General features: G+C 41.8%; 6 protein-coding genes across 17 annotated transcripts; 4 read left to right on the top strand and 2 right to left on the bottom strand.

Moving 5' to 3' along the window:
- Positions 1 to 3,859: 3,859 nt before the first annotated feature.
- On the top strand, positions 3,860 to 61,749 carry mycbp2 (MYC binding protein 2). 12 transcript variants are annotated; one of them, XM_072396636.1, is made up of 83 exons: positions 3,860 to 4,556; positions 7,940 to 8,015; positions 13,027 to 13,242; positions 14,801 to 14,954; positions 15,224 to 15,420; positions 16,524 to 16,766; positions 17,131 to 17,202; positions 17,400 to 17,496; positions 17,594 to 17,667; positions 19,019 to 19,157; positions 20,296 to 20,372; positions 21,672 to 21,876; positions 21,990 to 22,154; positions 22,331 to 22,489; positions 22,614 to 22,818; positions 23,016 to 23,161; positions 24,299 to 24,385; positions 24,737 to 24,841; positions 27,188 to 27,307; positions 27,456 to 27,537; positions 27,823 to 27,940; positions 28,022 to 28,380; positions 28,590 to 28,762; positions 28,936 to 29,061; positions 29,246 to 29,373; positions 29,655 to 29,746; positions 29,876 to 30,010; positions 30,157 to 30,240; positions 30,339 to 30,435; positions 30,527 to 30,719; positions 30,950 to 31,224; positions 31,366 to 31,587; positions 31,751 to 31,942; positions 32,800 to 33,006; positions 33,115 to 33,252; positions 33,427 to 33,605; positions 33,683 to 33,825; positions 33,943 to 34,043; positions 34,144 to 34,362; positions 34,456 to 34,678; positions 36,304 to 36,422; positions 37,122 to 37,209; positions 37,299 to 37,348; positions 37,449 to 37,621; positions 37,777 to 37,921; positions 38,025 to 38,231; positions 38,549 to 38,604; positions 38,693 to 38,808; positions 38,992 to 39,089; positions 40,178 to 40,294; positions 40,873 to 41,013; positions 43,317 to 43,541; positions 44,479 to 44,611; positions 45,670 to 45,795; positions 47,747 to 47,926; positions 50,057 to 51,694; positions 51,787 to 51,956; positions 52,066 to 52,313; positions 52,407 to 52,574; positions 52,726 to 52,883; positions 52,973 to 53,172; positions 53,373 to 53,522; positions 53,607 to 53,767; positions 53,850 to 54,006; positions 54,155 to 54,379; positions 54,512 to 54,577; positions 54,892 to 55,131; positions 55,247 to 55,336; positions 55,439 to 55,519; positions 55,637 to 55,903; positions 56,386 to 56,669; positions 56,766 to 56,862; positions 56,956 to 57,075; positions 57,186 to 57,287; positions 57,382 to 57,510; positions 57,643 to 57,775; positions 57,955 to 58,058; positions 58,386 to 58,574; positions 58,671 to 58,778; positions 58,978 to 59,187; positions 59,271 to 59,378; positions 59,621 to 59,786; positions 60,762 to 61,749. In XM_072396636.1, exons 1-83 carry the CDS (start codon positions 4,285 to 4,287, stop codon positions 60,875 to 60,877), a joined length of 14,154 nt encoding a protein of 4,717 aa, XP_072252737.1. In that variant the 5' UTR covers positions 3,860 to 4,284; the 3' UTR covers positions 60,878 to 61,749. The 12 variants fall into 12 exon arrangements, with proteins under 12 accessions (XP_072252737.1, XP_072252742.1, XP_072252739.1 ...); XM_072396641.1 differs by having other exon boundaries at positions 24,275 to 24,385; positions 43,317 to 43,352; XM_072396638.1 differs by having other exon boundaries at positions 24,275 to 24,385; positions 43,317 to 43,433.
- Positions 61,750 to 62,964: 1,215 nt separating this feature from the next.
- Positions 62,965 to 67,326, top strand: fbxl3a (F-box and leucine-rich repeat protein 3a). The gene is made up of 5 exons (XM_072396633.1): positions 62,965 to 63,230; positions 64,455 to 64,836; positions 64,964 to 65,086; positions 66,106 to 66,277; positions 66,605 to 67,326. The coding sequence occupies exons 2-5, from the start codon at positions 64,456 to 64,458 to the stop codon at positions 67,243 to 67,245; spliced, it is 1,317 nt and encodes a 438-aa protein (XP_072252734.1). The 5' UTR covers positions 62,965 to 63,230; position 64,455; the 3' UTR covers positions 67,246 to 67,326.
- A 2,283-nt stretch (positions 67,327 to 69,609) lies between these two features.
- Positions 69,610 to 74,900, bottom strand: cln5 (CLN5 intracellular trafficking protein). Its single transcript, XM_072396634.1, has 4 exons — positions 74,709 to 74,900; positions 73,044 to 73,218; positions 72,453 to 72,678; positions 69,610 to 71,497 (listed from the first exon to the last, which is right to left on the bottom strand). Exons 1-4 carry the CDS (start codon positions 74,810 to 74,812, stop codon positions 71,010 to 71,012), a joined length of 993 nt encoding a protein of 330 aa, XP_072252735.1. The 5' UTR covers positions 74,813 to 74,900; the 3' UTR covers positions 69,610 to 71,009.
- A 421-nt stretch (positions 74,901 to 75,321) lies between these two features.
- LOC140319088 (glutamine amidotransferase-like class 1 domain-containing protein 3, mitochondrial) lies at positions 75,322 to 79,046 on the top strand. The gene is made up of 4 exons (XM_072396632.1): positions 75,322 to 75,551; positions 77,442 to 77,613; positions 77,739 to 77,937; positions 78,478 to 79,046. Exons 1-4 carry the CDS (start codon positions 75,357 to 75,359, stop codon positions 78,671 to 78,673), a joined length of 762 nt encoding a protein of 253 aa, XP_072252733.1. The 5' UTR covers positions 75,322 to 75,356; the 3' UTR covers positions 78,674 to 79,046.
- acod1 (aconitate decarboxylase 1) lies at positions 79,012 to 81,720 on the bottom strand. Its single transcript, XM_072396630.1, has 5 exons — positions 81,677 to 81,720; positions 81,305 to 81,466; positions 80,866 to 80,955; positions 80,584 to 80,783; positions 79,012 to 80,080 (listed from the first exon to the last, which is right to left on the bottom strand). The coding sequence occupies exons 1-5, from the start codon at positions 81,686 to 81,688 to the stop codon at positions 79,126 to 79,128; spliced, it is 1,419 nt and encodes a 472-aa protein (XP_072252731.1). The 5' UTR covers positions 81,689 to 81,720; the 3' UTR covers positions 79,012 to 79,125.
- Positions 81,721 to 83,788: 2,068 nt separating this feature from the next.
- On the top strand, positions 83,789 to 85,229 carry kctd12.1 (potassium channel tetramerisation domain containing 12.1). Its single transcript, XM_072396631.1, has one exon. The coding sequence runs from the start codon at positions 83,835 to 83,837 to the stop codon at positions 84,699 to 84,701; it is 867 nt and encodes a 288-aa protein (XP_072252732.1). The 5' UTR covers positions 83,789 to 83,834; the 3' UTR covers positions 84,702 to 85,229.
- The last annotated feature ends 22,124 nt before the right edge of the window (positions 85,230 to 107,353 follow it).

Below are 107,353 nucleotides of genomic sequence, written 5' to 3'. Positions count from 1 at the left end.
GACATTGACAGGAAACAGTTCTACCAAACGGCGTTTTATATAACGTATTGTTACACGTTCATGAGGTAAATACATTTAGAGGTTTAAATCACCAGGAGTACACATAAAAGTTCTGTGACGTTCTGATTTCATGTTTAAAGGCAGGTTGTGAGTGACTTATTACTGGGAGTGGCATGTTCAGGGTGATCTGAGGTATGAAAGGTGCATAGCAAACAGGGGTGTGACAGAACAGTACTGATAAGCGAACCCCTCCTAGTCTGTGACAGTATGAAAGGAATGCAGAGTGCCCTGGAATGACAGGCTAAGGTGAGCGTCAGCAGGAAAAGGGAAACCTTTATTTAAAAGACATTTTGTTTTGTGCCTGGAAGTCAAGTTTAAAAGAAAACAATTATCTATCTCCAACTGATCTATCTATCGTTATGGTTTCTTTATGGGTTTTTTTGTAAGCTAAGAACAGCTGTTTTTGCTTTGACAATAAACTGACTGATTGTCTCTATCAATGTTCAAATTCAGGTCATTAATTGACACTAGATGGTGGTAGAGCTGTAACCCCTGAAATTATAATCCTGTTTGCAGAACTCCATTTAAATGCATAAAAAACCTAGTTTTTCAAGGGATTACAAATTCAAAGTACAAGACTCTACTCTCTGATAGTCAGAAGACAAGAAATAAGTCAAGCCTCTTCTACTGTGGGGACTGAAAGAGATAGTGGTGAGTGTAAAGATCAATACTGCACAAAGGAGCAATGTTAGGTGAACAGCAGCCTGTGGACCAAATCCAGCCACCCAGTCGAACATTTTATCCCCTAAAAGGCTAAAAGCCTTTTCTTTAGTTGAGAAGATACACAACTTAGTGTCATTTATTAATTTTTTAAACCTTTTTTTTAAATCAATTCTTCGATTCAAATAGAAAATGTGCAGCTCAAACATTAATGTCACAATTTGGTGGAATTTCTCATGGGAAGTCAGAACTAAGAAACTTAACAATAACATTTAGTCCAGAGTAACAAAAGAGTGTTTCACAGAAAAGATCCCAACGAATGCTCATTACAAAACCGCACACAAATCCAGATGTGTGTCAAATGAAAGGCTGCCATGAAGACCTTCAAAGAGAATATCAAAGCGATGACTTTTTAAGTCGGTTTTGAAAGTGCTGATGGAGCTGCAGCACCTTGCATCGCCAAGCAGGCTATTCCATTGATTTGTGGCCTGTGGAGAAAGCTGATTGCCCAACGAGAGCGCCAATAAATGGTGTAATACAGTCATGTTGTTGAGGACATTCTGGAGTTTCTTGCGGGGTCATGACTCTCTTAATCATGTCACATATAGCACTGCTCCAACTACAGTAAAAGTTGAATCCCCTCTACAATAAATTTCTTCTTCTTTTTTTTTTTTTTATAGAATTGATTTCTTTCAGAAACGATACCTTGATTGTTTCATTTATCATAAATGAGGTAAGACACTGGCAAGCATGGAAGGCCATTTAATTACATCTGAAGTCTTGTAGCTGAATGCATCACAAATGATTTACTGCTATTTATAGCACAGTAAGACTCCAGTATTTTGGATGTGGTTGGATTTTTGGAGGATCCTGGTTTGTGTTGCAGATGTATTCTGCTTTTCATCGTATTCTGCATTTAGACACCTTGATGATTTCTTGTACTGCTTTTGAGAAATATTGATGTGCAAATGTGATTAAAAAAAACATTAAACACCTTTTTCAGGTTTTTCTACAAACTGACTGCAAGTAAATGTTACAGAGACTAGCATGACCTAAGTGACCATGTATACAAGGATATAAATAACCAGGTTTCTCATCTGGAAAGCAGCTCTAAAACAGCATGCCAATAGACCTATGCATGTAGACACACTGCAGTCCAACAGATTTTTAAAACTGATATTTTCAGTAAATCAAAAACATAAATTTACTTTCCAAACAGTCTTTACAAGACGCATGATAATGTGTGTCCACCATACTAATAAGGAACAACAAAATATAAGAAAACGGTCCATGGTTGAAACTAATCGCCTGATCTCTTTTTTTAATGTTTTTTATAAAACTGAATTTCCTGAACTGAGACAAAACGGCTGCATATCTAAGATCCTAATCAAACTTTGTTCACCCGACCAGACTCGTAGATGTATGTATATCGACAGGATTTCATCCCTGCCAGTTCTGCTCATGTTTGTTGCCTGAACTGTGTGATCATCTTGGCCTAGAAACCCTCCCCCCTTCTGTCCATTTGCTGCAAGAGATGAGAGACAACCAGGAGCCAAACAAGCAGCCTCTGGATAAGGCTGCATCTTCAGATTGCACAATACAATCCAAAATCATTCTCTATTTTGAATTTTTTTTTTATAACATTTTAACTAAAGACCCCTATGAGAACATACACATACCAAGCCGGTTTACACTTATAATAGTTTGCATGAATGCTAAAGGCACAATCCCCCTGTTTTAACATCACTGATTCAAACTGGCACTGATGCTGAGAATGATAATCTCTGAATGCTTCCTGGGTTGCTACGAAGAGACTGTAGAGCTATCCCTGTCCTGCCATTGGGCCATTGCAATGCCTCGCAGCCAATAAAGCACCACAATAATCTTTATACATTATTGTATTTCCCTCTTTGTCCCCAATAAATGCACAGGCACATCCGCATATGTGCATTTATGCCATCTTTTTATAATGATTACGTTCTGAAATACGTATTCTGTTGTGCCTGCAACCGGTTTTCTTTCGTGGCTAGACAACCCCTTGTGTGTTTTGGCCTTTGCTTACATTTTCAACTGATATTACCCAACTCCCCCACCCCCCCATCCGCACTACATCTGCTCATCTTGCACCCTTGTGTCACCCTGTCAGATGGTGAAAATGCGTAACTGTCAACATAATCTGCATTTTGCATTAACGGGGCAATTCAGAATTGCAATGCAAAGAGATTTTCTGGCAGAATTAAACACATTGCCGCTGATATAATATCATAGGTTCAGTGGTGAGAGCCACAAAAAGCAGCAGTAAAGATAATCATCAAATGCAAGGGTCCTTGTGCAATCTGAGGCTTAGTTATGAGGGAACGTCTGAGATCAAAGGCCACACAGCTGTCACCAGAGGAGGAAGTACAATATTAGCACTCAACAATCCTGTTAGCTTAAATGGTGTCAAATCAAACCTCTTTGAACATGATAGTTTTTTTCCTTCAAAATTCATGCTTTTTTGTATGCATCAGAGCTCTTAGAAAAGTATGACTCTGTGCTAACTTATTGTCATACTTAGAGGCAACAGCAGGTCCCAGGGCACAGATATATAAGTTGCCCGCTGCTCTTGATTGTTTTGTGTTATCTGCCGTGTTATGTACAGCTGTTTCCCCTAATTTTAGGTCACTTTCGGGTCATTTTGCATCAACATCACATTAAATCATTTTACATCTCATTGTTGCTGGTTTTGGGACTCAGTTTTGAGTTACACTATCCCATTTTGCTTGTATTTTTGGTTGATATGAGTCTCATTGTGGTTGATGTTCTTGATATATTTCTGGTATACAACCAAGGGCCCCCTGACTCCTTGGACTTCTACACTGTCCATGCTGGGAGGGGCCCTTACAATACTTCCTCTCCGAATTAAATGCCCAGATTTCAACTCTGCACATTCTGCAAAATAGCACATGCGAATCTATTTTCAGTCTATGATGCTGTCTTCCATCTCCACATATGTCAATCTTCCTTTGCATTTGTAACTAAACTTCAAAACGTTTCTTACAGATTGGGAATTGATTGAATAAATCAATGGCAACATCGCTCAGTTTAGTTGTATGAAAATATCCCGGCATGCTAGCGACGCAAGACTCCGTCTGGGAGGGGAGGGATGATGGAGCTAAGATGGCAGCTCTACTGAGGGTGCTGCCTCTTCGGGGTCAAGAAATAATCAAGGAAATAATGAAACCGAAACGCAACATTTTTTGTCATGACGGGTGTCGTGTCTGCCATTCTACGTGATTTTTTGTTCTGTCTTGAAAACGTGTATTAGCGGGAGGTAAACATCGTGTTGACGCTGTGATCGGATCGGGTCGGATCGGAAGACCATAGCTGCACCCCTCAGATTGGCTACAATTTACGTGTATATTAACTGAGCACCGTGGATGCTATTTGTGGTATTTCTGCAACTTGGAGTGGACTAATGATGTGACATGAGGCGGATTTGGTGACAAGTGGGTTGCATCTGATGCCCAGATATTATCTGGCTGCAATATCTTGTGTGTGATATATGCATTGTTCTGCAAAACGATGATGTGTGCTGCTGCGGCAGCGGCCGCCGGTGGAGGGATTCTGCCTTCCTTATCGCCGTCGATGGGGCTGGGTGTCAGGGTCATTTCTGGAGCAGGAGCCGATTTATCTACCATTGGTTCGGGGATGGGTTCTTGCCCGACACCCGGAGCCCAGTCGGATTGTCGGACTCGGTACCAGCTTTTACTCTCAGGGCGAGCTCTGGCGGAAAGATACAGACGGATTTATACTACCGCCATCAATGATAAAGAGCAAGGGATAAATCAAGGAAGGTGAGTGGTTAATGTAAAGAAATATATAAACCATAGGCTGCTGTTGTCATTTGAAGGGCTAACTGGGCTAACGACCGCCAGCTAACGTTAACCCTTACGTAGCGGTACGCTAACAGCAGCGAGCTAACTTGCATGCAATTTAATTGATATATATACGGCTTAGTGATAAATCTGACGTGTCATAATTGTCATTGTGTTACTTGCAAACAAAAGTGCTTTGGACTTACTATTTAGCTTAAGAGATTTGCTCACTCTGTAGTCATTTTGGCACTGACTTCCTTAGCTTGTGGGAGCAGTCCCAGCTAACGTTACGATGGTTCACCCTTGTGCGAGTGATTTCAGTCAGGGGACTCTGGACACTGTATTTTTAGCTAAACAATAACACAAGGGGAACTGAGATAAAGGCATTTCCCCCCCAAGCGGCACAACTGCGAGAAATCAAATCTGTGCGGACGAGCTAGCTGGCTAACTGTCATTACAGCAGTTGTCAGTTCGTTGGAAGTCGTGGGTGCCACCGAGCTCAACGTAAACAAACGCACCTCTTGTATTACGCGTTTATTCATTAAAGGCTGTTTTAAACCTTCACAGCTTGGTGTTGCGGCACATTTTACTCAACTTAGCTGTTTAATATCGCTCTCTGTGTGATTTTTAGGCCCAACGGCGTCACTGTTAGCCAGCTAACGTTAACTAACGTTGAGTATCAGCCCTGTCCCAGGTTATCTTAACACGAGTCAGCTCTCAAAAACAAAAACGGCTGACTGTGGCTCGCTATTCGGCCACACGTTAAACATGTGGGATACACTGTCTCCCAGAAAGTGTTTGTAATGTCCCGTTTGCATGAAATGGGAGGCATGTTTGGGTGAGGATGTGCTGTGAGGTGGATGAACTCATTTGCTTTTCTAGCATAAGCGGGTGATACAGTTACGTCATTCCAGTCAGTTTGGTTGTACTCTGTGTGGCATTATTGTTGCATCCACCCTCAAAAACTCTGTTGATGTTCTCCAACCTTTCCGTCGTGTACAGTTGCCATTTAAAAGTAACGATGCACAGCCGAAGTGACACCATTCTGCTGTCACAACCATTCTCATTTAAGATGAAATAGTTGTGAGGATTTATGTGAAGAAAACAGACCAAATAACACCTGCATTATAACCCATATTGCTGTCATATAGCTAAAGTCAAATGTTAGATTGTCTGTGCTCAAAAATACATTTGGGGAACTGTTTCTAAACCCCTTGTGGTAAGTTTCGTTTTCTTTTCACCCTCTGGTTGACTTACTGTATTTCCAAGTGAAATCAGACGCAGGCATCCCTGTGCATTGACTTGGGCATTACCTCAAAATATTGAAGTAATGCCCAGCATATATAGTTCCTTTTAGCGGCCAATGACTTGGAGAGCAGGGTGGCTGATAGCTGACAAATAAAGCCAGTGTCATGTTTTTGTTTTCCACATTCTAAAATGCAGCAGTTTGATTCTAACAAAAGAAAATTGAGCACCTCAAAAAGTGCGTTTATTTGAGTTTTATATCACCCCATGTACAGAAGCGCATCAGCTAAAACTGTATTTTGACCGCATCAGCCTTTTCCTGGTATGAGGGACTTTTGGAGGGTTCTTCCCTCGATCACATCCCTTTCCACAGCAGGAACAGAGTTATACAGACTTCCTTGGGACATATTTTATCCCCCAAAATGACTTGGTCAAGGAGGCCGGTCTTTTGAGATTAGCCAATACTTGCAGCACAGGAAGTGGTTGATTGTATTATTAGTACATTTTTGAGTATTCTCAACATCTTATTTCTGTTTCAGTCATCTCACATTTGATCTCCTTTATAGATAGTAAAATCGGTTAACTTTGGGTCATGCTGCCCAAGTAGTTACTGTTTGCAATCACAATATTCAGGGGCCTCAGTCAGCTGGCGAGATGCAGGGCACAGTGTCAGCTGCAGTTGTGAAGCCTGTTTGTGAATGGATGAGGAGAGGGAGCAGGCAATCATGAAAACAAAGCGAATTAGAGCGGTAAATAATTGATTTTTGATTGTTTCACAGCGATCATATTCTGAGACACGAGTTAAAAACACCCACAATACTGTATAGATGTTTAAAATGAGCAAATTTTGATTTTATAGTGGCTGAAGCCTCTTTTTTTTTCCCATTTCACTACTCAGTGGATAATTCACAATTTCTTGCGGCTATAACTTTCAAAGTTGTGCTCAATTGCATTAATTCAGTGGATGATAAAGTAATAATTATACTTATTTGATATATATTGCATAATCTCTGTGTCGCAGTGCAATAAGATTACATTAAAGTAAGTATCTAAACACTTTTTGTAGAATATTTATGGAACTTATGTAGTTTCAGTGATGTGGACCCGCATCAGAACTTAGTATAAGCGTGGTTGAATTATTTTCCAAAGTCCTTGTAAATTTCTCCTATCAGCTTTCCATAACCCCCTAATGTTTTCAGTGAGATAAAGAAAAAGAGGTCTTTTTTTTTTTTTTTTTAACCATTCAACACCACCCTATCTGACCTGGCTACTGTAATCAGTTCTGTGGCCCCCGACACACCAGCAAAAAGAGGCACTGTTTTTCACAATTCCACGAAGCCTAATCTATGCCGTACCTTAGACCTGAGCAGAAACCCCCTTCAGTAAGACAAGGGGCTGAAGAAACTTTTGAGAATCTAGGAAAAAAAGGGCCCAATAGATGAAGTGTTGGGGTGGTCTGGGTCAAAGTGTGTTTGAGTTTTACGGGATCTCAAAAGACATAGATTGACAGGATCGACACTGACGTGGTGGCTGTAATACATATGTCTTTCAGTTCTTTTTACACATTACTAATAACAATCAACTTTGCATCTCCAAATGGCAAATAATTGTCTGTAATAATCCACTGACAGATTGAGAAATCTGTCCCTTATTATGTGTAACAATAGAAATCTGCTTCTAATGTGTTGTTTTGCACTTATAGTTTGCTGCCTTGGAGTGTAAACTGTCTTGTTTGAATAGGAGTAAAAAAAAAAAAAAGGGGAAGTGACACTGCCATGAAAGACAGTGTCAAAATGACTACCGTGAAGAAGAATATGTTGGTTTTAAAAAGGTGCCTTCACTTCCATTCGCCCGCTGAACTAGATATTTGATAATATGAGCTATGAGAAGACGACAACATGTCTTCGTAGTCATGCAATTTCTCTAAGTATAGTGAGCCGTAGCAGAAAGCATGCTTTAGTCATTTTATATTAAAGGGAACACTCGGGATGATATCCAGCTTTAGTTCCTCTGTGGATTTAAGCCCTTACTATGGATCGTTTCGTGCTAAAGTGTCTGTTTAATGTCATGCCGAAGCATCTGTTTTACAAAGCTGACTGATAACTGTGTGCTTCCAGGGGAAAGAAGGCTTTAAGTAAGAAGAAACTGAAAAGACGACAGAAAGTCAAGTCAAAAGTCAAATCAAGAACAAAGGTAAGGGATGCTTTGTTGTTACTGTTTCCTGCTATTCTGCAGTACACTTGCTATAATGCTATGGTTGCTCTGTTTTTATTTCCATTTCGCTTTGTACGTGTGTTTGCAGAGGATCAATACCTTTTATGATATTTATCCAGCTTTCCTGATTGTATATATCTCTTCAGAAATACACAATATGTAAGTGTCTGTCTGCAGTCTTGGTTTATTTATTAGTGGGACATAATTGAGGCTAAAATTCAAAGAGCTATTTAGAGCATTTGAAAAATGTAAGTGGGTATGTACATAATGTACATTTTTTTTCCCCATACAACCAATAAACCAATGAAAACTTGACTGACAGTTTTAGTTTGCAACTGTCAAAGCCTCATGTACGCGTAGATAAATTCTTACAGCTGCGTCGACTCTGCTGAATGAGGTGACCAGATTGAGGGTAAGATTAAAGATGAGGTCGGATTCTCTGCAGTCTTGAGGGTGTTTGGCAGAGCCATTATTTTCATCCGCTGCCGTTGGTCAGTTGCCAGTAAGCCCATCCACACATGAAGCTGGAGAGGTGGAGAGGCTGAATGTGAAACACACGGGGAGTGGCTCTGACTTGTGCATGATGGCCTGTTGCCGAGCGACCTAATGTGATCCACATCTCCACGGCAACGGTTGCCTGCCTCCATCTCCTTCATCCAAAGAGAGAACCAGGCCGGCATCAGAGAATTGCCTCATATGTGTACTTTTCATTGGGTACACGTGCTCGATTGTTGATTCCTAAATTATGAAAATGAACACATTGTACTTATAAATTATACAGATTAATGTCCACTGTGGGATTTTTCTAGAAAATAACAGTGTAGTCTCTTTAGATTTAACTTTATTAGTCAGATGTTTTTTTTTTTGTTTTTCCATCACATTGGAGGTGTATGCTAGAGAGATTTAGGCAAGAAAGAGTGGGCTTGTTATTTAAGTTCTTCAGTGAGTTGATGTCTTATAACATTGTAATAAGACAGAGAAGTGGGGCGCTGGCAAGGCCGGCTGGCTGGCTGTTGGGCATAAAAACGTGGGTTGCCGTTACACTAGCAGTCATGTTGTATTTGTATGCGTTGTGCTCACTCTTGCTCTGTCAAGGCGCCGAGTCTGCCGTCATTAGACAGGAGTGAGGTTTGAAAGCTCTACTTCTGTCCTCTTTGCCTGCCACCGTGTTTAAACATGAAAGTAGGATAAGAACAAAAGATGGCGTAAACACTCATCATCCTAATGAAGAGGGTGATGTAACGTCTTGTTTATAGACGGATGCGCGATCTGATTTCTTTGGGAAAAAAAACTGTAATTATATCAAGGTACTGGTGCATAATTAAGAATGGGGGGGGGGGAGAGAATACATCTATAATTCTTATCATACAACATCAGTGTTGAGCTTGACATACTTAAGTGGATTGGCAGATACTAAGTTCTTCACTGAATAAGTCATTGAAGCCGTGGGCAGCACACCATGAAACCATGGTCCTAGCTGCTTTGTATTGTGGAAACCCCCCCGTCTATATGTCACATTAGTCTCAAAAGGGCCTATATTGTATGCTTTGAATAAAAACATGCACTTATTTGCTTAGGAATTGAATTAGGAGAAAGAACATTCTTGCATATCTCAAACTTTAAAAAAAAAAAAAAAATATTATAGGATTATACAAAATCTGATCAAATGTGCCTATATGGTACTAGCAGGACGCATTTTACAGAGAGCTCAGTGTCCCCAGGAAAATATTGCTTGGAAAAGGGCAACTATAACCATTTGCTTTCGTGATATGCGGCAGAATTAAAGCTGAGACTTTGTAAAAAGTTAGCCCTCGAATACACCACCCAAACCCCTGTGTCATTAGTTGTTGAGCCGAATAAATGTCACTTTTAGCTCCTGCATTTTAGCTGAATATTGGCTCTAACTGCGAATGCAGCGGGGCTGTTCGCAGACATAATTCGTCTCAGACTGACACGAGAGGACGATGTACTAACTGTAATGTACAGGACGCCGCCTGTTAAAATAAAATTGTCCGACACAATGGAACGCAGCGAGGGAACGTGGCGAACCGTGGGTGCTTTATAACTACATAACTTACTAAATGAATAGGAAAATGTCCTCATTAAATTTCATCAAACCTATTTGCTGTTTGTGCCATTCATGTGTTGATGTAGGTGTTACTCTCAAGTCGCAGCTCAGCATCTGTTTCTCTGAAATGGCATCATTTGTTGCACACACAAAGATACTTAACAACACTAAATGCTATTTGGGAAGAATGATCTGCACACTTAATGACTTTTAACTTGTCCCCTGACATCCTAATTGAAAGGCACTCTTAGCTATTGCTTAACATTTTAAACAGTTTCTTATTCTTTATTAAGAAATATGGCCTGTGTAGTGGGATCTCTCATCATTGAGTTGGCAGAAAGTTCTCGTATTCAGATGGTTAGAAGAGGGAGTGAGTGAGTAGACAATTTCCTTTTACAGCGGTAATGTAGAAAGTTCTGCAGAGAGACACATGCCGGGGTTTGTGTCTCGACTATGACTCGGCTTGAAAGGCACGTACTCGGGCTAAAAGGCTGGGTGATAACGGGCGTCTGACTGGAAGAGGACACAATGACAAAACTGGGTTTGGCTTTTTTTTGTTTTCATGTCTCGGAGGAAAGACAGCTGTGTCCTGTCCAAACGACACAAGGTAATACCGGCTCCCATTTTAGTGTTTTCCAGAAAAAAATGCACCTTAAACTCATTTGGCACGGCGGTCCAAGTGCACAGTCCCTTTATTAAAGCCTCTCGTTTCGTTTTGAAGACGGTGCTTTTAATCTAGCTTCTGTTATTTATCCAGTGGGTGTTGTAGCTTGTCTTTAAGTGCTGTCAGGGACTCTGCGCTAGCCTTTTTTTGAAAGCCATTATGTGGCCATTAAATCATCAGGGAAGAGCAGATGGAAACACAAAAGAACACATCACACCTGCAGCGTGTTTGGGTCATTAGTTGATTATTCGGAACAGAAATGGAAGAAAACCCTAAAGCAGCAGAGGGCTTGGGATACCTGGATCTGCATTTTCTTGTGTGCGTCACAGCTTGAAAGTGTCACGTTTTACTGATGCCTCTCTGATGCCTTTATTTCTGAGGAGCCGCTATCCTCCCCACTGGTTTTAGCTGATAATGAATGACCTCTCTCCCCAAATAGATGACATCACCCTCTGTTATTGGGATGCCAAAAGCGCAACACTGCAAGGGAGGCTCGATCGATCGTTGCGATCCTCTGGAGGTTGCCTCAGAGCTGTAGTTGAAATACCTCGCTTGGTGGGATGAGAAAGCTGATCAATTAGTTAGTTTATCAAGTTTCTTACTGGATTGTAGTTTGTCAGATCATTTGTAATTATTTGGATTGAGGTGCTTAAGCTTTGGTGTAATGATTTTGTTGTAAATTCTAACTCTCTGCTCGTCAGCCGAATATATAATTCAGGGTTTGCATTACAAACGCCTCAATTCAGCAAGGCCACAAATGACACCCCTCACAATGACCATCGAGTTAATTCAACACTTCTCCAGAACGCTTTTATGAAAAGCCAGTAGAGAGCCTCGTTTGTCAGGGTTTCACCTGATGTCAGTGTTTGGTTTTGTACATAATCGTATAACAAAAGAATAAGCAGAAGAATTTTTACCATGACTAGTTTTCTGGTGATTGGTGAGCTGCTGTAAGTTGGCAGCAGCAGCTCGACGTCATCTGTAATATGGGATTCTTGTCTCCTGAGCCGAGCTGGGCCGCCTAACGATGCTCGAAATGGGTTTGAAAAAGAGTGAGTGACTTCTACTGAGGTCATGATTCATGACTCAGACCCCCCCCACCGCTCCACCTCCATTCGTGTTTTCACTTACTTTCACTTTTACTTATCTGATGAGTGGTTTGCTTGTATAGCTGCAGAGTTTGTCAGCACTGATGCGATCTTTATTCCATCGCTACCAGCACTGAAATAATCTTCTCTGAATCAGTCTTTTGAAAAATGTTCATGCAAATCTGCCCATAGCTTTTTATTTATTAACCCTGCTAAGAACGCCAAAACCACAAAAGAAGCACCTATCCCTCTTGCCAGAGGTAAAGATGCTGTTTTTCTTTCAGTTTTGACAGTTGTTGACTGTACTCTGTAGGTTTTTCTTTGAATTTGACGCGTGTCGCACACAGGGAGGCTTATCGGCAGGAAAATGCAATATATCAGCGAATATGAGGAGTACGCTCACGGTTTCGCAGGGGAGGCCATGTTACACTGCTGTGTTTCTACAGCAGCTCAGACCAGGCAAACCACTCTGTGTTATTAGTGACCACCACAGTTGGTCTCGCGTGCTTGGAAGGAGTGGATGGGGCAGGTCGTAATGGGCTGGTTCAGTCTGCACTGAGCTGAATATCTATATCTATCCGTCTGTAATCGGACGCATTGTCTCTTTGAATGTTTGAAACAGGGAAAGATGTGCTAGGCTGGTCTTAAAATCAGTTGATTGCAAAACACATACAACAGACGGTGTGTTTCTGTCCATCCAGGCTAGATGAGAGATGATGATAGAAAGAAATTGTATAAAGACTGTGTCAAACAGAGGGTTTAGCCTCCCAGCTTATTGTGTGTGTATATCATTTAATTCCAAGTCAAAAGTAAAGAACATCTTCCCCTTTATTTGGTTCCTCTCATGAGTTTCAGATTAAAAAGTGATTCAGTTTATGGCAGATGGCAGGCGTGTGGTTTGATTAAGGGAATCATCCGTGGGTGAACATAACGGAAAATAAGTAACCTTGTGAGCCATGAGCAGTGGAGAGACCTGAATCAAAGTTATTCTGTTGTTTTTGTGTCCATTGTGACATGAAAAATATGATTTAAAAAATGTTTTTTTTGTTTTTTATCTGTTTTTTTTTTTTTTAGTTAAATACATGTGTGTGTGTGTATATGTGTATATATATGAAAACTGCCCTGTGCAGGTTTTCACTCTCCTCTTCCATATTACCTGTTTTTCCACAGGCCGAGAGTCTAGATGGAGCCCTCTGTGTGCCGGACATCAAGCTGCACAGCAACCCATCCGCTTTCAATGTCTACTGCAACGTGCGGCACTGTGTGCTGGACTGGCAGCAGAGAGAGGCCTCCCTGGCACTGGCCTCCAGGAGCTCGGTGCAGAGCGGCGACTCAGACAGCGAGGAGGAGGAAGAGTACCGCGAGCCAGCCGTGAAGCTGCCAAAGGTATGAGCAAAGAGTTGCGTTGGCCGCTCATTTGGTGGCAACAGCGCATCGCGTGATGGCGAGAGCCAAGCTGTTTTCTTACGGGGTCTGTTCGATTTCACTGCTCCGTCTAACTGGAATTACTTCACCAAATTTATAACCCTGGGAGATTTTAAGGTTCCTTTAGCTCCCTTTTCTACTCCGTGTGCCTGCCGATTGTTGTGCTTAACTCATTGCTTGTCATTGCCCAAGCTGTCACTATTACAAAATGTATTCTACACCTGGCAACACAACTGAAAATACAAGTTTTCAGAGCCTGAATTACACAGTTTGCGCAACAGAAATTCCTAATTAAAAATGCACTTTCAAGTGAACGTATCCAAACATTATCAGTTAGATCATTAAGCGTGCCTGTCGATGTTTTCTTGATAACACGAAACCAAAAAAAGTGACCGTGCGACCCCCGGCACACGCGTGTTTTCACAGAGGCGCCGCTCCTTTTGTAAACCAGATTAAGTATTTTCCTTGATTGGATTGGGAGGCCTTGCTTTCTACCTTCTGCTATCTCCACCCTTAAATGGAATCAGTGGTTCGGAGAGAAAAAAAAAACAAAAAACATGTGTCATGTATCCTATTGTGTGCTACGTGTGTGAAAAGGTAACTCTGTATCATCAGCTCTGAGCTACACAATACAGGTCACGTGTGCTTTTTTTAACCCTGGTTAACAGGTGAGCGTTCCACAAAAGGCTAGATTCCATCTGTAAGCGCGCATTATGGTGCCATAGAGCACTGTTATCCTCTTTGAGGCGAATGCAATAAGCTTTTGATGATACAATATTTTTTTGGGGTGGATTTAGTTTTAAATCCATTTAAACAACTGTTGCTGGTGGGCCATATGTTGACAGTCTTTGTTCTTTTGTGTGTGTGTGTGTGTGTGTGTCTGTGTTTCAAATGGGTAACACTGAGAGAGCAGATGTAAGCACTGATGAAATATCTTTTTGTCACTTGTAAAGATCTTACAAGAACACCTATAACCTATTCCAGTTTTTGTAAAATTCTACTCTTCAGGAAGACGTTGTCATATCTGTCTTAGACAGATTGCCCGTTGGATTGCGCTTTTTTTTTTTTTTTTAAATGTAGCTTTTATAATGATTCTAAGCTTTTACGTTTACGAAGAAACTTATTCACTTGGATAGGAAGTTGCACAGAAGCATTACTCGATTCAGTAATGAGTCATACTGACAGAGACTGAGAATGGCATTCTTTTCTAGGCCAAACTCCTCCGCTTGCCTTCCTTCTTCATAAAGCCAATTGAGATGGTCTTTTTAAAAAAAAGAAAAAAGAAAAAAAAGAATCAAGGACGTTCAATTCAGCTGTAATTTCTAAACGTACTGTGGGACCTTACCTGAATATAGGTTATCAGGAGAGCCATTCATCCACGCAATATTTTCACAAATATCAGTGCGTTCCTGTGGATGTTGAAGCAGCATCGCAACAAAATGAACTGGGCTCGGGTTGCGGTGTGGCGGGTTGGTGTTCACTTGCTTGTACAAATGCGATTCTCTCTGTGTGTCTGCAGATCATCGGCATTGGCCTGTGTGGGGTTTTTGAGCTGATAAAAGAGACCCGGTTCTCTCACTCCGCACTGTGCCGGCGGAGCCTTCAGGCTCTGTTGGACATGTTGCAGGGACAACAACCTGAAGGTTTCCAGACTGAGCCTCCCGATGTGCTAGGTAAAGTTGAATATGCCTCCACTCAAGAGATTCAACGGATGGTGGCTTTGAAGCTTAAACTGTTCATTCAGAGGGACCCCATCAAAGAAAAAGTGTTGCAGCTCAGATACTTTGCCCAGCAATATTTAGTAGAAGTTTGGTTTTTGGTCTGAATTAAACTGCTGTTTGTTTCTTCATTCATTGAGCCTATAATTATATACACTGTCGTATCATTTTTCTCTTTCACAATTATCCAACCTTTCAGCCACCGCTTTTTCTTTCTTTGTCAGAATCTCTTTTCCAGTTGTTGTTGGAGACCACGGTCCGGAGCACAGGGCCCAATGACCCAACGGGACAAACGATCACAGCCCTGTCCTGTGCCTGCCTCTTCAGTCTTGTGGTGGCCTGGGGAGACACGGGCAAAATCCTGCAGGCCGTCTCTGCCATTCTCACTAATAATGGCAGCCATGCCTGCCAGACGATACAGGTAATCCGCCAATTCTCACGAATATGAAGCTGCGTTCAACAGGTCGAGTGTGACATTTTCTGTTTTTCGTTGTTATTTTGCATCTCAGAGGGAAAAAGAAAAGAAAATTAGATGGTTGTCACTAGGACAAAGGTAACAACAGGTAACCAGGTTTTTCAGTCTTATTATGAACTTAACACCTGTTCAGATCTCTATCTCATAGCAAACAAATGGGTTTTGTCCAGAACTTCCACATGATCTTGATGCTTGTCTGTAGCCAAAGAAATGGCTCAATGACGACGTTTTTACATCGCTTAAATTTGAACTTTCGAAGACCTCTCCACAAAAATCGAATCCTCTTTTTTTTTTTATCAGTTCAGGGCTTTTTTTTTCCCTCCACGAAAGTTCTTCTTGGGGTGGATAAGTAACCTCTGGCTCATCCGAGCATTTCCTCTGAGTGTAGAGGCTCAGGGCAATGTCTGGACGGCTCAAATTGAGTTTTGTAGAATATCAAGCCACTCCGATCCTCCCGTTTGATTACGTTACTCTGACTGGATTCTTCCGCCAATTAGCTGATATTCTGCCTGCCTCCGTCTCTCTTGTCTTTTCAGACTCTCTCTCGTATCGTTTCTGCCTTCAAGTCAAACCAGTTCTTGCTAAATATTTGATATCTTCAACACGGGTTACTAATTAGTAGAGAAGCTCTTTGATCAAGAACATGTTTTAACCTGTGGTTGCATATGTATGTACATATTTTCTTTTTTTTCTGAAGACTCCTCATCTTCTAGTTACTGACTGGATTCTGAGTCATCTCAGGGGCAGGCAGGGTGCTAAGAAGTGTGTGCTTTCATGCTGTGCACGCCTGTGTATTTGTTTGCTTTAGTAGGAATAAAATGTAGCGAGATCAGTTGTATGTGTAGTTGCTACCATAGAAATAGTGAGAGTGTGTATGTGAAAATGCATGCGCGCCAAATGACAAATGTATCATTAATATAAGAGTCTGACTAAAATCAGCAATGAGGAAGCTCACTGACGACTTCCCGCTGGGTGTATAACAGATTTACGGATACACCCTGTTATGTCTCATCAGAGGTTTTCCTTCCTCTCCTGTTGAATCAAACCAGGTCCCCACCATACTGAATGCACTACAGCGGAGTGTACAGGCTGTCCTGGTGGGAAAAATTCAGATCCAGGATTGGTTTGGAAATGGCATCAAGCGTGCTGCTCTGATGAACAAATGGGTCCTAAAAGAGGTGGCGATCGATGAAGATGAGCGCTGTCTTCTACAGACTGATGGTTCCTTCCTTTACTTGCTCTGCAAGGACGGACTCTACAAAGTTGGATCAGGATACAGTGGAACTGTCAGGGTATGCAAGATGAATGTTGCCTTTGTCTAGGGATTATTTTGGGTTTCTTCTCAGAAACGGAAGAATTAAATGTTACTTTGAAAGTCCAGAGAACTCTCATTTTTAAAAATACCTGGTTAAAAGATAATGGGGGTACTTTTGAAACATGCAAAGTCGCAGGCTGTTTCAGCTTCTCTTCTAGGAGTTTCTGCTTTATTCTAGCAGTACGAAACCATCATTCTGCTTTAAAACTTAGTTTGTAGTTTTTAGTTAAAAAGAAAAGAAAAGAAAAAAAAAGCCAACATTAAAGTACATTCTTTTTCATCTCTACATTTAATCAAAGTGTCAGAGGTTATTATTCTCACATGTATTCAATGCCCCACAGGGTCATGTCTACAACTCCACCTCTCGCATCAGGAATCGAAAAGAGAAAAGGTCATGGTTGGGCTTTGCTCAGGTAAGTATCGGAACTTCCATTGAACATGTGCTCCAATTAAAGAGCTTTAAAAGGCTTTTAGCCTTTTAGTTGTTTTCCGTGTAAAGCTTAGCAAATATCTCGCTGCTACAGGTTTCAAGCTGCAGATATGTTATGTTATGTTGGTGAGAGTCTGTTATAATTGCAGATCAGCAGTTGTGTTTGTGTTGTGTCCTCAGGGGTACTTGTTGTATCGGGACACAAGTAACCACAGCATGTCGGCCATCAAGATCAACCCTGAGACTCTGGAGCATGAGGGGGCGGTCACCATGCCAGGTGATGAGAAAGCACTTTCATTGGCTCACGTCACCACACACTTAATGGAGGTTAAGTCAAACAAAATGGCAGTATATTCACTTTCTTCTCTTTGCAGGTCAACATTCGGATGGACAGAACATCATCTTCACAGATGGAGAGTATATAAATCAGATCGCCGCCTGCAAAGATGTAAGTTTTTTTTTTCTTTCTTTTTTTTAACTTTTGCTGCTAAAGCTCCTCAGCAATATGAAAGTATTCCTCTTCTTTCTGTGGCTTTTTAAAGGAAGAAAGTATTGAAGTTTGAAATGAAATTCGTACCAGTCAGAGTACTCGTGAGTGCGTGTGTACAACCGATCATAGAAAAACTCCTCAGCCGAGAAAGCTCACTTTGACGAGTGCTTCTCTCATCTTATGAAATTGTGGGGTTGTTGAATTCTCTGCAGGCGATCTCAAGTGTTTTAGTCTGGGCCTCGAAAGTCCTCCGACTGTCACCATGAACTACATAATAGCACTTGAGCTTGAATACTAAGAGATAAAGACACTGAAATCAAATGCTCCTGTCGCAACAATTCCACCTTTTTGCATAATCGCAAATTAGTAAACGGTCTCTTTCCTAATCTGTCATTTCCCGTTTTGTTAGTCAGTGAGGGTAGTGTTTCCTCTAGTTTAAGACCCTGTCACTCCTTGACTCAAATAAGGATCCTCAGCTGATCGCCAGCTGTGCAACATAGGGAGGTGTGGCTGTGACTGTGCAAATATGTGAGTGTGTGTGTGGTGTATGAGGGCAGTGGCATCACATATGGGTATTCTCTAGAGAGCTTAAATTCACAAGCAGTTATCTGCATAAGCACTCTAATGTGAGTGGGGGAGGGGCAGATGTGGAATCCATATATCTGCTGTTGCAGTAAGGCTTTTCCTGGGCTAATGGAGGGGGTAAGGGTGGAGGGCGGGGGGGTTGCATGCATTTTTACTGAGCAACTAACCTATGCAGTCAGTGCACAAACCACTTAGTTTTATCATCATGACCATATAGTGAAAATAAGACAAGCCCTATGCAACCCTACATCCCTGTTTTGTATTCCAGTTGCCTTCTTATTCTTTGCTTGATGTCTTCCTATTTTACTCATCTCCTTTAGTAACAATTGTCCCTTTCATCCACAACCTCTTGACTCTGTTTAACTATGGAGGTTCTGTCATCTTTCATCCTCTACATGCAGGAAGTTTTGTGTTGCAGCGTCTCGTGCACTCTGCTAAGAGTCAATTTGAATTTGGGCATAAGTTTTAGCCACGTAAATGTTAAAAAAAAAAAAAATGCATGCATGCACCGATTTTTTTGCACTACCAGTTTCAGTGAGTTGCCCCAATGTACTGCAGCTGCTGATGGTGGACTTATCCACGGCTAAAGTTGGGATCCAAATATCGATGCAGCCCATGAGTAATGAGTGCGTAGGGCCTTGTGGTGATGGTAGAAGCAGGGAAATGTCTTCTGTGTGTTGTGTAATGAAACACTGTTTCTTCCTGTACGCCCTCACTCCTGCAGGATGGGTTTGTGGTGCGGATCTATACTATGAGTTCCGACCCAGCCCTGCAGCAGGAACTGCAGCTGAAGTTGGCAAGGAAATGCCTGCACGCATGTGGCATCTCTCTCTTCGACCTGGAGAAAGACCTACACATCATCAGTAAGTGATACAGAATGTACTGAACTCAGTGAAACTGCGGTCAGTGATTTATATAGAGTGGTGTGAGAAAGTGTTTGCCCCCTTCTCGATTTCTCTTTTTTTATTGTATGTTTGCCACACTTAAAGTTTTAGATCAAGCTAATTTAAATATTACACCAGGCTAACACAAGTAAACACAGCATGCAGTTTCTAAATGAAAGTGTTTAGCAGCAACAACTGCAATCAAGCGTTTGCTGGAGATGAGTGTTTTACAGCTCTGTGGAAGAATGTTGGACCACTCATCTTTGCAGAGTTGTTGTAATTCAGCCGCACTGGAGGGTTTTCGAGCATGACGCGCCTTTTTAAAGGTCATGCCACAGCGTCACAGTCGGAGTCAGGTCAGGACTTTGACTAGAACAGTCCAAAGTCTTCATTTTGCTTTTCTGAAGCCATTCAGAGGTGGACTTGCTGGTGTGTTGCGCTTCAGCTGGAGGTCACGAACAGATGGCTGAACATTCTCCTTCAGGATCCAGACCATCATACTACCACCAACGTATTTTAACGTTGGTATGATGTTCCTTTTCTGAAAGGCTGTGCTACTTTTACACCAGATGTAATGGGACACAGGCCTTCCTAAAAGTTCAACTTTTGTCTCGTCAGTTCCCAACAGTCTTGGGGATCATCCAGATGTTTTCTGGCAAAACTGAGACGAGCCTTTATGTTCCTTTTGCTCAGCAGTGGCGTTTGTCTTCGAACTCTGCCATGCAGGCCATTTTTGGCTCTTTCTTATGGTGGAGTCACGAACACTGAGGCAAGTGAGGCCTGCAGTTCTTTGGATGTTGTTCTGGGGTCTTTTGTGACCTCTTGGATGAGTCGTCGCTGTGCTATCCTGGGATGGTTCACCACTGTTCCGTGGTTTTGCCATTTGTGGATAATGGCTCTCACTGGAGTCCCACAGCTTTAGAAATGGCTTTATAACCTTTTCCAGACTGATGGATCTCAACTATTTTGTTTCTCATTTGTTCCTGAATTTCCTTGGATTGCAGCATGATGTCTGACTTTTGAGGATCTTTTGGTCTGCTCCACTTTGTCCTATGGAAATGATTTCTTGAGTCCCGTGTTTTTGGTTCTAAATGGTATGTTTTTTTTTTTCTCGCAGGCACAGGCTTTGACGAAGAGGCAGCACTACTCGGAGCAGGCAGGGAGTTTGCGCTGATGAAAACTGCCTCGGGAAAGGTGAGTGATGGCTTGTCTGAAATGTTTAACAGTAGTTAAAGTTAGAACAGCCCCAAATGTGGAGCTTAAGAGCTTTTTTTTTCATGCCAGTGTCAAATTCATCACCGTAGAGGGTGAAGCGGGGGGAGTGCAAAGACTTGGTACAGATTGTTTCTACTTGCCTAATATTATGCGTCTGTTGTGTTTTTGAAATGATTGACGTCCGGGACCTCTTGGCTGAACTATATTACAATGATGCTTGATCAGTGAGCTGTTTTAATGTCCTCCAATCTGTCCTGTTTAGTTGTGAATCCAGCCATTGTTTTAGCTGTTGTATGCACACCGAGCTCTTAAACCTTAGATAAGTAGTTCCCCCAGCAATGCAGTAGCTCTTGCTTTTAGTGCACAGCCATCATCCAGGTAAACAGAACAGGAACACTTGATTAGAAGCTCTCTGTAGTTTTGAAGTTCTAAAAGAGCACAAGCCTGACAAAGTAGCAGTGGCTTTAATGCCCAAAATTGAAACGACAGTAGACTGAACATCATAGATCTGTGTTTCTGTATAAAGCTTGTAGTAGGAACTAGGCACCTTCAGCTCAACTGCAGGACCTTTGTGATGCAGTGAAGTAGACCCATTTTTCCAGAGACTGTCAAAACCTTGAGAATGCATGAGGAAACTATTTCTGTAGGTGGGTTGGAGGGTGTGGTTGTTTGTGCCTTCAGTGTAGGTGTGGTGCACTGTGCTTCTTTTGTAGATGGCAGCCGAGGGCAGTTGCCTGCTGAGCATTTTATGTGTCTGTGGAAAGGCCGAACCTCACGGCAGACTTTATCTGCAGATTACCCTAACTCAGACGTGCTGGATGGGTAAAAATGGGAGCAGCTGACCTGTGCCTTGGGTCCAGAGTTTGCTCATCACTCGGACTCAACATTATGTCAGGATTATTATATTACTGAAAGATGTCAAAGGTCTTGTGGTTATGACTTACAAGCAACTGCTAGCTCTCATATGTTGCCTTTGGAATGATGTAATTTGAGTAATAAAATCTCTTACCTCAGCAGCAGACTTTGTACATATATCAGCAAAAGCTCCTCTATTTGAATGGCAAATGTAGCCAGGCTGATAGTACTGTATTTGTGCATCAAATTCATATCCTTAAAAGCTCTATTTTGGTAGAGTGGGCAAAGTCAATTGTCCCTGTTTTTCTCTAAGCATATTTCAATACGTACAGTAGCTCTAAAACTATTTGTCTAGCCCCTAATCTTTTTTTCTTTCTTTTTGTGTGCATTTCAACATCTCATCTCTCATCTTCTTTCTCTTAGGTCTATTACACAGGGAAGTACCAGAGCCTGGGAATAAAGCAGGGTGGCCCATCAGCAGGAAAATGGGTGGAATTGCCAATCACAAAGTCTCCCAAGGTTGTCCAATTCTCAGTCGGCCATGATGGCTCTCATGCCCTTCTGGTAGCTGAAGATGGAAGCGTGTTCTTCACAGGTTCTGCAAGCAAAGGAGAGGATGGGGAGTCCAGTAAGACATTTTGAAACCACATGCAAATATCCATCAGATCATTCTATCAGACATTACTTAAGTAATGAATGTGGGGGCAAAATCTATGATTTTTTTATTTTTTTCCTTTGCAGCTAAAAGCCGCAGACAGCCAAAGCCATACAAGCCGAAAAAGATGATCAAATTAGAGACCAAGATGGCTGTGTATACAGCCTGCAACAATGGCAGCAGCAGCATCGTCACAAAGGACGGGGAGCTCTACATGTTTGGCAAAGATGCCATTTACAGTGACAGCACCTGTGAGTTAACAAAGCTATTTCAAATTTTCCACTTGAGGGAGCTTTTCTGAGATATTTCACTATGTTGCTTGCCATATTCTGCATCCCTATGATGAAGACAAAATTAACATTAATTTGTCCCTATTGGAAAACATTTTATTAACTTCCATCGTGTTCCAAATGTTTTCCCTCCGCAGGCCAGGTGACGGACCTCAAAGGTCACACTGTAACTCAGGTTGCCATGGGTAAGGCTCACACATGTGTTCTCACCAAGAGTGGTGAAGTGTGGACATTTGGAGTGAATAACAAGGGCCAGTGTGGCAGAGACACCGGGGCCGTAAGCCAGGCAGGCAAAGGTGAACAGACCGACTCAAAACGACACAAATGCATAAGAGCATCATTTCCAACATGTCTGACGTTGCATTGTGCAACTCCCAGTCTGACTGTTTTCCTGCTTGTGCGTGCGTTTGTCCGTCGCAGCGTTTGGTGTGGAGAGCATGGCCACGGCCATGGATGAGGACTTGGAGGACGAGTTGGAGGAGAAGGAGGAGAAGAGCATGATGTGCCAGCCAGGCATGCACAAGTGGAAGCTGGACCAGTGTATGGTTTGCACTGTGTGTGGAGACTGCACTGGCTACGGTGCCAGTTGCGTCAGCAGCGGACGACCTGACAGAGTACCCGGAGGGTAAGTCACGACAACAGGAAGGGATGAGGGTGGGGTCACAGTCAGGACAGCATTTGTGTTCATCAGTTAGAATCAGGAAAATAAATGCTTCTCTTACTGGTGGGGCTATTTTTTTTTACCTAGATTTCTTGCTAAATAGTTTAACACAACATATATATATTTTTCTATCTGTGTGTGTGTATCTGTCTGTCGACCAGTATCTGTGGTTGTGGGTCTGGAGAGTCTGGCTGCTCTGCGTGTGGCTGCTGCAAGGCTTGTGCCAGGGAGCTTGATGGTCAGGAAGCCAGACAGAGAGGCATCTTTGACGCTGTTAAGGAGATGATTCCACTGGATCTGCTGCTAGGTATTTGCCAGCTAATCTCTTTTGACTGCAAGCTCTGTTTTAATTGAAAATGTGCAACAGCAAATGTATGGTGTGGTTCTCTCCAAGCAAACGAGTCCCTTTGCTTCATGTATGTGTAGCAGTGCAAAGTGCAAAAGGGGTGGTAAGGGGGAGTATAGATCAGAGGGTGTGCAGATTTATCACCTCACCCCCAGCATGTCACTTCACTGGTCTCAAAGCTCTGAAACGGCTCTGCCCATCACGGTGACAAATGAAGAAACAGCCTTTTCTGGAAAGCTTAGTGTCATCCGGATGCAGCCGAGCGGCACAGTTTGAACACACAGCACCACGGGTCTTAAATTAGAGTCTGCGGTTATATCGTCATGCTTATCCACATGGGGCTTTGTGAACTGAAGGACAATCTTGTTTTCCTGTAAACATCAGTTGTGGATCACAGAACCTGCCAAAGATCGACTCTTCAGATAAAGATGTGGTTCTGATACGTCTTTTTTCAGTGTAAAACCTCAAGCAATTTGGTCAAAATCCCAACAACTCGGCTTCTTTTGAATCGGCCTCCGTCCCAGTGGAGAACACATGGAGTGACGCTTGTAACCCTGTTTCAGCCTCCCAGAAATGCAGCCCTTTTATGTTCCATTCTTTTTTTTAACACAAAATTTAACACAATTTGTCCATTTCAGCTCACTCACCACTCACATTGTTCACGTTTCCTTTAAAATCAAAGACGTATGATCAGTCATATGCATGCAAAAATCTCATGCACATGTGATGCTAGAGTAGAAGCAGTAATACGCAGGGTTCTCCATTAACTCACTGCAATAAAATACTGTCTTGACCAGGGATGAGTGCAAGCAGTATATCCTTCTGAGCTATGCTAGCACAGTGCTTGTGCTAGACCCATCCCTCTGTCTGTTGCATTTGCTTGAATGCCGTATTTCTCGCTCTTGTCGTCGCTCATCCTTTGTGACAATACTGGTGTTGTGCAGAGTCACTGCTTCTCCATCACGTCTCCCCATCACTCATTGATGTGTGTCCTGTTCTGCTCTGCTCTGCTCCGTCTTCCCTCCTCGTGCATCCTGTCTGGGCGGCCTGTACCTCGGCCTTTTATGTTTTCAGCTGTGCCTGTCCCTCCCCCCCCAGGAGTGAACATCGAGGAGCACATTCAGATCCGTCAGGAGGAGAAACGACAGAGGATCAACCGCCGCCATAGGTTGGAGGAGGGCCGAGGTATGGACCAGAACTAGACAGAATAAGTTGGAGGAAGATTTTCTTTTTTCTTTTATTTAGAGTTAAAACTCTCTTAGACTATTCAACATAGGCACAGGGGTTGTGACAGTGGGGATGGCTATAGTGGAGAGAGTGAAATTACAAACAGTATGTCCATCCTTTTTAGTATCAGATACCTTCAGGTGTTGTTATTGGCTTGAGTGTTGTGCCTTGGTGACTTCCCCCTTGCTTGTGTCTGCATAATTTTTCAGTGTGTGTGTGTTTGCGTATTGTTGTGGTGTAGTATTATCATGTGTTCTCTCCCATTTTGTGAGCATTGTGCATGCATGTGAAAGTTTTTTTCTCCCCCAGGCCCCCTTGTTTTTCCTGGTCCCATTTTTATGAACCAGCGTGAGCAGGCCCTAGCCAGAATAAGACCCCTTCAGGCACTAAGGCATAAACGGGACAAGCACAAAGGTACTATGGTCTTCACTAACTCAGTGGGTGCGGAGACACCCCTTTGACTCATCTCCCAGTGTGGCTGTCCCGTCCACCTCCTCTTTCACTTTCTGAAGGCAGGACTCTTGTGTGTTCACCAGGTCTCACCTTAATAAATCGTGTCGCCTTGCTGGCATCGTCTCACTGTGGCTCACAGGGGTAAATTGCTGCAAAGTCTCTAGACTGGATTAAAGACTGCTTTCAAGAGGCTGATTAGCTTTTTTTATTTATTTATTTTCTAAGTTTAAAAAAAAAATTGATCCCATTTATATTGCATTCATTAGTTTGGCATAAGAAAAAACTTTAAAGATTCTAGTCCTTGGAGTGGAATGCCTGTAATGCTTTCTGCTGTTTTTTTTTTTTTTTAAGACACGAGCAGAAATCAGCATCCTTGTCTTACAGGGTTTACCATTGCTCCCATTGCGGCTCGTCTGTTACTTCATAGATACAGCTGCAGCATTACAAGCAGAGAAAATAGGGAGCCTTCGAGAGTTTTGACAGATCATTTAAAAAGTTACCAGAAAAACCATCCTACATGTTTCCATTTATGCTTTAAAAACAGAAAAAGCATTTGGGGCACACTCTCTGTACAAAAGCAGCTGTTGGTTATGGATTTATTTATTTTTTAATGATTTATATTGGCGGTTTTGCATCTGCCTGTCTAATATGCTGCTGTTGTTGCTTTTCTTTTCGATGCACATTCTGAAAAAGCTGTCAAGATGACTGAGGAAAAAATTGTGTTAAAGTTGTTGTCACGATACCCCGCTTATTGTGTTCCAAGTGCAGCAACGGTTTTCTTCTTATTGTCATTTAAGAAACTGAGGTTGCTCTGCTCTGCTGAGTAACACCCCCCCCCCCCACCAAACTATCCATAATGGTTTATACGGAATTATAAAGCCTGGATGTGACGGCATATCCTCTGAGCATCCTTCCTTATGATTTGCACTCATGAATGGGTGCTACGCATTCCCTCTACTGGGAATATCATGGTTCCTGTTTAGTATTGTCAGGCTGCTTTTGTGTGATTTAAGATGTTGTTTAAAAGCACTTCCTTGTAATCTCTAACATTGAGAGTTGTGTACTAAACCTTTCACCCAATCCTTTGGGCCATAAGCTGCTCAATATTTATTTTCCATTTACTGTGGGATTGTTGAACCCGAAGCTGTTGTCTCATCTGTCTGGGCTTCGTTACAGAAATAAGCCACAATGAGCTAGTTTCTTCCATCTAAAAACCTTGGATTCACTACTCATTGTTTTACTGTCACATACTACATCCGGGACCTCTCACGGGGCTCTCAAGTGTAAACGACACTTCCTCTTCCTTATTAAACACAGAGAGATGTGTTCAAAGAAAAAAAGAAATTCAAATTCTTTGCAAAAGATTCAGTTTATCTATTGGAGGGTTTCTCTTCAATGCCATCACAGAGGAGTGCCTGCAAGTAGGGGTTAAAAAGAAGGGCTCATCTCGGTTTGTTTGGCAATAATAACCGTACTTGGCAGTTAACTGTACCAATAGCCAACAACAATGGATGGAAAATGTTCAATACACCAATTGGATCACATCCATTTGCTAAGAGCTGGTGTCCCATCGGTCAATCCAGTGTCAAAAGACTGTGTCTCTTGTTAAAAACACAGAGGACTATATGCATAAGGACACTTATGCATGCAGATTTTTCTTGGCTTAGACACTGGTCTTCGCAGGTCGTGCACCGGTCACACGGTTACTCAGTTGGAAATGTCTTAACCGTTTATTGTCGGGATCTGGTCTTTTCTCAATATATTTGATGATGACGATACAGGCGGTGCTAACATTGTAATCGGTGCCAGCCAATGTGCCGTACTAAGCTAACTGTCACTCATGTATCAAGTGCATTTTTACTTCTTATTATACAGCGCTACTGATAGTCGGATAGGAAACCGGAAAACATTGTCAGCTTACATTTTCCACAAGTCCGTATTAAATTCTGAGCTGTGAAATAGAGTCTTGTGGTTGAGCTCAACCTCATTTCATTATTGGCTAAACAAGAATTTACAACCACTGAGAGTCTACATTTAGGGAACAATCAATCAGCCTCTGCCAACTGTGTTTTTGCCCCCTGTTTGTATACAAGAAACCTGTCTATAGTCGGAGGTTAGTCCCTCCTTTCTTTACCAGCATGCTTTTTCTTTTTCTCACATTTTTCTTTTTTTTTTCAGTTCACCTTCCTCCAGCTCCGTTTTTCAGGACTGAGCAGAGACCCCCAACTCAGTGGTCTAAAGCAGCTACTGCGCTTCTCTGTCTCTGCTCTGCACTCAAATGTGCTTGCTTGATTGTTTGCCTTGTAGATGGTAGCAGTGAGCGTGGAGAGAAGGACGCCAGCAAAATAACCACCTACCCCCCAGGGGCAGTGAGGTTTGACTGCGAACTGCGAGCTGTGCAGGTCAGCTGTGGTTTTCACCACTCGGGTAGGTTCTTTTCCCTCATGGCCGCCTCTGGTCACTCGTATCATTGACTCTGTATTGTGTTAGATTAAAAACGAAAAATGATCTGAAGCCATCTAACAAGAATAAGCTGACAGAAGAGAATGACAGTCCTGATTATGGTGCTTTACAGTGGTGCTGATGGAGAATGGAGATGTTTACACCTTTGGGTACGGCCAACACGGGCAGCTCGGACATGGAGATGTCAACTCCAGGTACGTTTGTGTGTTGACTTGCATGTTTCAGTGAAAAAAATAATTTGTAACCTATAAAATAGTTTGGGGGGGATAGAATACATGTTCTTTTGTTTACCTGATACAATTGTATCAGAACAGACAGATCAGTTTAAATGCTACGTGTAGAACTGCATTACCTGTAATTCTATAGCTGCTGTTTCTAAAAAAGCTGAGTTGGTGAACAAACTGCAGTTCTCTTTACTTGCCACTTAAAATCCAAATTTCTACCTTTTTTTTAAAAAATTTCTTACATTTTTTTTTTAGGGGTTCTCCAACTCTGGTGCAGGCACTTCCTGGCCCTAGTGTCCAGGTCACAGCAGGCAGTAACCACACGGCCGTTCTCCTCGTGGACGGGCAGGTCTTCACGTTTGGCAGCTTCTCGGTGAGAATCTATTGTAATTTTTTACAATGAGCTCCCACTGTATTTTTCTATTTGAAATGTAACGATTCCTTACTTTCCCAGAAAGGACAATTGGGCAGACCAATCCTGGACATGCCCTACTGGAATGCCAAGCCGTCACCAATGCCCAATATTGGTGCCAAATATGGACGAAAGGCCACCTGGATCGGTGCCAGCGGAGATCAGACATTCCTTCGGATCGACGAGGCTCTTATTAACTCCCACGTCCTGGCTACTTCAGAGATCTTTGCCAGCAAACACATCATCGGGCTCGTGCCGTCCTCTGTGTCGGAGCCACCTCCGTTTAAATGCTTGCTCATCAACAAAATGGATGGAAGCTGCAGAACCTTCAATGACTCAGAGCAGGAGGACCTGCAGGGATTTGGCCTTTGTCTGGACCCTGTGTATGATGTCATCTGGAGGTAAGACCCATGACTGTATGGTAATGAAAAGCTGTTAACCTTTTTATTTAATGAGGAAACTGAGAAATGGCATGTTTAGTGCATTTAGATGTTTTTTTTGGTGAATAAAAGGGAAACACTCCTGTCATTATCACTGTTTTTTTGCTTACTGTGATTAATAATCTTCTTCATGTCTTAACTCCCGTCCATGGCTCTCCTTCTGCTTTTAGGTTTCTACCAGCCTCAAGGGAGATGTGGTCCTACAATGCAGTGATAGCTGATGCCAGGATGCCCTCGGCAACAGATCTGCAGGCTCGCTGTAGCATCCTCAGTCCTGAGCTGGCATTGCCCTCAGGATCACAGGCAGCCACCACTCGCTCTCACGGAGCCCTGCACATCCTCGGTAATCCAGAGCACGAACCGCTTGGCACCTTCGAGCGCCTTATTTGTTATTATTTTGTAATAGTGTTCTTTTATTTTTTTAATTCCGTTTGGTTTTCCTAGTTCTTAGTGTAAAGAACGTTCTAAATGATTTTTGTCCACCAATGCTAAAAAAAAAGTGTACACTCCACTTAGGTTGCCTGGACACGTTGGCAGCCATGCAGGAGCTGAAAATGGGTGTAGCCAGTGCAGAGGAAGAAACCCAGGCAGTGATGAAGGTCTACTCCAAAGAGGACTACAGTGTGGTGAACCGCTTTGAGAGTAAGTGCGCTCCTCACACAGGTTACCGTGGGAGACATATTTGGCTTATCCAGCTTGTATTAATGTGAATATCTCAGAGATGGCAACGTGTTTTTTTTTTTTACCCTTTTAAGTCAGAGCCTGTTGACAATTTATTTCCTTTGTAGCCTGCACGGCCTTTTTGATTCGCTGTGTGATGTTGTAGGTCACGGTGGCGGTTGGGGTTACTCAGCCCATTCTGTGGAGGCCATCCGCTTCTGTGCCGATGCAGACATCCTGCTGGGTGGGTTGGGCCTGTTCGGGGGACGAGGGGAATACACTGCCAAGATAAAGGTAAGCAGCCCTTTCACATGGTTTTCTTTTTACTTAAACTGGATTTTATTTATTTTTTCACTTTTGCCATCATTTTTGGACTCGCTTGTTCTGTGATACGCTTCAGTCTTGGTGATATGTTGAAATATTAGTGTTATTCTGCTCAGCTTTTTATTACACTGTACACCTTTTTAAAAACGATTCCCTGTATGGGACCTCCTAAAATGAATGATGTCTTTCCTGCGTAGAATATAAACCTGGCTGATTAAGCGAGACTTTCTCAAAGTAATATTTTTGCGTAGCTTTTTGAGCTGGGACCTGACGGGGGCGACCATGAGACAGACGGCGATCTGCTGGCTGAGACTGATGTTCTGGCTTATGACTGCGCTGCCAGGTACAGTTGATTTATCAGTTTTTAGAACCTGCAGATGATGTTTCCCATTAGTCCTGCTGCTGGTATTTCTGGAGTGATGTCATTTCAGTTTTCTCTTGCTGTGGTTGATGGCCCTTTTTTTATTTTCAGGGAGAAATATGCCATGATGTTTGATGAGCCCGTGTTGCTGCAGCTCGGCTGGTGGTACGTGGCGTGGGCCCGAGTGTCTGGTCCCAGCAGTGACTGCGGCTCTCATGGACAGGCTACCATCACGACTGATGATGGGTAAAACGGAGATGCTAACTAGATGATATAAAGACACATGTCCATTGGCCAAATTTATGAATGGAAAATATTTCAACTCTTGTTCAGTGTTTTTTATATATTTACATTTTTTTATGCGATTTGTTATTTTTTCCTTCTTTTTTTAGTGTGGTTTTTCAGTTTAAAAGCTCTAAGAAGTCAAACAACGGTACAGACGTCAATGCGGGTCAAATACCACAACTACTTTACAGGCAAGCAACACTTTCTTTACAGTAATTCAAGCCTTTTCATGTCTCCAGGCTCGTCAAGGTAACTGATCTTGATCATTTCTTTCAAATGTTATTATCAGGCTTCCTTCAAATGATGGCAATGCATCGAAAGGGAAACAACAGACTAGTGAACCAGTTCACATCCTTAAGCGTTCATTTGCCCGTACAGTCTCAGTGGTGAGTATTGTCTTTCTTTTGATTGGGATTTTGCAATTAGTGTAACTGATTTTCTCAAGTATTTTTGCTGTGTTTGACTGTCTCGTCATAGGAGTGTTTTGAGTCACTGCTGAGTATCCTTCACTGGAGCTGGACCACATTGGTTTTGGGTGTGGAGGAGTTACGAGGGCTGAAGGGTTTCCAGTACACAGCCACCCTGCTGGACCTGGAGAGGCTTCGTTTCGTTGGCACGTGCTGCCTCCGCCTGCTCAGGGTCTACATCTGTGAGATCTTCCCCATTGCCGGTGGGAACAAAGAGAAACTAAATGCACTTTATTGTTGACTGCTTCCTCTATAATTTGCTATGAATTTACTTTGGCGAATGAATAATCACTGACAAAGTTTTCCCCACTACGTGAGGCAGAGCATTAATGTGTTTAGTGCAAGAAGGCGTGTTAATAAAACTTTAATAAAAACAGTATTTTTCACATCCTATCTCATTGTTTTCTTTTACCATCCATGCTTTGGTTTGTAGCCAGCACCAAAGCTGTAGTGGAGGAGTCGAGCAAGCTGGCAGAGTGTGTGGGAAAGACACGCAGCCTTCTGAAGAAGATTCTGTCAGAAGGCATGGACAACTGTCTGACGAAACTGGATAATGACCCCCAGGGCTACTTGTCTCAACCTCTTACTCTGCTGGAAGCTGTGCTGCAGGAGTGCCACAACACCTTCACCGCTTGTTTTCACTCTTTCTACCCAACGCCTGCTTTGCAGTGGGCTTGCCTGTGCGATCTGCTCAACTGCCTAGACCAGGTAGGAGGATTTCCTACTGTTTTTTTAACATTTTTTATCATCCTCAGTTTGAGAACTACTGATTCTTAAAACTATTACCAGTACAACAAAAAAAATAAAAAAATGAATAAAAACATCTTCCCTGTTCTCCCTGTATTTTAGGACATTGCTGAGGCCAATTTTCGCACATCCAGTAGCCGTCTACTGGCAGCTGTAATGTCGGCTCTGTGTAATACCTCAGTCAAGCTGACATCCATCCTCCCCATTGCATATGACGGAGAAGTACTGCTGCGTTCACTGGTCAAACAAGTCAGCACAGAGAATGACTCTGCCCTTGCTCACAGATTCCCCCTGTTGGTGGCGCATATGGAGAAACTAAGCCATGTGAGTTGTTTGCACACAGTCGGGACCATCAGTGACCCAGGAATTGTATGATAGATGAGAATATAGTGACATTTGATCCTTAATATATGCTATTCTCCAGTAAATTTGTAACACAATTAAGGAGAAAATAAAGTCTGTTGATCTTTGTGTCTTGCACCTTTAGACTGAGGAGAACTTGATGGGCATGACCAGTTTCCGGGAAGTACTCGAGAAAATGCTTGTGATTGTGGTGCTGCCCGTGAGGAAGTGTTTGAGGAAGGAGGTGGAGCTGTTCTCTCCTCACTTGGTCTCCAATACGTGTGGTCTGCTGGCCTCCATCGTCTCTGAACTCACTGCCTCCGCCCTGGGCTCTGAGGTAACTCCCTTTAAGCAAAAACCCTCCCAACACCTGCGCAGCACACACAGAAGGCCTGTATGTAGGGACACGGGGCTAAACTTTGTCAAACACCAAATCTCCAGAACTCTGTGTTCAGGAGCTTCCATCTGTAGTTTCGACACACATTTTGTTTGTCTCTGCCTCTGTTTCAGGTATTCAGATTTTATTCATGTCTGTCCGTCCCATTGATTGTTTCAAACCAACACAGTGCTGCTTTATATGGTTCAGATGACATCTGTCAACCGGCTCTTTCCTCATTTTATTTATTTATTTTCTCTCCTTCTCGGTCACGACATCTTCTTTTACTTAAAACTGTTGTTATTGAAGCAGCTTTTCACAGCAATAGATGCAGCCTCTTTGTTTTTGTCCGTAAAGTATGCTGAGTCATTAAGTGGGAGTGGCAGATATCTGTCACCCTCCCTCTCATGCACTCTTCCTTTAATTATCATCACTCTCTGCACTCACGTAATGCAGTCAGAACTGCTGTTGCCATGGTAACGTCACTTGACAGCAGCCCTCCACCCCACTGTTTTTCCTCCCCAGTCTGTTGTCAGGGAAACCAGTCTTCCTCCTCAGAGTACCTGGATCGGCCCCTCTGCAGCTGTGTCTGTCTCTGTAGTCATCAGGCTGATATAAATAGTAACTGTTCATTTTATGTAGAACATGCAAGGCATGAGATTTTTGTTTTGTTTTTTGACAATTTTCTCTCAATCTACATCTTTAGATTAAATACATATTGCAGACCTTCCTCATCAAATGTGTTCATTAACCCCCAATGCTTATGCAACAGTATTGGTATGTTTGGCTGCGTTTCTTAGTATTTTCTTGTTTATTAGGTTGATGGGCTGAACTCGCTCCACTCTGTGAAAGCATCTCCCAACCGCTTCACCAAAACAAGCCAGGGCCGCAGTTGGAACACAGGCAATGGCTCCCCAGACGCCATCTGCCTGACGGTGGACAAACCGGGCATTGTGCTGGTGGGTGTCTGTGTCTATGGAGGAGGGGGCATCCATGAGTATGAACTAGAGGTGCTGGCTGATGACGTGAGTGATGATAATACATTTCAGCCCGTTTTATTTTTTTAGTTTTCAGTCAATCAGTTTTTGTTCTTTTTACAATGTGTTTATTTTTTTCTTCCCTTTGTCCTTCAGGCACAGACAGAACACCCAGGTGACTCAGCACATACTCACAGGTGGACGTCTTTGGAGCTGGTCAAGGGCACTTACAGCACAGATGATTCACCCAGTGATATTGCTGAGATTCGTCTGGACAAGGCTGTGCCACTTAAGGTATATAAGATCTCCCGTGAACACTTTCTATAGATTTACTTAGAATATACTAAGATATTCAGCTATTATCTACAGTAGTTTACAACAAATGCAACTTGTCAGCCCATATGTCTGTATGTAAACCAAGATATTCAGCTGTTAACCTACAACAAGTTCGACTTCATTCTTTTGCAGGAAGGGGTGAAGTATGCCGTCCGATTACGAAACTATGGCAGCCGGACGGCTAATGGAGATGGAGGTATGACCACAGTGCAATGCTCTGATGGTGTGTCCTTCACCTTCAGCACCTGCAGCTTAAGTAGCAATGGGACCAACCAGACCAGAGGCCAGATCCCACAGATTCTCTACTACAGGTAAGCACCGAACCAGCCTCTTCTAACAGCTTGTATTTCAAGTATTTTTTCCTGACTTGTTTTTCTCGCTGCTGAAGGAGCGAGTATGATGGGGATCTCCAGTCTCAGCTGCTAAGCAAAGCCAACGAGGAAGACAAAAACTGTAGCAGAGCGCTGTCTGTGGTTAGTGCTGTGGTAAGAGCTGCAAAGGATCTCCTTCATAGGGCGTTTGCAGTTGATGGTAAGCACAACTAGCATGAATTTTGACAGCATTGGTCATTTTTTGGGGAGACTCTTGTGGAATTTGATCTTTTCTGTCCGTCTGAAGTTATATACTTTTGTCCTTTTGTGTCTCCAGTGGATGACATTCCAGAATTGCTAAGTTCCTCCAGCCTATTCTCCATGCTCCTGCCTCTTATTCTGGCCTACATTGGCCCTGTTGCTGCATCTGTGCCTAAGGTATGGGTTCAAACCAGGGAGGGTAGATCCTTTGTCTTCCACTAAAATGTCTCTTCTTGATGTGACGCTGTGTGCTAAAGTGTCTCCTTTTTTCTTCCAGGCTGCTGTTGAGGTCTTTGGACTTGTTCAAGAGTTGCTACCTGCTGTCTCTGCCCTCAACCAAAAATACGCCCCACCCACCTTCAACCCAAACCAGTCAACAGACAGCACCACTGGCAACCAGCCTGAGCAAGGCCTGTCAGCTTGCACCACCTCAAACCACTACTCCGTCATTGAGAGCGACCACCCTTACAAACAAGCTGGTGTCACGCAGTACAGGGTACAGTTTGTTTCTTTGGCATACTAAACGTTAAGGGGGCAAGTTGCCAATTAGGAGAAGCTTGAAGTCCTGGTCTGTCTCACATTTCCCCAGGTATCATTCCCAGACTGTGTTCGTTGGACCACTATTGAGTTTGATCCACAGTGTGGCACAGCACAGCCGGAGGACGTCCTGCGTCTGCTCATCCCCAGCCGTACGCTCCACCTGTCCAACCTAGGGGGCAAACCATTGATCCATGACACCATCAACACCTGGACTGAGCTCAAGAAGTTCTCGGGCTCCACGGGCTGGCCGACCACCGTTCTTGTACTGCCGGGTAAAAAGAGGACAGCAGTTTTTATTTTTTAATTGGACACTAAGCATTACTTAAGTACGATCGTTTTGACAATAGCTGAATCATAATGAATCCCAAGGTTCCAGCTCTGAAAGATATACTAGATTCAAGCGAGCTCTTATTATAGTAATAAAGTGCAATATGAAGATATGGGATAAAAAAAGAAAAAAAAAGGTTATTGCTTCTTTTTTCTCTAAGTCTTTTTAAAGGAGACAAAATCCTGGGATCTTACTGGAATGTCTGTGACGTGCTGTGGTCAAAATGAAACAGAAAGCCTGTACAACAGCTTGTTTTTTCACCATTAACTTCCAGCATAACTAGTGCAGGTTGTAAATGCTGCACGGCAGAATGTAACTGCCAGCCAGGAGATTTATAGTCGTCATAATTTATATGTCGCATAAATCGCCCACAGACAGCAGGCGTTAATGTCAGTCCAGTCCTCTGTATTTTGTTTACGTTTTTAGAGACCAACCGTAAGAATTGTTTCCTGGATGGGCTGCTTTTCACCAAGCTAATAAGTGTTTTTCAGTAATGGCAGAGCCACTGGTGGAGCATTCAGTGACACATTGGAAATCATAAGATCCATCTTCTGATTGGGGATAAAATGAAAGAATTGCCCTTGAGAAGTCAGATTTCTGAGGCAGGACATAAAGGATCAACCAAACGTACTGTTAAAGCATTATTCGCTCTTTTCTTTCTTCAGTTAAGTGAACTATACAACCGCTCATGAGAGTTTTTAAAAGCACATAGTGAATGTATATCCAAAGAGCAAAGCATAAAACAAGAGGAAAGGCCTCAAATTTCACCCCCAAAAAAGGGCATGTTGGGTAATTTCACTTTGAGCAGTTAGAATGAAGAGCTGTGTTATGTTTTTTTCTTGGTAGTTTTTGAGTTGGCACTGACCTGAGAAACCCAAACGCCATGAAGCACAGAAAAAAAAAAACTAATTCAAAGGACAACAGAATGCATGTGCTCGTGCATCCTTGCCGATGCGTTGTTCCATTACCGGTGACCTTGTTTTATTAACCTTATATGGCTGTGCTTCCATTTATGAGGAAAATTGTTTGTCTTTATCACCATTCTTCATGATAGTTTTCGATTATTTTTATATATTTTTTTTCCTTTCAAAATGAATTTCTCAAGGCGGCAGAGCTGGGCCGCTAGTTTGTTTAGAGCTCTGGTGGTCAAGGCTCAGGATGATTGCTACATACCTCGAAGGGGAAGTTTTAAGAAAATCCCCAAATTGCTGTTACTGTAGTCAGAAAGGCAAGATTGTTTTATAACAATATTTTGTATTAGGACAGTGTATTTATGTGTTTACAGTCAGACCATAGCAGCAATTATAATGAAATACACTGGATGATTGATAGATTAGGGAATAAAGACAGCAATTGAGCAGTGGCACGGCACAAATAAGGCTTTCCAACTCAGCTGTAGTTCATTATTCTTTATTTTTATGATTCTGCATTTGCTTTATTATACTTCATGAGAATATTGAACAACTCTCAATAGATGGGAGCCATTGGTATGCTAATATTCAGTGACTGAACTCTGCCCAGCTATCCTTTTTTTTTTTAATCCCTTAATTTGTTCTTCTGTCCTTTCAGGAAATGAAGTTTTGTTTTCACTGGAAACGGCGTCGGATTATGTGAAAGACGAGAAAGCTTGCTTCTATGGCTTTAAGTGTGTGGCTGTGGGATATGAATTCAACCCTGGCCCTGATGAGGTACGGACACTCTTCTGATGTATGGCTGATAGAGGGGCTGATGGCCAATGACTATGATGCCAATATTGTTTTTTTTTTTTTTTTTTTTTAATGCATCTGATAATATAAAGCATTAGAAAAAGTAAACCTATTCTGCATGTATGAGAAAAGTTAGTGTTCCGCCACATTTCGGTTTCCATACAACACGTTTCTATTCTAGAGTAAGTTGTTTTTTGCGCTGCGGCTGTTGTTTTTTTTTTTTTTTTTTTTTTGTTCTTGTTGTTTCTTGTTTACATCTTCCACTGAATTCCAACCACGAGCATTGTGGCCTCTATGCCTCCCTCTGGCGATACTATGCAGCCTTGTTTATCCGCTTTTAACCAGTCAACAGAAACGCGTCTGAATCACATTTATATTTTTGCAGTTTTTCGAAAGATTGCTTCGGATTTGCATCACTTGCGAACAGAAAACCTGACGAAACTGCTTGCAATGCAGATGGCTCTGCACTTTTTTTTCTTTGCTTGCTGACCTTACATTCAGTGGCCGATTCCACGAAATGATATGCACTTTAAGATCATTTAAAAAAATGGCCAATAAAAGTCCCAATCAGTCTGTCTATCACCTTTTTTTTTTTAAACTGTATCGCAGATTAGGCCTTGATATATCTGGATATTGATTATTTAGATAAACACCTCTGATGGAGCACTTTGGACATTTCAGGGTATCATCCAGTTGGAGAAGGAGTTGGCCTACCTCGGTAGTGTGTGTGCTGCGGCTCTCATGAAGAAAGACTTGGCCCTCCCCATAGGTATGTAAATCAGTGAATAACGAAATTTCATGTGGCAAATGTAGGAGGTAAACATTATGTAATTAAATTTTTTTTCATTTGAACTTTAGGCAATGAATTGGAAGAAGATCTTGAAATTCTTGAGGAAGCCTCTCTTCAGGTATGTTATCTGTTAAATTAATCTTGAGGTACTCATTTCCTGAAGGATTTCCCAGGTTGCCACTTCTTAAATTGCTTTTTTTTAAATGACTCTCAACCAGGTGTGTAAAGCCCACTCGGGGATCCTGGGGAAGGGTCTGGCTTTGTCTCACTCCCCCACCATCCTGGAGGCCCTTGAGGGGAATCTTCCTCTGCACCTCCAAACCAATGAGCACTCATTTCTTGAGGACTTCATTACCTGTGTCCAGAACTCAAGTGGAGGGCGACTGGCCAGGTGTGTCTCTGTGTTTGAATGCAGACGGCACAGACAGTCTTAACAGCCTCATGTCATTATAGAGACTTCTAGTCAAATACTAAGCATCTGAAAGATGGATTGATTAATGACTTCATTCGTGTCTTATTTTTCCCCTCATTGCTTGTTTTGTCCAGGTGGCTGCAGCCTGACTCTTATGCAGATCCTCAGAAGACATCTCTGATCCTGAACAAAGACGATATACGTTGTGGGTGGCCAACTACTGTGGTTGTTCAGACTAAAGACCAGTACGGGGACGTGGTGCATGTTCCTAACATGAAGGTAAGGATAATTGCTTCGCAGTTGCTGTATTTTTGTCCAAATCTATAGAGTAGTTAAAGATGTCGGACCTTTATTACTTGGTAACCATCTGTTTCATGCCTAGGTGGAGGTGAAGGCTGTACCCGTTTCACAGAAGAAGTCCGTGCAGCCAGATAATGTGAAGAAGCTGCAGCGGCTCCCTGGAAGCTCCTCCCCTTCTTCCGCTGGTCCTGACCTAACCTTTGGAGGTCTGCCAGTGCCTAAGCTGGAGGCCACGTATGAGCCCATGATCGTTAAAGAAGCACGATACATCGCTATTACCATGATGAAGGTCAGCATTGTGTTGTTGGGGCTTCTCTCACCCACCGCCTCTCTTATTTACATTCGGTAGCTTGCAGATTCTCCAGGATTTAGATGGCGTACGCTATATTCCTTTTTTATTGTCTTTGCATTAGCAGTTTCACACTGAACAATAAGCCATTTCACTAAGGGTAAATGTGAAGCTTTATTGAAAAGACGAAAAGTAAACGATTGCTTTTGAGGTGAGATACAGACCTGTGCAGCGTTTGAAAATCCCTGGAAAATAAAAATGGAGGCACTGGATTTACGTAGTCTACCGTAAATTCTCAAAATCTTTGTCTATTTTAGGCATATGAAAACTACTCCTTTGAAGAGCTGCGCTTTGCTTCCCCCACCCCAAAGAGGTAAGTGAGACATCACAGCAAGCTAACCTACCTATTTTGTCATTGAGATCCAATCTACTTATTCCTTCTTCATTCCTCATACCCTCAGACCCAGTGAGAATATGCTCATCCGTGCCAACACCGATGGAACATACAGTGCCAACTGGACTCCAGGAGCAGTCGGCCTTTACACAATCCACGTCACCATTGATGGGATTGAAATAGGTATGCCAACTGAACCAGCCATTTGAAAAGCCACATTTTTCTTTTTGCATGCGTTATGCAGCGACCACAGTCACGAGCCCTCTGCCCCCACCTGGTGACATAACGCACTGCTGTTTCAGAGACATTTTAAAACTTGATACTTTGATACTTTACAGTTAGACTTATGGATCTTTCCTCTTTAAGATGCTGGTTTGGAGGTGGAAGTCAAAGACCCGCCCAAAGGCATGATACCACCTGGAACTCAGATGGTCAAACCAAAGGCTGAACCTCAGCCTAGCAAGGTGAGGGATTTCTTTCTTTCTTTTTTCTTTTTTTTTTTTTTCTCCTCTAGCTGACTACCCAGAATTTGGAGCTATAAACACGAACACACTTAAATTAACAAGTGTACAGCTCAGACCAGAATTAGTTGTATTTTGTAGCACTTTAAACAACGTCTCCATGACTTCAAAGGCTTTTCTTTTTTTTTTTTTTGCATTTATATTCATGCTTTTTGCACATCTGTGCAGATTTGAGCGGTTTTCTCCTCTTTGCTCTTGTTTGCTGTTCTGACAAACCAAACAAACAGTGAACCACAGGAAGCCATGGACATAAAAACTAATTATAAACTGTGTCTGTTCAGTTGGAGATGGAATTATTACAAAGTAAACAACTGCGTAAATCCTCATTTACATTCATCGGATGATGAGAAAAAAGGAATCCAGTGCGATGTTGCTTTCCTGTGTTTAATGTGCAAATGAACAGATAATAAACAGATGAGGTCGTGAACGACGTCCTGTATAAACACCCTGTGTCTGATTGCACATGATACTTGGTTAATAGTGTGGATGTAAACACCCCGACTGCTGGAGAAGGGTTCTGCATTTCAGCCATGTAATCTACTCTAAAAGCGATCGATTATCGGCATACTTTAAAAAGGACTTGTGATTGGAAATGGCTTCGGAGGAAGAAAGTGCATCAAAGTGCGGTCATCATCATTTTGTGAAAGTTATTTCATTTTAATTTTGCAATCGTTATGGGGAAACAAGCAACAATGTGTGCTTTTATTCACTTTTGTTTATACTCCTTTGGAACTCGTGTTCATGGTCTGTGATGCTTCAGTCTATAAGTAAACAGGAAATGCAAGATTAAAACTTGATCCAACTTGTGCTACTTAAAATGAAGCTCTTAAAAAAACATTTTTTTCATCTCTTGCTGTGACGGTGCATAAACTTGGAAGCAGACTCTGTTTTGGTTAACGCATGCAATCTCCCACTTTCAACATGCCCTGCTTCCTCTTTTCTCTTCTTCTGCTGCACTTTTTTGTCATTTTATTCATTCTATTCTTTGCTCCTGCCTCTCACGGTCTCCATCTTCCCTCTGCCTCTCTCAGGTCCGCAAATTTGTGTCCAAGGACAGCGCAGGCCTGCGTGTGCGTAGTCACCCCTCCCTGCAGAGTGAACAGATAGGCATAGTGCATGTCAATGGCACTATCACTTTCATTGACGAGGTAATTGACGGAAGACCAGGCAGACTATAAATACACTAGCTGGAGCACACGTGTCCACTTTTAATCTATTTCTGTTTCTTCTTCTATAAATCAATAAGTACAGAATCATAAATATTGCAGTCCTAGATGTTTTGACTAGATTAACAGCTTCAAGTCATTTTCTGTGTTTAATGTAATTACCTCTCTATAATGATTTATTGCCTTATAAATTTGTTGCTCTAACTTTATGTTGCATCATACTCTTGCAAGGCACTCTGAGGCTACACGAAAGGCTTTGATGCTTTCCTTATGAGTTCAAAGGACGTGATGCATTTAAATCCGAAATTAAGCTTGGAGCGAACGCAACAGTTGCTCTTTAAGGCAGATCATACTCGGTGTGCACTTTAGCGGTAGCTGAAGGGACAATCTCGACACGGTATCTCTCACCTCCATCCTCCTGCAACCTCAGCGTTTCGTCTTGGGATAGCTTTTCTGCAGCCTCAGAGATGCCGAGTGTGTGTATGAGAATGCTCCCCTTCTGTTTCCGTGGTAACAGGACGGCATGGCTGTGCTCTGCTCTGTTGCTTGTTTTCCCTTAGATCCACAATGATGATGGTGTGTGGCTCAGGCTCAATGATGAAACAGTAAAGAAGTATGTTCCCAGCATGAATGGTTACACAGAAGCCTGGTGCCTCTCTTTTAATCAGCACCTGGGCAGGAACCTTCTGGTCCCAGCCGACGTAAGTAGAAGAAGGCCTGCTGTGTAGTCTGATGAAGTTTGATAATGACAGGCTCCTGCACTGTTCGTTTGGGGAAGAGCTCATCTGTGTTGTTTAATTATAAGGGGTTTTCAAGGACTCACTTGTGTTTGGCACCCACAAATGTCCTTGAAGCATGGTAAATCATCAGATGAAGTGTAACTTGTTGGGGTGTTTTCTTGCATGTGATGTCAAATCTGGGCAACACTGAGTATGGAACTTACACTAACACACTGTGCAGACGAACAGCTGCTGGAAAGTGTGCATGCGTTAACCCATGTCTAAAGGCAGAAAGTTAACTGTTAAAAGCCTCATTTTCTTTTTGTTTTAATGGACACTAACCGCTCACGTGGCTAAGTAGTATAGAGGACACTTAGTGCGTTAAAGTGGATTGACTGACGAGGAAAAGAAATATAAAGGAGCAATTACATCCTGTGGCGCAGCTGGTTAGTGTGTACTGTTGGGTATTTTCTCATTACTACAGCCACCACAGCTCACAGTTAGGAAATGGTTGCACACTGCAGCATGTGATAATAAGGGTGTCTGGCACATTTTGCTCCATGCTACAACAAAACTGCCAAAAGGTGCAACAGAAACCATGGGAAATTTGACTAGGACTGCATGTCTTCGTGGTGTTGCAATAAAAGAGAAAAGTATATCCAAGAAGGTGGTTTTCTGTCATGAAGCAATCACTGGTCTACAAAAAGTGTCTGTGGAACATTGTACCTCTGCTGCACTAGAATTCCACGTCTACACTGGGATGCTTTAGGTGCTGAAAGGCTTCCATGTAAGGGTCTGTCTGAACAGCATGACACACTACATCATCCAAGTGGGGAATTTTTTTGGAAGTTTCTTCTTTATCTACATTGTCCTCTTTCTTCTTTTTTTCCTCTTTTTTTTTTTTTTAAAAGTAATTTTGTTGTGGATTTAGAAAATAAAGACCCCTCCCCCTCCCCTGTGAACAGGTTTTGCCTGTATTCGCAGTCCCTTTCGGGCCCTTTTATCAACGCTCCACAACTGACCGGCCTGTTGGACACCAGTCAGAATATGTGTCCCCTCTTCTTCACTCTCTCCTGTCCCGGAAAATGCAGAAAGGCCAAGCCTTTATAAATATATATATATATTTTTTTTTTTCTTCCAAAAAAATATGTTCACCTTCCCCTTCTTTCTCTCTTCTCTTGAGTCGTCTACTGTTTCTTGACTGTCTTACAATTTGTTGCTCAGAATGTCTTTAACGCTAGCCAAGGAGTCAGGGATATCGGCTTATTGTCATGGACCCCCTTAACTATATTCCCACCACAGGTGAGTTGTATGAAGGAGGGATGAATAGTTTCACTGCCCCATAGCCAATTGTCTATCTGTTACTCTACTTGTCCCCCTTTAAAACTCCTTTGTGACATTTCCCCACAGTGTTAATTACAGAAGGAGGTCAAACTATAGTTGCATGGTTGTCTGTACAGTGATAATACAATATATCAATTGCTACGGCTCCTCTAGACTACTGCTGTTGTCACATTTGGGATTTTTAAGTAATTGCTCTTCAGGCTTGTATGTTGCATGAGGTTTCAGATTCTTATGTCCAGTCTGTTGCATGAGGTCTTGTTTGAAAGGCTTGTAATATACATTCTAGTCCTGTATCCATGTGTGCCATAGCATGCCTCCTTCTAGACTTTATGAACATAGCTGAACATTTTGCTTCTTTTGAGTAGGCTCATTCTCTATTTTTCTTTTGTGTAACTGAACCTGCTTCTAAGTTGAATGAAATTTCTTATGTTGTGTCTACTCGGAATGGTTGGATCTTGCACACAAAATGTGTGCTTAGTAACGTGGTGTTTTTTTGTTAATTAATGTAAAAAAAAAAAAAAAACTAAAAAAAACGCCAGCTTTAGAATGGCTCACTGCTTTACGAACTTTGTGCCAAACCAAGATACGTGGTTGTGCTGAAGCAACCCGATATGTAGCGGAAACGTTTTTCGTTAGGCAAGGAAGCAAATATGCGTTTTCCCCAAAATTACAAACTATTGTTATCAGAGCTTAAAAAGCACATGGCTTATTTACTTTTAGTTTTACAGATACAAAAAAAAAAGGCATTAAATCTAACCTTTAAAGGGAGAATGCTGGCAAATCCACGTGCTTTTTGCGGCGACTACCTTTTACACAGCTAACGTTGGGTTTTCCGGATATATTTCTGGGCATAGTTGTGCAAGCCTTACCCTGGTCTTGTACGTTTGTAGCCTCTTTTAGCGCTGTACTCTGACTCTAATTCATGCTCTTAACTCTTCCAGGAGGTCAGGGGCCAGACGGAGGAGAACGTAAAGGAGGTGAGCAGCTGCCCTTCCCATGAGGCTCCCATTCGGGTGCAGAACAGGGCAGGGCAGGGCGGCGGCCCGGGACTTTATAAGGTAGTGAAGACCGGCCCCTCTGGTCACAACATCAGAAGCTGCCCAAACCTTAGGGGTATCCCCATTGGAATGTTAGTACTTGGCAACAAGGTCAAGGCCATAGGCGAGGTACGCACTCACCCCAAATGATGCAATATGTTTTTTTTTTTGTGGCTGGAGCTTAATGATTCAGTCTGCTGAGATCACACAACATTCTATAAGTAATTTATTGATTTCTTTATTTTTTTTCCTTTTTAGTCATTTTTGGCCTTGAAATCTAATCTCACTTTCTAAGTACAAATGAGCTGCTTCTGGGCGTGGGTGTGTGTTCTCTACTTTTCCACTTTTTGAGGTCAACCTCTGCGACTGGCTGCGACGAGTTTTGCGTGACTCACTAATTGCAGTTTGTGTATAAATCCATTGCAGTTTCAGGGTGTCGTGTTCAGCTGTCTTGAGACTTCTCAATGAGAGTTTGATCACAAAATGCTGGAGCCTCTCTGTGCCTCGACTTCACCTTTCTTGTGCTTTTTAACGGCTCTGTTGGTGTAATTTAAACCTTTCATTTATCTTTGGGCTGTTATGGAGCCATCTGTCATTGGCTGCTGTGGTGTGTCATGCTGTTCAGTAGTCTCCTGAACTCGTGCCCTGTGTGAATCTTAAGATTTGCTGCCTGCACATACTAATATTTCCATCTGTGTCTGTTTTTCCACAATGATAATGCTGCAGGGGGTTGAGAAAACTCAACTTCATGCATTTACCCTTCAATAAACCTCCCCTTTCTTAGGGCAAGTTCTTTTAATTTGAATTGTTGCTACAGTTTTGTCTGGCAGCAACTGCTGATATATAAAATCTGTTTAACGTGATCTGCAGCTGTTAATTTGATATGTGTCAGTGAAATGAGAGGAATGCCTGCATGTCCTTGACCTTTTATCGACGGGATTCGTCTCAGTATTGCATATGTGGTAATAAAGCTGAAAGTTAAGCGGGTGCATATGGAAAATGGCTGTGAATGCTTTTGACTGTGTGTGTGTGTGAGTATGGATAAAGAGCATTGTTTGTGTATCAGGTGGTCAACTCAGAGGGAACATGGGTACAGCTTGATAAGAACAGTGTGGTGGAGTTCTGTGAAAGTGACGAAGGAGAGGCGTGGTCGTTGGCCAGAGACCGTGGCGGAAACCAGTACCTTCGTCATGATGACGGTAAGCCATCGCTTGACCTGTCTGTTGAATGATAGCTTACTGCACTGTGCAAAAGTCTTGAGCTATCCCTCATTTAATTATTTATTGCCAGGAAAATAAGCCAAACACAGAGTTTGAGCAGTTCTAACAAGCTTGGAAGTCAGTATTTTATACGAGCACATTTATTCTTTAACACAGCCTGAACCCTCTTAGACAAACCCTTTGGTCTTTCTTTAAGTGGTCTTCAGGAATAGTTCTCCAGGCTTCTTGAAAGACATTTTAAAGCTCTTCTTTGGATGTTGGCTGCCTTTTGATCCCACTCTGCTTCAGTAGTATGGAGGTTGGGCTCTAGGGAAGATTCATCCCTCTATAAGACCTGTAGCCACTGATCTTAAGTCCACTTCTTGTGTTATTTGTTATACTCCAGTCCTTTCCCTTCCTTAAGAACAGCTTCTTGATGGCCATCCTTCCATGGAGACCATTTCTGATGAGGCTTCAGTGAACAGTAGATGGATCAAGGGAAGAAGTGTTTTTTTTTTTTTTGTCCACCACTCAACACGCTGTATACCTTGCTGAGATATGACAAAATTTCAGCTAGCAGCTCTTTTAGCCTTGTTGGTGCAAAATTACAATTTTATGTCTGTCCAGCTATGCTATCTTTGGCATTTTTTTGTCCCTATGACGAAAGAAACGAGAACAAAGTATGTGACTTTGTCAATAATAGCAAAGTGCTTGAAAATACCATTTAAAACTGGTTCTTTGCCAAGTTGTGTGTAGACACTGGTTAGTCCTTTGAGTTAGATGCCTTTGTTACGCTTGAATGATTCAGAAGTCAGCGTTAAGTGGCTTAACCAATAAAACGACACACTCCAAGCATCCAATGTCCAAAGAAAACCTTATTTTTTTCTTCAGCTACTGCTGAAGACCACTTTGAACCGCTTTGAAAGATGACAAATTATAAAGAAATAAGTGGTGGCCCAAAACTTTTGCACTGCTGTAGCTTTGAGATATTTTTGAGTAACTGAATGAATGGTAACTGAATGAATTGTAAGACGAAATGATCTAATTTGCTGTTGCAGAGCAAGCATTGCTTGAGCATGCGAATCAGACCCCCCCTCCTAGCCCTTTTTCTGTGCAAGCTTTCAACAGAGCCACAACCTCAAATGGAGCACAGGGCTTTGACTATGGCATCTCCAACAACAAAGGTGAGGTCAACTTGATGTACGGTTTATTAAGAGAAATGCAATAGAATCAAACGGTTCGTCAACTTGCATAAACTGCAATTCACTGTCTTGTGGTGTAGTTTTTTTAATTTGATTTTCTTTTATGGCACTCGTTTATATTTAGAATACTCAAGCACTCACGCTTTCAGACCAAGACTTTAAGGGATGTTTCATCATTTTCAATGTACAGTTTACCCTGCCAGTTCCTTAAATCTCCCCCCTTTTAAACATACCATACATTATTCAAATATTACGTGACTTTTGCCATTTTATCTTCTCATATACATGACATATTTTAACTGTAAAGTCTCAATGGTAAGGACCCTTTTTGTGCAGATATATAAGATGTATGATTTATACATGATTTATACATATAATGTATAAAACTTGTGTTCTGGAAAGTGTAATTTCTTCGTTATTTCAAAATTGAATCCTCAAGAATTAACCTCCACAAAATATACCAGCATCTCAATTGAACATATATTGGTCCAATATGTGTTGTTTTTTGTTTTTTTGAAGCTGCAGGCACCATCTGTCTCTGATCTATCATCTGATCTATCATCATTTTTGTTTATGCATGCTTTTGAGTGTGTCTGCTGTTGCTGTTTCATGCCTAACATCTCTGCAGTGTCAGGCATATGTCTGCATGCATGGGCCAGTCAGTGTCTTCTCGACTTCTCTGAGCTCTGTAGTTGGGTGCAGATACTGGCTCTGAGCACCATCCTCATGTCCTCTGTATACTATGTAGCTTTAAATTATTATTATTTTTTCTTAGACAACATTCGATAGCTTTTGTAATCAGTTTTCTTCAAAGTTTGTTTCAGTCCTGCGAACCTCATCAGACTGAGCTCATCAGTTTTGTTATAGCATAGTTATAGAATAGTTGCCAAACGTCTATGTGCGCCATTGTTTCGGAATCCTTTTTAAGTGGCTTTTCTATCCCTCTCGTTGCCTAAAGTTAGAGCTTTTGGGACACTTAGCTGCGCCTAAGAGAGGAACACGATTAGATAAATCATGCAAAGTTTTCATACAAGTCTTGCTGTCACAGTGAAGCATCGGAATAAAGGGGATTTCATATGTCTGGATGCCTGATGCAGTTTGTTTGTATGAAGCCTTTGTGTACGACTGTGTTTCTGTGAACATGATTTAAAGGCACAGTCTCTATATGAATGGTTGTATGGAGTGATTATTGACAGAGGCTACATTTAGGAGAACTTAAGACTGTTGGTGACACGTTGGGATAGACATGTTTTTACATTTGTAACTGTTTAAGTTTTTTTAAATCTCTTCCTGAGGTGCTTTGAGTAATCAGACAAAATCAGTTTTGTCCCAGATTCTGTTTTTAGAAGCTCTGATGAGTTCTTATTACTGTGAACTCATTTGTACACACGATCTGTGCTCTTTATCATACACAAATAGAGTGGCAAAATGGGAAGAGTTGTTAGTGCGTAGAGGTAGAAATCTGGCCTGTGGTAAATAAAACGCCTCACCAAAGTTTCTGGGCTCATCTAGAAGTCCAAAAGCAGTTTTTATGAAGTGGAAATGTGTTTCTGCTCGGTACACTTTAGCCGTGCATGCGACAAAATTCGCCGAAGAGTCGTCGTTTCCTTGTCTCCTTTGATAAGAGTGCATGCAGGCTTGTATCTTTTGACTTGTTTTGGGAAAGAACCAAACCGGAAGCTTTCGTTCGAGGAGAGTTTCCCGCCCAGCCAAACCCCTCGTGCCAGTTTCCCCAACATTTAGTCTGTGAGAGGACTTCTAGAACCCTCGATGCCCATTATAGCTCCTTCCTACAGCACACTTCTGTTGCGCTGTGGAAGATGACTTGAAAGATTGGTAGAAATGGAAGCAGATCACCTTCATCCCCATAAGAAGCCTCAAACTATAGTATAAGCTCTAGTTTCTCCCCCTTCCTCTGTCTCCATGTTTGCAGGTGACCGGTTGAGTGCCATACTGAATTCCATTCAGTCTGGGCCCTTCCTCTCAGCAGCTCCCTCCTCCTCTGTATTTGAGCAAGCTGCCCAACCTCCTCCCTCCTCCTCCCTTGTCCACAGCCCATTTGTGTTTGGACAATCCCCCTCTCAAGTGTCTCAGCCACAACCACAGCTTCTGAGTAAGTCTGTCCTGCTTTCTGACAGCGCTTGCTTGCACAGGCGTTGATCTTTTCCTCCCGCCTTTTTATTTTCCATATATATATGTATATATATGCATATATATACATATATATATATAGACATTTTTGTTTTTAATTTAATTTGAAGTATTTTATGGGGAGGACAGGAGTGATAAGTGACACGTAACGCCACAGTTATGTTCAACGGTGCAAAAATATCCTATATAACCTACCGAGTCTAATATTTAATGTTTCAATCTTGTTTTTAAGAGGGGAAAAGAAAAACGGCTGATTGTGCGATTTAAAGAAAAATGATCTGAAGAGTATTTTCACAGGGTTTTCAAAAACGAGGTTTTTAAAACTGTGTACCTTGATAAAATGGATATTTTTGCCTTGTGCTCTAACGATGGGCAGAGTTGCTTAACGCTCTGTTTGTTGTGCTTGCTCTCTTGCTCAGTGTGTCTTTTGCCCTCCTCTTCATCTTCACTGCTTCTTTAATTCAGCATCCTCATCTTTCATCCCTGAACAACGCCTGGTTTCCTCCACCGCCTTAACCAGCCCAAAGCTCTTGTCCTAATAGACTTTTATGCTAGTTTTAGTTTGCGAATGTGTAACAGCAAATATTCACGCCGCTCATTAACCTGCGTCTTTATGTTTGCACCTTTCCTGGTGAATTGAAGTAATAGCGCACCACATTTTAAAAACAGCAATGTCTTCTGAGGGGGTCCAAAATATCACTGTATCTGTTTGTAACTTTTCAAGCCTACATAATCTCCTTTCTCACTGTCTCACTTGCTGGTGTATTTTCTGCGTTGCTACTTTAAATCTTCTTCCTTCTCTTTGGATATCATGTTGTGTGTGTCTTACAGAACACTGGAGGTGTGATGGGGAAAAAAAAAGAAATAATTTATTTATTTTTTTGTTGCCAAATTCAAGTGTTTTTGGACTTGAGGTTTCTGACTGTTAAACACAGCTGAATTCCTTTATCCTGATTTACTTGAGAGTTACCCACTTTGCCTCAAAAACATTTTACGATGCTGAAAATGTTCAGAAGACAGTTTCAGGCTTATGTACTACTTGTGTTGTGTTCCAACCAAAAGCTGTAGCCGTCCTCAACAAGAAGGAGGGGGACACTAATTCCTCAAACTACCCATTTTTTTTTCTCCATGACACTTTCAGGCCTCTGTAATGTCCATAAGTGTTTCTTTCATTGTGTGTCATTCTCTATCTGTTGATTTCCCCATCACTCTAAGATGTTGCCCTTTTCCTAGTTCACCTTCTTTTCTTGACTTGACCCCCATTGCCGTTTTTTGTGCTCTCTTTCTTTCCATCTATCTGTGGTTGCCTCCTTGCATTCCATGTCTTGCTCGTTTACCTGCTTCACTGTTTTCCGCTGTAGATGGTTCATCACGCAGCCTTGCTTCTCGTGAGCGTGCGCACAAAAGCAGTGTGTCCGTGGCTGGGCATGGTACTACTCTCTCATCTCTCGCTCTAAGGCAAAAGGGTGGGTAAATCACAGAACGCATGCCTCCCTCAGACTGAGCAGAGGGTGGGTAGGAACTCTGTCTTCTGTGCTGTGAATGAAGCGCTTTGTGTTGTAGCTTATGTGCAAACCTCCCAACTGGGGCCCTGAGCAGGATTCGTCTGAGCACATTTATGTAATGAAAGAGGAAAACTGAAGCTTGGCGCCTTTTGCAACAACATTTTGAATTAATTGTAGAAGTGAGGAGACACATCTTTAAGATGTTTGCAGGTTGCTCCATTACTTGCTTGGTTTTTGCTTAATGCCAAGGCTAAATCCAGTTTGCAACTGCGGTCCTAGGACTGGGCTGGAATCCATTTTTCATCAGCGCCTTCATGGTCCATTAGCGATCGTCATCCATATCATTGTTTGTCTGATAACAAGACAGTATGCTTGCAAAAAACATCTAACTATTCAAGTAAAAATTTCTAGTGTCTTTTTAAGAATGCTCTTTGCTTTACAAGTTCTGGCATCTTTTTATCGTCCTTTTGGCCTTCTTTTCATTTCCCTGTATTCTATTACATTATTGTTCATCTGTCAAATGTTGAGTTTTAGAGTTGCAGTAGCATGCCCTCTTTTGTAACTATGTTTAACTCATTGATGTTTAGGTGAACGAGGGAACTTTATGTCCAGTGTGCAGCCTATGTCACCAGCCTCCAAACAGCGTCAGGAGAATCGCTCACCAAAGCAGGAAAGTCGGGGAAGCCGCTCCGCTGAACAGGGCAGGATCAAAACAAGTGAGGGTGGTCTCTCAGCCAGTGAGGCCCTCATCTTGCGGTCAGACACAGCCAAACTGAGGTCTGACTCTCACAGCCGCTCTCACTCACCCAACCACAACACTCTGCAGGCTTTAAAAGCAGACGGTAGAACCTCAGGAATTCGTGCCGAGTCCCCGAATCCTGGCTCTCGCTCTTCCTCTCCAAAACCAAAAGTTGTGTCCTCTTCAGGGAGATCTAGTCCCTCGAGCACTTCTTCCCAGCACTCTTCTTCAACCAACCATGACAAGAACCTCCCACCTAAAGTTAGCCCATCCTCCAAAGCCCGGCTCGATCCTCCTAGAGAGAGATCCAAATCAGACTCATACACCCTGGACCCAGACACACTCAGAAAAAAGAAGATTCCACTTACAGAACCACTTAGAGGCAGATCTACTTCCCCTAAACCTAAACTTTCTCCTAAAGATCCAAATCAAGGAGGGATCAGTAATACAGAAAACCGTGTTCCTTCTCCCCATGTGACCCAAGAAAACCTGCATAGCGAAGTAGTGGAAGTCTGTACCTCCACCGCTCTCCTCTCCAATGAGGACGCCAATGATGAGAACGCGGAGGTTCGTAACTCTGACGAAGGCTCTTGTAAGGTGCACTTTAGCATTGGCAAAGCCCCTGTCAAAGAGGAACAAGAGGGCCGCTCCTCTCCCAAAGTCAGCCGCAAAACCTCCAGTCGACACACACGTCCCAAAAAGGACAAATCTGGGCCTCTGTTTAAAGGTGAAAGTACATCAAGGACCACAGAGCCTGCCAAGCAGGCGATGTCGCCCTCTGTGGCTGAATGCGCTCGTGCAGTCTTTGCTGCATTCTTGTGGCATGAGGGTATTGTCCACGATGCCATGGCCTGCTCCTCATTCCTCAAGTTCAACCCAGACTTAACCAAAGAGCATGCCCCAATTCGTAGCTCCTTGGGAGGACAGGGGGCTGAGGAGAAGGAGAGCAAGTTAAAGAACCGCCACTCCTTGGAGATTTCATCTGCACTTAACATGTTTAATATTGCTCCACATGGCCCAGACATCTCCAAAATGGGCAGCATCAACAAAAACAAAGTATTATCTATGCTGAAGGAACCTCCACTACCGGAGAAGTGTGAGGATGGAAAAGGAGAAGCGGTTTCCTATGAGATAACTTCTCATCCCACTATGAGGGTAAAGTCAATCTTGCCATTAACACTACAGCATTTAGTCGCATTCTGGGAGGACATTTCAATGGCCACTATCAAAGCAGCAACCCAGAACATGATCTTCCCCAGCCCGGGGTCCAGCGCTATCTTAAAAAAGAAGGAGCATGAAAAAGACAACAAAAAGACAAAGAAGGAGAAGAAGAAACGGGAGAAGGCAGAGGTACGTCCGAGGGGGAATCTGTTTGGAGAAATGGCGCAGCTCGCCATGGGAGGACCAGAGAAAGACACCATCTGTGAGCTGTGTGGGGAATCTCATCCTTACCCTGTCACATACCACATGAGACAGGCTCACCCAGGTGAGAATCCAGGAAAATTAACACGGGTTGAGTGCTTGCCACGGCGCTGTTAAAGTCTTCTAACCTCCCCTCCTTCGTATTGTCCTGAGCAGGTTGTGGTCGCTACGCTGGGGGCCAGGGCTACAACAGTATCGGTCACTTCTGCGGCGGATGGGCTGGAAATTGCGGAGATGGAGGCATTGGAGGCAGCACCTGGTACCTGGTGTGTGATCGCTGTCGGGAGAAATACCTCAGAGAGAAACAGACTGCGGCCAGGGAAAAGGTAGAAAACTACGGAGGAGCCTCTTCTTTACTCAAACACTCTCAGCTTCGAACATCGTACCGTCCTTTTAGACTTCTTTAACCTTAAACGATCTACGTGTTTTTTTCAGGTTAAGCAGTCGAGGAAGAAACCCCTTCAGGTGAAGACCCCTAGGGCCCTCCCTACTATGGAGGCCCACCAGGTGATTCGGGCAAATGCGCTGTTCCTGCTGTCCCTCAGCAGCGCAGCTGAGCCCAGCATGCTGTGCCACCACCCTCCCCGGCCGCTTCATTCCCATCTGCTTCCCAGCCTAAAGGAAGGCGTCTCCGAAGAATTACCCAACAAAATGGGTTGCCTCTACCTGCAGACACTAGCAAGGTACTTAGAATTAATATGACCGTCCTTTTTTTTCATAGCTGGGGAAACGGCTACAGTGAGTTTTGAGTCTCGAATTCTCTTTTCGTCACTCAGGCAACACACTGAGAACTTTGGGGCGTACCAAGATGACAACCTTTTCCAAGATGAGATGAGGTACTTGCGTTCTACGTCTGTTCCTGCGCCGTACATTTCTGTCACTCCTGACGCCTGCCCCAATGTGTTTGAGGAACCAGAGAGCAACATGAAATCGATGCCCCCCAGGTAACTCGTCATTAATCAGTAATTTATCACGACAGACACCGACCATGACTGCGTATTTGAGTTGTTTTTTTTTTTGTTAGGGATATCTTATGTTTTGACCCGGAGCTTGAGCAGTCTTTATTCGAGTTTGTCTTCATTTGGTGTGTTTTAGTCTTGAGACCAGTCCAATCACAGACAGCGACACTGCAAAGCGCACAGTGTTCCAGAGGTCTTACTCAGTTGTGGCATCTGAGTATGATAAGCAACACTCGCCCTCTCCAGCCCGAGTCAAAGCCGTTCCCAGACGCAGGGTTCATAGCGGTGACGCAGGTAATCACTCGATGAGTAATTAGTGATACTGATTGAGAGAGTGAGTTGTGGCATCATTTTGAAATTAAACTGCTCTGTTCTCAATATAGAAGTGGGCTCCTCACTGTTACGCCACCCGTCTCCGGAGCTCTCCCGTCTGATCTCAGCTCATGGCTCCCTCAGTAAGGGCGAGAGGAACTTCCAGTGGCCTGTCCTGGCTTTCGTTATCCAGCACCACGACCTGGAGGGCCTGGAGGTGGCTATGAAGCATGCACTGCGGAAGTCTGCCTGCAGGGTTTTTGCCATGGAGGTACAGCTGTCCGTTGCAATTTATCTGAATATTAACGCTCATTCTCTCTTCAGTTATTGCCAGTTATACAGCTTTGTCCTCAGGTTACTGGCAATGAATTGGCTTTATATTTTAGTGTTTGACATATAATATTATGTAATGTTCCAATATGCTTTGATTTAATTCTAGTGTTCTATATTGCCTTTTTATGTCCCTGTCAGGCATTCAACTGGCTGCTGTGCAATGTGATCCAGACCACCTCTCTGCACGACATTCTTTGGCATTTTGTAGCATCTCTCACCCCATCACCCTGTGAGCCCGAGGATGAGGAAGATGAAGAGAACAAGGGGAACAAAGAGATTGTTGAACAGGTAAGAATGATTTAGTTCTGCGGTATGTAGATTGTGTTTTGCTCCATCTCATTCTCTAATCATGCATATCTCTACGCCAAACAGGAAAGAGACCTTGGCGTTTGTGAACACCCTCTGTCAGATATTGTGATTGCCGGGGAGGCAGCTCATCCTCTTCCCCACACTTTCCACCGCCTCCTTCAGACCATCTCTGACCTTATGATGTCACTTCCTAGCGGCAGTTCACTACAGCAGATGGCACTGAGGTACAGTTAGTTGAAGGTTTCTAATTTTCAGAACCTTCTTTGCAATTTTGCTATTTTCTGAGCTTGTGACTCATTCTTTTAGGTGCTGGAGTCTCAAGTTCAAGCAGTCTGACCACCAGTTCCTCCACCAGAGCAATGTTTTCCATCACATTAACAATATCTTGTCCAAGTCTGATGATGGAGACAGTGAGGAGAGCTTCAACATCAGTGTGCAGTCCGGCTACGAAGCAATGAGCCAGGCAAGAAATCAACCACTATTTAACAGTGATTTAGCTTTATTTACCAGTATGATCCACGCCTGAGCTCAGCTGGTTACTACTGCCAGGGGTCTGAATTTTACTCGTTGGCTGTGCACGATTCTGATTCAGATGTATATGCGTTTTGTAGGATCTCTGCCTGGTCACATGTTTGAAGGACCTGACTAGTGTAGTAGACATCAAGACGTCAAGTCGCCCTGCCATGATCGGCAGCCTAACAGATGGCTCCACTGAGACATTCTGGGAATCTGGAGATGAGGACAAGAACAAAACCAAGAGCATCACTATCAGCTGTGTGAAAGGCATAAATGCTACTAAGGTGTCCGTTCATGTGGACAACTCCAGAGACATCGGGGTGAGAAGCCACTCTGGCATCTAAATGGACTGATATGCTTTTTGTTATTTAAAAAAAAAAAAAAGTCTTTATTTCTGATTATGGATGATATAGGACATGTATATATGTGTGATCATTCTGTCATACCTACAGAACAAAGTCACAGCGGTGACATTCCTGTGTGGAAAAACAATAGAGGACCTTTGCAGAATCAAGCAGGTATGAGCAGTTTCTTTAGCTACATAACCATAACTAGGATAACCAGTAAGCTTTATAATGAACGTTGAAGTTCAGAGTCTGTCACATAAGTCGTGACTGTTTGAAATTCAGCCAAGCAAAAGAAGTGGCAGAAGTTTTTTCCCGTGGCATCCTGTATATGTATGTACTGGTTTGTTTGTCTGACTTCCAAATTGCAATGACTCCTTTTCAAATGAGAATTATTTAAAAAAAAAAAAAAAAAAATTAGATTTGGATGTTGTTTTTATAAGATTAAGCCGGACACCATTGAACACACCAATTCTTTTCCTTTGCAGGTTGATCTGGACTCGCGCCACATGGGCTGGGTGACGAGTGAGCTTCCGGGAGGGGACCATCATGTGATCAAGGTGGAGCTGAAAGGACCTGAAAACACCCTGAGGGTGCGTCAGGTGAAGGTTCTGGGTTGGAAAGAGGGTGAAAGCATCAAGATACCTGGGCAAATCTCTGCCAGTATGGCCCAGCAGAAGAACTGCGAAGCTGAGACTCTGAGAGTTTTCCGCCTCATCACCTCACAGGTCAGTTGTTGCCTCATGCAAGGGAATTTTGAACAACTGAATATTTCTATGCAAATGAATTCATTTGGATTTTGTGAAAACTTTTCTTTTTGATACTTCACTGTTTTACATTTAGGTATTTGGAAAACTAATCTGTGGGGATGCAGAGCCAACTCCAGAGCAGGAGGAGAAAAACCTGCTTTCATCACCAGAGGGAGAAGACAAGGTGTGCACCCTTAGCGTTTAAGTGTCACACCTGCCTGTCTCATTCTTGGTTTGTGTGATCTAAGCAGCTTTGCATATTTTGTCTTTGCAATTCTGTGAACAGGCACCATCTGATGCAGACCTTAAAGAGCACATGGTGGGAATCATTTTCAGCAGGAGCAAACTGACTAACCTGCAGAAACAGGTAAATGCCAGTGTTCTAAGTCACTCCACAGTGACCTCCCAAAATCAGCTCTGTATTTTAATCTCTGCATTCAAACTTAATGGATGTTATTTATTTATTTATTTTTGTTATTTCCAGGTGTGCGCACACATCGTCCAGGCCATCCGAATGGAAGCCACGCGTGTGCGGGAGGAGTGGGAACACGCCATCTCTAGCAAAGAGAACGCCAACTCTCAGCCCAGTGATGATGACGCCTCCTCTGACGCCTACTGTTTTGAGCTCCTCTCCATGGTCTTGGCTCTGAGTGGCTCCAATGTCGGCCGACAGTACTTAGCTCAGCAGCTCACGCTCATGCAAGACCTGTTTTCTCTGCTGCACACTGCTTCCCCGAGAGTACAGAGACAGGTGGGAGGGAATTTAAACACACAAATAGCAGCTAAGACTCATGCCCTTTGGTGTTTCCAGGTAGATTGTATAGCTTTCTTGTTCATAAGAAAGTCATTAAGTCTCAAAGAAACACTGTGTGTATCTTTGTATCCATAGAATCCTGTATATGCTCATTTTGACATTATTTGCTGCAACACTGCCATCTATTGGTAACAAACTGAACTGCACGGTGTTGTCATATAAGTCACACTGCTTGCTTACTTGACTTTGTATCTTAGCTTGGGTCAGACACAAGCAAAATAGGGTTTGCCCACATGAAAGTTTTGCATGTCTAAACACTTTTAAAACCTGATATGATCATTGAGTTGCACAGGAAGTTTAGTTTAGTGTTTGTTAATCTCAAAACATTTTTCCCATGAGAACGCCTTGAGACAAATACCATCCGGGCTATAGAAATTTTAATATTGTTTTTTTTTTTTTCCCCTGACCTTAATTCACAGGTGACATCATTGCTAAGGCGCGTGCTACCAGAGGTGACACCTGTGCGTCTTGCCAGCATCATTGGCGTGAAGGCTCTGCCACCAGCAGATATCAGTGATATCATCCACTCTACAGAGAAGGGTGACTGGAACAAACTCTGCATCCTTGATATGTTCCTTGGCTGCATCGCAAAAGCACTCACTGTCCAGCTGAAAGCCAAAGGCACCACTATCTCTGGCACGGCTGGCACAGCTGCAGGGAAAGGTGTCACAACTGTCACGCTGCCCATGATCTTCAACTCCAGGTGAGATTGTCTCTGGGGGATTCTCAATATTATATACCGTACTTGAATGGGCTGTGAAAAATGTCAGTTTACATTTTTATGCATTTTTTTGCTCAGCTACATTCGCCGAGGTGAGAGCCACTGGTGGATGAAAGGCTCTACTCCTCCACAGATTGCGGAAATAATCATAAAGCTGGTTAAAGACATGGCAGCTGTGAGTCCATAGTGTTTTATGCTATCCCAAATGTACTGTTAACACGGTTGCACTGGGAATAGTACCACTAAGACAGTAATGTTCCGTTTGTAGGGTCACCTTTCAGATGCCTGGTCCAGAGTCACCAAAAATGCAATAGCTGAAACCATCATAGCCCTCACTAAGATGGAGGAGGAGCATCGATCTCCTGTGCGCTGTATTGCAACAACAAGGGTATGAAAACTGTGTCTTAAGTGAACGGAGTATTTATCAATGTTTTGGAATACTTTATAAATGTGATTTATTTATTTTTTTAAATTATTACTACCTGTAATGTCCCTCAGCTGTGGCTGGCCTTGGCATCACTGTGCGTGCTGGACCAGGACCATGTAGACAGGCTCTCCTCTGGACGTTGGATGGGCAAAGATGGACAGCAGAAGCAGATGGTGAGATATAGAACGATTTGCTAAGAGCGCCACTGTTTGAAATAGATTTACAGCGCATGAAAACATAATTTATTCCCTCCTGTCCTACCCGCAGCCCATGTGTGACAACCACGATGATGGTGAGACGGCAGCCATCATACTGTGTAACGTGTGTGGCAACCTTTGCACTGACTGTGATCGCTTCCTCCATCTGCACCGACGCACACGCTCTCACCAGAGACAGGTCAGCTTTTAGGTTTTTGCCTGAATCCGGATAATTAGAAACCATTAAAGAAAATGATTATTCTTGAATTCTTTTTGAAAGAGTGGATGCTTCCTTTCACTGTGTTTACTCTCATTTTAATGCCTTTTTCAGGTGTTCAAGGAGGAAGAGGAGGCCATAAAGGTGGATCTCCATGAAGGCTGTGGGAGGACAAAGCTCTTCTGGCTCATGGCTCTGGCTGACTCGAAGACAATGAAGGCCATGGTGGAGTTCAGAGAGCACACAGGTAACGTAGCAAAGAACACAACAATGTGATCACCTTTTTTTCTGTAACATTGAACATCTTCATGCCAGTAAGTAAGTTAAAGGGCTACTGAAACTCTGTAAAAGTCATTTTGCATGAACTATGTTATGCTGCAATCAAGTTCGCGTATCCACGTTTGGACCTGCCAAATATTTTTGCAGGTAAACCAGCGTCCAGCAGCTCGGACGCCTGCAGGTTCTGCGGTACAAGAAATGGGACCGAGCTGTCTGCAGTGGGGAGTGTCTGCTCAGACCCAGACTGCCAGGTACCTCAATGCAGGAAGCTTATCAAGTCTGTTTAAACTGTAATTGAGCTCAAAAAAGGTATTTTCCCAAATTTTGCAAAATACTAACAGTATGTCTATTGTAACCATTCTAACTACAGGTACTTTTCTCTTGGTTCCTTATCTGCAATTATATTTTGAGAAATGGTCTCTGATGTAATGTATTTGTTCAATGAGCTGAATAAATACCTGCACAGTATTTATGTTAAACCCTAGAGCTAAACCAATAGGCATATCCAATGAAAATAACTTGCGTTGTACTGTAATTCCTAAGCATCACCATCTCCTTTCGTGTCATCTGTCTCTCAGGAGTACGCTAAGCTGGCTTGCAGTAAGAGTCACGCCTGCGGACACCCCTGTGGAGGAGTCAGGAATGAGGAGACCTGCCTGCCATGTCTGCATGGCTGCGATAAGAACACTGGCTGTTTGAAACAGGATGCAGATGACATGTGTATGATCTGCTTCACAGAAGCCCTCTCTGCTGCTCCTGCAGTACAGGTAGCTCTCAGTATGGCTTGCTTTCACATAAAGAGCTTCACCTCTGGGGTTTAAATCTGCTCTCTTTTAATGTTTAACTGTTTGATCTGTTTCCAGCTGGACTGCACTCACGTGTTTCACCTTCAGTGCACCCGTCGGGTTCTTGAAAACCGCTGGCTTGGGCCCCGAATAACGTTCGGGTTCATGCAATGTCCTATTTGCAAGGTACATGAGCCTCTCTGGGATCAACTCCAAAGAGAAAAGAGTTGAAAACTGTTCCCACAATGCCTCAAATTGATTTGAGACTAATTTTGTTGAACTGTCATACAGTTGCGTCTTTATTCTTTGTCATCTTTGTGACGCATACAGTTAACAGAAATACTTTGACAAACATTGCTGATCTGTTTGTTCTTATTGTTTGCAGAACAAAATCAATCACTCTGTGATCAAGGACCTGCTCGACCCCATTAAAGAGCTGTATGAGGATGTGAGGAGAAAGGCTCTGATGAGGCTCGAATACGAAGGTCTGCACAAGAGTGAGGCAATAACCACTCCAGGAGCACGCTTCCACAATGACCCTGCAGGCTTTGCCATGAACAGATATGCTTATTATGTCTGCTACAAGTGCAAGAAGGTACCACATGAGTTGCATTTGCATTTTTTACTTGAACTGAACTCTGCATTTGGATGAAGAATTCACAATGTGACTTTTAATAGGCATATTTCGGGGGAGAGGCTCGCTGTGATGCCGAAGCAGGACAGGGTGATGACTACGACCCCAGTGAACTGATCTGTGGAGCATGCTCAGATGTCTCCAGGGCTCAGGTGGGTAAATGATACCGGTGAGGATCCTGTTGCTGTGTGCAACCACTGTAAAGGGATTGTATGAAGGTGTGTAATGTGCTGATGTAACTTCTGGGTGAAAGTTGGATTAGAAAGTGGAAACCACTTCCTAAATGTGGAATGCCAGGTGGGTGAGTTGGCTTAGCATATAGACTTGAAAGGGGAAACTATGAGCCTGTCAGAATAATATCCCAACCTTAACATCTCCTGATCTCCTTTGTCAGATGTGCTCCAAGCATGGCACCGACTTCCTTGAGTATAAATGCCGGTACTGCTGCTCTGTGGCTGTTTTCTTCTGCTTTGGCACCACACACTTCTGTAACGCCTGCCACGATGACTTCCAGAGGATGACCAGTGTCCCCAAGGAGGAGCTGCCTCATTGTCCTGCAGGTCATTGTCTATGCTCTTTATAGAAAAGCTGCATTATTAAGTCACTTTAACTCATGCTTTAAGGACTTTAGAATGTTATTGAGGCAATCGTGGAGCCTTCATCTAACATTTGATTGGATGAAAAATTTAAAGTGGTCAAATTCCATTACCCTGTGTTGTCTGAAAATTGCTTATTTATGGAGACACACGGCCAAAACAGCTAAAACACATGAACTTTTGAATAACTGCGAGGGCAGTTGGACATTTTATAGCTCTCAAACTAGACTAACCAAGCTGAGCTGCTGACTATGCCAACTGCAAACTGCTCTCCTTGAATTCCATGCGGAGATCAAGGTGTGTCCTGAAGGTACTTAGATAATTGAGAGATCTCTCAATTTGAAGAGAGACTTTAATTTGAAATTGCTTGTGAGGCAACTTGTTTACTGGCTTTAGGTTGTCCAAAGCCCTGTAAGTGCATGGGTTACCAGTTTGACTGCTCCATAAGGGCTGCAATTTCTAGAATGTACACCATCAGTGGACTCAGAAGCTGGATCAGTGTTGGCACAATCTGCATTTTAGTGTAACTCAGTTTGTCCTCACTATGTTCGTTGTTGCCAGGAATGAGCATAACGTGTTCCATCGAAGAACGGTAAAGTATAAATTGCCAAATGGCTGTTAGGTAGTCAGTTAACAGCTATTTAACAGCCATGCCTATTTATTTAATTTATTTAATTTATTTAACGTGTGTTGACTGTAATAGATGGTGTTTCACTGGCTTGTGCCCACCTGTTAGGACTGTTCCATTAAGTGTTTTTAGAAATATAAGGAAGGACGCTCTTTCAGCCTATGAAGGATATGACTTGGAAGGGACCGTTTTACTGAAGAAGCATCTTTGACTTCCTGCTTCCTATTTTTTTTTTTATTTCAAGTGTCTTCAAAGAAAGTGGTTGATTCCACTATGAGATAAAGGTGATGATATTATCCTCTCTGTCACAGGTCCCAAAGGCAAGCAGCTGGAAGGCACCGAGTGTCCATTGCACGTGGTCCACCCACCGACGGGGGAAGAGTTCGCTCTGGGTTGTGGGGTGTGCAGGAATGCCCACACCTTCTAATCAGCAAGAGACCTTAACTGAGAACCAGATTGTCTACTGTGATTTCTGGCTGCTGCTGCTGCTGCTGAAGCTCAGCGGCGAAACTTGACTCTTTCATTGTCAAGTCTCCTGGACACTGGACACTAGTTTCAGCTCTACTCCCAAGAGTCCTCAGGTCTGCTCCTTTACCAACATCAGTATCCAGGCTCTGCTGCGACCACGGGTTGTAGCTTTCATTCAGAGGATTCAGAGTAACCTGAATTGGGAGGTTGGGGGGGGGGGGACAAAAACAAGAACAGTTTTAAAAAAAGGAAAAAAGAAGAAAAAAAAAAAACTTGTGACGTGTTTGCATGCGGCCGTAGTATTCCCTCGGCTTTTATAGACGTTGCACACCTCCCAGTCACTGAAGTGTAACAGTACAAGATTAAACATTGAAACATATGAAATAAATTTGCTTAAAGGCAACTGTGGATGAGCGTGGGTTGAAAAAAATAAAATAAAAATAAAGGAACGGGCCGTATTTCCAGCTTCCTAACTATGAATTTAAAATATTGTTGTATGTATACTTTTTTTTCGTAATCTTGTACAGTATTCTCCACTGTCAAGTGCATCATGGGTTGACGGACAAAAAAAAAAGATGAATTGGTGGATGAGACTGTTAAGAATATTACATTTGGGAGGAAATAGTGTACGATTTATCTAAACTTGTATATAATTATACTATTCAAAATAGCTGTATTCCGAAGTTGCTCTCTTCACTTCAGTTTTGTTTGATATTCTGGGTTATGTTTTGAGCCAGAACTTTTAATGAAGTGCAATACTGGGTGTGCCTCCTATTTTGCAGCTGTTTAACCTATGGAATGTATGTCAAATAAAGCCACTGTACATTTTTATACAGTAGACAGTCGTAATTTCCCCTCTTTAAATGTCAATTCTCATCTGTTGTCTGCGAAGGAGGAGGAGGAGCTTCACACCTACAATGAATAATGGTGGCTGTCAATCCCGTTTGCAGCTCTGGTGGATAAAAAGAAAGCAACAAAATCCCTACAGAAATACAAATGAAAGAAAAGAAACCAAACAGAAATTGACCTCGCTGTAAGAGTGAATACAGCTGAATGAACTGAGGGGCCAGTCTTCACACCAAATAAAATTGTGCACCTGTTATGCTATTTCCTATTTGGAGGCAGAGAGGCCAGGCATCAAGGGGGAAGGTTTAAAAAAATAAAAGAAAAAAAAGTGTTGGGGTGGGGGAAAAGCAGCTGCTGTTAAATAAAAAGCTTAATACTTGTGAATCTGCTCTGTAATATCTGTGGTGGATGGAGTTGAATGGTAATAAACCAGATTCTCTGTTTCGCAAAGTATACAAGGTGTCATCCGTTAATGAGTGGTGATATAATTAGGATTTCTATGGATTGTATATACATTTGGTAAATACTAGAGTTGAAAGATTGATGTCCTTGTGTATATTGACAAAGAAGAGGAAAATAGAAAAGATGCCTTACTCTAGCAGCACTTCCCATGGTAGTAAATTTGATACATGGCACATGGTTAACCCATTAATTTATATGTCCATGCCAAGTTTCTTATATGTTGAGTTACCATAACATTTTAAATCTGATATTAAAAAGAAAATAAAAATCTAGTTATGTGTCACATATATAAAGAGAAAATGCTCCTTATACGCTCCTGATATATTTCCGCGCATAATTCAGAAAGAACATCCAGATGCAACTGAGACATGTCTTTGTGTGGCTTTGAGAATTACACATAATATAATTACTTATAACACGCAGAAAATAATTGCAAAATGCTTGCCTTTTCTTTTCCATACTTTGAAATACTTATAATAATTATAAATGATATAACTTTTATAATCAACTCAATAAAATGGGAGGCTTTTATCTTTAGTAACTGAAGGAGAACATTTTGCAGATAGGCAATTTTGTTGTGCGTTTCTGATGATGCTGTAGTGATCCTCTTAAAACAAGCTGATTGATAAACTTTATTTTTATTTTTTTTAGACTGAGTGAGTCATCCTACCAACACAGACGATCTTTACTAACAGCCATTTCGTATTACGCTTCCCATAATGCACCGTTCCTGTCAAAACAACATTTCGCCATTTCAGGTTTAGGGGGTGCTGCTGTAGCTCGCGAAGGAATTAGGTCAACCAAGCTGAGGTGGAATTTTCTTCATCGCAAACGTCTCTGCTTCGTTTTCTATCGTCAGACGGCTTGGAAGTTGTGTTTCGATGCGTATTATCTGGCTAGTGCGAATGAGTTTTTCCTGCGTGGTTCCGGGTTGAAAGTGTGAAGTCGCAGTTCGGATTTCCCTGCTAACACCTAGTGAGCTAGCTGTGTGTGTAAACAACGAGGTAAGATGTTTGGCCGAGCTGGCTTAACGAGCATCTATCTGTGTGTCCGGTGTTATTATATTATATATTACTTCCAACATACATAACTCATTACATGTATAGCGTACATCCCACTTTGTAGATGTAGCTAACGTAGCTTGAATGACACATCCACAGTAAAACATAACCAGCTAACGTAAACATAGCTGATAAGATATTCATTGACGCTATCGCCGCGTCTTGGAAACACTTCAGAACTGTACAATTTCAGATATATCTATAAATTCTAACAGCTTTCTGTCGTTGGTCATGGACGTTCCCTTTTATTTATGTTATAGCGAATACGCACATACATAAAAAATCTAGTAGAATTGACCCATACGTAACATGTGCTAGAATCACTTGTAGACGTGACTCAAGGAAAAGAATACGTGCTGAACGTGCAAGTGCTAAAAGAAGGGTTGCTGGTCATTGATTGATCCTCATTTTCTTCATTTATAGTTTTACTGCATAGATTTTAACAAAAGATTAAATGACAGAGGACATTAGGAAATAATGTGTGATTCCTACAAGGTTGTGATTTTTGTATATAGCTCTTCTTTTCATGCTCATGCGTACTGGTGTATTTTTAAAGAGCAACATTTAAAAGTACACACACGAGCATGGAATAAACATATTATAAAAGATGAATATCACCTGTAAAATATTAGCAGAGCAGGAGTCAAAGCAGTCAAAAGTTTAGAAAACAAACACACACACGCTCAGTTTATTGAATATGTATGTGCTGACACAGAAAGTGAGTGAGCTTGAGCTTAAATGCAGAGAAGGTGTCAGACTGATGGTAGAAACCCCTGGAACTGATTTTAGGTTCTGAAATTCTGGCCAAATGGGTGTTTATGGCAGCAAATACAGTTTAAGACAATTAAGATAATAAAAATATAGGTCTGATGGTGTTTGGAAGTGGAGAGAATGTTGTTTGAAAAACATTATACAAGAAGGTGATACTGGAGTTGTGATAAATGTTTAAAGGAGGGGCTCAGTTACGCGGCTCAGATGTTCTGCTGTTTATGTCTGTTTGTGCTGGAGGGCAGCTAACTCATCCTCTTTGCCTTCAACAGACATAATTCAGTGATTCTCTGGATAAAAAAAATTTAAAAATCTGTTGGGTTTAAACTGAGCAGATATAGCTATCATTGTTATACGTGTCGGACTTTCTTAAAGCTTTCTTTGCTTGTTTCTTTTCAGAATGAAGCGGATGAATGGAGTAGAGGAGGGCAGCAAAGGCTGCTCCAATGAAAGCCCCCCCGAGGCTCGCAAGAGGGTGCGGAAGGAGATTAGCGAGGAGTCGGAGGAAGTGGTGGCCAGTGAGTCACCGCACTGTGATTGGTCAGAGCTGCCGCAGGAGCTCCTGCTGCACATCTTCCAGTACCTTCCACTGCTCGACCGGGCTTTTGCCTCTCAGGTGTGTCGCGGCTGGAACGAGGCTTTCCACATGCCTGAGCTGTGGAGATGCTTTGAATTTGAGCTTAATCAGCCAGCAAGCTCGTACCTAAAAGCCACACACCCCGACCTCATCAAGCAGATCATAAAGAGGCACTCCAACCACCTGCAGTACGTCAGCTTCAAGGTAAGAATGGATTTACTTCATGTGTCCTGATACTGGGCTTAAATGTTTATAATTTACAAGGCCCCATCTGTTTTAAACATTTTTTATCTCTCTGAAATGACGTTTACTCTTTGTTTGTGCTTGCCAGGTGGACAGTAGTACAGAGTCTGCGGAGGCAGCGTGTGACATCCTTTCACAGCTGGTTAATTGCTCGCTGAAGACCTTGGGACTCATCTCTACAGCGAGGCCAAGTTTCATGGAAGTTCCAAAGGTATAATTAGCACTGTCTGGTTCATTACTGTCATTTATTTTTATTGGTAAAGGAGATCAAAGCATACTTTCCCATCACAGGCCACATTCTCTTCTTATGATGCAGTCTAACTTTTGGCTAACGGGGTAGTTTTTGTTTTTCTCATCTTATTCACACATTAGGCTAAAAAGAATGGTCTGTTCTCATGGGGACATTGCCAGATTTACTTAAACTGGCCTCAAAGGAGGTGTGATGTTATTAGTACAAGCGCTGTTTTGTCTCCCTCAGTGCACACTGAAATCTTTTCAGAAACGCCCAAAAATCTGTGTGACCTGGAAAACTGTCCCACATGCGCGTCATTGAATAGCTTTAAATGTTGACTTCATGGAAGTCTGAAGACCTTGTCTTTTTGAGTTGTGTTTTAAGGAAAGTACAAGGTCCTTTGCTCAGTTCGGTGGCTTCTGTTTAGGTGATAATGAGATGTATTTTTCTTGTTCACACATCTAAAGCTTAAATGGAGGATTTACAGGCTGCCAAAAACACATTTTGGCATAATTAAATTCCCTAAGTTTTCCTTTGTTTTGTGACACTGTTGGTTTTGTCACAACTTGGTTACAATAGCTTATATAAATCCTTTTGTCACATTTTCCTGTCATCGGGTTGTCCGATTAAAGTATTGAATAGCAAATTGAAAAGTATGTTGCAAATTCTATAGTCAGCAGCCAGTTCTTTGCCTCTCTTAAATACTTTCAATGACTATCTCTCTGTAATCTGCACGCATTGGACTACACATTCTGTACTTGCCTTACATACAGGATGTACTCATGCAATCCACCAGGTCGCATGAGTAATGCAGTCAGTAATGCAGTCAGTGGGATGCAGCTTACCGCAGGCTCACAGAAACACTCTCTTGAAGCACACCAGTCTTGACAATTTGTGCGCCACATCGAAAGAGCTAAAGATTTCTCTGGTTGGTCTTTTGGGAAATGATCTGTGATTGAATGTTCTGATAAGACCGTGTTCCGTTTGTCCTTCCGCAGTCTCATTTCATCTCGGCTCTGACCGTGGTGTTCGTCAACTCCAAATCGCTGTCTTCGCTGAAGATTGACGACACGCCGGTCGACGATCCGTCTCTGAAGGTGTTGGTGGCCAACAACAGCGACACCCTGAAGCTGCTGAAGATGAGCAGCTGCCCCCATGTCTCCCCTGCAGGTACCATGTGGCTCGTGGAGATGTTACGTTTGAGCGCTAAAGATTTGAGGAAGCAGCTTTCTCCTGCATTTCTCTTTTCCTTTAAATCTTTTAATTGATGTAGACGGCAAAATAATTTCAAGTCATGTCTGTGTGTCATTTCATGCTGTGGGTTTATATTATAAATGGGTTCTTATGTGATTTCTCCCTGTGATTAAAGATAATTGCTGCTGATTCAACTGCAGCCTTTCAGACCAATGCACTGAACCTTTCAGTTCTTAGGGTGGAATTAAAATCTGGGTTTGATAATTGTAGCATAGAAAGTGAACAATCTGGCTCTGCTTTTAGGGATCTTGTGTGTGGCGGACCAGTGTCACGGGCTCCGAGAGCTGGCGCTGAACTACCACCTCCTCAGCGACGACCTCCTACTGGCCCTCTCCTCAGAGAAACACGTCCGTCTGGAACACCTGCGTATCGACGTGGTGAGCGAGAACCCGGGCCAGCACTTCCACACCATCAAGAAGAGCAGCTGGGACGCCATGATGCGCCACTCTCCCAAATTCAACCTGGTCATGTACTTCTTCCTCTACGAGGACGAGTTTGGGCCTTTTTTCATCGAGGAGATCCCCGTCACTCACCTCTACTTCGGCCGCTCGGTCAGCAAAGAGGTCTTGGGCCGCGTGGGCCTCCACTGCCCCCGTCTGGTGGAGCTGGTCGTGTGCGCCAACGGCCTGCGTCCTCTGGACGAGGAGCTGATCCGCATCGCCAAGCACTGCACGCAGCTGTCGGCCATCGGCCTGGGCGAGTGCGAGGTGTCCTGCAGCGCCTTCGTGGAGTTTGTAAAAATGTGCGGCAGGAGGCTCTCCCAGCTTTCCATCATGGAGGAGGTGCTGATTCCAGACCATAAGTACTCGCTGGATGAAATTCACTGGGAGGTGTCCAAGCACTTGGGCAGGGTCTGGTTCCCAGACATGATGCCGACCTGGTAGAGGAAAGCCAGAGCGCGAGCAGTCCAGCACTTCACGTTTGTAGTATGAAACTTCTCTGACGTCCATGTTAGCATTGAAAAAGCCTTTTAAATGCTCAGCTGTAGTGAAATATTTGGTGCCAACACAGTGAGCATCAACCTCTTTGAACCCCTGTTTGAAGTTACAACGGTTGTAACGTGACATCTGACCTGTATACAACACTACTTCAATCTCTCGCCTGTAGCCATCAACACGGACCGTGGGGACCTTCTTTGTCTCGTCCGTAGCAAGCTGGCTGCTCCCCACATTTAAGCATTTGGAAAGGAGCAACGTTTTGTAACAGCAAAATGAGTTCTATGGACATGGTAGCTTGGTTGTAATAATCTTTATTGGGAGAGATGCTAATGTATCTGTAAATTTAGGCATGTGTGTGGGTATGTTTCAGCGTTTTATTTTTTTAAAGATAATGAAGTAAATGCCGACAGGCGGGGGCACCGTTGCATGTTGTAACACTACCACTTGGCCTACTCGCTCCACTCTGGCGTTGGAGGTTCCTGAACGGCTGCAACGTTAGTTGTGTATAGGAAGTGACGGGAGGTGAGGCTTAGGAGGAGTGTCTGGGATCTGACGCCATCATTTTAAACCAAGGCGCTTGTTCTGCTCACCTGAACTCGATGGTGCATCCCGAACATATTGTTGAAAATGCAAGCTGTTGGCAGATAGAAGCAGAAATGTGTATATAGGTCTCAATATCTGTGATGTGAAGGTGTACAGTGTTAACATAACTGATTCTTTTTTTTTTTTTTTCCTGCATCACACATTCTGTACATTGGCTTGACTCAATATTTTCTGTGTGTTGGTAAAAGAAGGTTCCTGTCCAGTTAAAGATTTCTTACATGTAAACCAAATGATAGACAGAACAAACCCAGTCCCAGCAGCCAAATAGACGTATGATTTATACTGTACTGGGGCTCTGTGGAATCGGATATGAATAACTGTATAATGAAATAGTAAAGCTATAATTACTGAGGAAAGAACAATCTAATTATTGTATATAAATGCAGATGGTGTGCCGGCGTGTCTGAATTAGGAGGCGCACGTTGCTGCGCCTCCACACTTTGCGCTCAGGTGGCTTTGTCAGCCAACAGCAGAGGAGTCGGTGCAGCTGTTGGCTTCCGACGCACACCGGGGACGCAGAACTCATCCTTTTGTCTCTCAGGTGTTTTAAAACGGAAAATGGTTCCGATTTACGTTTCATTTATATCTTCTGCTATTTGTCTCTCGAGGCCTCTCATGAGGACCCGCTCACATTCGCTCTGCAATCACACATACGTGAGCGCCGTCTCTGCTCCCATCCCACACATTCATTCATTTAATTTCAGTCAGGAGAGGAGTGACAAGTCAGATGAGTGAAGCTTTACTTTTTTTTTTCCTCTAAGAAGGAAGTCGAATGCATCTGTATATAAAACGCTGTGTGTTTGATCATTATGAATAGAAATGTACCCATTTCTTTATTTTCACCCTTTGTTCGGGGTTTGCCGCTTGTTTAACCAACGGCTCGTGTCTGTTATAAAACCAGAGTGCGAGCCCTCCTTCATTAGATCAATTTATTATTATTTTTCATACTGTAGCCACTTGAGAAGTTGAGCTGATTAACTTATTGATATGGCAATTGCTTTTGGAATTAATTTGTGGTGTTTTTTTTTTTTTTTAAGTTAAGAGAAGCAGATTGCAGCACGATTTTTGTTTTATTTGCTCAGTTTTTTCTCTTGTCGTTGAGGTTTTGTTGCACACAGGTGCTTTTGTTTTTTAATCAAGGCTTTTTTTGCCCTAAAAGGGGGCTTAATAAAAAGCTGTGTTACACTCAGGAGACGTGGGAGGAAGTGGAAGGACTTATGTGGCTCTCTTTAGTCATCAGACACAAATCGTCGCCATTTTATAGAATTAAAAAAGAAAACAATTTAAGTGTTGAGCACGTACATTCATAAAAAAATGACTGATGGTGGACAACTTTAAGATAACACTGTATGTGGTCGTGTGTGTATAAAAGAAGTAGATCGTTTCACGATCAGATTTCATTCCATTTGATCCAAACTGTATTTCAAGTAGACTAGAACTGAGACATTTAACAAGGTTCGGGCAGTGCTGTCCCTTTAGTTTTGCTTCTGTATGACAAGAAAAAATGCTTCGTCTTCAAATTGAATGATTGTTTTGGACATTTATTCTGATACTAAAAATAAAGATTTGTGAATGTATTCTTTGCGCCTGTCATTTTCCTTGTTTAAATAAAGATTTTAATTTTTAAAAAAAGTAACACAACCAGAAATCGTGAAGTGGTCATTCGTGGAATACATCTGCAGACACGGATGGGAGGATAGGATTCGGTTAAAGTGCAAAGATTTTAATTCGGATTCTTTTCATGGCTGAAATGTCAGTCAACTCAAGGCTCCTTGAAATTACGAACGAACAGAAATACAAGTCATTCTCAAAATCCCTGCTGTGCTGGATGACATCTGAGCTCTCCTTTGCAGCGGAAAGCCTTCACAACAAAAGCCAATTACAAAGCCCGAGCAAACGTGTGTGTGTGTGCATCCGATAGAGAAGACTTTGATCAGTAGTACAGAAAAGAAGATGCATTTAGTCAAACATGAAGAACTGTTCTGTGCAAAGAACATCAAACATTCCCGTTACTTTGTTCATTTAGCAGCTGTTTTGGAGCTCACAATCCAATGATCTTCACCAGCCTGCGGATTCTATCGCGCTCACATGGCACAAAATCCCCTCCATGAAAGGTACTGTCTCCAGTAGGGGTCCTTAGGCAAGACCCCCCCTTACCCTATCTGCCTACCTGTAAGTCGCTTTGGATAAAAGCGTCTGCTAAATGCATAAACATAAACATTTCTGTGGAATAAAAGGGATGTTTTAGCTTATGCTGGCTTTCAATTTTCCATTAATTGTTTTTCTTTTTCAGATTAGTTTGATCAAATGCCTTTTGTCTTCCTGTTGTTTCGCTGTTTCCGCATTCAAATGCGGTAAAAAAACACCAACAAAGGCGGGGAGAAGAAGACTTACAAGTTGCTTTGATAGACGAATCTTTTGAGGAAGTACCGGCATTTAACAGGTTCGCAAAGTTTCTCCTCAGCCTGTCTTTTAACTGTCTAATGAAGGTCATGTGATCTCAAAACAGCCAACACTGGTGGCACACATTTAGCTCAACTGCTGTCTCAATGGCCAACAATGCACTTGTCATTCTTCCAAGTTTGTTGTCAACATTAACGTCCTTGATGTGGAAGCCGAGAACAGAGCCAAGAACTCATTATCTCAAGATGCAAAGCTTGTTTTCCTGTGATAAAGTTAATATTTTTTGAGATGAAGGGCTTTCTCCTCTGGTTACCACACATCAGGAGCGCCATGCAGGCTCGCATGGACGGTATCCTGGCATAAAGTGGCTGATTTTAGCCATTTAAAAGTGATATAGCCTCACATATTTAGCAGTTATAGTGTTCAGCTGTAGGATCCTTCACAGCAAGATCGAATAACCCAAACATCTGTTTTCAGTGATTATCAGAGAAGACAAAGTTTGCTTTCTTGAGATAATGGCTTCAATTTTCTACTTCCAGACCTTTTTGATTTCTCCGAATAAAAATCAGCCTTTTTCGAGAAGACCGAATGGCAAAAAATAAAAACCGAAAAGAAAAATCAACCTGGTGTGCCCCTTTTTAGTTATTCGCCACGAAATAAAACCGAACAAATAAGAACCATTTAAAAGCGTTCCAGTGGGATTGTTAAGGCAAAGGCACCTCCTCATATGTGATCTTTACATACGGAGGTTTCATTGGCAGATGCCAGTACTCAAAGTTATAGTAGAGGTAGAAGCTCTTGTCCAGCACAACCTTCTTAAAAGCCTCCAGCAGGCTGAGGGCAAAGTCCGTGAACGACTGGTGCGGCCTGAAAGGGTGGTAAAACTGACGGATGTCCGTCGCCAGGTTTTTCAGAGCGGGCTGCCCGAATATGGCGCTGTCGTTTCCGAGGTATGTGGGCTCCCCGCTGTACAGGTAGATCTTGGTGTAGTTGGTCTGTGAGCGGCTGGACAGTTTGGCTCCCAGCTCCGTCAGCTTCCTGTATGTGCGGTGGACGAACTGGGAGCAGTCGTAGGACTCGAACCACACGGTTGCGTTGGGGCTGGGGTCCGAGCGAACCGTCCAGGTCTCGTAGTAGATCCCAGTCTCGTTGTCGTCCTGGATCCATCGGGCCATATCGTTGAACTGGCTCCCTGCAGAAGGAAAGATTTTTAATTCCAGGACGTTATGGCATTAGTGTGAGTCATCATTTTTCTACATCAAAGCCATATATTCCTCGGTGAGAGGAGACTCAAACCCACAGCCTTCATGCCAACACTCTTCCAAAAGTGGGAAATGCAGGGAAAGAATAGCCATACAGAAAGAAACATCATTTGTGTAGATCGAAATGTGATTTTTACACTGATTATTTCTGACATGTGTGGCCATGGCCCAATGGTTGAATTAGAAATAAACAGTCCAGCTCCTTTGGTACTGATGTCTCACTATGGAGGAGCATCTACATCTCAATCACTTCCTCAAAACTCATACATTTCAAAATGGAGCTTCTCTAGGTTTCGGCTTTATGGATTTAAACGTTCACCGTGCGTCCTTCGCTGTTTCCTCACCCACCACCAGGACAACACAGAAAAGCGCCTCCTCTGCTTCCTGCCTACAGCAGCACATTCACGGCCAGTGTATGCAAACGTATGTAACATGAGTGTCCAAGCCTGCTGGCATAGACGGAGTATTTGTGAAATGGCGCCAACACAGGCCATCTTTATTTTCTGTGGGCTTTTCAAAATCAAAGTGCTCTTCATTTTGTACACGATGACACATTGCAAATAGAAGCGTTAATGATCCTGAGTTAGGAGGGGTACTGATTGGTAGGCACCTTTAACAGCACTGCCTGGCCCCATCATGATTTCATAAAATCTAAACAGCTTGTGTTAAACTGCTTCCTTCATTTACAATTTATGTTTATTTTCAAAGAAATGGAAACAATAAACTAAGACAAACCTTCATAATGGTCTAACATGCTGTTGTATGACACTGACTCAAGGAAAAACGTGCATCGTCAATGTGACGATCAGCAGTCTTACCCAATGAGGATGTTGGAGGAGTCGGTTGCCGTTTCCCCTCAGTGAGGTGCAAGATGTGAATTCTTACCTGTGAGCTCGCCTAGCTTCTCCAGGGTGCCATTCTGCAGCCAGTGCGAGTCGTCGATGCCTTCAAAGAAGCAGGCAGCTCCCTGGTTGCACCAGTAAGGCGCAAACTCATCTGGTCTGAGGTGGGGAAATGTGCAGTTGCCCAGTTGAAACAGCTCGTACCACTCCATGGTGTAGTTGGCTCCAGTCTCTGAACTGCTGAAGCCAATGGCATCGTGCATGATGTGCTGTGAACAGAAACGGCAAACTGACTCTGTGTGTGTGTGTGTGTTTGCACACATTACTTGGAAAGTAGCACATCTGGGTTTCTATGAATATAGTCACGCAGCTGCACTTCATCACTATATGCGATTACCTGCATCACACTTCTTCATTTCAGTTCCACAGAATATACTCGTCAACTTTAAAGAGCATCGGTCCCAGCGCTTTGTCCAAAAAGTCTGATCAAATTCATCAATGAAATAATCTTAAAAAGGTATTTTAAAATGTACATATCGTTAATGCCAAAGTATATGGACCTGGGAATCCCTGACCTCACCGTGATGCTTCCGTGATATCAGCGACCCATTTTTATTTATAAGAAGAGACTTACAAATTTGCCCAGCAAATCTCCATACTTGAATTCCCACACCGGCGTCTGCAGCCTGTAAACCGAGATGACGTCGCTGTCTCTCATGTAGGGGATCCGTCCATCGCGGTCTCCGGTGGGGCAGAACGGGTAGATGGCCTCACAGTACGAGTCCACAGCAGGCCGATGATCGAACCGCCTGTTGACGACACGAAGAAGGAGAGACGGCTGGTTAGGACTGAGCCATTGCTGGACCATTTTACAGTTTAGTTTTCACAAATCTAAACAATCTATCGGTTGCTTTTTTCATCTTTCATACCAGTCGTTGTACCTGACCGTTTTCAGAGTAGTTAGTGTTTGTTTGCTAAACCGCTTCACTCTCACCAACATATAATTCAAGCATAACTCAAGGGATGAGCCAGTGTTGTGTCTACACATAACAGACAGCTTAGCACAGCTTAGTCGCAAAGGCACATCATTTGATACCATTTCTTAAGTTGCTTCAACATGAAATGCCAGAGTCAACACAGTTTGACAGACACAAAATGGTATTTGTGCACCAACAAAAGGATTCCCAGAGCACTTCTTGTGCAGTGCGTGCGTCTTTAAAAAATCTGAAGAAACCGGACTAGTGGAGGACAAAAGATTAAGCATCAGGCCTAAAAACCTATCTGCAGCAGACGAACAGCTGCTGAAAGTGATGTCCTTTGGAAGCAGAGACCAGCAAAGACCTGACACAGGACCTGAGAGACGAATCTAGACCTTCACTCGATCCGTCTATTGTTCACTGAAGCCTCATCAGAAATGGTCTCCATGAAGGGTAGCTGTGAAGAAGCCGATCTTAAGGAAGGAGCAACAGGTAGAAAAAGCTGGGCTATGCCAAATAACTCAAGAACCAGACTGGAAATCAGTGGCAACTGGTCTTATGTGGAGGATTAATCCTCCCCAGAGCCCAGACCTCGACATTATTCAAGGAGTGGGGGGATCGATCTATGATTGACCTATAACTTATCTACCTATAATTCAACAGATTTGTACTTGGTCTACACGTTTCTGGTTTGTTGTTCTGCGTTTTCACTGAAATGTTATCTTTATGTTGTAAAACGTACTAGTAAAGAAATTTGTGCAATCTCACACCAGATACGCTCAAAGATAGCAAGATTTTACTCTTTTTGAGCAGTGCGTGTTTTAGATTATGAAAACAAGCTCGATTTGTTGCATTTCTCTTTTTTTCTCTCTATTTCCACGAAGCTGCATTTGAAAGAGCCCCATTAAATCTGACAGACGTCCAAAAAAAACCCAAACACAACAGACACAACATTAACTAACTGGCTTCATAAAAACTTCCAAACTTGATCTATATTTCAAACTAAAACTCCCCCCTCCCGTAAACATCCGTTTAGGATGTGCTTCAGATTGCAGATCGCCAGGAGACACCTGAACGCATCAGGCAAACATCTGCCTGTTTCTTAAAAGAAATGTCTTACAAAGAAGTCCGGTTAAATGTGGCCGAGTTGAAGAAAAAGTTAAATGTTTTTGGCAAAAGACCCACGAAAACACCTTTTGTCATTTTAGGACAAAATGCGGACGAGAGCAGCTTCTCCCATCCGTTTTTCTGCGGACAGATGCTTCCATTATGTGTCACATGATTTTACTTTACAGACCCTGGGCGGTGTGCGCTCTTCATACCTGTAGGGTACGGGCCACTGCTGCTGTCCGTGAATCCTGAACTGAGCGACGACATGAAGAAAGACGAGCAGGTTTAAACACACAGCAACCTCCACGTGGGACATGTTGAAGCCGAAGAGGACAAACGAAGGAGAGAAGAAGTTACGTTGACTGCCGTCCCATCATTCGCCTTCTGAACTGACTTCCTCAACGCTGGTCACGTGGTTTTGTTGACTACGCGAAATCACATGACGACACAGGAGTCGAAAATACAGATGTGGTGAAATACAGATAAATGTGTAAATAAACGAGATATATATACATGTATAAAGTGTAGATACGCATATGACATAACAACCCCCCCCCCCCCAAAAAAAAAAACCAAAACAAACAAACAACAATCTAATTATCTTACAATACTATGCAGCATTACTGCGCTTGTTGTATTTTTATTACTAGCAATCATTCAAACAACATTTTTTTTCCTGGTCACATGTACCCATTTACTCGTATTTCTAAAAAAAAAAAAATAGATAAGATAGATAGACACGTATGTAGTTCACAGGTTTCCCACAGAATGGCGCTGAAGCGCGAACATGAACCTTATTTTAAAGAGCAGAAGAAGAAGACGTTAGAAGGGCGGGGCGTCCTCTCCGCTGACAGTCCGCCATGCTTACCCTGCTCAATCACTGTGGCCGCAACCTGCTGACGCTCAGGACGTTACAGAGCGTGAACAAAAGTTATTATTCTGCACAGATGGAGAAACGCGTAGCTGTGGTGCTGGCGGGTTGCGGAGTTTACGACGGCAGTGAGATCCACGAAGCCTCCGCTGTCTTGGTCCATCTGAGCAGGGGAGGTGCAAGTGTAAGTCTTAAACTGCTTCCATCTGTAATCTGCAGCAGCCCAACAGTTTGTGGTCAGCGTGTGAGGGGGGCCCCGTCTGAGAAAGTGTGAAACGAAACCAAATCGCACTTAACCTCAAGCCTGCATCGCAAGCAGTGTTAGTTTTTCACAAGTTTTCTCACAGTTTTCATTGCGACCCCGCGAGAGTGTTCTGACCTCTACAACCTGCTGAACAGGAGCGCAGCTGATATTTGAGCAGTTTAACGTGCTGCCAGAGTAGATCAAATCACCCGAAACTTGGGAGTTTGTCTCATGATTCAACAAATCATCCAACAGTACATTTGAAGTTCTTCTATGGACAGTTTTTATGGCACTTAAAAACCACTACGTCACACGATGTCCGGTTTTTACGTCACACACCTGTAAACTGAATATTTTACCACAGTGTGGCATATATGCGCTGCAACCCTACTAATAATATCCCTCTGCAATGGTTCTGAACTGTCATCGTCGGATGAAGAAGCTTCCCGCCCTTTTTACCGTCTTCACTATATGTCTACATGCAGATCCACTTAGTTTAGAAACACTAGACAACTGAGAGGTATTTAAAAAGAATGAACCAGGACATGCTTACACAGGCCCACTCAGCTCTTTTTCTTCTACCTTCTTGAAGCAAAATCCAAATTAACTTGGCCTTCTACACAAAGCATCTTTCAGTGTTAATTACTTCATTGTGCCAGACTGAGGACCTGTCTGAAAGCATCCCTGTTCGTTCTGGTTTTCCACTAGGTGATGTCACTAAATCCTGAAATCAGGTGTAATGTGTTTTGCACTGACACTTTCTCTCTAGTGCAAAAATGATGCGGAAAACCTCCATCTAATCATGGTTTCTTACATCCAAGTGAAGTGTCACAGTTCCCGGTTTTGCCTCCTCTCCTCTCAGGCTGAGAACTATCACAGGAAACCCCGCAAGAAGTCACTCTTCCTCATTTGATGATGGCTTTTCAACCAACTTGACCAATCGACCCCTTGAAAGGGAACTTGCACAACAAACAGAAAGTCTTTATTTAGTTGCTCTTGATCAAAGCAGCGTTCATTTGCAGCTCATCGGTTTTCTACAGTAAAATGGATAACTTCTTAAAAAAAAACCCACTTATTTGTAGTTGGGTGCAAAGCAAACCTGGGAGGAGCCTCTTTATGATACACACTTGTTACTGGACAGAAGCAGAAAATGACTGAGTTCTGACTTCCCACCTTCGAAGTTCATTAGATCCACCATTAGTATGCACGTTCCTCTGTGCTGTTTGGTCGGAAGTGTTGCTCTTTCATTTAGTTGAACTAAATAAATGCTCCAACCGTGTCTCTGGTGGTACCCATTTAGTTTTACACCCCTTGGCCCTGATAGACTGAGCAGTTTTCCATCTTTTGTTAAAGAGTGCCTGTCACTGGGTAATAAATACATTAACCAAACCTAGTGCTACTTCTCCTGTCCCCCTGCTGAGACATCAGCACCATTAGTCTACCGTTTATGTGGGCCATTTTGCTGTGACAGTGAAACAAGCTCCAAGTAAAAACGTTGATGTTGGACTTTTTATCTTTAGTAATTAGTGTCCATGCTTTTATTGGAGATGCCTTTTTTTCTTTGTTTAAAGGGATGTCCTTTCAAGATGCACATTGATGCTGCCCCCTCCCCCTGATTAACAGATGTAGGTTTCTCTTCAGTTTATGAACAGCAGTGAAACCGTTCATATTGTAAAATTGCATTTCATCACAGTTTTAACAGCTAACTGGTCATTTCTTTACCAACAGGTGATAAGATAAACGTAAAACAGCTTTTTTTCTTTGAATATCTGTAGGTTTTGAACTTTTGGTTTTCTTAAGGTCAATCGAACACTGCTGTTTATCTCTCAGGTGCACATGTTTGCTCCCAACATTGACCAGATGCATGTGGTAAATCACCTGAAAGGTGAGCCGTCCCAGGAGAAGAGAAATGTGCTGGTGGAGAGCGCAAGGCTGGCCCGCGGAAATATTCAAGATCTCTCTAAACTCGACGTCAAAGACCACGACGCGGTCATATTTCCAGGTTTGTTCATCAGAGCTTGGCGGTTAGCTTTCATAAGCTTCGCTCCTGTCGTTCTTATACCGAAAATCACATTTCTGTCCGAGATATGAGGGTACGAGTTAACCTAGTTTTCGGTGTTTCCCCAGGCGGTTTTGGAGCAGCAAAGAACCTCTGTACGTGGGCAGTGCAGGGGAAGGACTGCACTGTTAACGACGAGGTGAAGGCCGCCCTCCAGGCGTTCCACAGCAACGGCAAACCCATCGGCCTCTGCTGCATCTCACCTGTCCTGGCGGCCAAGGTGTTCCCTGGGTGCGAGGTCACCGTCGGCTGCGAAAAGGACGACAAGTAAGTTGAACAGGTTTGATCTGGAGATGAGGTAATCTTTGGGGAAAATAAATAAAAGCTTGATACTACAATTTAATGTAAAAAACCATTCACAAACAGCAGGCTCAGCAGATCAGTTCCTGCTTTCATTTCCTCATAGGCACATCTGAATGGGTCCTTGGGAAAGACTGAACAATGAGCTCCCGCTGGACGGGCCTGCGTGTGTGTGTGTGTGTGTGTGTGTGTGTGTTGTAGACCGCAAAAACGGCTACTTCTTCATTGTGCAGTTCATGTTCTATCCATTTAGACACAATCAAGTGTGTGTTTTCTGTATAAAGACGGACTCAAGGTGTCAGCAAAATTGGTTAATGTGTGCTAGTTGGTCTTATCAACACCTACGTTTCTGAAAGTCTTATCAATAGAGAATGTGAAGATGCATTAGTGCCATTTTTAGTCACTTTATCGACAATAAAGATGTTTTAATATTGAAGCTTGTATTTAGCCTGCATTTTCCTCAGGTGCTGTCAGAAACTCTCCTGAAGCAAACATTTTCTCTCTCAGGTACCCGGACACTACGGACACAGCAGCAGCCATCAACCAGCTGGGCTGCAAACACGTGAGCAAGAGCGTTGGCGAGAGCCACGTGGACGAGAAGAACAAGCTGGTCACCACCAGTGCCTTCATGTGCAACGCTCCGATCCACGAGATATTCGACGGTATTGGATCGATGGTGCAGGGGGTCCTGAAACTTGCCTGATTCGACTGATATTTAGAAGACTGAGGCAGCATAGTGAAGAATGGCGTGTGGAGAACTTAACGATAGAAGCCTGCAGAGCTGGTGTTAAGAAAATGAGCACAGAATAAGAGTAATGTCTTGATTGGAAATGACTTGCAGAAACTCTTGAAATATTTATGTTTGTGGTAGTCCTGAGTACTGCATGGTGTAATTTTTGGATATACCTGTTGTCCAATGAAAACCTGCTTCATGCATTTGACCGTATTCTGATTCCAAATCATGATATCAAATGTTAGGAAATCAACTATGAGCAATGGCTACACAACACGCAATAAAACGAAAATGTACTTTTTCAGCTCAGTTTATTTCACACACAAGCGTTACAGAATAAAAGGAATTGTACAAAATATATACAGAGTGATTATTTAATCCATATTCTCCTGCAATGTGCTGCATTCATCAAGTACTGTGTATCATAACATTTTCATGCTGTATTTCTGCTCATGTGAATTACTTGTCATTCTTAGATATGAACCTAAGGCTGAGCATTCTGTCACCCTCTCAATGTTCCCTATCACATCGATCACCCCCTCGACTCCCTCTGTGCACAACACTGAGGATGCATTAATGCTGAACTTCTCTACCAGGTCCTCCTGACTTAGTGGCTTCCTCCAGTGGCCGTAAAAAGTGTCACATCTGGCTTTGTAGCTCAGCCCCTGAGCCGTTTCTATCTTCACCTCACAGTACATCTTGTCAAAGCTGGGCTGGTTATCTTCAGGTGTCTCCAGCTCGACTTTGGACAGGAGCTCTTTTAGAGACGGCCGGTTGATTTGAGCTTGGCTGAAGGAGGCGACTGTCACTTTGTCATCCAGCAGAGCTGTGCTGGCGTTGAACTGAAACGAGTGTCTGGCTTGATGCTCAGAGGCAGGTAAGGGGCAGTTAATGTATTTGGACGGAGGAACTCGCAGTGTGATGCGTCGGATCTGGCTGAGATCAAAGTTTCCGACTGTGTCTTGAAGTTTGCCGCGGGCAGCCAGAGCTGCATCCACAACCCAGTGCATGGCCAGGTGAGCGGGGATGCGCTTGAATGCCACATCCTGATCCTCCAGAATCCATTTAAAATCTCCAGTCACTTCCATCGCTGAAGGGCTATAGTCTTTGTAGTAAACCCCCAACCCGCTGTCCATATCAAGTATAGCTGGATTTCCTTCCAGTCCTATTTGGGCCAGCTGAGCCGCCTCCAAGCCTCTCCGGGCAGCATTGCCAATGTGGAAAGGTTTGGTTTGTGTGGCGGCGTTGGCTAAGGGAGCCCCAGCCGAGGAAGCTGCAATGGCCAGAGCATGACTGCACTGCGCAGGGGACAAACCGAGGAGCTTAGCTGAGGCAGCTGCGCTGCCCATCACCCCAACAACACTGGGAGGATGGAATCTGTTCATGCAGATAAACAACCAGAGTTAGAAGCTATTCAAGTTTCGTCATGACTTGATAAGAGCTGAAACTTTTTAGTTCAAATGACCGGAAATGTTCACTGCTCTTCAGATGTGACTGTTGCTTTTCTTTGTCTTACAGTGTGAGACACGACAGCAGTTTAAAGCTTTGCTTTGTTCTTATGATATTAATTGAGAAAATAAGAGACTAATTGCTCCCATCTGAAAATACCAGATGGGGTCCTGCCTGTAAAACGTCTTGTGGGCATTTTTACTTATTTCTACTAAAACAGTTACTCTGACAAGAGAGGGGTTGCTGTAGAAACAAAAATCCACCTCTAAATTCTTAAACAAACTGAAAACCATCTTAATGTCTTCTTACCACTTGAGGTCGGCATTGTGCTTTTTTGTAATTTCGTGTAAAGGGCCCTTTAAAGCTCATACTTTCCTAGTGTACATTAGCTTGCAACTGGACAGAAAACTGACATCTTTTTAATATCTCACCTCTCAGGGATGTTGTAAGCCTCTCTGGAGAACCGCATCAACCTGCCTTGCACCTCGATGCCGACATTGAAGGCGAGCAGCAGGTCAAGACCAGAGGGCCGGCTGGGCAGCGTCTCTGCCAGGGCCAGCAGTGCAGGCAGCACAGCACCAGAGGGGTGCGTGGCCGGGTGCCAAGTGTCGTCAAAGTCCATGGAGTGAACCTGATGTCAGACAGTGTGACAGAGCTCTTCATCTGAGATCAGATTTTTATGTGTGTCTGAGATTTTATGCGTCCAAACTCACCGCGATGCCGTTGACAAATGCAGCATGATGAGGAGGGAGAACGACGTCTGATCTGCCCCAGATGCTGCTCCTCTGCTCGGACGTGAACAACTGTATTCAGACAAATGAAGATGAGTGAATGCACCCATAAAAATGAAGACGCTCAGAGCACAAATGAACGGACAATACGTCTGGAAAATAATTGTTGACAGCAAATGCACAAAAGCGTCGGCTAAAATAGACATTTGAAAATCAAATGAAAATTGTCGCAAAACTGACAACGAAAAACAGAGAAAACGTATTTATGATATTTACACTGATGAATACAGCATTAGCAGTTAGTATCTATGTGATGCTCTAAATTTGTCAAATGAAATCTCTCCCTGTGGGTGTTTGTGCATTATGTTGTGATGTGTTTGCAGGCAGAGTACCTGCTGTCCAGTCACACACTTTACTGTACCTGGCTGTATTTGAGAGCCTTGTTGAAGACAGCTGTCCTTGTTCCTAACAACCCAACACCCAGGGTGTCCAGCATCATCCTTTTGCTCCTGTTAATAACATCATGTGTCAGCTGAGTGGTGCCGAGGGCATGAATAGCAGCTCCAAAGCTTTCTGTAATACCCTGGAGTGGTGAAAAACACTGTTAGTGCAAAGCTCACAAGACACAGGACAAATTTTGTGGATCTAATTGAGCCAAAACAGTAAGATAGATTGAATATCTTTAAATACAAAAATAGTCTCCAAAAGGGACACTGAAATAATCTTGTAGGGTAACATGCTGATAAAATTTAAATCCAAGAAAATACTTGAGCACAACAGAAACCATCAATACCTTGCGCAGCATTGTTTGCTCACAGCAACTTCTTCATCTGACAAAACATCGAAAGCCAGAGGTCTTTTATAGGTTACCACATTGTCTGAGGGCTGGTCAACTAAATTTCCAAAGTGGCTAAATCCACCATGGTGAGAACCGGGTAGTTTCACAATGACTGGATATCGCCCTATTATTTTTACCCACTGCAACTGTCGTCTGTTGGGAAATCCACTAAACTTTTTTTATTGCTGTAATGACATACTTCAGCATGAAAACTGCATTTGATTTTAAACATAAAAACTAACTGTGGTAGTCGGCACAGAAAATATCAAACATGTTAATCACAGAACTGAAACTCCACTTTAAAAACAATACATTTTTCATAGACTAACATTACAAAAACAGTACATGACCTTATTTCTATCTAATAATGTGGGCAGAGTGACTCACAATCTTTCACAATCTATCTTTTTTTCTGAGATCACAGGCAGTGGAAATTCAACTTTCAGCAATGGGAAGTTCTCAATACTGAAATTTGTCATGAGGCTAACCAAGTCACTTGCTTACAGTCACATGATGAAGCTTGTCTGACTTCGAACAGCTGGGAAAAAGGTCATAACAAACTAATAGATTGGACCTTATTTGTAGTGGTGCAAGAAGTGAAGATGCCAGCCACAAGCCACAAGTGTGTCTTTTATCTAAGAAAAAATATATTTTGCAAAGATAGAAAGTAGATTTGAATATGCTCTGACCTTCCAAATAATATAATGAAAACAATCTTGTACAGTACAAGACTAGACAAAAATAAAGCGTGGTACAGGATATGTGCAAAAACAAAAACAGTGTATGTAGTCTGAATAAGTATGATGCAGTTGTCAGTGATCTGCCTGAGCTGTACATATGCATATGTTTGCTCAAACTTACTGTTACTGTAACTTCGAATGACTAACAAAGATCAAGATGCCCTGATTTTCAAAAGGTAGAAAGCTAACAATGGCTTGTTGACATTCCCAACAAGATATCAGAAAATGAAATGGAAACGAAGGTAAAGATTTGGAGATCCATGTAGTAGGTGATGCGTAACACCGTTGTTGACAGTTATCACAGACTGTAAACACTCTCGAGGGAGTCCACTGTGGATTATGAATTGCATTATGGATTATTATCCTGTTGTAGGAGCAATCCATTTTTCACTTTGTGCTTTCTTTTAAAACCTGATGTTTGTCAAGAACCGAATCAGCTCTTATGATCACCCTCCCATAATTAAAATGACCTTGAGTAACCTAGCTATGAAGCTAGGGCTGTATGCTATTGTCATTTAAATTAACCGCCCCATCTTCACAATGACAGTGACCTTTTATGGAGTGGAACTGAAGGATTTGACTGAGAGCTCAACTCCTGTGAGAGTTACAGTAATCAACTGAAGAGACATGATTACATGACTGAAAGCATGAAGGATTATACCTCTATTATGTCATTAGACAAGATTCATCATAAACAACACATCAAATATCAGTGACATTAACAAATAAAATACAAATGTACAACCATCAAGCAAAAACACTTATCAAATACAATTACAATACAATATAGAAATATTTTACTAAACGCTTGCTGCTTAATCTTTGTGAGTTCTTTTTTTGTCAAGGTTTTGCTTCCTCAAAAAGTCCTTTGAGGGGTGAGTGTGTGTATTTTGGCTGCATTTCCATTGTAGTTGCAATGGGTGTCACTCTTTCCATATTTGTTGACCGTCCCTTCAAAGGAACAACTTAAGGCAGACAAGGGTTCTCTGTTTTTCTTAGAAAACAACATGGTTTATTTGAGGAATTAAATCATCAGAGAGAGAGATAAGTACATTTGAGTAGATAGATCAGGGAAAAGCAAAAATGATACAGTCAAACGTGGGTGTTTTTTTTTAAAGGTTGGGCTGGTAGATGCTGGTAGATTAGCTTATTCTCTCTCCATCTTTGGGTGTATACCCCATGTAAGAGCAAAAGAGAACTGCAAAGGAGCCCCTTACAAGACAGCAACTCAGGAGTTAAATGTTAATATATCTGTTGGCCTCAAGTGCACGCGCGCTCATGCACATGGTAAACCCAGGCTTCATAAGCAAGCCGCTGCCTGACGGCACTCAGTCTTTCCACTGATCCCACGTCAGTCCAGCAGCTCAGAGAAGATGGCACTGGCCGACACAGAGCGCGGAGCGTCCGGCTGTGGCGACCTGGGCGCCCCGTTTTCAGAGATTATCGAGCTTAATGTCGGCGGACAGGTTTATGTGACTAGACACAAAACTCTGATTGCCGTCCCAGATTCACTCCTGTGGAACATGTTCAGTAAGAAGTCACCCAAGGAGCTGGCGAGAGACAGCAAAGGGCGCTTCTTCTTGGACAGGGATGGCTTCTTGTTCCGCTACATTCTTGATTATCTCCGAGACCTAAACTTGGTCCTTCCGGACTACTTCCCCGAGAGAAGTCGATTGCAGAGAGAGGCTGACTTTTTCCAGCTGCGGGACCTTGCAAAACGTCTCAGTCCGCGGATGAGTAAGGACAACTCCATCAGCGAGGAAATCAGCCAGAGCGACACAGAGGAAGGCGCACAGCAGTGCTGCTCCTCCGGTGGCATCGAGACTTTGCGCACCATGTCTGTCAGCGGGGCCATGCGCTCCCCGTCCCTTGACTCCAGAAAGTCAGGCTATATCACAATAGGATACCGCGGTTCGTACACTATTGGCAGAGATATCCAAACCGATGCCAAGTTCAGAAGAGTGGCGCGCATCACCGTTTGCGGAAAGACATCTCTGGCCAAAGAAGTGTTTGGGGACACGCTGAATGAGAGCAGAGACCCGGACAGGCCCCCGGAGAGATACACATCCCGCTACTATCTCAAGTATAATTTTCTAGAGCAGGCGTTTGACAAGCTGACAGAGGTGGGCTTCCACATGGTGGCCTGCAGCTCCACGGGCACCTGCGCCTACACCAGCAATGATCCAAATGAGGACAAAATTTGGACGAGCTACACCGAATATGTATTCTGCCGGGAATAACCAACAGTATTCACGCCATTTTGCTGTAAATACAAATATCGTAGTCTAGAGGGAAACTATCTTTCAAAAAGTACCACTTGCTGTGCTGAATGGTGACGTTTGTGAAGGATGAGTGGCTGATAAAAGGTGAGATAAAACAGGAAATCAGATGCCAAATACCCCCAAATTAGATTCTACTCTCCAAATGCTCACAGCTTGTCAAAATTAGAGCAAGCCGTGCAGTTTGGCGGTTCAAAGTGAGCAGAGCATCATTTGAGTTGACACTTATCCAAAGCACTAATGCGCAAACACCAACAAACAGGATCACCTTAATCTTATAGAATGTCAGTGTTCAGGAGCAGACAGGCAGCACATAGTATTCAGTGTCATTGTAACTTCTAGGCTTACTTGTTTGGCCAAGTTTTGTAATCTCTTCTACGCTCTTATAGCAGTTCTTTCACTGCAATGATTGTAAGTGTACGTGGAGTGTTGGTTGTGTTTGTTATATACTGTTCAGACTAAATAAAATCTTATACTCTTTCATTCTCAGCTCTTTGCCAAGCATTTTCCTCTTACCATCTGCACAATGTGTATAAAACTGGCACTCATCTCCCTACAACCCTTTTAAACCTTACTCTTTGGGAAATCAAAGCGTCAGCCTCAAAGAGTGAAGCCCTGCCCAGATCTCTCACCCCTGCATGGCACCGAAGCTGCCAACTCAACAAAATTTGTCACACTGTTTTCACCCAGAAGGCTCTATGTGTTTCACAACAGTGCGTGTGTACTCGTTGTCCTCACGACTCCTTTACAATATTTTCTGGCACTTTCATTCTCATACGCTGCCATTTTAAAGTACCGTATCTATTTTCTATTCATCTCCTCTTTGCTGTTAAATCACATGAGCAGAGAAGCTTCCACATCTGAATATAGAATGTAAATATTGCAGCAGGATCTGTTTCCACCAATTTATTTTGTCACTCAAATTCATCTGCATGTCGCATGGATGCAAATAGTGCAGCTGCACACACATGATGTCATTATCATTTCAAGTGTAAATAATGAAAGGGTCCAGCTGCACACAAACAGGAGGGCGCAGTCTTCCAGGGACTGAGGGTAAATGGAGAGTCGATGACTGGCCAGGGTGCAGCCAGCGCTTGATTATATATTTCTATCAAAACAGACATGAAAAAAGGCAAATTCAAAGCCATAACTACGATTAGAGGACAGATGGGGGTTTTGCAGGGGTCTATATGCTCCCAGGGGTGCTGGGGGCATCATTGGGTTGCGTGTCCTAAATACTTAAATCTGATTCAGTTTGGCTTTGAAAAGTTGGAGAAAATGTGTTGTCTGTATAAGGGTGAAATCATCTTTTGGGATGCAGATTCCTTTGTACATAAATGTTAGCTCAAAGTAAGTGCATTGTAATAGTTCATCATCTGTATAGACATTTACATTTAGACATTTCTGAAAAGTCACAGCAGTTAAAGCACAGGTGTAAAAATAAAGATGGACCAATTCCATTTTGCTGCCTCAGTTTCTGGCTCTTGTAGGCTGACTCTGAGTCATTAAAATTATTCATAACACCTGAGCTGCTCCAAATGTGCCCCCTCTTTTATCAACTGTTAACCAATATCCAAACACTTGAACTAAGCTGAGGGGAGTGTTCAGATTACCAGTAAGCCAACAAGTAGGGTGATGACTCAGCCCAGAGTCTGGAAATATGGTCCAACCTTAACAAAGCAATGCCATTCTGACTTTTAATTAAGATTTTTTTAATAAAACATAAAAATCAATGAATACAGAAGAAGAAAATCCAGATACCATCCTATACGTTAACTATGTGCTGATATTCGCTTATGCAGCACTAGTTCAGCTTCCCATTAAGCCTGTGGACATGTTACAACTTAATGCAGGTTTGCTGCTCATAACCCTACTGGGAGACGCACCATAGAAGTAACAGCAGCTCCAACTGTGATCATTCTTTCGAGACAAATATAACTCACTTCTTTATCACAGTCGTCAGGATGATCTCACGTCCATCCACTGGCTGTACGTGCTGTGCAGGTTCACAAAGTTTGGAGTGGATGCGAGGAAGCAGGACACGGTGCAGACAAGGGGCAGGAGCCAGTAGGTAACTTGAACTCAGCTTATTTAGGAGTTGAAATGAAAATCGCAGCCATGCTGGAATACCAAAAAACTAAACTTGAACAAACCAAAAACACCTAAGAAGAAACAAAACCAGACTGTACGTTACTTAGGCGCAGACCAAGACTGACGGTGACAACCATGGGTACAACGACAGAGGATCTGACAAGGAGTGAAGAAAACCCGGGAGTCTTAATACAGTGGGGAGAGTGATTAGTGAATGAGTGCAGCTGAGGAGAAGTGAACACAGGTGAAGGGAGTGGAGCTGATGACCAGGCAGGAGGGAACTGAGGAAATTGGTCAGGGAAATGGCAAAAAACTGAAACCAGACAGAATAACACAAAAATACATAGATTGTGACAATATCCAAACTTGAAGGAGAATTATTGCGCTTGGTAGTTTGCTCTGTCACTAGCCTCAGCAATTATATTTCAACCTCTGTCTTCAGCAATCTCTTGAAGACTCATCTCTTCTGAGATGATGTATCTCCTGACACCTTTAACACTCTAACACTGCTAACCTGCACTTACTTTACACTTCTGTACATACTCTACTTGTTCTCTGTCCTTTGAATAGATTTTAATAGGTTTAGCATTTCATGCAAATGTCAGAGATTCTTACAATAGGCTTGGATATTGTTCCTCACATGTAAGCCACTTTGGATAAAAGTATCAGCTAAATGTCTTAATGTAGATACAAATTTCTAGTTCAGGCTGTTGTTGAGCTGAACACTCTGATATCACTATAATATCTTATATAAAAATCACACTCTTTAAAAAAGCCAAAGATGAAAAAAGGATGGGTTCTTGAACAAGTTTTGATGATAAGCTCAAAATTCACAATGAACTGATCTCTGACTCTGACTTAAACATGATCAAAAACGTGTAGATAAGCTTCAAGACAGCAGCACATGCAAGATGACCTGGCTCTCACAGAACTTAACCCAGAAATACCAGGCCCAAAATAAGAATGAAAAGAGATGAAAGAGATTTTAATCAGGTGCACCTCACTGGTGGTGAACTTGAAAGACGGTTACCTTTCAGTGAAACGAAAATGTAATAAATGTCTTCTCAGCACAATAATGATGGGTTAACAGTAAAAACAAAGAAGGAAGCAGCAAGAAAAACTGTGTCAAGGACTGAAAGGAAACAGACTGAGAGAATATTGAGTTCTGAGTTCTTTCTATTTGTTCCTCTCTCCCCACTCTGTACTGCTTTCAGCTCACTGATGCGATCCTCAGCAGATGAAGAACTGCTTGAATTCCACGCATCAGTCCATGGTTCAGTTTCAGCTTCTTGAGTTATTTTAGATCAAAGTTGGTTTCATTAGCACATCACCACAGTAACTCCAGACCAAAGGCTTCATTATTCTAATTAAATTCAGAGTCAGAAATATATTTTAAACTTCCCAATAGGGAATCTGCCAACATTCATAGGCGGGTAACTCTCACTGCAATACGATAGCATAACATTATAGTATTTCACAGGCTTTTAAGGCCGGATGGCGTTAACAGAGCCCAGGAGCAACAACAACAACAGCAAAAACAACATCTCAGCGAATGCAATATTAAATCAAACCTCAATTATAAGGTATATTGTGTAAGTTTTAACCCTTGTTTGTCTTTTAGCTACAACATGCAGCATTTATTTTTATACATGAAAAAAAGAGAAAGGCATCTTAATAGAAGAATAATTAATCTAATTGTATTCATGGTTAGCATGAGCACTGACAGAAACAAGAATTAAACTGGCTTGTGCATATACACTATACATTATGTAAATGTGTTAGAGTGTGTTTATGTATTTGCACACATAGATTGCATAGAGACAGACAGGAAATAAGGAGAGAGGATCACCTGCATCAAAGGTGCTTGCTGTACATAGTTGCTTTAGATTTTTTGGACACGTTTTTGGTCATTTTCATAAAAACTGTCAGGATTACATGATATCATAGTTTTACTGTCCAGGCTTACAAATAGTGAAATGACAACGTTTTTTTGTTGACAGTTATTTTGCATCAGTGTCAGTGTCAAAGCAAAGTTTTCTAACCCTAACCATGTACTTTTAATTCCCAACCCTAACCATATGCAAATATGAGCGAAGTAGAAAAGCGAGTAATCATAGAGGTATAGTGGACGTTGAAAAGTGAAAGAACAGCAATGTGCAGCAATCTCATGGCCAAAGGCTCAGGCACTTGGCTACTGACTCATTCTTACCCTTTAGATGGCATTTTTGTCCTAGTCAGCAGTGGCAACCGTTAATCTCCTTACATCACATATATATGTGATAAGTTCCAACATTGTCATGTCACAACAGCAGTAGAAAGTAGTGCAGCAACAACAACTGTATCACAATAGAGAACTGAGGAAGGAAAATGCAGCTGATGTGCAATTTTTGAGCCTTCAGTATGAAATTGCTATGTATTTCTCCTTTGGACAACATACATATTTGATGATCTGTCATGAGAATGGGTTGTTAAAGCACAACCAGTCTGAACTGTTGAGCAGTGGACGTTTCTTTCTTCTTTTTTTTTTAATGTAGAAGTGCCTATAAAGAGCAAATAGAAATCCAACCTTACAGAGGTCTATAAGAAAATACAAAATATTCTCACTTGATTTATTACTACATTAAAGCATTTCCTGATCATTTTATAGTCTCAGTGGCTACTTTCAATTTTTCCTTAACTCTTAAAGGCAAATATACTGCCGGCCACAGTTAGAATAGGTTCACTTTAAAAATTATAGCAGCGAAGTGACCGTCCTATTCAAAAAAGCAAAGAATGCTTTAGGGCAGTGCTGCCTTGTAACTGATAAGTCACTGCTGGTGTGTGTAGTTTCAGCTCTTTTCAGATCCCTTGCTTGGATGGAGGTAGCTAAAATGCTGAAAATTGGTTTTAAAACAGTGACCCACAGCCTCTAGGGCGATGTCATAGTGGCTACATACCTCTTTTTTTGTGGGCAGTATGGCTCCATGCTTTCAGGTTGTTTACGCTAAACTTTGACTCTCATACTTCACACTTTAACTCTTCAGCCCAGCCTTTGTTTTTACAATCTTACACTGTCTTACAAGGCAAGGCAAGGCAAGGCAAGTTTATTTGTATGGCACAATTCAACAACAAGGTAAATCAAAGTACTTTACAGAGACATTAAAACAGTAGAAATAAAAAGCACAGTTTAAAATTTAAACAAAAAAAGAAATAAGAACAATAGATAAAATCAGAACAATAAAGATAAGATTTAATAAAATGATCATTTTAAATAAAATGGTATAAATGAAAGATAAGATAAAATAAACTGTAATAAAAATTACAAAAATGTAAATGATGATAAAATCAGTAGTTAAATATGATTACGTTTTGAAACTCAAACCTATTTGGAGCTTTATTCAAATACAGCTGAAAATAGATGTGTCTGAGTGTTTCAGCTGATCTGAGGCTTTCTGGGAGTTTGTTCCAGACATGTGGAGCATAGAAGCTCAACGCAGCTCCCCCATGTCTGGTTCTGACTCTGGGAACTGATAAAAAAACCAGATCCAGATGACCTGAGGAGTCTGGAAGGTTCATACTGGGTCAGGAGGTCACTGATGTATTTTGGTCCTAGACCATTCAGAGCTTTATAGACCAGCATCAGAACTTTAAAGTCTATCCTCTGATGAACAGGCAGCCAGTGTAAAGACTTCAGAACTGGACTGATGCGGTCCACTTTTTCGGTCTTAGTGAAGACTCGAGCAGCTGAGTTCTGAATGAGCTGCAGTTGTCTAACTGACTTTTTAGGTAGACCTGTAAAGCTATTACAATAATCAAGCCTACTATAGATGAATGCATGGACTAGTTTTTCCAGGTCTTGCTGAGACATCAGATATTTTAACCTTGATATATTCTTAAGGTGATAGTAGGCTGACTTTGTTATTGCCATAATGGGTTTTTCCAAATTTGGGTCTGAGTCCATCACTACGCCCAGATTTCTGGCCTGGTTGGTAGTTTATAAGTGTATAGATTGAAGCTCTGTGGTGACCTGTAATCGTTTCTCTTTGGCTCCAAAGACAATTACCTCAGTTTTGTTTTTGTTTAGCTGGAGAAAGTTATGGCACATCCAGTCATTAATCTCCTCAAGGGCCTGTACAGGGCCTCGGTCTCCTGGTGACATTGTAATATCTGAGTGTCATCTGCATAGCTATGGTAGTTTATTTTGTTGTTTGTTCAATTCTGTGCCAGTGGGAGCATGTACATGTTAACCAGAAGAGGTCCCAGGATGGAACCTTGGGGAACTCCACATGTGATTCTTGGCTGCTCAGATGTAAAGTTACCTATTGACACAAAGTACTTCCCGTTCTCTAAGTACGTCTTGAACCAGTTTAGTACAGTTCCGGAGAGACCGCCCAGTTCTCCAGTCGTTTGAGTAATATTTTGTGGTCAACTGTATCAAAAGCAGCACTGAGATCCAGTAAAAATTAACTAAGACTGACATTTTTCCACCATCTGTATTCAGACATATATGATTAAACACTTTGGTCAGTGCAGTCTCAGTGCTGTGGTGCTGTCTAAAACCTGACCGGAAGGTATTATCATAGCAGTTATTTTGTGTTAAAAAGTGATTAAGCTGTTGAAAAAACACTTTTTCAGTGATAAAAAAATGTCTCAGAAATGCCTAAAATGGTATCCTTGAGTTATACTCTGCATGCTATGGTCTATAAACTACAATTTCTGATCAGCAGTCTCCAGATTAATGTAACGTATCATAATCTCTTGAGCTGAGGTGTTACTCTATTCATTAACTTGGCCATTAAACCTCCCACTTTTCACGCCAGTTGAGTTCTTTTGAAAATTACAGTCATCAACAAGAAAATGCTCCTCCACATTTGCAGTGCACTTCTTTAAATACCTTTTCATATACAGTACTCGTATGGAAGCCTTACGTTTTAGTTTCTCTCCATTGCAAGGGTTATTACTAATCAGATGTGATGCCTACTCAATGATCTGCACAGTCTTCATAACTGCAGATACCCCTTTATGATTCTCATACTCATACTCTTCATCAAGAGATACATCTTTTGATGTAAACTTTCAGGATTACAGTTTACATATTACAGTGACTTTCTTAAAAGAGTTTAATGCATGTTTAATTATAGCAGTCCTTGGGTTAATTTGTGATGTGATTTGTGTCAATTTCTAAACTGAAAGGCTTTGTCGTAATATGCATTTTTCTCTATTTGTTTTCGGAAAAAGTGAAATTATCAGTGAAATATCATGCAATTTATAAGATATCAGAAGTGCTTCTGTTTTCCTGTCTGAATCTGAGAGGTCGTTCCAAGTTGTTTGAGCCAGGCTGTGAGAGTAGAATCAGGCCACAATGAGAGGGTTACATTTAAATGCGGTTCCACTTCCAGAGGTATTCACATGAATTCAGAGCATTGGCGTTTGTTGCCAGTGGTCAAGTTTGAGCTTTTCCACATCTGGTTTGGTTTTTTGAGGGAGGCAATTTTGTGTAAAGGAGACAAAATTACAGGGTGCAGAAGCATAAAAAGTAAGATGTTTATGTCTGAGTTTGGAAATATGGACAGAAGTAGTTAAGATAGATGTGTAAAGCACAGTCAGGCAGCATAATGGGAGTAACTGCGACGGCTCTTTTTGTAGAGACAGAACAACACATGGTATTGTTCTGCTGTCTGTGGAAGACAATCAGTATCCAAACCTTTAACAGATACTGAAAAGTGAACTTCTTCGGTAAAACAATGATTTAGGGACACTGTGCTAAGTTTCCTTTACATTCTGTCTTATCCTTTAAGGCTGGCTTGCGACACAGCCGAGTACCAAGGACTCATGCTAATGTTGTTTTTCTGTCTTGCTGATGGTTCAGTGACAAATTTGATGTCTCTTTGGTAAATATTTAGCTCAAGGAAGCCACTGATTTCCTTAGCTTAACTTCGTATAAAAACTAAATACTAGCACTTCTTGTATAACCTGACAACCTTACTTATTATCATTGGACAGAGCCAGATTTGATAAAAAGGTTGGACTATTCCTTTGAACCAAGCTTACTGGATTAAATCCCATTTTGAGCTCTCACTCTTGGACATTACTCTGCAAAGTTTTTCCATATACTTAAATAAATAAATAAATAATATAAATAAAGAAATGTACTGAAAACAAATTACAAGGCAGCTCTTATACAACCCCAATTCAGAAAAAGTTAGGGGAAAAAAATGCAGTGATTCTTACTTGACTTGGACTTCTATTCCATTGCAGACACTATGAACCCAAGATATTTCATGCTTTGTCTTGTCAACTTAATTTCCTGAGTGAAAAACATCCATATTTGTATGTAAGACCAATAAGATATTCAAGAAACTGTTTCTGACAGCTAAGCTTTTACCACTTTGTAGTATTGCCATTCCTTCTAAAAACACCAAACAATAAAATGTTTCAGGCGTAATATTTTCCAAAAAAGTAGAGGGTCATTGTAGCATTTTTGGGTTCAAAATTCTGTCTACATTCTCTGTTGGGAATCAGGAAGGACTTCAACACGCACTTCAGTCCAGTAGCCACACCCTCCTCTTCCTCAGGCATGTCTATGTAATGCGTACAGAATGTGGTTTTGCATTTAGTGGAAAAACCTTAGATTGAAAGCCTTAGGTTGTAATGGGTTAGCTACAAAATTAAGCTGGCAAGAAAACCATGACATGTGTTCATATTGTCTGCAATTAAATGAAAATCAAAGAAAATGTACAAAAATCAGTGAGTTCTTTCATTTAAATTTCCCATACAGTCCCAACCTTTTCTGATTTGGGGTTAGAGCAAGGAGTAAGTAAACTTTTCAATGTTTTGGCTTACTTCAAATCAAAGTACTGATAATAATGGACCTTACATTTGCAACAAATGGATGCAGGCAGCCATCAAATTTTCAGCCAGTCAAATCAAATTTCTCTTCAAAAATGGGTGTTGGCACAAACTGTGTGTGTATACACAAAAGTGTATTGTGTGTATTCCACAACATGTGGCGTGCTTTATCTTTTGTTAATGCTGTCATTAATCAAAAGCCTCATGAGAGACTTTGTTCTTGTAACACAATGGGAGTCTTTAATGAAAGTATTCATTTTCCATCTTAACTGTTGATTTCAAAGGAAGCAAAACTCTACCGCTAATCATTATTAAAGATAAAAGTAACATGTAGTGCAAGAAATGAGAAACTTACTTTGAAATGATAAAAAATACCAAATCCTTTTTTCAAATTACTATACAAATAATAAGAATATCATTCATATTATTCCTGACTGTACAAAACAAATCTAATTGTGCATCCTGAATGTTATGCGTATGGATTTTAACTACCTCATTTTGTAATCTGATTACAAAGGCCAGATTACACATAAAGCACTACTGCCATACCCTGAGAGTCTTTTTCAATAAAATGGATTAAAGAAAGTGTTGCACATGTGGATTTAGGGTATAATTTGGTCTTGCAACAGAGATATCCTGAAAAACACAGAAAATGATATGTACAAAATTTGTGGGGAAGTTTATATAGATTCCAAATCATCCTTTTGGCGCTGACTACAATAATTTTAGTGATGACATGCTGCCAAAGTCATCCTGATCCCTTCAAAGGGCTTTGAAGAGCTGGCTTGATATCACGGAATGTAAGCACATTATTATTATTATTATCATCGTGTGATTGAGGACAGCCACGCTCTCAGTTTTGTTTGAATTTGCACATTTCTTTCATACAGAATGCTGAGAAAGTTTCCCACAAAAGCCAACAGATGAAAACTGATTATTTGTGCATGATCCAAAAAATAAATGTCGGCCATATGAACTTTGTTTTTGTTGCTAAATTGCACAAACATCAGCCATTTTGTCAAAAGGTTCAAATTTCAGAGACGATTCAAACGCTAAGGTAGCACTGCCTCTGCATACTTCAAGCTCTGTGAGGGGGAGATAGTCAAACATCTGTTTTTCAGGGGAATTTCCACTAGAATTTTTCCTTTCGTGGGAGAACTGCTACGGTCAGTGACCTCTCCACTAAAACTGCTCAAATCATGTAGCCGCAGGAGACTTGTCATTCATGGCTCAGCCGTAGATTCTTGAGCAAAGTAAATAATTCAACTTTCTTTTGTTGTCTTTGTGAAGCTTTTCTCCCTCTGACTTCTTAGTGAATACGTAAAAATATGCAACACAAAGAAGGCTGCAGGGCTAAACAAATGAGTAAACATGAATTTCTTTCCCTCAACTCCTTGTCGCACCATCTACAAGTCACATTCGTCAAGATTCAGGAGAAAACAGGGACAGCTGCGGTGTGTTACCGCAAACTATAACAGATTAGGAACGAGGAGACATTAAGAGGATTTGAGTCTCAAGGCTACAAATCATAACGGCATTTGGAGAAGCTGACACAACTACCGAGACAGCTGTGGTGTTCAGATAAAACAGAGGAAATGTCTGTATGTGTCATATCAGATTCAAAGGGAAGAAACTGGTGGAAAAAACATTCTGTACGCAGCGATTCACAGGTGAGTTCATTCAGCTTGCTTTGAGCTGTGCTGTGCTGCTCATCTGCATCATCACTGGCAGTCTGGCAATCCTTTATTTGCAGCAGAAAAAAAACCCACTGGAGGAGTTCATGGAAGCCCCTACATATATTATGTAACGCAGGCTAAATCAATACCAGCCAAAAGGGATGCAATATAGGGCGATTATGTTTCTTTTGGGTAATTTTTCCCTTTAATTTTTGCACTTGTATCAAGTAAAATTCTGATAGACAGTCAGGAGATATCAATCAAAAACCTACCATAAAAGAGGCTACTGATATCAGCAGAAAAACATCCTGGTGTATATGTCATCGCAGCAGCGGTGGTTTGCAGTTTTGGAGCAAGCATAGCGAGGCATTGATGCAGAGTGGAGACCTACAGGAAGAGAGCAAAGATCTGACATCTGCTTAAGTCTTGTCTGACAGATGTCCGCTTCCTCTCCAGGACTTGTTTACAGGTTACAGCATGATTGGACAACTAGGTCAAACATACTTCATTTACAGATGATGATTTTGTAGGGCACATGAACAGTCTTTTGTTCTGCCAATTAACAGAACATAGCTTAACAAGGACACAGATCAAGATGTGAAAGCTTATCATGTGTGCTTAAAATGGTTTCAAAGCCAGATTCAAGAAAAGATGCAAACACACAGACTCATTGGTGCTGCTGCTTTCTATTGTAGAGATGCACAGAAACGGTGTTCTGTTTGATGGAAAATGTTCTCCAACTGAAGCTTCCTCCTTCAGGCAAAGCTTAGACCGCCAGTTCTGGCAAGCATCTGTGGAGTTATTTTGATGTTAGAAAAGCATGACACCAGATAACTTTTCCTTTTTTCTAAAAAAAATATATATTTGGATTGCATGTAACTGCTGCCACAATCCTTCAAAGGCATGTGCTTATGCACCCCCCTCTTTCCAGTTCCTCTATCTAACATTCAATAATATCTCCCTGAAATGATTTCTCTGAAATAACTCTTCAAACCCATGGGTTAATGTGATATAGCACAGTAAGTGGCACACACACGGGTCCCTCAATAGGCTTTTGAATACCTGTAAATGATATTGTCTCCTGGAAAATAACTGAGAAGAAATTCCCTGTTTCAGAACCGGAGAAGATGGTAGTTAATGTGATATTTCCATCTGGCAAGTGTGCAGTCAAAGAGTGTGAGAAGGGATGCAAATTTCTTTCGAGATCACCATCAGATTCATAGTCTCAAACGTGACTCTGAAGTGTAAAATATATTGATAAAATGTATTACATTTAAGCTTATAATAAAGTGTCATGTTAAAGCATGACATAACTCCTCTTAAAAGATCATTTTCTCTTTACACTGTCAAATACTCAGCAGACATGTTGTAGCACACATTGGCTCGAATTTGCCAGCATATCCAGGATTTAATAAGCTTACCTTAAAATGTAAGGGTAGGGCTGGTCATTATATTTCTTTTAATCCAATAAGAATAACAATGACTTACGTTTCAAGGCCATAGAGCTCTCTCAATCTCATTCTTATCATCAGCCTTTGGGCATATTTTGAGTTGATCAAACAAACATTGGTCCTCTTGCTTCAGATAGATGTACACCTTCATTGTGCAGTAACTTAAGCTACATTCCTTGATAAATGCAATATTTTTGCATCTTTCTGTAACTGTAAGGATTGGACATGTTAGATGAAAGTTTGGATATACTTAAACATAAGCTCGAGTTGCCATGCTTCCGTTTTTTTAACAATCACTCAGAACAAAAATGTTTGGAGTGAACATGATTAGGATTCCTTTACAGATAGACAAAAGTGTGAAAACGAGTGGGAGGTGATTGGTTGCAGGATGTCAACAGTAAAGATGGGAGTGAGAGTGAGATGTCTTTGTCACACTGGCCGTTCTCAATTCGCTGTTCGATGTGTAAGGTAGCGTGACAGAGCTGGGGGTCAAAGCTGATGCACCTCTGAACCAGCAGCAAAAGCAGACATAGAGCTGAATAGACGTGCATGTCTAAGGCTGACACTGCTGACGATCACAGCCTTTTCACACCTAAAAGTCTACACGACCCCACGTCTGACCCCAGGTACATGCTGTTGTTATTCTGGCATGCTGCTATTTGACTGGATGAAAAAAAAAAAAAAAAGAAAAAAAAAAGATTTGTTGCTGCTGTAATGATATTATCATGAAATTATTACCAGCAGCACCAACTACAAGAACAATACTCAAGTTAGATTTTGGCAAATAAACGTTCCCCTCATGGGAAAACTGTATGGTCACCTGCGGGTACGAGGTGAAGATTACAAGCAGTTCAGTGGGCCTTAACAGCTCTGTTTCCACTACAGTGAGTGGGAGCCTATTTCTGAAGATTAAATAAACCTCCTCTACCCAACTGGTGCCACAGCTCATTTATCCTCTCGCCAGTTTTGCAATAGTCTGCTGTAATTACTCCAAAAGTCTTAACCATCCATAAATGCATTTACAACTAAGAAAAAAAAAAGGCCAAGACCACCGTCTACACCAACCATGGTATCACTGTTGAGCCCAGAAGAAGTTTAACATGTATTCAAAGATCAAACAACACCGAAAAGTCACAAAGCCTAGACAAAACCATTATCAAAGTACATAATGACAGCATGCTATTTCACAGCACCAATGATACAATGTAAATCTACCTCTCTTTAGTCAGTATGAACAAGTGAAGGGCATCAATGGCAGCATAAAAATGTTATCTTTGTAGGGTGGTGAAAGGTTTTTTTTGTTTTTTTGGCAGGGTGCTGGGATGAGGAACTTCTTGGTGCACTGTCAAAAAGTGTTTCCAGTAGCCTGAGCTCCCCAACAACTTTCAGTGTCCTGTTTGATCTATCATATGACAGCAACTCAGGGTGGACAGGTCCTCGTTTCTCTTGATTACTAGTGCAGCACTTTGCCAGTAACTTTATGAAAAGTTCAGAGACTTTTCACTTGAAGCTCTTGGAACGAATGCACAAAACCAGCAGGGTGCTCTGAAAATGGGGGCAGGGTGCAACGCCTTTTCTCCAGGCTGCCATATACAGTACGCTCTCTCATCATTGGAAACATTTTAAAACATTCAAGCGCACTATCAGCTTGCAAAATTCAAATATCTCAAATTAAATAAATGTTTGTGAAAGGCGGGACAAATGTATGCACCAGTTTTCACAGAGCTTTCATAATCATGAAGGAATGGGACATGCTGAAAGTATGGCTTACTGTGCCACAATGGGATGAAAACCATAGGATGCAGAAATCCTTTCTGACAACTTATGAAAGAAAATTTTGTTGCTGGGCTGAATAATAATAATCATAATCAAGGACAGAGCCCTACTGGCTTTAGCCTTTGGACCTTTTTATGTGAAAAAAGAATGTGAAAAATGACACTAATTATAAATATTCTGAATAGAATAATTATAAAGACGTGTGAAAGTTAATCAAACTGAAAAGACAATTTATCTGTCAAACTGAACTCTGTGACACTCAGTCAAGATTTCAGAGAGCTTTGTGAGCCAGCAGACGTCCCGATGCTTATTACTCTCAAAGTATTGACCAGCCTCTGACGGAGGAACTTTTGTCTGTATCCAACTTGGCCATTAACACAGAGAGCTCAGCAGCGATCAGTCAAAAATACAATGTGTATTGACAATGAAGCAGGATTTTCATCCGAATACAAATACCTCAGTTTGATCTCACAGTGCATCAGAAAAGCAACTTGTCAGGTGGCTGTATGACTGGCTTGAAACAGGAAAGTGCTGTTAAATGCTAATCCTTACATCTAAGGCTAAAAAAACCGACAGCTAACATTAAGCTTTGCTAAGGGTTTTATAACATGTGAGCAGGTACGGAAATTCTTTGATAAGATGGTTGAAAAGAAAAGCACCTCTTTGAGAATGGCAGTAAGTTCGGAGGGTTGACTGCAACATATCAGTGTCTCCGTCATTTCAGATGGATCAAGTGGGCAAGTGGTGGATTAGATGAGAGGATGGGAAATGAAAAATTTTGGCGCACTGAGAAAGCAATTTTACTCTTTATTCAGAGGACTGCTGTGCTGAGAGCAATGCTAAATTGTGTTATTTTTGAATGTGCTTAGTTTTCCTCATGTTATTCAGAATTTCTTCCAGTACCAGAACCCAGATTTAATAACATGAGCTTTAGGTGCTTAGTGAAGACGTTGCCAAGCTGTAAATTTTTGTTGTACACTGATGCATTACATTGTGGCTGATGACGACAGCATGACAGGTGGTCTGAAGAGTTCCACTGAGTACATTCCCTATTCGCTCTGAGACAGGTGACCTTTAAACGACACAACAGGAGGATGTTTCTGGAAGTGTAAAGGTCACAATACCAGGCCGGCTAAAAATACTAACAATGCCTGGGTGGCAGTTAGTAAGCAAACTGATCAGCTGACTTGATTTGATAGTTTTTTTTTGGACATACAGAATTTTATTGTCAGTGTCCCACCAAAGATAACTGCAATGTTATCTTGATTTAAGTAAGTAAGTACATTTGATTTAGATAGCACTTTTCACAGATAAAAATCACAAAGTGCCTCACAGATAAAACACAATACAATAAGAATAAAATAAAACACAATACACTGTGAAACACCAGTTTAATCAATTAAAAGCTTTTCTGTATAAAAATGTCTTCAGCTGCTTTTTAAAAAGAGTCACTGGAGCCTATCCCAGCAGTCATCGGGCAAGAGGCGGGGCACACCTGAGGTACACTCTGGACAGGTCACCAGTCCATCACAGGGACACACAGAGACAAACAACCACATACATGCTCACACTCACTCCTAAGGACAATTTCAGAGACACTAATTAACCTAACATACATGTTTTTGAACAGTGTGAGCCAGAGTACCAAGAGAGAATCCACTCATACACAGGAAGAACATGCAAACGCCACACAGAAAGACCCCAGCTGAAAGTTGAACCTGGATCCCTCCTGCTGTGAGGCGACGGTGCTAACCACCACACCACCGAACAAATTTCTACTATTTGATTTATGACATTTATAGCTGACATGTTTTCTGATGTCAGGGGTCACCTTGTCTGGAACTATTATCACAGTTTCAGTTTTCTCATTGTTTAACTGAAGACAGTTGTTGCTTAACCGTCACTTGATATCTGTAAGACAGGTAAACAAGACAATTATGAAATTCAGAAGTTTTAAAAGAGCAATATATCTGGATGTCGTCGGCATAGAGATGATAAGAAATTTTATTGTAACATCTAAAAACTTGGCCACGAGGAAACATGTACAGCAAATTCCTGAAAACAGTTTATCATGATACTGTGATCGACAGTATCAAAGGCAGAGGAGATTTCTCCCTTTGGCCCATCATACATAAATAAAAAGGTCCAGGCAAACTCACCCAGAGCCAAGCAAAACATTGCGATACAACAAAGAGACAAAACCACATGCTGGAATAGATCTCTGGTTGATGCCTTTAAGCAGCAGATTTAATTTAAATGTCTTCATCCTGTCTTTGTGTTCATCATCTTGAGTTTATAAAACACACATAAAGCAAGCTGTTAGCCTGCAAACTTAAATGCTAAAGCTACTGTAGTTTATAGTGCTGTATGTATTGTTTATGTTGATAAATGATTAAGTGCAGGTATACTGACGATGTAAGATATTAAGATGCATTAAATCACTAACAAGTAAATCGTAACCAAATTTAATTGAATCTCTAGTAGGGTGAGAGGCCCATACTGGTGGCCATTTTTTGCTGCAAACCATACCTCAAACTGGCACAATAGCCACATATAAAGTGATGGCTGACCCCAACCAAGAGGAAGGGGCGTATATATTGTCTCGACTTTTACTTAGTTATGGTAGATCTTGCAAAACAAAGCCAGCGTGGTCAGAAGTGACCTTTTAGAGAGGGACAAAAGTGATAGCCAAGATTCTGGCACCCAAAATCTCTGATGTAATATAAACTTGATTAATCACCTTGTCATTATGCTTGCTAATTGAGAGAACAACAAGAGACAAGAGAACTGGACACCTGAATGAGACGATTAGGGTGAGAATAGAAGAGTTGAAGAGACAGATTAACAAATGAAAAACGATAGAAGCATACAAATAGAAATAAAGAATATTATAACTGAAAAAGTCTTTGCTCAAAATTAAAAAGTGATCTCAACTATCCCTTTATAGCACAGTCTAACAAAATTGTAATGGAAAATTGTAAGAAAATTAATGATAAAATGTTTTGCAAATACCCATTTTAAAAGTCAAATAATTGTACACTAGATTTCCTTTCATAATCCCTTTTGCCTATTCACCAATGTATGTTGTTTACATTATTCATATTATATAATCGCCTTTTGACAGTCTCTGAACCATAAATAGACAAACAGCTTAATTTTGAGCAGCCACAAGACACTCTGCTTCTCCTTTAACTCCTATTGGGAATCAAATGTGTCTGTCTGCTGCTACTGTTTACAAGTCCATTAGATCAATATAACAACCCTAATGGACCAGGTTTTATATTCAACACCATACAATCAATTATCTCAGAGCCACCACCACATTCTCCTTCTCGTGGATTACAGCTGGCCACTCTTCTTGCCTTTGTTGTTCTGTATGTACTGAGCTGGGCCTTGAGGGGGTCTGATTTCACTCTCTGATCAAAAGCACCGGTCAAACACATAGACACAAATGTCGGACAGCTCACTCTTAAAGAAGACACAATAGGCCCTGTTGAAGAGATGCAGACAATTTGCATCATCAACACGCGTGAAAGTAGAAAAAATATTGATTTACCGTGCATTTCTTCTTAAGAGTGAAAGTGGGTTGCAGATTTTTTTTGACTGTCTTTAGAATGAGTCACGTAGAAAATGGTCAATGAATTTTTTTCCAGCAGACAGTTTATAACCCTCACTTAAAGGTGAGCAAAGGGCAGTTGTATTTGGTTAATTGACAACCACAATTATCACTATTAGTGCGACTAAATACAAATGTGAAATGCTTTACTTGATATGTTTTCTTTTCACTTTAATTACTGTTAAATTTCAGAAGGAAACTTATTCACACAGCAGTTACCCATCTAAATCTTTTTTTATTTTCCTTTCTTTTCAGATAAGGTTTTATCTTTGTCAACATACATTTGACAATATATTCATGCTGTAGCATTTTTGTGACTATGTGTCTCCACGCTGTTGTTAGGTGGTGGAATGTGCTGGCTACAAAGCTCCTGGAGAAATAATGGTCCTCTGGATCCCTTAAATGCTGACAACAGTTCACCTAAGGGAGACAGTTGGTGATTCGAGCCCAATTAATATCCACTTCAAACACACTGACCGATGTGATGTGCCATTCAACCCTTACAATTAATGCTTGCTTGAACTAGTGAGGAAGTCAATTGAATTTGCAGAGAACCAATTACCGGCCTCTGTTTCCGAGTACAATTTTCCTAGAGTGTTGTAGATAATCTTGTTGTGTTATTTCCCCTCTTTTTTTTCTATAATTTTTCTTAATGACCACATTCAGCTCAGATTCCAGCCTTAAACTATTTCACTTTTGAATCTTTGAAGCAAAGCTGCTGCAATTCAAAATCATTGAAGCCTGCTTTGTCTTGGTAAGGAAATTTCAAAGTTACTGTATGACACTAAGATAATTTCTAATGCATGACTCCTTTTATGATGAAAGGGAAAATCTCTTTTCTTCCATTTGAACACATGTCCCAGCAGATCCTTTTGTAGCTGCAAGGAAAATTTTCAGTCAGCGAACCATCATACATTCACGCATGAAATATACATTAAGAGTGGTGCAATGATAAGTCCAAGATTTGACGCTGAAATGCAGAGGTGGGTTAAGATTCAATGAGTCATCGAGGTTAAAATGCTGCTGCAGAGACATGATTATCAGCAGTGTGCAATGATATCATATCTTCTGGAGTCAGTCTCTTCATTGAATCATATTTATGCTGATTTAAATTGGGGTAATTGGTACATGGCTCTTCTCCATTAGGAAACAAGAACAATTATATAAAAAATAAATTACGTAATGACCATAGAATAGTGCTAGCAAATGAAGAAAGTAATTAGCACTCTCATTAACAACTACGAGCAGTCACAGTGCAGTTTGGTACATTGTATATTGATCAGCACCCCCTGCTTTGTACATAATTTAACAGGATATTGATGTTTTTTTTTTTTTTCAGGCGACAACCTTTTTGAAGATGAAGATGAAGATTTTTTTTTGTCTCAAAAAGGCTCAGATGTAGCTGAGTGCAAAAAATCCCACTTGTGGGTAAAAGAGGATCTATTCTGTCCTGTATTTAGTTCCCATCTTTTTCATTTGTATCAGAGAGCAGATGTGTCTGTGCCCTCACGCTCCAGCTGTGCTCTATCCAAGGGTAGCAGGTTTTCCTATCAGCCTCCCACCAGCCCAATATGGGACTGAGGTAAGCAACCAACTTCAGTGAGGACAGCTCTCCTATTTTTTCCTGTACACTTACAGCCAACTAACCTCACTCATTGGCCCAATGGGTGGCATTCTGTCGACAAGCTGATGCCTGACAGGGTTGCATATTAGTGTTATTGATTACTTATTAGATTAGACAGGGTTTGTCAGGAAGACAGAGGGTGGCTTTTTGTAGGAAATGCTGCCCACAGCAGCTGTGATCCAGCTGGTGAATCAGCAGAAAGCTGCTTTGGCAAGATCAACAGTTGGAAAAAATACAATCAACCCTCTAAAATGTGTTACAGTTATATCTTTCTCTGAAGTAGAGGTCAACAGCTGCCTCTTCAATCAGGCCAGCTGGGGGAGATTACGAAAGGGCACAAGAGGATTAACGAGCACAAAAAAAGAGAAGAAAGATAGAAAATGGAAACTCAACAACAATATTTTAAGTTCTCTGCTTCAAAATAGTCACATATTTTTAACTCTGAAAATATTCCGTTACTGGCTTACAAGTAATAGATATCTGCTGTAACAGACAAGAAAACGTGATACCCAGTCTGTCGTGATGCTAAATGGAGAAACTGGCACGAAACCAAAATCATTACATTTTTTACAGATGCATTTGCATTGTGGATGTTTTGGGACACCCAGCAAACTTTTTCAGTGATGCATTTCAGCTGGAGGGGCTTTCCTTTTTGCCTGCACCTTTATTTGAGCCTTTTCAAGGTGAGGCAGGACTCATAACCCGTATTTTAAAGGGAAAATATTTTTACAAAACTTGACAATATAACTTTTGATATATATAAACCTAACAAAATGAGTGAAAGTCAAAGCAAACAATAAAGGAAATTTTAAAGTATAAACTAATATTAAGTGCAAAAAGTAGCAGACTGGATGGGATACAAATATAGATCTATTGGCTAACTGTGTAGAACATCACCTCCACATATAATATCGTTTTTTCCCCTGTTGAACTGAAAAACACTCCTGTTTTTGACAAAATTCCATGTGACTGTGCATAACTGTATGTAATCATTTCTGTGGCCATGTACCCATGAAAATAAGAGAAAATCATGTCCAGATGCACAAAGCAATGGGTTGCATTTTGAACCCATAAACTTCGAATCAGTTCTGACCAGTGATAAACAGAAAATAACTTCTGCGGCTATGTAAATAAGTGCATTCTTTCCTATTTTTTTTCCAAGCTCCAAACACTCCTAAACTTAACCAAAAAGGGACTAAAAACAAAAAAAATTAAAAGAATGTTTAAGGTCTATACCAAATGAAGTACTTATTTTTGCTCAAACCTAACTAAACTATGACTGAAAACAAGGTAAAAAGAATTTGTCTATGGACCAAAACTAATACCAATTTCGTGTTTGAAAGCCTAAATTTGTGCCCAAAGCCAATCAAATAGTTTTGGTGCCTTAATCTAACAAAAAAGCAAAGGTGAACTTACAAGAAAAACAAATTGATCTGAAATTAAAAGGCTCAGTGTTTCAGTTCCACCACAACTCTTCAATAAGATAAAAGACAACTTCTGCATAGTTCAATCTGCTTTGACATTACTGCAGCATCTGACAACTTTGGACTGAGAATGTGTTTTGACTTCTTCGTTGGAGTTGTAGGCGCAGACAGCCTGTTAAACCCCAATGGTGGCAAAACATGACTTACACTCACCAGAAAACAGTTAACTGTATATGTTTATTGCCAATAATTAATACAATCAGAGGTTCATAATTAATTTGACTATTTCGAAGCTTGGTCTTGTCATCATGAGAGGAACACTATCTGTACTTCAGGAGGTAACACAAAAAAAGAAAAGAAAACAGATTGGGACCACAGATTTCATAATCAAACACATTATTTTGTCCTATCATATTGTTTAATTCTATTAAATTGAGATGATTGGGGTTTCAATGAAATCTAACTCTCATTATGAGGGTTTAAATATTTAAGCTTTTAAGCTTATAGAATTTCTAAATACCAGAGACTAATTTTGGTAGAAATAAAAGTTCAATTATGTCCACAACAAGTGATATCTGAGAACTTCAAAGCGCCAGTAAGATTCATATGAAGCCATAAACAGCCAAAGCCCTTGGAAATCAATCAGTGGTTTAGAGAAACAAGCTCAGTCTGACACTCTCAAGTGGCTTGCCGTACAATGAGAGCTGGGTGTTTATCCAAAACTGCCAGGCTTAGTGGTGTTGTTAATTAACAAAAGGGATTATTCTCCAAAATAATTTGAAAAGTGCCTTGGGAATGTCTCACTACAAAAACTAATATCACAGAAAGAGAATGTTTTTGTCATTACAAGACATTTTGTTGATGCCTGCAGCTTGTCAGACAGCTGAGGTTGTGAAAGCTGTAGAATTTGTGGAAAAATCTGGCAGAAAAAAAAGTGTTAATAACTTCCTAAAAAGAGGGAGGTTAATAACAAGTTTTTATTATTAATTCTTATTATTTTTTGGGAGAACTTCACAAGAAAGAAAAGTTGCATCTGTGGTAACCATGGCCACAATAAGAAGTCTATGAGGATTACAGTGATTTCATGTGGTTGGGTTGATCTGCCATGGATAACAACCTTTAGACTGCTCACTGAACTCATCAAAAACTTTAAGCGTCTTGTTACATTGTCATGTTTCCAATTGGCTTGAATTGGGCTATATTATTTTAGTGCCTTGAGATGACATTTGTTGTAATTTGGCACTATATAAGTAAAACTGAATTGAATTGAATTTATCTGGAAAAGGCATTCATAAAGCAGCTCTTAGGTCTCAATCCAGAAGATGTAATAGCTACCGTACATTTGTCCGCAGCACCAAAAGGCAGTTGTGTCACAATGAAGGCTCTAAAATTCTAGGATGGCAATGTTTTGAATCAACCATTGTCTTACACAGGGCAGCGGTCATGTGGCCTGATTGCAAAACCAAACTTTGTATTTTTTTAATCTCCAAACCTAATCATCCATTTTCATTCCTAAACCTAACCATAAGGGGCAGTGATGCATAAAAGTAAAACAACTTTGAGACTTTTTCCTCCCATATACAGGCCCATGGCTCGTTTTCTCATGCACACCAAAAAAAAAGCTGTGATGGCATTCAAGGAATAAGTCAACTCTAGCCGTCTAGTGAAGTGTGAAATTGCTTCAATAAAGTAAACGGCCCAGTTGTAAAAAGGGTGTATTTTAGCCCTAACTATAGTTGTTTTTTAACCTAACAAACTACTATTGACTTATATCACTAACTACGTGACCCTATTGCCTTAATCCAACCACAAAGTGTTTCAGTGCAACATGTTGCGTTTACATGTAATAAAGGGAAATTAGTAAAATGGCATCTTTTAGGGCGTGGGTTGCATTGTAAAAAGAACATATTTTAGCCCTAACAAAGTCATTTTGATTTCTAACTCAAGCAAAGTATGAAAAACCAGAAATTGACAAAGGAAAGTAAATGGGCTGTTCTGGTACATTGCTTTTCTAGTCTAGCTGACCACTCAGAGCTTTCACACTACATGCCACATTCACTCACACACTCATACAGCACATCTTAGAGACCTGTAGACTATACAGAGCTTTCTTCTAAGCATTCACAC

This window comes from Leuresthes tenuis, unplaced genomic scaffold (genome assembly GCF_036924035.1).
Source record: "Leuresthes tenuis unplaced genomic scaffold, fLeuTen1.0.hap1 SCAF_12, whole genome shotgun sequence".
NCBI lineage: Eukaryota > Metazoa > Chordata > Actinopteri > Atheriniformes > Atherinopsidae > Leuresthes > Leuresthes tenuis.
The sequence above is the reverse complement of the archived record's forward strand: the minus strand, read 5'-3'. Positions and strand labels throughout refer to the sequence as shown.

Coding starts and splice junctions, on each gene's coding strand:
- mycbp2 (XM_072396635.1), top strand. CDS start 4,285: ATGATGTGTGCTGCTGCGGCAGCGGCCGCCGGTGGAGGGATTCTGCCT. Junction 34,044..34,143: donor TTGCTGCATCTGTGCCTAAG/GTATGGGTTCAA, acceptor TTTTTCTTCCAG/GCTGCTGTTGAGGTCTTTGG. Junction 39,090..40,177: donor CTGAACCTCAGCCTAGCAAG/GTGAGGGATTTC, acceptor TGCCTCTCTCAG/GTCCGCAAATTTGTGTCCAA.
- fbxl3a (XM_072396633.1), top strand. CDS start 64,456: ATGAAGCGGATGAATGGAGTAGAGGAGGGCAGCAAAGGCTGCTCCAAT. Junction 65,087..66,105: donor GTTTCATGGAAGTTCCAAAG/GTATAATTAGCA, acceptor GTCCTTCCGCAG/TCTCATTTCATCTCGGCTCT. Junction 66,278..66,604: donor CCCCCATGTCTCCCCTGCAG/GTACCATGTGGC, acceptor CTCTGCTTTTAG/GGATCTTGTGTGTGGCGGAC.
- cln5 (XM_072396634.1), bottom strand. CDS start 74,812: ATGTCCCACGTGGAGGTTGCTGTGTGTTTAAACCTGCTCGTCTTTCTT. Junction 72,679..73,043: donor GAGATTTGCTGGGCAAATTT/GTAAGTCTCTTC, acceptor TTCTGTTCACAG/CACATCATGCACGATGCCAT. Junction 71,498..72,452: donor GAAGCTAGGCGAGCTCACAG/GTAAGAATTCAC, acceptor TTCCTTCTGCAG/GGAGCCAGTTCAACGATATG.
- LOC140319088 (XM_072396632.1), top strand. CDS start 75,357: ATGCTTACCCTGCTCAATCACTGTGGCCGCAACCTGCTGACGCTCAGG. Junction 75,552..77,441: donor TGAGCAGGGGAGGTGCAAGT/GTAAGTCTTAAA, acceptor TTTATCTCTCAG/GTGCACATGTTTGCTCCCAA. Junction 77,938..78,477: donor GGCTGCGAAAAGGACGACAA/GTAAGTTGAACA, acceptor TTTCTCTCTCAG/GTACCCGGACACTACGGACA.
- acod1 (XM_072396630.1), bottom strand. Junction 80,784..80,865: donor CATTTGTCAACGGCATCGCG/GTGAGTTTGGAC, acceptor GTCTGACATCAG/GTTCACTCCATGGACTTTGA. Junction 80,081..80,583: donor GCTTACAACATCCCTGAGAG/GTGAGATATTAA, acceptor CTGCATGAACAG/ATTCCATCCTCCCAGTGTTG.
- kctd12.1 (XM_072396631.1), top strand. CDS start 83,835: ATGGCACTGGCCGACACAGAGCGCGGAGCGTCCGGCTGTGGCGACCTG.